The sequence below is a fragment of the Salvelinus namaycush genome, chromosome 4 (assembly GCF_016432855.1).
Source record: "Salvelinus namaycush isolate Seneca chromosome 4, SaNama_1.0, whole genome shotgun sequence".
NCBI classification, from domain to species: domain Eukaryota; kingdom Metazoa; phylum Chordata; class Actinopteri; order Salmoniformes; family Salmonidae; genus Salvelinus; species Salvelinus namaycush.
Window position 1 is genome coordinate 18,628,131 of NC_052310.1, and position 144,179 is coordinate 18,772,309.

The following is a 144,179-nucleotide window of genomic DNA, read 5'->3' on the forward strand; positions in this document are numbered from 1 at the left end:
TCCCCACCTGTTCTACACCTGACATATGTCGGTCTTAAAGTACTATTTTAGAGGCTGACACCTGCCAATTCTCCAGGCAAACTATCCATTAAAAGAGCTACGGAGGTGTGTGTGTGAGTGTGCGCGCCTGTGTAAAATGGACAGTTAGACACTCTTGTTCCCTCGGCATGGATGCTTGCCATGGCTCCATTGGGGTTTTTAAGTGCCACCACTCTCAGCCGTGTAATTGGCTGTAGGGAGAGAGGGCTGCAGGAAATGAAGCTCGTGCAGAGGTGACAGTCAGGGCACTGAGTGAAGCACTGTGGAGGGACCTTCCGAAATGAACACTTGTAGTCCTCACTGTTGCTATTGTCCATTTAATGTGAGCAATTATAATATAGATGTATAGCATGGTGGTTTTAGCATATATATATTTATTTAACCTTTATTTAACTAGGCAAGTTAGTTAAGAACAAATTCTTATTTACAATGATGGCATACCCCGGACAAACCCTCCCCTAACCCGGACGACGCTGGGACAATTGTGCGCCGCCCTATGGGACTCCCGATCACGGCCGGGTGTGATACAGCCCGGGATCGAACCAGGGTCTGTAGTGACGCCTCTAGCAGTGCGATGCAGTGCCTTAGACAGCTGCACCACTCGGGAGTAAGTTGGGATGATGCTTTTATCTTACTTACCTACTTTTAGCTTAGAGACTTCAGTGACTTACTGTTAAAACATATGGGTAGTGCCTTTAGAGAGTATTCACACCCCTCGACTTTTTCCATATTTTGTTTGGTTGCGGCTTGAATTTAAAATGGATTAAAAAATGTGTTCTGTGTTACGGGCCTACACACAATACCCCATAATGTCAAAGTGTATTAATATGTTTACAGTATATATATATTTTTGTATTAATAAAAAATGAAACGCTGAAATGACTTGAGTCAATAAGTATTCAATCCCTTTGTTATGACAAGCCTAAATACGTTCAGGAGTAAAAATGTGCTTAACAAGTCACATAATAAGTTGCATGGACTCACTTTGTGTGCAGTAATAGTGTTTAACATGATTTTTGAATGACTACCTCAGCTTTGTACTCCACACATACAATTATCTGTAAGGTCCCTCAGTCGAGCAGTGAATTTCAAACACAGATTCAACCTCAAAGACCAGGGAGGTTTTCCAATGCCTCTCAAAGAATGGTACCTATTGGTAGATGGGTAAAAAAATCAACAAAAATACAGACATTGACTATCCCTTTATGCATGGTGAAGTTATTAATTACAAAAATACAGGTGTCCTTCCTAACTCAGTTGCCGGACAGGAAGGAAACCGTTCAGGGATATCACCATGATGCCAATGGTGACATAAAAACTGAGGATGGATCAACAACATTGTAGTTACTTCACAACAAAAAATATTACAAAACACGCATTCTGTTTGCAATAAGGCACTAAAGTACAACTGCAAAAACTGTGGCAAAGAAATTAACTTCATGTGCTGAATATAAAGCGTTATGTTTGGGGCAAATCCAACACTTTTCAAGCATGGTGGTGGCTGCATCATGGTATCGGTATGCTTATCATCAGTAAGCACTAGTGAGTTTTTTAGGATAAAAAGAAACAGAATAGAGCTAAGCACAGGCAAAATCCTAGAGGAAAACCTGCTTCAGCCTGCTTTCCAACAGACACTGGGAGACAAATTGAACTTGCAGCAGGAGAATAACCTAAAACACAAGCCAAATATACACTGGAGTTTCTTACCAAGACAACATCGAATGTGGCCTAGTTACAGATTTGACTTAAATCGGCTTGAAAATACTTAGCAAGACTTGAAAATGGCTGTCTAGCAATAATCAACAACCAACTTGACAGAGCTTGAGTAATTATTTTAAGAAATATTGTACATTCCAGGTTTGCAAAGCTCTTAGAAGGAAAGGGGATACCTAGTCAGTTGCACAACTGAATGCATTCAACTGAAATGTCTTCTGCATTTAACCCAACCGCTCAAAATCAGGCTGCCTTAATCAACTTCCACATCACCGGCACCCGGGGAGCAGTTTTTGTGAGGGATAACTACCTTGCTCAAGGGTAGAACGGCAGATTTTTCCACCTTGCCGGCTCAGAGATTCAAACAAGCAAACCTTCGGTTACTGTCCCAATACTCTAACCGCTAGGCTACCTGCCGCCCTCCGCTACCTGCCAACGGAGATTCTAACATGTATTGACTCAGGGGGTTGAATACTTATGTAATCAAGATATATTCGTGTTTTAGTTTTCTTTTCTTTTTTATTTTTTATAAATGTTCGAATTTTTCTTCCACTTTGGACATTACGGAGTATTTTGTGTAGGTCGTTGAGAAAACATTACAATTATATCAATGTTAATCCCACCTTGTAACACAACAAAATGTGGAAAGGTGTGAATACTTTCTGAAGGCACTGTATGTGACACATGCGGGAATTGAACCCGAAACTCTGGTGTTGCAAGCCCATGCTCCAACCCTCTGCAGTCCGATGTGTAGTAGAGGTAAATACGTACATGTATACACATTTCAAGTACACTTACATTTCGTAAGTACAATTTACAAACATTTACATTTAACCCCACTAACTCTCCAGGACCATGGGTTTCCACCTGCTCTCCGCAGAGATGTCCTGGCTGGGTGTACTGACAAGGAGTGAGGGGGTGGTGGGGGTGGATAAGGTCATAATGATTGCATGGGGGACTTCTCCCTACTGCGTAGGCACTGGGATGAAAAGCTCCATAAAAAGACTCAGTGGTCTCTCAATGGTCAAAATGTCACTGTGGCAGACTCAGAAGTTTGAACACACAAACACACACACACACACACACACGCACACACACACACACACACGCGCGCGCAGATGTGCGGCCTCGATCAGAAAGGGGAATGCCCTTCACACTTTTTGACCACACACTCTTTACCACACAAAATAGATATAAAATGTGCTATTGCGTTTTACTATTTATCATACACTGTCTGACAGAAATCTATAATTTGCAATCAATACTAACGAATGTACCAACAGCAGAGTGAAAGATAATGTCTCCCCACATCCAAGAGCTTCTATTGCATTATAATTCTATTGCATTATATTGAATTCTATTGAAATGATAATGCCCAAGAAGCGGGTGTTTGGAGGATATATTGTCACGGGTGATGTTAGACCCGAGAGGAAGTCGAGGGCCGGCAAACCGTGCTAATATATCCTCCAAACACCGTCTTCGAATGCATTATCACTTTTATACAACGGGTTACCAACATATTCAAAAAATGATTGACATATTTACATAATCTTTGTTTTGATGAATTTATTCATACTATATAGTCCCGACACAAATCTAGCGTTGCTAGAGACGTGGCCCAGTCTTTCAGTCTTTTTGTTCTGTATCTATGGATGCGACCCAGTCGTTCGTTCTAAATGTTCCATTGCCATACTGGTTGGCAATGTTCTTATCCCTTGCTTGCTAGCTAGCCAACAACGGCTAACGTACAGTCACGTCAAAATGCAGCCTGAATAACAGCAAAGTAAATTGGATTTGCATTTATTTAAGCTGTTTTCTAGTGACATTTATTTGGATACATCCATAGCAATCAGCTAATGAGGCGCAATTTCGCCTGGCATAGAAAATGTGCTCACTCGTCAGGACACTGTTGTTTAGAGGAGCTAGCCAACGACACAGCTACAGTAACACAATCACTTCAAACTGAAGCTGGAAAGACTGCAAATTAGCTGCCTTTCATTTAACCTTTTTTCAATTGGCATTTGTTTGTATATATCTATAAAAATGATGGCAGCTGATTCATGATTTTGACTGGCTGAGAAACGCTGCCTGCCTGCCCAACTCGGTCATTACTATGGGACAGCAGGAGATCGAATTTGAATATTGAAACAATGTTGCAAATGTCAGAGAGACAAAGAGCAAGGTTTATACAATTCTCAGCTGTTGAAAACGAAAAGTTAGTCAAAAAGAAATGTGAGATAATGTCTAGATGCTTTTTATAGTGGAGATCAAGTTTATAAATTGCCTGGCTGGGCTGATGAGACAGTGGATTGCGCAGACAGATGGAACAGAGTCAATAGGCATTTTAACGTCATAGATTTAGCCGGTGGCAACCTGTGGAATAGACACTGGCTGGAATGAGGTTTTAACCAATCAGCATTCAGGATTAGACCCACCCGTTGCATAATGCATTCCATTGCAGTCTAATAAATTATATTGCAACAGTGATTGACAGGGCCTTCTTATCCCACCCATTGTGTGGGTCCAGATGCTCCTCTTACCCCTCTGGGGGTACAGAGGCCTGGGGTGATACCCCCTATGACGTGAAGACAGATATACCTCAGCATACATTTTAAAAAATCAAAGTGCAAAATGCAAAAGATGATTGCGCTGGTGTCTTCTAAAAGTGTCTCAGCCTGGAGCTAGTTATGGACAAGCTGTGTCTGTCTGCCTCCCTCTGCCTATGTCTCCCAGAGTTCTCCTGGAGCTGTGGACAGTAGGGGGGCTGCCATGTGTGTGTGTGTGTGTGTATGCGTGTATGTATGTATGTATGTGTGTGTGTTGTTTTTTTTATATGTCCCCTGTTGTGAGAGAGATTAAACGACGTGAGGGGAATTAGGACTATTTTTGTACTGTTATTGAAAACCCATGTCAGTGTGTTAGCTTCTCTGTCAGTGAACATTTGGAAGCTCTTATGGCTTCTACTGTGCAATTTGCACTAGACATTGATCTAGGTTCGGGACACAAAAGGGACCTCGGATCAGTATCTGGGGACATCATCTTCTTACTCCAGGTTAATGAACTTGGCTGTAGGCTTCGTTTGCACTGAGTGCCACTCCTCCGGGATCTTCGCATCGTAGAAAGGGCGAGAGCTTCACATGTTGCTGTTATTTGCGTCCCCATTTGCTCAAATGTCTGTCAATCACCCTGTCATTAATGAGTTTGCACTGGCCTGGTAGCATTTCCCATAATGAGGTGCATTTGAAGTCATTAGTCTCCTTAAGTTCATGACACTATGATGTATCTGGAAAATGTATACCCAAACGCGCTTCAGCGCATCTTACAAGAAAAAGAGAATCCGGTGCTGACTGAGGGACTATGATGTATCTGTTCGACTCTTTGACATTTTCGAAAACAAATGCCAAATAACTTAATCCAGCTGCATTTCGAAGTAAAAGAACAAACCAAACCAAACTACCTGAATGACATGCTTACATATGGGACGGCTGGTAGCTTACCGGTTAACACCGCTGGGCCGCTAACCAAAAGGTCACTCGTTCGAATGTTTCAGCCTCAAGGCTTGTCAAGGGTGTTAACCATATAAACCTATTTACACAGTGATCTGTGTGTGTTTGTATGCTCTGTCTTCGAATTACACTTCATTGACACAGTTTGGGATTACAGAATTGCACTTGGTTGGAGTTTGCGTTTTGCAGTGAGGACTTTTCTTTGAATCTTGACTGCTGACCCCACTAGGTATCCTTTTTAGGACTGGTCTATGGTGCTCAAATGTTTCTCTGTTTTCTCTCTCTTTCACAGAGTCTGGGGTCAGCAGACAGGAAAGAGTTCCAACAAAAGAAGTAAGTCCCTTTCTTTCATTTTTTTTTTTTTTCTCCTCGTCCCTCTCCTGCCCTTCCTCTCTGTTTTATTCTTCGGTCGTTTGTGTTCAGAGTCCTTTTCATTTTTACCTGCTTTAAACAGTTAGATACACTGCTAGATCACCACCTACTGTTGCTTTCTAACACAAAGCTTCTCAGAGGAATAGTGCTGATCTAGGATCAGGTCCCCACTGTCCATATAATCGTATTCATTGTGATCTAAAAGGCCAAACTGATCCTAGATCAGCACTCCTACTCTGAGACGCTTTGTGAATAAGGCCCCTGGCCGCCTTGAGGAATCTGACCTGGCTCTGAATCAGGTTCTGGAGAAAGGATGTTAATTCGCTAATTCGGTTTTAACCTGACCAGTAATCCCTCCTAATCTCATACAGATTATAAATAACAGTAAGTGAATTATTATGATAATTCGCCAGTCGCCAGCAGGTTCGGCGCGTCACTGTTTTGATTGACAATAAGCTATTTGAGTTAATTGCCTGTTATTTGCGCCCGCGTGTTCGATGTAATTTCACACTAATTATTTTCTCCCGGATTTCAAAACAAAACCATGGCAGCTTTTATAATGCCTCTCACCTGTTTACATGGAGACCGATGGATTTGATCACTCTAAGCATGATTATTAGATGTCCTTCAATGCTGATGTGAGTGAAGAGCAATTCACCTCATTGTCTCTGCTTCAAGGGAATTAACTTGGTTTCTGTCACAATTTCAAAACCATATTTCCATCCAACCATTTTTGATGCGAGTAAAGTACCTTTTAGATAAAAAAAAACTCATGACAGTATAATTGTCGGTAAACTTTCTAAATGTCAACAGAAAAAAACACACTAGATGGGTGGATAATCTTTCTGTCAGTGAAATAGATCATGCAACAAATGGCAGTGATGAGAAAGGAGGTATTTCAAATGGTTGAGAGATTTCAAAATGGCCACCGTTGTTATCATCAGATCAAGGTCATAAAATAGGATGTTGTCGCATTTAAATTTTAGAGACAACGAGCAGGATCTCGTAGGTTTTGCTTTGTGAAATCAGTTGAACATTTTTAGCTCCTATTTAATGTCAAGTTGTTACTTGGCATTGAAACTCTGCTGAGGACTATGGCATAGTAGAATGTTATCACAAATGTTCACATCAACCTAACTCCCCACTGGCTTACATGTAACGGTTGGTTCTTTTTCTCTCATCTCTCTTTTTCAAAAGATACATTATGGCCATGTGAGTATGAGTGCGTGGGCATCAATGTGTTCCCCTAAGTTCCCCCCCCCCCCCCCCCCCCCCCCCCAGTAAAAGACTGGTGGCATTGCCACAGAGTACCATGCTCATACATTTGAATTGCGCTCGGGCGGTTTCATAGCAACAGGCTTTCTCGCTCGCTGAACATGGAGGTGTGTGTTGTGACCGCTACATTCCTCCATTCCGACTCGGACCAACAATCGTTGGAGAATGTGCCACTTAGATGTCTATTGAACAGTTGTTTTCAGATTCTTTGGGTTATGAATGGGTGGTTTGAGTTTAAATGTCCCCGGCATTTCTAAGGTAATTCCAAACTGTTATATGAAGCCATGTATTCACTTGAATTGAGCAGGTAAGGCTGGGGGTTTGAAATTGTGACCTCGCTAGTGTTAAGTTTTGTGATAAGGGGCATTGTCGTTGCACTTAACTAAATGATCTGTAGGTCTTCTATGATGTTAGTCTGGGATGATTCATACTGTATCTTTTAATGTTTGGATGCCTCCTCCAGAAGACTGGCTTTTACACACACACACACACACACACACACACACACACACACACACACACACACACACACACACACACACACACACACACACACACACACACATTTGTGCACGCACTGTACATGCACACACACACAAGTATGCACGGACACTCACGTACGCTTGCATGCATTTCACATCTCGCACGCCAGTGGAGGCAGCTGAGGGGAGAACGGCTCATAATAATGGCCGGAATGGAATGGCAACACCTGGAAAAACATGTGTTTGATGTATTTGATACCATTCCACTGATTCCGCTCCGGTCATTACCACGAGCCCATTCTCCCCAATTAAGGTGCCACCAACCTCCTGTGTCGCACGTGTGCGCACACATACACACACACACACACACACACTGCATGTGCCATGTGGGTAGTCTTGGTGGGCAGTCACTCCATAATGCGGCTTGCTTCGCCACGGTTGCCTGGAGACAAGCAGCATTCTCCATGGCCAAGCGAAGCTGTCATGTGAAGTCATGTGACACGAGTCTCAGAATAGAGGGGTTTGGTGAGGGGTAATGATGTGTAACCTCCTAAAGTAGGCTGTAAACAAAAAGACTGAAAGAGAGGGTGAGAGAAAGTTCTGAAACAAACACAGCCACACACTCCTTCTCTCTCTCTCTCTCTCTCTCTCTCTCTCTCTCTCTCTCTCTCTCTCTCTCTCTCTCTCTCTCTCTCTCTCTCTCGCTCCCTCTCTCTCTCTCTCCCTCTCTTTCTCGCTCCCTCTCTCTCTCGCTCCCTCTCTCTCTCTCTCTCTCTCTCTCTCTCTCTCTCTCTCTCTCTCTCTCTCTCTCTCGTTACACGACCCATATGGAAATCATTAATAACCTGAAACACTAGAACTATGTGCAGACACCCAGTCTTCTACGGCCATCCATATTACCCATCTTGTATTCTCCCAGAGGTGCATCAAGCAGGGCTTAGTGCAGTGAGTGAGGGTATGTGCGTGTTTTACATAAGTGAGGGGGCAGACAGTGCAGGAAGGAAGAGATGCGGTTGGAGGAGCCGATAGCGCGACGGACGGGTGGTGCAGGGAATTTAAGGAACGGATGTCAGGGAGAAAGACCCTTGATTAGCCTAATTTATTCAGAGGAGAAGGCCCGTGTAATTGTTCTCAGATGGGGGGGGGGGGGGGAGTGGAGAGAGAAGAAAAAGGAGAGGTTAAGTTAGAGGTGAAGGCGAGGGGTCGGAAGAGAGGTGGATGGAGGAGCTGAGAAAGTTTGTCTCACTCTTGTGCACCCAACTCTTATTTGACGGTCATCCCATGACCTCACAGATGTTAACTTTTATTGGCGTCTCACTTACGTCTCAATATTGTTTCATTAGTCAGGTTTCCATTGACCCAGGTTTACTCAACAAAAGCAATGACGCAACAAACAAACAACGTGTGTAATAAAATGGCAGCTATAGGAGAAATGTTCGAAAGATCGACAACATTTTTATCTCTTCGTCGGGGATGGATTCTTCGTTTGTCAAACTTTATTACAAATGATGATGGAAACTGTGTTTTTCAAATAAATTATAATAAATGTTTTGGTTTTTTTAGGTACGCAGGGCATGTCATGTCATAAAGTATCTATAAATCTCCACTCCACACGTAATTCTAAATGCCTAATGAGTGTTGACAATTTTTTTGCCTGAATTGATTCGCCTTGGCTTTTTTGGTTGGCTGAAGTTTCACCATCCAATTATTTCAGATCTACAGTACTACAGTAGTTTCACCACCAAGACATGGACTGTGGTGATGGGTTGGCAAATAAGAATTATTAGACTATGGCAAATATGGGCCTCACGAGTGTCGTAGCGGTCTAAGGCACTGCATCGCAGTGCTAGCTGCGTTACTACAGATCCTGGTTCAATACCGGGCTGTGTCGCAGCCAGCCGCGACCGGGAGACCCATGAGGCGACGCACAATTGGCCCAGCGCTGTCCGGGCTAGGGGAGGGTTTGGCCGGCCGGGATGTCCTTGTCCCATCACACTCTAGCGACTCTTGTGGCGGGCCGGGTGCTTCCGGGTTAATTGGGCATTGTGTCAAGAAGCAGTGTGGCTTGGCGGGGTTGTGTTTCGGGGGACGCACGGCTCTCGACCTTTGCCTCTCCCAAGTCCGTACGAGAGTTACAGCGATGTGATAAGACTGTAACTACCAATTGGGGAGAAAAAAAGGATAAAAATACCAAAAGAATAAAAGAATATGGCAAATATTAGTAAATTTTTGAATTCTATCCATGCTGGCTTTTGTGGGCTACCTGAGATGAAACAGATACTGTAGGTAGTAGGGCATACAGGCTTTCGCCAATGTATTCATGCGCAATTTGCCAAAATGGATAATGGAAACACTTCAACCACTTCGTTTTAATTTTAAAAAAATAACATTTTTGTGACATCATTACGTCCAGCTGTTTTTATCGGCAAATGACAGTTCTATAAAAACGCACTGTAGCGACAGTTGTCGCATCTATTTTCCATGCAAGCGTTCTAAATGTTTTTTTAAAATTATCCCTGGACATAGCTTCAGTCTTCTCACACTCATCTAGCTATTGTCTCTCTCTTTCACAAGGTTTGAAAACATATTTCTCACCTCATTACTCATTCTCGTCTTACGTCCGTCTGCCTTTCCACGGGGTGAGAATAGGAGGGTGACTCAGCCGTTTTACAGCCGTCTGCCCCGAGGACAAGGACTTTCCCCGGCAACAATCAGAGCCAGTGACCCCTTGGCCCTAACGGCAGAGTTCCACCTCTAAATTGACGGTAATCTGGGTTAAACCGGAACTAATGTCTCACGTAATTGGTCAGATGCTCGATGAAGTCCATACATGTTAAGAGAAGAGAGAGAACGAGGCTCGGAACCGCAATGAACAGCTGCACCCTCTCTCTTTGCAAGTTACGGGAAAGTCTATGGGCCAAATGTCCCCTCCCCTTCCTATATTCGAAAGATGCTAACACCTGCAAAATTATGATTTGTCCAAAGCACCTGAACTAATGCTGCTCATAATCTCACGAATACAGTTGTATCATGACAGGTCTACGGTACCGTTTATGTAGACTGTCCACAAGAGATTAATTAAAGGCCCAGTGCAGTCAAAAGTAATGTTTTCCTGTGTTTTATATCACATTGTACAACAGCTGATGAAACTAACAATGTAAAAGTGTTTTTATTTTTTATTTTTTAGTTGCTGGTTGAAAATACAATCCTCACAGGACCTTCTAATCAGCGGGTTTGTATAGCTTTGCATAGTTTTCAGTTTCCCCCTCCCATTTCAGACCACTCCTAGACAGTAGCAAAATTCTTGCTTGAGAAATAGTTTTTTGCTAAAAAGCTACTTTTGCCCATTTTCATCTATTAACTTCTCTGGGATATGTGGGACGGTAGCGTCCCACTTGGCCAAAAGCCAGAAAAAATGTAGCGCGCCATATTCAAATATATTACTATAAAAATCAATCTTTCATGAAATCACACATGAAAGACACCAAATTAAAGCTACACATGTTGCCAACATGTCTGATTTCCAAAAGGATTTACGGAGAAAGCACACCAAACGATTATGTTAGCTCAGTACATAGCCACAGAAAAACACAGCCATTTTCCCAGCAAAAGATAGAGTCACAAAAAGCAGAAATAGAGATAAAATGAATCACTAACCTTTGATGATCTTCATCAGATGACACTCATAGGACATCATGTTACACAATACATTTATGTTTTGTTCGATAATGTGCATATTTATATCCACAAATCTCGGTGTACATTGGCGCCATGTTCAGAAATGCCTCCAAAATATCCGGAGAAATTGCAGAGAGCCACGTCAAATAACAGAAATACTCATCATAAACTTTGATGAAAGATACATGTTTTACATAGAATTAAAGATACACTTGTTCTTAATGCAACCGCTGTGTCAGATTTCAAAAAAACTTTACGTAAAAAGCACACCATATGCAATACTCTGAGACGGCGCTCAAAAATAACAACATTTCTCCGCCATGTTGGAGTCAGAAACAGAAACAGAAATACGAAATTACATCATAAATATTCCCTTACCTTTGATCATCTTCATCAGAATGCACTCCCAGGAATCCTAGTTCCACAATAAATCGTTGTTTTGTTCGATAATGTCTATTACTTATGTCTAAGTAGCTACTTTTGCTAGCATGTTTAGTGCACATGTCCAAACTCGGACGAAAACTTCAAAAAGTTATATAACAGGTCGAATAAACTGGTCAAACTAAGTAAAGAATCAATCTTCAGGATGTTGTTATCATAACTATCCAATAACGTTCCAACCGGAGAATTCCTTTGTGTCTCTAGAAGTTATGGAATGCAAGACGATATCGTTTGGAACGCCCATGACCAGGAACTGGCATTCTGCCAGACCAATGACTGAAACACCTCCCATCCGGCCCCACATCACACTAGAGGCTTCATTCCACGTTCTACAGACTGTTGACATCTAGTGGAAGGCGTAGGAAGTGCAAACAGATCCATATCTTACAGGGAATTGAATAGGCGATGAGTTGAACATTGACCAGTCTCAGAATTCTTACTTCCTGTTTGGATTTTTTCTCAGGTTTTTGCCTGCCATATGAGTTCTGTTATACTCACAGACATCATTCAAACAGCTTTAGCTTCAGCTTTTTTTTCCAATAGTAATAATAATATGCATATATTAGCATCTGGGACAGAGTAGGAGGCAGTTCACTATGGGCACGCAATTCATCCAAAAGTGAAAATGCTGCCCCCTATCATAAAGAAGTTAAAGTAAGGTACTTAATTTTTACCCAGAAATGATTTGATATTGAAATAAAAACGACTGCATTGGACCTTTTAAATCGACTGTGACATCAGTGCTTGGAAACGGTTCCTGGTACTGTATCCTCAGTGCACAGTCCTTATTAACACTACTGAGACTGTAGAGGGAGAGGAGGATAGAGGAGAGAAGGAGAGGGGAGCTCCAGCCCTTGCCCCAGCACTAGCCCCAGAACCCAGTGTTTAGGTGGTCTGCCGCTTCATTCCCCGGCACCCTTTCGTTAGTAGGAATGCGCCTCCAAAACATTCCTTGGAAATAGGGGAAGAAGAGGAGAGAGAGAAAAAGGCAACTTAGACTTGGGGTGACAGCTAATGGAGTCTGAGGGTTCCCCTGTCTGCAGAAATATGAAACATAGTCTTACATTTTCTCAGTTTTTTTCTCTTGGGTTTTGAAAATGCTGTGTAAACATATATTGGAATATTTACAGTAGCGGCGGTGGAGGGAGCAGACGGGCCAAGGAGATTGCTGGCTCCCAGGGTTTCTATCTGTGTGTGTGTGTGTGTGTGTGTGTGTGTGTGTGTGTGTGTGTGTGTGTGTGTGTGTGTGTGTGTGTGTGCGTGCGTGCGTGCGTGCGTGCGTGCGTGCGTGCGTGCGTGCGTGCGTGCGTGCGTGCGTGCGTGCGTGCGTGCGTGCGTGCGTGCGTGCGTGCGTGCGTGCGTGCGTGCGTGCGTGCGTGCGTGCGTGCGTGCGTGCGTGCGTGCGTGCGTGCGTGCGTGCGTGCGTGCGTGCGTGCGTGCGTGCGTGCGTGCGTGCGTGCGTGCGTGCGTGCGTGCGTCGTGGACGTATTTAACTATACTTGTGGAGACCAGAAGTCCCCACAAGAATAGTAAACAAACAAAAATTTGACCAACTGGAGACAATTTTTTGGTCCCCACAAGGTCAAATGCTATTTCTAGGGGGTTTGGGGTTAAGATTAGAATAGGGTTAGAATTCGGATAAGAGTTCGTTTTAGAGCTAGGGTTAGGGTTAGGGTTAAGGTTAGGTTTTTGGGTTAAGGTTAGGGTTAGTGGTTAAGGAAGTAGGGTTTTGAAAGAGACCAAATTGTATGTCCCCACAAGGTTAGCTGCGCAAGACTGTGTGCGTGTGTGTAGTGCATGTATTTGCATAAGTGAGTGCATGTTTATGTGTGTCTGTGCGTGTGTGCATGTGTGTATGTGTGTGTGAGTGGCTTGTTGTAAAGCGCCGTACAGCGGCTGTCTTTGATGTGGGTTTGGCTGCAGTGCAGCTCTGATGGTTCAGAACTTCCCAAGCAGTGATGATGCCAAAGCGTTTCGCAGGCAGAGACGCCGATTGTTTTGGGAAGGCAACCCGGCCATAATTGTGTGTGCGTGTGTGTGTGTGTGTGTGTGTGTGTGTGTGTGTGTGTGTGTGTGTGTGTGTGTGTGTGTGTGTGTGTGTGTGTGTGTGTGTGTGTGTGTGTGTGTGTGTGCGTGTGTGCGCGTGTGTGTGTGCTTAGTTTTGTGTGTTTTTACAGGAGGATTCTGTGAAGCATGGCCTTTTCCATTATGGCCCTCTGAATCATAGACGCATACACATATACAGTACACACACACATATACAGTACACACACACACACACACACACACACACACACACACACACACACACACACACACACACACACACACACGCACACACAGAGCGAGAGCAACCCAGCTTAACGAACCGATTTTCAGGAGACTTTGTTAAGAACATGTTGGACAGCGTATGCTTCCATTACAAGCAAATCGCTGGCGTTTGGAGCACCATACTTCAAAAAATGAACTGGCGGTGTTAAAAACATGGAGGCGAGCTGCCTGTTCCCCTCTAACAGTAAACACCATCGTAGAGCTGCTTCCATAAAGTGATATCTGAGCCTTTATAGATGGAGGGGGGAACAATATGGCTGCCTTTCAAGTGGCTGATGTGTGAATGTGCCTAGAGCCCCAACACTACTGCTTCCTGCTGGGGAGGAGAGAGGAGGAAAAGAAAGAGGGGACGATGAGAAACAGGGAATGGGGGAAATGGGGAGAAGAAAGGGGGGAATGTGGAGGAGGAAAAAGATGGGACAGGGAGATGGAGAGAAGATTGTAGGAGAACTGGGAGAGAACAGGGAGGGAGGTGGGCTAAGGAAACACCCGACTCTTTGAAGGCGTTTCATAGGTTAAGAGAAGGAACCAAAGTGTGTGACTGTTTGATAGGAAAGCTATGGAATGGGAGCAACATCTGTGTGTCTGAATGTGCGTGGCTGCATACGTTTGCATGTGTGTTCGTGCGTTTGTGTCTGTGTGTGTGCAGAAAAATGACCACTCTGCATCAGAGCATTAGGGAGGCGACCGCCATAAGCACTCCTAAGCACCCGGCAGACCCTTTCTCACACGCCTAACAGATTAGATCACACACACGGATGAAATCGGCCTTTCAGATGTCGCTTCGAATAAAACACCTCCGGCTGACCCCCCTTCCCGCTCTGAACACAGCCAGGTCACCCGTGATACAAGTCAGTATTCAACGTCCATCCTAGTCTGAGGACATCGGGAGATGACGTGGAAACTGGCCACTAGGCAGTGAGCTCTGTTACCTACAAGTAGGTTTAATTTTTTTTAGGTGTTGGGGATGGTGGAGGGGCGTAAACATTTGCCTTTGGTGTCAATGGTTGCACATTCGAATCCACCAATAGAAAATTGTTTTTGAGACTTTGGTTTCAGGCCTATCCCAAACCGTAACCCTTACCTTAACCAGAGTTAATATATTTCACAGCCTTTTAGATGGTGAAATGATTTCGATGGTGCAATGACTCCAGATTTCGGAGTTAATCCCTAAATTTAACCATAACCGTCAAAATGTGGAGTTAATGCCTACACTTAATCTTAATCACTTTGAAATTTGACGCTTGAAAAAACGTTGAAATTTGAGTTTGAGAAACATGTATCTAATTCTGACATGAGGCTGTGAGAGCTAGTTGGAACGAACACACACACACACACACACACACACACACACACACACACACACACACACACACACACACACACACACACACACACACACACACACACACACACACACACACACACATACACACACTTCCCTTTGAGTCTCCTGTCTCATTTATCTTTTCATGATGTAATCCATAGTTTCAGCAGGGTGTCAGTTCAGTACCACTGAAGAACAGGCATATGCCAGCCACACAATGGGAGCTCTCTCTCTCACACACACACACACACGCACGCACACACACACACACACACACACACACACACACACGTTATGTGAGTTTGGTTGTATGCATCTGTGTTTGTGATTGACCTCCCTTAGACCCACATATGAGAAGTGAATATCTTTCCTTTTGTGTCAGTGCAACTCCAATATCTCCCTTTTCTTTTCTTGCACACACGCACACGCACACATGCACACACGCACACGTGCACACGCACACGCACACACACACACACTCCTCTCCTGGGTCTCCTCCAGCCTCCCTCTCCTCTCCAGCACAAATAATCCCTGCAGTCTGCAGACTTGACCCTGATTGGAATCTTGACGCCGCTTTCAATTGTGGGCTTGGGAAAAGTGTCCTGTCTGCCTGCCTGCTGCAGTGTGGGAGCCACGCTCAGCCCGTAAACAGCATACCAGAGGGCCTCCGCAAGCCCACCCTCTCCCCCTTATACACATGAAACCAGCGAGTCTGTAAGCAAGGAAGGAGGCAGACAGGGAGCACACACACTCACCTCATCTCCATCATTCCTTCAACCCTTACGCCCCCTCTCCATACCTCCTTCACCCCCTCACACCCTTACTCCCCCGGCCAAGGAGTCCGCAGACAGACAGGCAGACTGGGAAGGCCCCTAGTTTTCTGTCGGGGTTCGCTTCGTTCTCCCTCTGTTCTAAAAGAGGGCAGCTGTTGCCTTGTAAGGAAGGCCCTTCTCGTGTTTGTTACAATTTATAATGTGTCGAATGCTCTGCACAATGAGATGTTGGAGAAATGTTACCATTCGATTGTGAAATGTTGGGCATTTGTGATGGTAAATTGTAGCAGTATAAATCAGGTGTTGTTCGGTCTGCCCCTGGTCTCCGGATCTATTTGTCATTGTAAAATGTTCAGATTGGCATTGATTGTGTAGAGAGGATTTCAAGGATTTCAGGTAGGACCAAGAAAAGACATGCAATGAATTCACACTTTTGTAGAACCCAAATTGTCAAGGCGTTTTCCTCTAAGGAAAGAATAGTCCGGCTTTCAACCCAGCAAACCAAAATTGGTTCTGTGAACGTCCCAGAACATCCACTAGGTTGTCCCAAAAGTTCTAATAACACAGAAACGGTCCAGTTGTTCTGATGAGTATACAATGTTTGTACAAAACATTCGTCTGATGTTGCAAGAATGTTCCCAGAAAACATTTTGTTATTACATTACCTGGAAACCTAATAAGAACCTTGCGGGAATGTTCTGTGGTGGATGTTACAGATGTTGTGCACAACATCTTAGTGAGTGTTAGGGGAACATTGCATGGATTTAAAACATTTTGATATCAAATCTATTATTTGAATGTTATCATCCTAATACGTATTGTAATGAAGGTTAAGTAACAGTTTTCCTTGTTTTGCTGTTATTTAAATCATGCCCACAGCTGACACCACCAAAGTAATCATCAATTCAGAGCGCCGTTGCATTTGACCCGGTCGTAATGCCCAGCACACTGACCATGGTTAATTAGGTTTGACTTTGGATATCCCTAGGGAACTAGTCAGGGACCCTCTGTAAATTGCACAATGTACATGGGACAATACAACAAAAATGTCAAACCAACTATAAATTGTAGAAATTCATACACAAATTTTGAAAGCATTTTATGAGAAAACTAAAAGATGTTCAACTTGAAAATATTGTCCAATTGACATTGTGTACTATATTGGCATTCCCTAACTAGCCCCACAGATAGGCTATCCAGAGTCAAAACCCGGTTGCACAATGGCAAGCTAAAGCTAAATTGGAAAATAAGTTGACTAGCTTGCTGGCTAGCCTACTGTAGGCTACTTCCAGACACAAGACCTGGTTAGACGGTTTCAAGTTATCTAGAAGGGTGTGTGACTGTAACTGTGTACTGTTTTGGCAGAGTGAATGTACAAACGCTTCCCACATGCGAACACACACACAAGAGACACCCACATTAAAGCACGCCTCCAAGACCCAAATCTCGTTCTCAGTTGCATTTACTAATGAGGAAGATTGAAATGGGGACTAAATCAGGCTGTTCAGCACCCCATTAATGGGCATGTTAGCTCATTTCCTGGGAATGTTCCCGGTTGCGGGGAAAAGTTTGAACTCCAAGATTTTCTTTCTATACGACATCTGTAAGGCACAAAAGCATGGCCTCTGCAAGCATAGATGCTATATGGGCGATTCCAGCGTTATGGATGTTACATTTGTATGCAAAATCACAACTTTCACTTTAATGTCTCACAGAATAGACAAAGAAAATATAAGTTGCACTTTTGATGTGTGCAACTATGGTACCCTTGTGGGGAGTTTATACCACAAAAAGCAGGCTTCTAAATATTGGCAAGTTGGATGAATAAAGCAAATAAGAGGCATTTTAGAGGTAAATTAAATGGACAAGCTTTTTGGAGAAACTGAACATATTAGCAAAGGTCTGTGCGCTTGTATGTCTTAGGTCAAAACATGGATAGCCATTTTGAAGGAAAGGCTTGGCTTAACATCATAACGCTGATATAGGATACTCACAATAAATAGATAAACCAATTATAGACCGTATAAAACCTTGATGAAAGTTAGCTTTGTCGAGAAAGTTTCAAGACAATCGATGTAAAGGCATGTTTTTCAAAATCTTTTCCTGAAAAACGTTATATGTGTGTGTGTGTGTGTGTGTGTGTGTGTGTGTGTGTGTGTGTGTGTGTGTGTGTGTGTGTGTGTGTGTGTGTGTGTGTGTGTGTGTGTGTTACCCATCAATGCAGGAAGTGAACTGACTCCTAATGGAAGTGAATCCCCATTAAAAATGAATGCCACTTTCATTGGCAGGTCATCTAATATCCTCAGGTTCCGGTTATCAGTTTTCGCATGAAAGACACATCAAAGTCACTAGAATGAAAGAAAGGTCAATTTATACCAATGATTTATATATACACTAGATGACTGAAAAGGGGGTGCTGTTTTTAAGTCACAGCGCCTCCATCTTGGCATTCCCCCACCGTTGTAAAAAATATTTTGCAAGCTATAGAAATGCATTTATTCATGTAATTTCTTAATGCCACATGTATTCAATTACACACACCTCAAAGGTGTAATATGCAGACATCACTCTGCCATTTCCTGGTTGGTAAAATTCTAATAGTTCACCTAATTTCAGTTGATCAGTTAATGTGACAAAACAAGCAATGTATAGTGTAGAGAATCATTGCACCATCTAAAAAGCTGTGAAATATATTTTCAATAACCAAAAATATGTCATTTTCAGCTGTCTGAAACTGGTGTACAAAACCGAAAGTAAAAGAACGGGCAGTATAGAAATAGTGCACATAGAACAGATCTACCGCTTCTTAGCACCTCGCGGCAACAAGCAGAACAGAGCACTTACTGTAAACACAAATGAGATTTCTTTGATTGTAAGTGATAACTCTAAGGATTTCCACGACAAGGATTACTACACTACATCAGATCTTCATTGACAAATCATGGTTTACTGTATATGTGATAGTTAAGAGAGTTTGCATTCCATTGCTAACCTCAATATGCCACCGCCCAACACTCGTAACAAAAATCTGAGGAGGACATAAAAATCTGAGGAGGACTATGTTTCTGCTGAAAATTTATGAGAGACCCTTGCCCAACAAAGAACTTTCTATGACGAAATGCTAAACAGACAGACGGCCAACTTCCGATCTTTTATACAGATTGTTTTAGATTCTGAGAACAACCGGATTGATACGCTAGTCAGGGAAGTACAACACCTAAAGACCAGTTTGCAATGCTCCCAAAAAGGCATTGATGAGATTTAAAATTAACGGGACAAAAGATCAATGACATTGAAACTCAAGTTCACAGTCTTGCCTCGGACATCCAAGGTGGTCCACGAAATGTTTGATTGCCTTGAGAAACTGGATTCCGTGGAGAATCAAAACAGGCACAGCAACATTGTAATTGAGGGAATCGCGTCTGATCATGGGGCTGAAACATGTGCTGACACCGAGCGCAAAGTGTGCGAGTTGTTGACAAACAATCTGAAGCTGGACTCAAAAAACTATTGAGATCGAACGTGCACAAAATAATGGAAAATTCAGAAGGGATGCTGAAACACCACGGCCGGTGGTGGTCAAACTGCTGAGGTTCGAGGACAAGCGGCTAATCCTCTCCAAGGCCAGAACATTCCTGAAGAACACGTCTGTATACATAAAATGAGGACTTCTCCGACAGACTGCGTAAGAAGAGAGCGAAACTGCTCCCAGCTATGAGGGAGGCCAGTGCCCTGGGTGAATACGCTGTCGTCAGCTATGATCACCTTGTAGTGAGGCCCAGAGATGATGAGAAATCACAGAGAGATCACATGAGTCCGTCGCGACAGTGATCATAAAAGCATGGCTCTGTATGCTGATGTTCCATGTCATTCTCAGTGATTGTGCCAGTCACTTCGTGTCATCGTGACTGTTATCTACAGCATTAGCTCTTTATCATGTCTGACAAATTGCTGCTAATTTCTTCCCAATAATGATATGATTGTTTACGCAATCTAGGTGTATTGAACCATTGTCCATTTAATCATCTCAGTGATTAAGAGCTTCATCTAGGTGGAATATAATATCTAATGCTACAAATTCCATTGGCCAATGTAAGATTGATTTGATAAGAGAAAATTACTCCAATTATTTTCTGCTATCCTTTGCATGGATATTTCTGATAATCTTCCCATATCCCTAATGTCATCGACGTCAGTAAGGAGACAGGTTGATGGCATCAATCAATCATTTTAAGAATCTGATACATAAAGTTTATTGGAATGAGAGTTCGAGGCTGATGATCCTCAGCACACAATTTTTCAATTAAATATCCAGATCTTACTATCTTGCTTTCCCTGGAAAAAAGAAAAATGACTAAGTACAGCCTAAAATAAAATAAAACCTGGCTGGCCAATGGTATTATTAAATCCCTTTCTTTTAAGAACAAATTCTACAAAAAGTTTATCTTTCAAACCCTATTCCATACAACTCTATAAGATTCAAAACGAATAGAGAAAAAAATGATTATTAACAACCCAAAAAGTATAATAGAACAGTGAACTCTCAAAGCATAAGAACAAAATGAGAGCACTATGGGGCACTATCGATGAATCTAAAAAAAAAATTGTGTTTATTGTTGGGTCCAAGAGAAAGTCAAATACAATGCAGATTATATAGGGTTCCATATTGATGATATTCCTGTTGATCATGCCTGTACAACCCGCTTTCTTCTTGTTCTGATTGATGATTAATTGTCATGGAAAGCACACGTAAAGACAATAGCCTATTAGACATCTCCTAAACAGAAGCACCATTCTCGGTCTCTTATTACACAATGATCTTCCCATTCATCATTTCCTGTAACATGATATGGGCCAGCACACACCATACCAGACTGCTACTAACCTGCAGAAATGCTCTGTAATAATATCATCTGCGGTTTTAGAAACCATTCAGCGCCACTTTAAAAAATAAATCGGACTCCTAAATATTTATCAGATGAATTATTTCCGAGTTGCTCAATTTGTTTACGGCCCTTTAAATCACTTTTGCACTCTTTCTTCAAACATTTTTTACAGCCACTTATGAATTCCATAACTACTCAACAAGAAGCAGACAACAGCTACGTCACCCATATTCAGGAACGACCCAATTCTCAATTCCGACTTACCTACAGAGGCCCTATGATCTGGAAGTCATTCCCGCCTGACTTTGCCAAGCTATACCTGTCGTTGTTAAAAAAGAAAGGCACCTACTGTCCATCACAGTGCTACACCCCCCAGTAGCTTGACTTTCTGTTTCGATTTTCAATTCCTTTATCTCTTTTGCATCTAGTTTTATTTTATAATTTGTTTGTCCACGCTGCTGAATCTGTGGGATTTATGACCATTACGGGGGGATTACTCGACAAGCCCTTTTGGGCTTTTTTTTCCTTCTGCACCTACTGTTGTTGTTGTTTTTTACTGTTACAAACTGTCGTTCTATTTGTGCAAATAAACTAAACTATACTTGCTTTCAATGAGAATGACAGATCTATAACTCACATTTCTATGTGAATTTGGTCAAGTCACCCAAAAAGTTACTGATTGCAGCTTTAAAGCATACTTTTAAATTACATTATGTGAGCTAAAGATAAACATTTACAATTTTTAAATATATAAATACATTTTCCTTAAAGTATACTTTTTAGAAAGTTCTAATGTTACTGTCCCCACTACAACAACAAAAAATTGGTCTTGAAATACTAATTGATTTATACCCATACTGTAAGGTGTCATGTAGACATAATGGACATCACGGTCGCCTTAAGCTGTAACAACTTACTCCCCTACCGATGACACGTCACTCCAATACACACTTTCCATGCCAGGGCTCAGTCATTAAATTATTGAATTATTGGAGAAATATTCTACTGCTTGTTATGTCGAAAATATCCACATATTTTATTGGCCTATTCTAGGCCGCGTCGAAGTGAAATTAAAGAGGCATCGTCTGCCATGTTAAGAAACCAATGTACATCTAGAGATTCCAGACGTCGGTTTGGAAGCAGTTAGAGATGTGTGCTTCCCAAATGGCACCATATTCCCTACACAGTGCACTTCTTTTGACCAGAGCCATATGGGCCCTGGTCAAAAGTAGTGCACCACATAGGGAATAGAGTGCCATTTGGGATGTATCCATGGAAAACAAGCCTTTCTTTGAGGAAGGTTTAATTAGATATGTTCATAGCTTGGCCCTGGTCTTTATGATTGGGGCATTGAAAGCCTTTTTGTTTGGCTAATGAAACACTGTAGGGTATGTTCCTGGATCGAACAAGAGAGGGGATTGCCATCATGATAACAATAATAAGTATGTATGTATGTGTGTGTGTGTGTGTGTGTGTGTGTGTGTGTGTGTGTGTGTGTGTGTGTGTGTGTGTGTGTGTGTGTGTGTGTGTGTGTGTGCGCTTTGTGTCAATGCTCAGTTGGCTGAGATCGAGATAAAACAAAGCAACAGCTTCTTAAGCGATAATAGAGCGCCTTCAGATAGTATTCACACCCTTTGCATTTTTACACATTTTGTTACAGCCTGAATTTAAAATGGATTAAAAATGACATTTTTTTGGTCACTAGACTACACAAAGGAAAATGACAGTTGGCTCAGAACAGTGCAGCTCGGCTGGCCCGTAAATGTACAAGGAGAGCTAGCGTTAGTAATATGGATGTCCATCTCTCATGGCTCAAAGGGGAGGAGAGATTGACTTTATCACTACTAGTTTTGTAAGACGTGTTGACAAGCTGAATGCACAGAGCTGTCTGTTTAAACTACTTGCACACAGCTCGTACACACATGTACAGTTGAAGTCGGAAGTTTACATGCACTTAGGTTGGAGTCATTAAGACTCGTTTTTCAACCGGTTAGGGCATCTACTTTGTGCATGACACAAGTCATTTTTCCAACAATTGTTTACAGACAGATTATTTCACTTATAATTCACTGTATCACAATTCCAGTGGGTCAGAAGTTTACATACACTAACTTGTCTGTGCCTTTAAACAGCTTGGAAAATTCCAGAAAACGATCTCATGACTTTAGAAGCTTCTGATAGGCTAATTGACATAATTTGAGTCAATTGGAGGTGTAGCTGTGGATGTATTTCAAGGCCTATCTTCAAACTCAGTGCCTCTTTGCTTGACATCATGGGAAAATCAAAAGAAATCAGCCAAGACCTCAGAAAAATAATTGTAGACCTCCACAAGTCTGGTTCATCCTTGGGAGCAATTTCCAAACGCCTGAAGGTACCACGTTCATCTGTACAAACAATAGTACGCAAGTATAAACACCATGGGACCATGCAGCCGTCATACCGCTCAGGAAGGAGACGCATTCTGTCTCCTAGAGATGAACGTACTTTGGTGCGAAAGTGCAAATCAATCCCAGAACAACAGCAAAGGACCTTGTGAAGATGCTGGAGGAAACAGGTACAAAATTATCTATATCCACAGTAAAACGAGTCCTATATCGACATAACCTGAAAGGCCGCTCAGCAAGGAAGAAGCCACTGCTCCAAAACCGCCGTAAAAAAGCCAGACTATGGTCTGCAACTGCACATGGGGACAAAGATCGTACTTTTTGGAGAAATGTCCTCTGGTCTGATGAAACAAAAATAGAACTGTTTGGCCATAGTGACCATCGTTATGTTTGGAGGAAAAAGGGGGACGCTTGCAAGCCAAAGAACACCATCCCAACCGTGAAGCACGGGGGTGGCAGCATCATGTTGTGAGGGTGCTTTGCTGCAGGAGGGACTGGTGCACTTCACAAAATAGATGGCATCATGAGGTAGGAAAATGATGTGGACATATTGAAGCAACATCTTAAGACATCAGTCAGGAAGTTGAAGCTTGGTTGCAAATTGGTCTTCCAAATGGACAATGACCCCAAGCATACTTCCAAAGTTGTGGCAAAATGACTTAAGGACAACAAAGTCAAGGTATTGGAGTGACCATCACAAAGCCCTGACCTCAATCCCATAGAAATGTGTGGGCAGAACTGAAAAAGCGTGTGCGAACAAGGAGGCCTACAAACCTGACTCAGTTGCACCAGCTCTGTCAGGAGAAATGGGCCAAAATTCACCCTACTTATTGTGGGAAGCTTGTGGAAGGCTACCCGAAATGTTTGACCCAAGTTAAGCAATTGAAAGGCAATGCTACCAAATACTAATTGAGTGTTTGTAAACTTCTGACCCACTGGAAATGTGATGAAAGAAGTAAAAGCTGAAATAAATAATTCTCTATACTATTATTCTGACATTTCACATTCTTAAAATAAAGTGGTGATCCTAACTGACCTAAGACAGAGAATTTTTACTCTGATTAAATGTCAGGAATTGTGAAAAAATGAGTTTCAATGTATTTGGCTATGTAAACTTCCGACTTCAACTGTATATCAATCAAATGTATTTATAAGCCCTTTTTACATCAGCAGATGTCACAAAGTGCTATACAGAAACCCAGCCTAAAACCCCAAACAGCAAGCAATGTAGATGTAGAAGCAAAGTGACTAGGAAAAACTCCATAGAAAGGCAGGAAACATGGAAAAACCTAGAGAGGAACCAGGCTCTGAGGGGTGGCCAGTCCTCTTTTGGCTGTGCCGGGTGGAGATTATAAGAGTACATGGCCATTTAAGGCCAAATTGTTCTTCAAGATGTTCAAATGTTCATAGATAGCCAGCAGGGTCAAATTATAAGCAGTGGTTGTAGAGGGTGCAACAGGTCAGTACCTCAGGAGTAAATGTCAGTTGGTTTTTCATAGCCGAACATTCAGAGAGTTGAAAACAGCAGGTCTGGGACAGGTAGCACGTCTGGTGAACAGGTCAGGGTTCCTTAGCCGCATGCAGAATAGTTGAAACTGGAGCAGCAGCACGACCAGGTGGACTGGGGACAGCCAGGAGTCATCAGGCCAGGTAGTCCTGAGGCATGATCCTAGGGCTCAGGTCCTCCAGGAGGTTAGGGAGAGAGGGAGAGAGAATTAGAGGGAGAATACTTAAATTCACACAGGACACCATATAAGACAGGAGAATTACACCAGATATAACAGACTGACCCTAGCCCCCCCCCCCCCCCCCCCCCCCCAGCACATAGACTATTGCAGCATAGATACTGGAGACTGAGATACAGTACATGCCACCAGAGGTTTCTTCACAATCCCTAAGTCCAGAACAGGCGCACCGTACATAAAGCTATGACTACATGGAACTCTGTTCCACATCAGGTAACTGATGAAAGCAGTAGAATCAGATAAAAAAAACAGATACAAATGCACCTTATGGAACAGCGGTAACTGTGAAGAGGCACACACACAGGTACAGACACATGTATACGCACAGACACGCTAGTACACACACTCTACACACACGTACGTTGTAATATTGTTGTATGGTGGTGTATTACTTTTTGTATTGTAGATATGTAGTGGTGTAATAATGTTATATGATATATGTACTGTTTTATCTTTAGTTTTATGTGTAATGTAAGTGCCGTAATGTGTTTGGACCCCAGGAAGAGTATCTGCCTTGGCAGCAGCTAATGGGGATCCCTAATAAATACAAATAAACAATACCCCATAATCTCAAAATGGAATTGTGATTTTAGATTTTTTTCAAATGAATTCAAAATAAAAAGGTGACATGTCAAGGATTCAACCCATTTGTTATGGCCTAAATACGTTTGGGAGTAAAAATGTGCTTAACAAGTCACATAATGTCACATAATAAAATCCTAGAGGAAAACCTGGTTCAGTCTACTTTCCAACAGACACTGGGAGAGAAATTCACCTTGCAGAAGGACAATAAGCTAAACATGAGGCCAAATCTACACTGGAGTTGCTTACCAAGACTACATTGAATGTTCCTGAGTGGCCTAGTTACAGTTTTGACTTAAATTGGCTTGGAAATCTATGGCAAGACTTGAATATGGCCGTCAAGCAATGATCAACAACCAACTTAAACAGTTACAGAGTTTAATGGGTGTGACAGGAGAAAACTGAGGATGGATCAACAATATTGTAGTTACTCCAAAATACTAACCTAATTGACAGAGTGAAAAGAAGGAAGCCTGTACAAAATATAAATCACTGCCAATGGTGATTCTTACATGCATTGACTCAGAGGTGTGAATACTTATGTAAATGAGATATGCCTGTTTCCCAGTCTGCCTTGTAGAGATTGTGCACGCCCGGTATCCAAACATGCAGTGCTTGAGAGATGAGGTCACCGGTCAAGTGTGTGTGGCTAGCTACCTAGTTTAAATATCAAAAGTACTGCCATAGCAACATAACATTTGATTCATACTTGATAACACTTGATTTAGCCTACATCATTATCAATATACAGTCTGGTTGGCTGATACACTCAGCAGAGAGAGGCAGAAAGACTGCGTCAATGAACCTTCCGACCCAACTCAATCCCTTCTTCAGTCGGGTTGCACATGTGTGTCAGGGCAGTAACAACACAGGTATTCTACATTCTACACTGTAAAAAATATATATAATCCTGTTGTTTTTACGGTAACTTACTGGCAGCCAGTTACCTGAAAGTTACTGTAAAAAAAGTGCAGTATGTTACCGTAAATTCCAAAGAAACGTTGATTTAACAGTACATTACGATAACATACTGTACCTGTATCCACACAAGCCTCTAGTCAGCCAGCCATATATTATGAGTAAGAAGACAATAAATATTATATTATGAAGTAATTATTTGATACGAGCATTGAAGATAAATCGGGCTAGCTAACTAGCAGATTTACATTAATCATCAACATCAACGATAAGCTGATAGCTCACCCTCTTTACCCAATGTCAAATCATGTGTTTAGGAGGCGCTGTGACGAGCTTGCTCATTTGTGATGATGAGCGCGTGTGTTGTTCCATAAATAAATAGGCCTATGCTACAGAGGCATTTGTTATGTTATGAATTTTGAGATATTAATTATGAAAGTCAAAAAAGTGTTTTCATTTTGAGCACCTGCCCCCTGAAAGGTCTGTGCACGTTCCTGATGACAACACACCATACACATGTATTTGTAGTATATTGAGGAATACTGCTGGTGTTCAACTGGTGCTGTGTGACCTTCATACCGCTACTACCAAGCTAAACAAAAACACTAGCAACCCACTGGGCACAGCACGTCATTTCAACGTGGGTCATTTTTGGTTGAGACGTAGATCAATGAAATTTCAATCTTTATTCACCCACTCAAAAGTTTGGTTGTGATTTTAGATGGTTTTAAGCAGTGGTGTGAAGTACTTAAGTAAAAATACTTTAAAGTACTACTTAAGTATTTTTGGGGGGTATCTGTACTTCACTTTAGTATTTATATTTTTGACAACTTTTACTTTTACTCCACTACATTCCTAAAGAAAATAATGTTCGTTTTTCTCCATACATTTTACATGACACTTAAAAGTACTCATTACATTTAGAATGCTCAACCAGGACAGAATTAGGGAACCTATCAATATAACACTTTGTCATCCCTACTGCCTCTGATCTGTCAGACCCATGAAACACAAATACTGTGTTTGTAAATTATGTCTGAGTGTTGGAGTGTGCCCCTGTCTGTCCGTAATTAAAAAATAATAAGAAAATCATGCCGTCTGGTTTGCTTAATATAAGGAATTTGATGTAAAGCATTTACTTTTACATTGTACTTTTACTCAAGTATGACGATTGAGTACTTTTCTATCACTGTACTTAAGTACATTTAAATCAGATACTTTTAGACTTTTACTCAAGTAGTATTTTACTGGGTAACTTTCACTTTTACTCGAGTCATTTTCTGTTAATGCATCTTTACTTTACCTCAAGTATGACTTTTCAGTACTTTTTCCACCACTGGTTTTAAGCATATTCAACAAATTCCAATGGAAAAACATCTAAATGGGTTTTCATTGCACTTTCCACCATTTACAGTACCTTCAGAAAGTATTCACTACTTTTTACAGATTTTGTTGCGTTAAAAGGGGGATTAAAATGGATGGAATTGTCATTTTTTGACAATGATCTACACAAAGCACTCTAATGTCAAAGTGAAAGAAAAATTATAACATTTGCAAAACACTAATATATCTTGATTAGATAAGTATTCAACCCCCTGAGTCAATACATGTTAGAATCACGTTTGGCAGTGATTACAGCTGTGAATCTTTCAGGGTAAGTCTCTAAGAGCTTTCCAATTGGTAGTTACAGTTTTGTCCCATCACTGCAACTCCCGTACGAACTCAGGAGAGGCAAAGGTTGAGAGCTGTGCGTCCTCCAAAACAGGACCCAGCCAAGCCACACTGCTTCTTGACAACAATGCCCACTTAACCCAGAAACCAGCCACAACAATGTGTCGGAGGAAACACCCGCCACAAGAGTCGAAGAGCGTGATGGGACAAGGACATCCTGGCCGGCCAAACCCTCCCCTAACCCGGACGACACTGGGCCAATTGTCTCCGCCCCATGGGTCTCCTGGTCGTGGCCAGCTGCGACAGAGCCTGGACTCGAACCAGGATCTCTAGTGGCACAGATAGCACTGCGAAGCAGTGCCTTAGACCACTGCACCACTCTGCAAGCCCCTTTGAGACAGCTTCTACCCCCAAGCCATAAGACCGCTAAATATCCAGACTGCTAAATAGTAAACTAATGCTACCCAAACTATCTGCACTGACTCTATCTTGCACTGACCCTACTCACACTCACTAGACTATACACACCACATACACACTCACTCACACACACTACATTGCCACTCCCACACAAAACCCACACACATTCACATACACTACATAAGCACACACACATAACACAGACACACGCATACCAACACAACACAAACACACATAGACGTTACACACAAACACACATAGTTTTACACTCATAATTTTCTACTGCTACTGCTGTTTTTTATTTTACACTTATTATTATCATCTATGCTGATGCCTAGTCACTTTACCCTGCCTTCATGTACATACAGTATCTACCTCAAATACCTCGTACCTCTGCAAATTGATCTGGTACTAGTACTCCCTGTATATAGCTCCATTCTTAATGCATGTTAAATGTTAAACCCTGTTATTGTACACAGAGTCAGTCCATGCAACGTGTTACACGGTATACAACAATGTAATGTGTTATCAATGTGCTTCATCTTCATCTGACCAAATGACCTGGATTGTAGTTGAGATGACATTAAAAGTACCTAGTGCAAGTGATCAATGCTGTTCGAGATTCTGCACCGATATTTATATTGTGAAGACCTCCACGGACCTGTGACTTTTGCATGCTACAGTATCTTGATTACAAGATGATTACATATACTTTTATATTTACAGTAACCGCAAAATGTGGCCATGGATGAGTTACTAATTGTAAGGTTGAATAAAAACAGTTACATTAGTTTGTAACTTGAAGATATTTGCTGTATTACAAAAGGTATATCGAGTTGTGTTAGGTTGACAAAGCAACCAAATTTCAACATTTTAAAGGAGATGTATCTAATACTAGGATATAATTTGTTATCTTGTCGACAAGTTAATAGGCTATTTACTGCAAAAGTGGTATTGAATTGTGTTTGGTTGTCAACGCAACCAATTATCAACATTTGAAAGAGATGTATATTTTGTTTCATTGACTGAGTCTGACGTTACTTCCAGTTTGTCTACAAATTAACAATTGAAATGTTGGTTTCATGTCTCCATCTCAACCAAAAATCTAAGTTAAAGAATGGGACTAAATCAAATCAAACTTTAAATGCACTTCAAATAAAGTTTGATTTGATTTAGTCCTGTTCCTTAACTTAGATTTTTGGATGAAATGGAGACGTGAATCAAACATATAAACTCAGCAAAAAAAGAAACGTCCTCTCACTGTCAACTGCATTTATTTTCAGCAAACTTAACATGTGTAAATATTTGTATGAACATAACAAGATTCAACAACTGAGACATAAACTGAACAAGTTCCACAGACATGGGACCAACATAAATGGAATAATGTGTCCCTGAACAAAGGGGGGGGTCAAAATCAAGAGTAACGGTCAGTATCTGGTGTGGCCACCAGCTGCATTAAGTATTGCAGTGCATCTCCTCCTCATGGACTGCACCAGATTTGCCAGTTCTTGCTGTGAGATGTTACCCCACTCTTCCACCAAGGCACCTGCAAGTTCCCGGACATTTCTGGGGGGAATGGCCCTAGCCCTTACCCTCCGATCCAACAGGTCCCAGATGTGCTCAATGGGATTGAGATCTGGGCTCTTCGCTGGCCATGGCAGAACACTGACATTCCTGTTTTGCAGGAAATCACGCACAGAACGAGCAGTATGGCTGGTGGCATTGTCATGCTGGAGGGTCATGTCAGGATGAGCCTGCAGGAAGGGTACCACATGAGGGAGGAGGATGTCTTCCCTGTAACAACACAGCGTTGAGATTGCCTGCAATGACAACAAGCTCAGTCCGATGATGCTGTGACACACCGCCCCAGACCATGACGGACCCTCCACCTCCAAATGGATCCCGCTCCAGAGTACAGGCCTCGGTGTAACGCTCATTCCTTCGACGATAAACGCGAATCCGACCATCACCGCTGGTGAGACAAAACCGTGTCTCGTCAGTGAAGAGCACTTTTTGCCAGTCCTGTCTGGTCCAGCGACGGTGGGTTTGTGCCCATAGGCGACATTGTTGCCGGTGATGTCTGGTGAAGACCTGCCTTACAAACGCCCTCAGTCCAGCCTCTCTCAGCCTATTGCGGGCAGTCTGAGCACTGATGGAGAGATTGTGTGTTCCTGGTATAACTCGGGCAGTTGTTGTTGCCATCCTGTACCTGTCCCACAGGTGTGATGTTTGAATGTACCGATCCTGTGCAGGTGTTGTTACACGTGGTCTGCCACTGCGAGGACGATCAGCTGTCCATTCTGTCTCCCTGTAGCGCTGTCTTAGGCGCCTCACAGTACGGACATTGCAATTTATTGCCCTGGCCACATCTGCAGTCCTTATGCCTCCTTGCAGCATGCCTAAGGCACGTTCACACAGATGAGCAGAGACCCTGGGCATCTTTCTTTTGGTATTTTTCAGAGTCAGTAGAAAGGCCTCTTTAGTGTCCTAAGTTTTCATAACTGTGACCTTAATTGCCCACCGTCTGTAAGCTGTTAGTGTCTTAACGACCGTTCCACAGGTGTATGTTCATTAATTGTTTATAGTTCATTGAACAAGCATGGGAAACATTGTTTAAACCCTTTACAATGAAGATCTGTGAAGTTATTTGGATTTTTACGAATTATCTTTGAAAGACAGGGTCCTGAAAAAGGGACGTTTCTTTTTTTGCTGAGTTTACATTATTAACTTGAAGATTACATTTGACATCAACCTAAGCTTGAAACCCTAGGCCTATTTCTATGGTCTATTTTTAGTTGAACCCTGGTTTGAATTGAAACAATAGCTGTTGATGACTTCGCAAATGCTCTATAGGCCTAAACAGTATAATTGATGATATATGACTCATAGAATGTTTACATTTTATTTGCTCTGTTAAACCCACCCTTTGGAATGACTTCGATAGCAACAGTGAATCTATTTAGTTATTAATAGATCGCTCAATAATCATTCTCACGATAGTACGTTGGTAGTAGTTAGTAATAACTCTGGATGGGAGACCAAATGGATAGCTGTAGATTGATCAGCTCTCTAGGAGGTGCTGTCTGATGGTGGATATAATGTTGAAGATCTGACGTTGTTTCAAAGGTACAAATTCGACATATTTTATATAAAGTGTGTCTATGTTGAAAATTGGTTACCATGATGACATAATTCTGTGGTTGTAATTTGACCCTCAAACAATGGTTTTGTGTTTATTTTTTGTATGCCTTTTTGCAAATCCATTGCATTTTCCACATAGATTCTACGTCAAAATACATTGAAAAATGATGTGGAAACAACGTTGATTCATTCAGTTCTTGCCCAATGGGAACTCTGTTAATTCAACGTTTAGTTTTGAATGGAAGCTAGTTGCTTAAACCCTGACTATCCAATTACAATCGGTCTCCAGTAACAGGCTCTTACCTACAGCTCTAAGCGAAGTGAAACTGCACTGATAATGATAGGCTTTGTGAAAGGAGTACAGAAGAGCTGAACAATCAGTGCTTTAGCAGAGCGCCTACAGTCGTGAACACGGGATGCTTCGGGAAGAATCAGAACACTTTATTGCTGCCATGGTAACAGAAGAACAGAGAGGGAAAGTGACATTTGTTTTTCGCAGCAACTGGGAGTGTGCTCTATGACAACCATGTCGGTGTGTTTGACTGAAATGAATTAAGTTTGTGAGAGAGAGGTGAACGGTTTGTCCGTGTCACTACACAAGCCATTGAGTCTATCTCAACAAAGGCACTCTTGTACCACGGGAGAGAAAAGAGCCTTTGTGTGTGTGTGTGTGTGTGTGTGTGTGTGTGTGTGTGTGTGTGTGTGTGTGTGTGTGTGTGTGTGTGTGTGTGTGTGTGTGTGTGTGTGTGTGTGTGTGTGTGTGTGTGTGTGTGTGTGTGTGTGTGTGTGTGTGTGTGTGTGTGTGTGTGTTCTTTGTGAATGTGTGTGTCAGACACACTGATATATTCTACTCTGCCATATCTGGTTGTTATCGACAAAATTTAGGCACTCAAGGGCCTGTCCTGGGAAAACGAACCAATGAGCCTTAGTTTGTGTCAGGGGTCATACAGTACAGAACCAATAACATCACAGGGACAAATTCCCAACGTCAGTTTGATTAAGTGGAGAACAGGTAGATTAAATCGAGGTCATCCCTCTGCAAACACACACACACACACACACACACACACACACACACACACACACACACACACACACACACACACACACACACACACACACACACACACACAGAGTAAGGCTGGGTTCGAAGGTCCCTCCAATGGGATTACATCATCACAGGGTGCCCACGTTCTGGGTGATGTCATGAGGAACAGCTGTAGGAGGGGTAGAAAGTCAAGTTTGCATGGTGGCAGGAGGAGGGACTGCAGGAACCTGAATGTCCCCTCTGGCAACGTGGCCCTCTGTTGATAACCCTACCACCACCACATGCAGGCACACACAAAAACACACACTTATCCTCAACTCCCTACAACAGGAGTTTCCTAAAGGACAACCACTGTGCCGACAAACAATCAAAAGCAAAGGGTGGCCGTCCTATTACCTCTAACCAGATCATTGGCCGTCCTATTACCTCTAACCAGATCATTGGCCGTCCTATTACCTCTAACCAGATCATTGGCCGTCCTATTACCTCTAACCAGATCATTGGCCGTCCTATTACCTCTAACCAGATCATTGGCCGTCCTATTACCTCTAACCAGATCATTGGCTGTCATTATTTATCGATGACAAAAAAAAGTTGGCCCTTTCCCTCTCGTTACACGACCCTGTAGACATCTCTTCAACGGGTCAATGTTGGCCTTTATATTGATAGTTTATTGAGTGGCTACAATTATTATTAAAGTACCATTTTGTTTTATGAATATGGAGCATGTAAATTATGTTTTGGAGTCCCCCATAGTACTTGGCACTTGGCGGAAAAGCAGTGGCACTAATTTAGCAGTGTAATAAGAACAATTTGGTGGGTGCTTATATTTGGTGGGTGCTCTTTCACACATGTACAAGTGTGTATTAATACGCATGAGGGAATTGGAAATGTGTTTTTTTTGTTTCCCAACTCTCCCTGAGACGCCCTCGGTCTGCCTTGTCGACTCGGCGATTCATCTTGCAACCTTTCGGTTACTGGCCCAATGCTCTAACTACTAGGTTACCTGCCACCGAGTTCACAGGGTGAACCCCTGTCCGGCCTAATCTCCCATCAATTAGGCTGCTGTCTGACGATATTCCCACACCCTCTCACATGATTCATACTGGAAAATGTGTTTGTTGTTTGGGATGGAGTTCAGGAAATAGTGAATGGGATGGAAGTGGGAAATGAGCGGGGATATCGTGCCGATGGGGTTAGTGTTCAGTACTAACCCCATCGGCACTTAGCCTAGTTGTTAAGAGTGTTAGGCCAGTAACCGAAAAAGGTCGCTGGTTTAAATCCCCGAGTCGACTAGCTGAAAAATCTGTCTGTGTGCTTGAGCAAGGCACTTAAACCTAATTGCTCCTGTAAATCGCTCTGGATAAGTGTCTGCAAATATATATATACAGTTTAGACACACCTACTCATTCAAGGGTTTTCATTCAAGGGCTTTATTTTTGCTATTTTCTACATTGTAGAATAATAGTGAAGACATCAAAACTATGAAATAACACCTGGAATCATGTAGTAACCAAAAAAGTAGCCACCCTTTCCCTTGATGACAGCTTTGCACACTCTTGGCATCCAAACTTCTTCCATTTAAGAATGATGGAGACCACTGTCTTCTTGGGGACCTTCAATGCTGCAAACATTTTTTGGTACCCTTCCCCAGATCTGTTTCTCGACACAATCCTGTCTCGGAGCTCTACGGACAATTCCTTCGACCTCATGGCTTGGTTTTTGAATAAAGCTGTAACATAACAAAATGTGTAAAAAGGGAAGGGGTCTGAATACTTTCCAAATGCACTGTAATTGCAGAATCTTCCAATTCTTAAGCTCCCACAGTGCAGGTCAAAAAGAGAAGTGAATGAAATAATAATATATACATTTTTACAACAGTAACAATGATCAATGTAAATTGGGGGGGTGGGGGCAGGGTAAATTACTGAGGAACCTTACAGATAATTGTATGTATGGGGTACAGAGATGAGGTAGTCATTCAAAAATCATGTTAAACACTGTTACTCCACACACAGTGAGTCCATGCAACTTATTATGTGACTTGTTAAGCAAATGTTTACTCCTGAACTTATTTAGGCTTGCCATAACAAAGGGGATGAATACTTATTGCTTTTCATTTTTTATTCACTTGTAAACATTTCGAAAAACATATTTCCACTTTGACATTATGGGGTATTGTGTATAGGCCAGTGACAAGACATTTTCATCCATTTTAAAATCAGGATGTAACATAAAACAAAATGTGGAAAAAGGGGTGTGAATACTTTCTGAAGGCCCTGTAGCTGCCTGGTGATGGCTATTCAGCAACTGATGGTCTTGGGGTAGAAGCTATTGGCTTGTCTTACAGTTTTTGCAATGATGCTCCTACTGTATACTGCCCGCGTCTGAATGATGGAAGCAAGAACAACAGGCTGTGGCTCGGGTGGCTGAGTTTCTTGATGATCTTCTTGGCCTTCCTGTGACACCTGGTGTTGTAGGTGTCCTGGAGAGCAGGCAGTGTACACCCAATGGTCTTTTTGGCTGAGTATACCACCCTCTAGAGCCTTGCGGTCAGTGGCGGTGGAGTTGCCGTACCAGGCTTTGATGCAGCCTGACAGTTTTCTTTCGATGGTGCTCTGTATACTGTGAGGGTCCTTGGGGATAGGCCGAATTTCTTCAGCCTCCTGAGGTTGAATTGTTATTGCCGTGCCTTCTTCACCACAGTGTCCATGTGGTTTGAACATTTCAGCTCCTCTGAGACGTGTTTGCAGAGGAACTTTACGTTTTTGACCGTCTCCACGGCAGCCCCGTTGATGAGGATGGGGGCGTGCCCTGCCTGGTTCCTCCTGAAATCCTCAATCAGCTCCTTTGATTTGCTGACGTTGAGGGAGAGGTTGTTTTACCTGGCACCACGCCGTCAGAGTGCATACCTCCTCCCTGTAGGCCATCTCGTCATTGTTGGTAATCAGGCCTACTACTGTCGTGTCGTCAGCGAACTTGATGATGGAGTTGGGACTGTGCGAGGCCATGCAGTTGTGTGTATACAGGGAGTACAGGAGGGGACTGAGGATGCACTTATGTGGGCTCCCCGTGTTGAGGATCCGCGTGGTCACCGGTGCAATGCTCTAACCGCTAGGCTACCATCTGATAATATTACTAAGAGTAGGGACTCTTACTCATGTCAACTAAAAGTAACAAAAAATGGCACCAATTACTCTGTCCAAAGTCAAGACAGAACTTAATTTATTGATAAGACAGAGATCAGAATTTGCCATCCATCGAGTTAGACTCAATCATTACTTCCATGGTAATCGTCCCAATCGTTTACTGGCCAACAAGCTACACGGTAATGATCAATTAGCCGATATAGCGACTATTGAATCTGAAACGGCGGAATTATTATCCGAACCCAAATAAATCAATAAAAGATTCTCCCACTTCTATAAAGAACTGTACACATCTGATTGTAAATCCACACCAAGCCAGTCTAAGAAGTCCTTTCTAAAATAATGAAGATCTCATCTTCTCTCAACAGAGGAAGCCGCCTCACTGGGTGCCCAAATCTCTCTCAATGAACTCAAAAGGGCATTGGATAGCATGAATAAAGGCACATCACCTGGATGGGATTCCTCCTAAAGTCTATTTGAAAAATGTTGAACCAATTAGGTCCACTATTGCTCGAAATGATTGACACAGCTGTTCACAAAGTTTCATTTGGGAGAGATGTGAATACAGCACAAATGTTGCTTTTATTCAAAAAGGTAAGGATGCCATCCAGTCTTCTCACTATCTCCCCCTATCATTTACAAAACACAGATATTGCGTATTAAATTGTTTTCCAAAATGTTGTCATCCCGTCTCGAGACATACCCAAATTGGTCCACACGGACCCAAGCGGGTTTGTTAAAAAACATTTCTCCTCGTATAACCTCCGTCGACTATTAAATATCTTAAATGCTTCATCCGAAACAACAGCTCATTGGGTTGTATTATCTCTCGATGCAGAAAAAGCTTTTAACAGACTAGAATGGTCATATCTCTGCCAGAAGCTTTTGCAGAACGCTCAAATCATTTCAATCCGACCTCAGTAGATGGAATAACATCCCAGTTGCTTTAAAGGTGCAATATGCACTATACCCTACGAGGTCCGGAACCTGCTGGTTTCCTGTTCTACCTGATAATTAATTGTACCCACCAGGTCTAAATCAGTCCCTGATTAGAGATCAACAATGAAAAAAATGCAGTGGAACTGGCTTCGAGGTCCAGAGTTGAGTTTGACGGTTGTTCAGAGTCATTGTACCATCTAAACCGCTGTGAAATATATTTTCCATAACCAAAAATATTATATTTTCAACTGTTTAAAGCTGATGTACAAAACCGAAAGTAAAAGACGCACAAAGAAAACTTAAGAATGGGAAGCATAGAAATAGCGTACATAGAACGTATCTGCTGCTTCTTAGACTTGCTTTCAATGAGAATGACAGATCTATAACTAACATTTCTCTGTGAATTTGGTCGGGTCGCCCAAAAAGTTACATATTGCAGCTTTAACTGGCAGAATATCTATTGTCAAAATGAATATGTTGCCACGGTTGAATTTCTGTAGTTCAATGCTTCCCATGGCTCCCCCTTCTGGCTATTGGGGGTTGGATGGAGACATGTTGGCTGGGTGATGTTGGGGGAATGGGATGCGAGGTTGGGGTCGAAATGTTTGTATACTGTAGTTGATCAATACTGTACTTATGTACCTTTTGTAACGTTTTCTTTCTTTTTTCTTCTGCTTCCTCTTATGAGGGGCAGCCCACAGGTACAATGTGTGAAATAATGAATTGAAAATATATTAACAGAATATTACTTTATTTTAGTTTAACTATAGTACCTGTGAGGCCCCAACATTTTATACAAACATTCTATAATTACCACCACGACTGGACAGTGTTTGTGTTTTAGGAACATACGGTATCTTTTTTGATGTCCTCACATTGTTCTCATCCACAACCTAATGAAACATTCTGGGAACATTTAAAGGACAGATTAAATGTGTTCTAGGAAACGTCTTGCAACATCAGGAGAATGTTTTATACAAACTTTCTATAATTATCACCACGACTGGACAGTGTTTGTATTATGAAAAGATTCGCCTCGACCTAACGAATGCTCTGGGAAGCTTCACAGAACCAATTTTGGTTTGCTAGGTGGATCCAAAGGTTGTGCATTCAATCCCAGTGGTAGACACTTGTTTTAATAGTCATGGGATTAGATCCATCCACCACCCCCTTCCACAACACCCCAGCCTACTTGATGGTAGTGCTCACTGTTGCCCCTAGTGTCCAGTTTGAAGGCATTTTGCAACATCTTCAGGATATTTTATCTTTATTTAACTAGGCAAGTCAGTTAAGAACAAATTCTTATTTTCAATGACAGCCTAGGAACAGTGGGTTAACTGCCTTATTCAGGGGTAGAACAACAGATTTTTACCTTGTCAGCTCAGGGATTTGATGTTCCAACCTTCCAGTTACTAGTCCAACGCTCTAACCACTAAGCTACCTGCCACCCCTAGGTTGGGGTCGAAACATGGACAGATGTCCAATTTGTAAATCAATCTTGAGCGATCTGGCTGGTTTCCACTTAAAAGATCTGATCAAAATCAGCTCACATTGCGTCTTTTAATCGTCTACACCTGTCTACAAAATGTTGGCACAATCAGAATGTGGACAAGATCATGACAAAGGAAGAATGTTAGAACCAAGTATAAACGGGGCTCTTGTGAGTGCAACTCTTTGATGCCAAATTGCTTTTAAAGCACTGATTGGTCCCCATGCTGTTGCCACAGCAATATTACCAGAGCTGAATCTCATCTAATCAGCCTGTGATGAATAAGAAGAAATATGAAAATGTTCCGTTTTTAATTTAGACAGATAGGAGGAGCTGGGACATTGCCAACCTAATACAGAGAGATGAAGACCTCACTGTTTCTTTTTCCCAACAGTGAGTGATCACTGCTTTCTCAGAAAGCGATAGTCCTTCAAGGGAATAGTTATAATATTAGAGATTTATGCTTCATCTGTTGATTACTTTTTTGACTAAATACTGACTCTGTGTGTATTTGTGTTCCCTCATCCAGGCCAGAGTCGAGCATATCCAAATTCACTCACCGGCTGTCCCTAAAAGAGCGGCAGACCAAACCTGAGAAGACTACACTGGATAGACCTCCGTCCTACAGGAGGCGCTCTCTCAGTCTGGACTGGTAACGGTCATAGTATTACTATACACCGAATGAGGCTTGTGTTGGATTAATTTGTTACTGTTACTGTACCAAAAATGTGGAATTTCAGTTTACTTCCTGAATTGACTTAATTTAAATGGAACTGACCTAACCTTGCTGCACACCAAACATGGCTTGTGTTGGAACACTTATTTTCACCTTGTCCTTGCCTCCATGACTCCATGACCATTAATACAGTAGGGTCGTTCCGCAAAAAGAGTACCTTTTGCCTCTCTTTGATATTTTAAGTGGATTTTGTGCACAAATATTGCATTTTAAAGCCTTGCCTCCATGACTCCATTACCTTTAATAGGGTCGTTCCACGAAAAGAGTACCTTTTGCATCCCTTTGATATTTTACGTAGAACTTGTGCACCAATATTGCGTTTTAAAAGCCTGTTATATTAAATAAAGTGCCATTTAATATAGACCACGTAAAATTAAATAAATCTGATGTGAAGACTTGCTAGGACGTGCATCCTCTGTTACTTCTTGGAAGATTTTAACCCACTTAACCCCAACATTTCTCCAGGTTTTCACCATCATTGTAAGTCCCTAGCTATGCCCTAGTTATTTTGTTGCTTTGACAAACTAATTTCTGAAGATTATTACTTTCATGTGATAAGTGATTCCTTTACGTCTGTCCCTCATTTCAAAGTCAACTCTGTTACGTGAACTGAACGTTCATTTTAATATGGCAAAAAACAATACCTTTTTTTATTCAAAGGAAACATTGAACATCTGCTCGTCAAATCATAGTGTAAAGGCAGGTGAGCTAATTCTACTCTTTTTCAATTTCTCAGTGAAGCTTGCATTCAATTGCCCCTCCCTGTTGCACACAACAAGATTTCATTCCCCCTGTCACAAGGGGATTTATGGCTGATTTAAGATGAAATCCTCAACCCTGTTACATTCAACCCTGGTACTTTATTTGGCACTTAAAGGGAAAGTCCTCTGAAAAACTCCACTGAAAAACTATCTTTGGTATTTTTTAAATTAGTCTACTGTTGATCCAGTCCCAAAATGTTTTGCATGTCAGCAGTAAGGTTTTCAAGATATTTGACTACAAGAAGCAAAGTGTCACTTGCCACATCATCATGAGGACCCCACAAATGTATTAAGTTGAACATGTGCTCTTTATGACAGAACGTTAAAATGTTGTTATTATTATTATTATTTTTATACTAATTTGCACTAGCCTAAAGGTACTTAATTGGTGGAACGACCCAAAGGTAAAGAAACTGTAGGTGTCTACTATGGTGTTCTCAAAAATCTAGTTCCTCAGATCAGTGGGCATGAAAGAAAGGAAATTATGGAAGGGACTTATTGGAGTATAGATCTAAACTGCCTTAGTTCCATCAATACTATTGCGAAGAGTCACATGCTCAGACTGTGAGAGGAAGGTGATAAAACAACAGAGAATTTGAATGGTGAAATGCAAACTGGTGGCAGCTTTGGGATCCATTGCGGGATTCCTCAGATCTCAGTGGGAATGATTGGAGTCCTTTGGGTGATATAGAGGGATATAGAGCTGTGTTGGGAGTAGTTTGGGCGGGTTTGGCTGGGGAGGGTAGTTGTAGGGGTGGGGTCCTTTTCTGTCTCTGCGCCTGGGATTCGTTGAGGAGCGCCAGGCCAGTCTGCTCCAGTGGCGCCGCTTCATCTTGCTTTTGTAAAGCTCCGGTCTTCAAGCAGACGATGAAAAGAGTTTGAAACCCTTCCTTCACGAGGCTGCTTTCTCGTCCTGTCCCACCCATTGGAATCCTTCCCACTCTCCTCGGCTTCTACCTCCTGTCATCTTGTTCATCTGCCCATCTATACTTCTGTCTGTCCATTCATCTATCCTCTCCTCAGACCTTCTGCTATGCACTCTTGGCCCCACTACGTCCCCCTATTTCACCATTGGATCGACTACAACAGGATCTAGCATGACCGAGCACTTCCTTTAACACTCCAACTCATCTGGTCCAAAAAAACTCCAATATCCTGTTTCCCAAATGTTGTATTGTTGTGCTCGACGTATCAGAGTTGGACTGTATGCACTGGACGAGTGTCTGGTTGATGAGTGACAGGGGTGAGGTTCTGTGAGGTCTACGGTGCGGTCTGCTGTGAGGTCTCATGAGGTCTCACGTGTGGTCTATGACTAGAGGTCTGGATGTGTGGTCTGCGACTACAGGGCTGGTGTTAAGTTTGTGAGCACTGGTGTGCTGTGAGGTCCTTTAACTGTGCTGTGTTCCCTGAAGTAGCGCGTGGTGCGCAGGGACCTGGATTGATGTGGTCTGTTCTTAATGAAACACAGTGGGTAGATTGGACACACTCATTTACGAGGAGGGGGTTGACTAGCCTACAGCTGGATTAGAACTTTCTCCGGGAGAGCGACTGTTATAAACCCAGAACGACTGGCCTTTGTGACATCATAAACGCGAGACCCCGAGAGGAGACGTTCAAGGTTACAGATGAGCCATGCTACTGTAGGTGAAACGGGGTCAGTCCGGCTCCGTAGGAATAAAACGTAGCCACTCTGGAATGCACAGTCTTCCTCGGCGGAAACATGTGTGCTGTAGTAGCATCTATTGAAAACTTCCTTTAAGCACTTGCATTTTTGCAATTGTTAAAGGCCCAGTGTAGTCAAAAACTACATTTTTCTGTGTTTTATATATATTTTCACACTATGGGTTTGGAGTAATACTGTAAAATTGTGAAAATGATGATAATGCCCCTTTAGTGTAAAAGCTGTTTGAAAAGACTGCCTGAAATTTCAGTCTGTTTTGTTGGGATGGAGTTTTGGCATGCTTGGTGACATCACCAAGCGGTAAATTAGTTAATAGACCAATAAGAAACAGTTCTAAACCTCTCTGCCAATAACATAATTGTTCCCTTTCCCACTCAGACCACACCCAGACAGTCCTTGCTAAGAATCTATTTTTGTTTCTTGTTGACCATTTCAAATGAAAACTATCACAGTTAGGTACTTCATTGTTACCCAGAAATGATTTGATATTGAGATAAAAATGGCTGTATTGGGCCTTTAACATGTCTGGTACTTTCTGGATTGTAAAATGTATAATTTTTTTTCAAATAATCTCTAATCACAGGATAAAGTACTACTCATCATGTTTTGACCACTGCCATTGTAGTAGAATGAACATGAAATGGAATTAATGACTAGGCTACATAAGGTTTAGTTCTCTAGAGGCTGAAGTATTCTTTTTGATCACAGAACAAACCTTCTCAAGTTTGGCCCTCACACTGTAACGTAAGACGACACTTACATCTAACAGCAGGCTTGGTATCTATAAGCAAGCTTTTCCAGTGCCCCGCCATAAAACTGTTTCAGGCAATTTCAACGCTTAATCATCTATTTACAGGACTGTTGCCATTTATTTGTACTTACGTCTCGGACGGAAACAGAAACGCCACATTTACTACGTCCTGAGCCAAGAAAACAAGCAAACGGTTGAAATAGGAGCTGTTTTGTAACTTTATCAAAGTGTCGGCGTGCTGACTGGGTCCTGGGAGAACGCCATAATAAAAGATAATGGTTGTGTTATTGTTATTGGTAATCACAGTAAATGAGCTCTAGGGGGACTCGTAGACGAGGGAGGGAGAAGGGAGAAGGGGGAGGCGGAGGGAGAAAAGGGTTATGGTTATGGCTGGCGATATGAAACAACATATTGAAGTGTTTTATCAGGAAACCATCATCATTAATCATGCATGAGGGCGGCCCTGACATCCCTGCGGCAGATTCAAAATGAAACCCGTTGCCAGAGGATGGGAGGGGAAGGGATTTCGAGTTGGGGGTGTTGGGGTTTGGGGGTTCAACAGTTATCTAAGGGCGTTTTCAATCTCCTTCCTCAGTATCAGGCCTCCACAGGTCCATCTTGACCCAGAATACTGAAGATTTGTTCCAGGTAGAACCCTTTTTGATTCGAGGTAGAGCTGTTTTGGGTTCCATGTAGAGCCTTATGTGGAAAGGGTTCTACATGGATCCAAAAAGGGTTCTATCTGGGACCAAAAAGGGTTCTTCAAATAGTTATTCTATGGGGACAGCCGAAGAACACTTTTAGGTTCCAAATAGGGAGAGTTTTTTTCTTCTAAGAATATAGGTAAGGGAACATTGCATTGGACTTCAATTATGGTCCAGTATACCGTCTCTTTTTAAAAGAATTATCAGATGTGCATCTTAACCCAGAATACAAAATATTCATCATATTGTAAGTGAACAATGGACAATGAACGTCCACTTTGTTCATTGTATACCGTCTATATTTCAAGGCACTATCAGACATGCATCTTTGTCCCATTTCCGTTGGATGAAACGGACACATCAGAGATCAGACAGCCTCATGAGTCATACCGTATGTCTGGTACTTTATACTTGAGGCTATAAAGGGACACTGGTCTTGCTCCAGTATAGCCTGGTTAATAAGGGGTTATTTCCATATCCTCTCAGGGGGAGAGAGACTGTTCCAGTGCAGTGCCAAATCCCTGAATACAATAGGAGCTGGAGCCCAGAATCCGATCCAGTATCGCTATTTCCCAGAACATTTCTCTGCAATATGCCCAGAGAGGAAAGTCTATACAGAAGTACTTAAACATTAGAATTTTGAAATGTCCATGACATTCTTACGTTAAGCCAAATCTCATTGCACGTTAAATCTGAACGAGTGCAGTGGACTGAAAAGTGTTTCACATACTCAGACTTTAAGAGGCAGAGGTGATAAAACAACAGAATTGTAATGGTGACATGTAAATATTGGGATCTGGTGGAATCCGTTGTGGGATCTTTTGATCTCAGTGGGTGAATATCACTGCACTCTCCCGGGCCCTGTTGATCGAATGGTCCTTAGTTGCTGCATAAAACCGAGTCATTGATTCAAAGTAATAATAATAATACATTTCATTTGTATAGTGCTTTGAATACAATTTTATTTAATTTAAAAACAATAATAATAATATAAACAATCCAAAACACAGAACATTCTAAGCGGACAATCAAACCTATATACAGATGTCGTCAGATCCGGTGGACAGGAGAACCGAATTAACAGCTTTTCTGAAAAGTTCCGTTTTTAGCTGTGCTTTAAACGAGGCCAGAGACTCTGCAGCCCTGACAGTGACTGGAAGTGCGTTCCACAGCCGAGGAGCCACACAACTGAAAGCCCTGTCACCCATACTTTTTAGTCTACTGCAGGGCTCCTGAAGGGAGACGGACCTGGAGGAGCGAAGGGTGCGTGTGGGGCAGCAGGGTAGAATGAGGTCAGACCGGTACTTGGGTCCAGAGTTGTGGATAGCTTGGTAGGTGTGAACCAGGATTTTAAAGTCAATGCGTGAGCATATGGGGAGCCAGTGGAGGTTGGACAGCTCTGGAGTGATGTGCTTACAGGGGGAAGGGTGGTGTATGTAATGATAAAACAGCACCCAATAAATCATGTTTTTTTTTATAGCTTTGTTCTGAAACAATTAAAGAGTGTGTATAAGAGTGTGGCACCAACTCAAACTGTGTATTAGGACATGGGGTGGGATGTGTGCCATGCGTTAGGGTCTGACTGATTTCAAAGGCTTTCTTCTCCAGGCCTCTTCTCCGCTCGGTGCCGCTCTGTCTTCTGGGATACCTCCCTGTTGACAGCTCACTCACATGACGTCTTTACTTGGATGTCAGAAGTGAAACAGACCCTCTTTTATCCAACCAATATATTTACATACACTCACTCATTCACACACACACACATACACACACACGCAAGCTGTGTTCGAATACTCATATTAACCGCACTATTTGTGATGTCAATTGAGTATGTAGTATGCTTATTGGTCATAGTATGGATATAGTTAGTATGCCAAAAGTTCCCGGATGTTGTACTACATTCGCCAAAATATGAAGGATACAAGCAGTGGACACTATTTACGTGCTTTTAGGGCCCATACTGTAATTCTTCAGAAAATGGGCGTAGTTTCACAACATGTGCAAATTTGAAGAAAATGGCGGAAAATATGCAGCCTAAATTTGACGAGAGGAATACAAATTCATTCCTTTAACTTATTATGACAAATGTTAAGAAAATGTTAAGCAATGTAATAAAGTAATTACTTTTCATACATTACACGTTATGTTGGCTGACAATTTGTTAGCTACGCTATCCTTACGAACCGCATAGCATTACAGTATGTACCAGTATGTTAGCTAGTTAATGTCCTAATGTTAGTTGGCTACTAATACATCGAACTTGCCAGGCAGTATATTAATGAAATGCTATCTAACTAACTACCCAACGTTTATTGATTTGATTATTCACGTCATTCTTAGCTAGGTAGTGTAGTCGTTGTGAGTTCTCAATGGACATTGCTAATTCTGTCTATTTACTCCGATTTCAGAATGTACCAGAGCGCCGAATAACTGAAGGATTTACGAAGGCTCGACACCCGTTGAATATGGCCAGTGTCAGTAAACATCAGCAAAAAAAAGCGTAATTAAATTGCTGCCAGCAGCACAGTTACAGTTACTCGCTCGGTTCAACCCTACTCCTTGACCAGAGCGTCCAGTGTACGCTCCTCTGAATTTCCATGCAATCTGACAACGCTCTGGATTTGCGCACTCTGACACTCCAGATTTGAATTTACGAACACACCCGGAATTGTAAAGTGTCTCCCTAGTCATTTGTTATGCTAACAAGCTAGCAAGAGGTTGCATAGCAACAGCATTAGCTTCCGGTAGACAGGCTACGCGCTAGTACGCTCAACTGGAAGATAGTTTGTTTACAGTATACTAAAGTGAACTTATAGTATGTAGTATATACTCATTAAGTATACAGTATGTTAGTATGGGTATTCGAACACAGGTACAGTTTCTTTCCCCCTGCGTACTCTTTCTCCCTCCCTCTCTCTTTAGACACATGCACACACACATGTACACACAGACTCGCACACAAACGCCATTTCTCCCTCTATCTCCATATTACGTAAGTGGACACACACGCACACACACACACACACATTGTGATGGTTAGAATTTTGTTAGGGGGAGGCTAATGCCAAGCGCTAATTCCTCTGAATTGTGTACAAAAGGGAATAGAAGAGAAGGGAGCTCAAGTCAAAGTCTCGGTGGAAAAAATCAGGGCGATGCCCGAGGGGCCCAAGTGTAAAGTGGTTTTGGATGGAGCACTGGCCCACTCATTTGGTTCGAATTTGTTTTAATATTCCTTTCTTTTTCTTTCTTCTACTCCTCAAAGCTGTCAGTTCAAACGTGAGGGACAAATTAGGGAGTTAGAGAACACAGTAATGACTCGCTTAGATCTCCTTCCACGGGTTCTAGATGCACATATGGCCTTGTGATAATGTTGTTGGATTCTTATAGAATTGTGTTTTATTGTTGTGTAATAAAATTGGTCTTGCATGAAAGAAAAAAAACAATTTGGTTTGAGCGCACTATTCAGATACATAACACTTAACTTGAATTCATATTATTTGGCATATTTTGTTTTTTTCAATCTTCATTGTAAATGTTTAGAATAAATATAGTTGCTAGCAGCATTAAATTGTGTATCTCTGGGATGAGCTTTGCGTAGATATCTCATGCTATACATCAATAGATGGGCCAGTGTAAAGGGGAGAACACATTTCCGCTTCTCTGCGAGTGGGCGACTCTTTCTTACACACACATGCACGCACGCAGAGCAGAGTGTGGATGCTGTGGCTGCAGCCAGGATATTTATGAGGCTGGCTCCCTCTTGTCCTGCGTCCCAGACTCACTCAGGTTTCCACCCAAAACCTAAATTCAGCAGAGAGAGAGAGATGGGGGGGGGGGGGGGGGGGGGGGGGGGGTAGATAGGAGAAGAGGAGGGACAGAGAGGGAGAGGAGAAGAGGAGGGACAGAGAGGGGGGGGGGGGGGGGGTAAAGAGCAAGTGAGGGGGAGGACAGCAAGTGAGGGGGGTGGGTGTACAGAACGGGTCCAAGGAAGGGAGAAGGGGAGAGTGAGAAAGTAAACTTATGGTTTGGGAAACAAGATACACGGGACGAGAGACTCAGGTAGCAATCAACCCCCTCTTCTTCTCTTCCCTCCCATTCCAACCGAATACAATTTAAAGTGATCCTGATCATGAGACACTGGGCAACTATACCTGCAGTACTGGCCATACCATGTTCAAGCATGAACATTGAACATTCTATTACTGAACTAATTAGTCCACCCCTCATTCCCCCTCGCTTTCTCGCCATCATCTCCCCTTCTCCTATTCCTGTGTCTCCCTCTACTGTCCTCAACTCCCTCCTTACCTCTCTCGCTCTCTTTTTCTCTCTCCCTCTCTCTATCTCTCTCCTAACCCAATCACCCCTTCCCCCTGATCTCTTCTTTCTCGCCCTCCTCCTATTCCTCACTCTCCCATTTTTTCTCCTGCTTCCCTCGACTTGCCCTCTCTCTCTCTCTCTCGCCCTCCTTCCTTCATTCCAACCCAATCTCCCTTTTCCTTCCACCCTCCCTTCGCCGCCCTCTCACACTCTCACACCTACTGTATTTTCTCACCGTGTGTATGTGAGTGTTTGCCTGCCTGCCTTCCTTGTGTGTGTGTGAGTGTGTGGATGCGAGCGGGCTTGCCTGTCTGCATGTTTTGTCTGTCTGTCTGTCTGCCTGCCTGCCTGCGTGTGTGTGTGTGTGTGTGTGTGTGTGTGTGTGTGTGTGTGTGTGTGTGTGTGTGTGTGTGTGTGTGTGTGTGTGTGTGTGTGTGTGTGTGTGTGTGTGTGTGTGTGTGTGTGTGTGTGTGTGTGTGTGTGTGTGTGTGTGTGTGTGTGTGTGTGTGTGTGTGTGCTACCACCCCAGGGATGGTGTCCATTCCAGTTAGTCTTTCATTTCCCCTAGCAGCTCGGTACAATAACACTCTGACACCTCCTTATTTATCTGACTGTGGATGGCGGGGCCTCAGACTTTACTTTGGACTCTTGGGGGGCCCAATGGAGACAGGAGCCACAAGACATTAGGGGTGGTAGACGGTAGTCTACGCTGGAGTCATGGGACCCATGTGGGACTCCCTCTCAGTCCCTCCTCTCAGAATTACACCCGTGGCACTTAGAGCACCCCGGCACCACTGGCACCAGCATCGGCGCCCGGGGTCCGTGAGAGAATCCGCCAACTGGTGGCGGTCGTCAGCCGAGTCAATGGCCGGGGTCGCCCCCCCCTGAGCGGCTGGCATATGGCGGATTGGGGGAGACTGAGGAGAGACTGGGGGAGACGGAGGGAGATCCAGGCGAGACCCCTTTGGTGTGGCACACACACACACACAGGAGCCCTGGAGCCACTCAGGCTAGGCCCCATTCGCCGCGGGAGACGCTGTGTTGAAAAGCCGAGAGAGATAGAAAGCGAGAGAGTGGGAGAGATAGAGAGAGAAATAGAGGGTGAGATAGGGGAGCGAGGGAGAGAGAGAGAGACAACTCAAATCCCCTCCTGAGAATGCCCAATCGCACATCCCCATGGCGACTCACTGCTGTCTCTGCTCATCAAAATTTGGGAGATTTATCCCCACCCCTCTCCCCCCAACACACACACACACACACACACACATACTGAACAGGTGGCAGGCCTTGCTCTGCTCAGCAGGGCCCTTCAAAGGTTAAACATACAGAGGAGCGCGGGGCTCTTTCTTTGGCCTTCTCCCTAGAGGGAGAGAGAGAGAGAGAGAGTGGGATGGAGAGAGAGAGAGGGAGGGAGGGAGGGAAGGAGAAAGAGAGAGAGAGAGATTCTCAGCTAATGTTAAAAGGGCCTGGGCTAACTCTGCTCTATGTCTTGGCCATGTCTTTCTTGTCACCATGCTGTCACCATCACCATGCTGTACTGATGGCTTCTCTCTCTCTCTCTCTCTCTCTCTCTCTCTCTCTCTCTCTCTCTCTCTCTCTCTCTCTCTCTCTCTCTCTCTCTCTCTCTCTCTCTCTCTCTCTCTCTCTCTCTCTCTCTCTCTCTCTCTCTCTCTCTCTCTCTCTCTCTCTCTCTCTCTCTCTCTCTCTCTCTCTCTCTCTCTCTCTCTCTCTCTCTCTCTCTCTCTCTCTCTCTCTCTCTCTCTCTCTCTCTCTCTCTCTCTCTCTCTCTCTCTCTCTCTCTCTCTCTCTCTCTCTCTCTCTCTCTCTCTCTCTCTCTCTCTCTCTCTCTCTCTCTCTCTCTCTCTCTCTCTCTCTCTCTCTCTCTCTCTGCGCTTGGCTCTTGGCTCTTGTACTAATGCTGCCAAGCTAGGGGTGGACAACTGTTCGATCAGATCTGGGATCAGTTTGGCTTAGGGCATAGAATACATGATAAAATCTTACAATGCCACATGATCACACAAAACACAGGGTCCTATAATGACTCTATGCGTTGGCAGTCGTGGAAATGCATCCCTTTACTACCCATTGCATGCTGTCAAGGTCTACAACAAATCTTACGAATTGCATCTTCCCAAACCTAAGATCTTATCTAAGCTCATAGTTATTTTTCTCTTCAGGTTTTAGATTTCAAATCTGGCAATGGGCTGCCCCACGCTCTCTGCATACTGTATCCACCAGAATATAATCTATGATGACGATGCTGATGGTGTGTGTGTGTGTGTTTGTGTCGAATAAAATAAAATGGAAGTTTATTGGTCGCGTACACAGTTTAGCAGATGTTATAGCGGGCGCAGCGAAATGCTTATGTTACTAGCTCCTAACAGTGCAGTAAAATGTCAAACAAGTACGCACATTTTTGTATTTTTGTACAACCTTGTTATTTTTTGGTGCTACGTTGTATTGATTACCGCATTGTTGGGTTTGATGCTTGCAAGAAAGGCCTTTCACTGTACTTTTGCACGTGACATTAAAAACTTGAAATTTAAAATAGCACTGTAACAGTAATCCAAATACAATCTAGACAAGCTATACTAAGAATGATCTATACAGAAGTATATATATTACAGTGAGCTGTCAAGAATCCAGTATATAAATACATATGCGGTGTGTGTAAACAGTGTAACGAAAACGCAGTGTACAGTAGTAGAACTCATAGAATGAGCTATGTTGAAAATACACATATTTAATAACACAGTACAGAACCCCATGGCAAAATGGATAGAATTGCGGTAATTTAGCTTCGGAATATAAATACACTATATATAGAAAATGATTATATACAAATTAGTGGATTTGGCTATTTCAGCCACACCCGTTGCTGACAGGTTTATAAAATCGAGCACAGAGGCATGCAATCTCCATAGACAAACATTGGCAGTAGAATGGCCCGTACTGAAGAGCTCAGTGACTTTCAACATTGCACCGTCATAGGATGCCACCTTTCCAACAAGTCAGTACCTAAAATGTCTGCCCTGCTAGAGCCCTGGCCTCAACCCCATCGAACACCTTTGGGATGAATCAGAACACCGACTGCCATCCAGGCCTAATCGCCCAACATCAGTGCCCGACCTCACTAATACTCTTGTGGCTGAATGGAAGCAAGTCCCTACAGCAATGTTCCAACATCTAGTGGAAAGCCTTCCCAGAAGAGTGGAGACTGTTATAGCAGCACAGGGGGACCAACTCCATATTAATGCCCATGATTTTGGAATGAGATGTTCGACACGCAGGTGTCCACATACTTTGTATATATGTATGTGAATGGTGTGTATAGACACTATGGACAATATGGGAATAGCAAAGGTGTGTAAACCAGTAGTTATAGGATGAGCTATGACTAGAATACAGTATATACATATAAAGTGTGTGTGTGTGTGTGTGTGTGTGTGTGTGTGTGTGTGTGTGTGTGTGTGTGTGTGGGTGTGTGTGCACGTGTGTGCGTGTGTGTGTGTGTGTGTGTGTGTGTGTGTGTGTGTGTGTGTGTGTGTGTGTGTGTGTGTGTGTGTGTGTGTGTGCGCGTGCGTCCTTGTGTCTGCACGTAAACATGTGTATGTGGTGTCTGTGTGTTTTGTCTGCAGTTTGTTGTGTTGCCACGCCAACCCCTGTGTGTCTGTGGCTGTGGGTCAGAGGGTTAGTGTGGCTCTGCGTTGCCTATAAGCAGATAAGAGCCAGCGGGGGAAACTATGTGAATCCTAGTAACACTGCCCTCTCCCTCCCTATCTCCCTCCCTCCCTATCCAGCCTGCCTGCCTCCAGTCTGTCTGGTGCCAAGAGTCAGATTTCAGAATTTCCTTCTACAAGCCACATTTAGAGTCAGCCAGGAGAGTCCACACATCCCCTTGCCCCTCTCACTCATTTTCACTCTTTCTCTCTCTCTGGCTCTCTTTCTCTCTCTGTCTCTCTCGCTCTATCTCTCTCTGGCTTTCATTTTTGCTCTCTCGCTCTCCTGCCCTTTCTGGCTGTTTCTACCTTGCTCTCTCTCTCGCTCTACCTTTGTTTCCCCCTTTCTCTGTCAGTAGTTGAGCTACACTTGTTTCTTGGAAACCATACACAAAATGTATCATTTTACCAAATATTTAGGAAGAGATCATCCTTTCATGGAGACTGTGAAGGAAGAAACCACATGGAAAAAGTGTTAAGCAAGTTAGGTCCAAAAAACACTGACTTTCACCAAGTCAAATATATTTATTGTGTTAGAGGTTTCATGATGCTTGTATCTAAACAAAAGTAGATCATTTAACCTCCCTGGTACCAGTGGGACAATAGCATCCCACCACGACAACAGCAATTGCAGGGCGCCAAATTCAAAACAACAGAAATCCCATAATTAAAATTCCTCAAACATACAAGTATTATACACCATTTTAAATATAAACTTCTTGTAAATCCAACCACAGTGTCCGATTTCAAAAAGGCTTTTTTGTGTTTTGTTCGATAAAGTTAATCTTTATGTCCAAAAACCTCAGTTGAAATTGGCACGTTATGTACAGTAATCATTATCTCAAACAAACATGCGGTGAAATTTCAGAGAGCCACATCAAATTACAGAAATAATCATCATAAAAATTGATGAAAAATACAAGTTTTATACATAGGATTAAAGATAACCGTCTTGTTAATCCAGCCGCTGTCAGATTTCAAAAAGGCTTGACGGCGAAAGCACACCATGCGATTATGTTAGGTCAGCGCCTAGCCGCAGAAAACCATACAGCCATTTTCCAACCAAGGAGAGGTGTCACAAAAGTCAGAAATAGCGTTAAAATGTATCACTTACCTTTGATGATCTTCATCTGGTGGCACTCCCAGGTCTCCATGTTAGACAATAAATGTCCCTCTTTATGTCCAAAAACCTCAGTTTTGCTGGTGCGTTTAGTTCAGTAATCCAAAGGCACAAAGTGCGCTCTCAACATCCAGACGAAAAGTCGAAAAAGTACAATAAAATTTCGTAGAAACATGTCAAACGATGTTTAAAATCAATCCTCAGGTTGTTTTTGTCATAAATAATAAATAATATTTCAACTGGACAAAAGCTTCGTCAATAGAAAAGTTGAAACAAGAAATGCTCACTCCCGATCACGCGCTGGACTAATTTCTGGAAATGTCCACTGTCCACTCATTGAAAGTGCTGTATCTCCCTCATTTTTCAGAGTAAAAGCCTGAAACAATACCTGTAGAAGAAGCCATAGCGATCGTGAACGGAGTCCTAAGTCTTTGTATGGTGGATAGGCTTTCAATGGAAAAACAGCCTTTCAAAATAATAGTACTTCCTGAATGGATTTTCCTCAGGTTTTCGCCTGACATATCAGTTCTGTTATACTCACATACATTATTTTTAACAGTTTTGGAAACTTTAGAGTGTTTTCTATCCAAATCTACCAATTATATGCATATCCTAGCTTCTGGGCCTGAGTAGCAGGCAGTTTAATTTGGGCACGCTTTTCATCCAAAATTCCGAAATTCCTACCCTAGTGAAGTTAAGAGTGTTTTATACATCAGTTGGGCTCTCTGTAAGCTTCAATATGAGGTCATAAACCTAGCATGAAAGTGCACCCTTATAGCTGCGTGGGCTAATATAGTCAAAATGTATGCCTTGGGGTAAGTTGAGCCAATGGCCATGGGGTAAGGTGAACCAAAGCATGAGCCAATGGCAAGTTGAACAAAATGAAGTGTTTTCTTCCCATGTGTAATTCAAGGCATTATCGCAGGTTTATGAGGTAACAACAGGGCCTGGCCTATGTTACAAAGTGTTTGTTCGGTGTTAAGCTTGTGTTAAAATATGATTCAAATGATTAAAAGACAAAAAGTGATTGTGATTCTGTTGAATTGTATTTGGGAAATTATGACAGACATGGTTTTAAGAAGTTAGTGGTAATATTTCATTCGGTACAGAAATTTGTCGGCGGCTTAACTTACCCTGTCCCGTGGCTCAAGTTGTGCCAAGAGACCACTTTTTTTGGACAAGCTATGTTTTCAAAACTGTAATGTGTACATGAATACTGATTACAGGATACATTCTGAAATATATGTAGATACAGTTGAAATCTGAAGTTTACATACACTTAGGTTGTAGTCATTAAAACTCATTTTTCAACCACTCCACAAGTTTCTTGTTAATAACCTCTTATGTAAGGTGGCAGTATTTTCATGTCCAGATGAAAAGCGTGCCCATAGTAAACTGCCCGTTACTCAGGCCCAGAAGCTAGAATATGCATAATTAGTAGATTTGGATAGAAAATACTCTAAAGTTTCTCAAGCAAAAACCTGAGAAAAATCCAACCAGGAAGTGGGGAATCAGTTTGTAGTTTTTCAAGTGATTGCCTATCCAATATACAGTGTCTATGGGGTCAGATTGCCCTTCCTACGGCTTCCACTAGAGGTCAACAGTCTTTAGAACGTTGTTTCAGGCTTCTACTATGAAAGGAGAGCGAATAAGAGCTGTTTGAATCAGGGGTCTGGCAGAAAGCCTTTAGTTTAGTCACGCGTGCGGCCGTGAGCACAAGCTCCGTTCCCTTTCATTTCTAATGACAAAGAAATTGTCCGGTTGGAATATTATTGAAGATTTATGATAAAAACATCCTAAAGATTGATTCTGTACATCGTTTGACATGTTTCTACAAACTGTAATGGAACTTTTTTGACTTTTCGTCTGGACTTAGTGCCCGCGCCTTGTGCATTTGGATTACTGGACTAAACGCGCAAACTTTATCGAGCAAAACAAACATTTATTGTGGAACTGGGATTCCTGGGAGTCCTATCCGATGAAGATCATCAAAGGTAAGTGAATATTTATAATGATATTTCTGACTTTTGTTGACTCCACAACATGGCGGGTATCTGTATGGCTGAGCGCTGTACTCAGATTATCGCAAGGTGTGCTTTTGCCGTAAAGTTTTTTGAAATCTGACACAGCGGTTGCATTAAGGAGAAGTATATCTTTAATTCTATGCATAACACTTGTATCTTTCATCAACGTTTATGATGAGTATTCCTGTAAATTGATGTGGCTCTCTGCAAAATCACCGGATGTTTTGGAGGCAAAACATTACTGAACATAACGCGCCAATTTAAACTGAGGTTTTTGGATATAAATATGAACTTTATCGAACAAAACATACATGTATTGTGTAACATGAAGTCCTATGAGTGTCATCTGATGAAGATCATCTAAGGTTAGTGATTAATTTTATCTCTATTTCTGCTTTTTGTGACTCCTCTCTTTGGCTGGAAAATGGCTGTGTTTTTTGTGACTAGGCGCTGACCTAACATAATCGCATGGTATGCTTTCGTCGTAAAGTCTTTTTGAAATCGGACACTGTGGTGGGATTAACAACAAGTTTATCTTTAAAATGGTGTATAATACTTGTATGTTTGAGGAATTCTAATTATGAGATTTCTGTTGTTTGAATTTGGTGCCCTGCACTTTCACTGGCTGTTGTCAAATCGATCCTGTTAACGGGATTTCAGCCGTAAGAAGTTTTAACGAACTATAGTTTTGGCAAGTCGGTTAGGACATCTACTTTGTGGATGACACAAGTAATTTTTCCAACAATTGTTTACAGACAGATTATTTCACTTATAATTCACTGTATCACAATTCCAGTGGGTCAGAAGTTTACATACACTAAGTTGACTGTGCCTTTAAACAGCTTGGAAAATTCCAGAATATTATGTCATGGCTTTAGAAGCTTCTGATAGGCTAATTGACATATTTGAGTCAATTGGAGGTGTACCTGTGGATGTATTTCAAGGCCTACCTTCAAACTCAGTGCCTCTTTGCTTGACATCATGGGAAAATCAAAAGAAATCAGCCAAGACCTCAGAAGTTTTTTGTAGAACTCCACAAGGTTACTCTTTTGGAGCATGCCTGAAGGTACCACGTTCATCTGTAATAATAATAGTACACAAGTATAAACACCATGGGACCACGCAGCCTTCATACCGCTCAGGAAGGAGACACGTTCTGTCTCATAGAGATGAATGTACTTTGGTGCAAAAAGTGCAAATCAATCCCAGAACAACAGCAAAGGACCTTGTGAAGATGCTGGAGGAAACAGGTACAAAGTATCTATATCCACAGTAAAACTAGTTCTATATCAACATAACCTGAAAGGCCGCTCAGCAAGGAAGAAGCCACTGCTCCAAAACCGCCATACAAAAGCCAGACTATGGTTTGCAACTGCACATGGGGACAAAGATTGTACTTTTTGGAGAAATATCCTCTGGTCTGATGAAACAAAAATAGAACTGTTTGGCCATAATGACCATCGTTATGTTTGGAGCAAAAGGGGGAGGCTTGCAAGCCGAAGAGCACCATCCCAACTGTGAAGCACGGGGGTAGCAGCATCATGTTGTTTGGGTGCTTTGCTGCAGGAGGGACTGGTGCACTTCACAAAATAGATGGCATCATGAGCAGGAAAATTATGTGGATATATTGAAGCAACATCTCAAGACATCAGTCAGGAAGTTAAAGCTTGGTCGCAAATGGGTCTTTCAAATGGACAATGACCCCAAGCATACTTCCAAAGTTGTGGCAAAATGGCCTAAGGACAACAAAGTCAAGGTATTGGAGTGGCCATCACAAAACCCTGATCTCAATCCTATAGAAAATTTGTGGGCAGAACTGAAAAAGCGTGTGCGAGCAAGGAAGCCTACAAACCTGACTCAGTTACACCAGCTCTGTCACGAGGAATGGGCCAAATTTCACCCAACTTATTGTGGGAAGCTTGTGGAAGGCTACCCGAAATGTTTGACCCAAGTTAAACAATTTAAAGGCAATGCTACCAAATACTAATTAGGTGTATGTAAACTTCTGACCCACTGGGAATGTGATGAAAGAAATAAAAGCTGAAATAAATCCTTCTCTCTACTATTATTCTGACATTTCACATTCTTAAAATAAAGTGGTGATCCTAACTGACCTAAGACAGGGAATTTTTTGGGATTAAATGTCAGGAATTGTGAAAAACTGAGTTTAAATGTATTTGGCTAAGGTGTATGTAAACTTCCGACTTCAACTGTATCTTTGATCGAAAAAATACTATGTTTCCCAGAGTGATGCTGAATGTAAAAAATGGTTCAACTTAACCTACTCTCCCTTACCGTCCTGCCTAAATGTGTATCTCTCTCTGTCTCTCTCTCACTCACACACACTGAAACACACACACACACAGACACACTGAAACACAAACACACTGAAACACACACACACACACACACACACACACACACACACACACACACACACACACACACACACACACACACACACACACACACACACTGAAACACAAATCTGTTCATACTCTTTTCCCTTGCCTTGTCCTTCTCGGCAATACCATATCATCCTTCACCTTCTGTCAAATGAATACTATGATAATTGTAGAAGTGACCCCTAACCACTGATACAGGCTCTTATGGTTTTTAATTTCCCCAGGGGTTAAGGTTGGGATAGGGTAGGGTAATCTGATCCTAGATCTGTGGATAAGGGCTATGGATATCCATATGTTGTGTATGTTGTTCATGTGACAGAAGGATACACATAGACATGCAGAAATTTGGAGATACACATTACAGTGCACACACACACTGACCCCAGCCTCCCCTTCCCGCCGTACGGCCCAGTAGAGATTTATGGAGGCCTGTGGCGGCAGACTGGCCTGGTGTGGAGGGGCCAGCTTGTCAGCACATAGCTGACCTGGGAGCACGACAGACACACACACAGAAACGCACGGGTGCACACGCATGCGCACGAACACATGCACACTCACACACACACACATGCACAGGTGTACACACACTCACAGGCATACACACATAAATACACACACATATAAACACAAATACAAAGGAACCTGCAGTGAGAAATGTGGAGAAAGTCCGTAAGAGAGATAGAAGGGAGGGGGAAGGATGAACAACTCCTCAGTTGACCAATGTCCTGATATAATCACCCTGTTTATCAGTAGTTGATGTGTAATCGTCACCCTGTTTCTCAGTAGTTGATGTGTTATCGTCACCCTGTTTCTCAGTGGTTGATGTGTTATCGTCCCCCTGTTTCTCAGTAGTTGATGTGCTATCGTCACCCTGTTTCTCTGTAGTCGATGTGTTATCGTCACCCGGTTTCTCAGTAGTTGATGTGCTTGCACGCACGCACGCACGCACGCACGCACGCACGCACGCACGCACGCACGCACGCACGCACGCACGCACGCACGCACGCACGCACGCACGCACGCACGCACGCACGCACGCACGCACGCACGCACGCACGCACACACACACACACACACACACACACACACACACACACACACACACACACACACACACACACACACACACACACACACACACACACACACACAGCTCCCCTGTTATGCAGTAGGCATCCATGTGTTATCGGACTAAGGCAGGGCCTTGTAATTCCACTCCCCAGGTCGGAGCTCCAATGGGAACTGACAGGGAGAGAGGGAGGGATGAAAGGAAAAGTTGATAGGGGAGAGGAGGTTGGATGGAGGGGGGAGGAGGGGGATGAAGGGAGAGAGTTAATAGAGGAGAGGGAGAGAAAGGAGGGGAGTAGAGAAGAGGTGGTAAAGGAGAGGAGGAGGGATGGAGGGAGAGAGGAGAGGAGAGAGAGGGGTGTGGTGTTGGGGGCTACAGCAGAGAGGTGTGTGTGCGTGTGTGTGTGGTGGATTTTTAGCTGTGCTATTTGATGTGGGCTTGGTGAGGGGCCAAGCATAAACCCAGGATTCTGTGCGGCTTTTGTTCCCAGCGGGACTGTTTCCTGCTCGCTGCGTGTTAAAAGGCAGGAATGGGGCGTGTAATGTACCTTACGTGGCTATTACAGCATATGTTCTACCCTCTTGTAACATTCCCAAGATGAAGGGTTCTCTAACCTTTGCCGGGGTGTCACTGATACATGTTTTAGACACATTGGATTCCAGTCCTGATGGAATATACTGTATGTATTTGATTACATAAAATGACATATAGAGGCATTAAAATGAATAAAGGCCATTTTTGTTAGATCGTATTTGATCATCTTTGTCCTAGACCTGTCATTGGCACGTATAGATCCTGAGTTTAGTTGCTGGCTTTAGGATGTATGATCATCTTTGTCATATTGAATTCCAGTCCTGATTAACTGTATATCGGTATACAGTCAGGATCAAAGGTATTGGCACCCTTGATAACAATGAGCAAAAAGGACTGTATAAGATACATTATACAAATACTGACTTATAAAGCTGTAACGATCGTCGTCATATTCCTCCTCCTCGGATGAGGAGGAGCATGGATCAGACCAACACGCAGCGAGGTATGTTGACATAATGATTTATTAGACAAAAACGACGAAACACGAAATAACACTTTAGAAATACAAAATAACAAAACGAACTAAACAGACCTAAACTTACGAACTTACATGAAACGAAGAACACACGAACAGGAACAGACAAACCGAAACAGTCCCGTGTGGTAACATGTACTGACACGGAAGACAACCACCCACAACAATCAATGTGAACACACCTACCTTAATATGGCTCTCAATTAGAGGAAATGAAAACCACCTGCCTCTAATTGAGAGCCATACCAGGCAACCCATTAACCCAACATAGAAAACACATAACATAGACTACCCACCCAAACTCACGCCCTGACCAATAAACACATACCAAACAACAGAAAACAGGTCAGGAACGTGACAGAACCCCCCCCCCTCAAGGTGCGAACTCCGGGCGCACCCCTAAAACTCAAGGGGAGGGTCTGGGTGGGCATCTGTCCGCGGTGGCGGCTCCGGCGGTGGACGAGGACACCACTCCACCACTGTCTTTGTCCCCCTCCTTAGCGTCCTTTGAGTGGCGACCCTCGCCCCCGACCATGGTCCAGGAACCTTCACTAAGGCCCCTCCTACATAAAGGAGACAACTCAGGAACGAGAGGTAGCTCAGGCCAGAGAGGTAGCTCAGGACAGAGAGGTAGCTCAGGACAGAGAGGTAGCTCAGGACAGAGAGGTAGCTCAGGACAGAGGGACAACTCTGTACTAATGGCAGCTCCGGACTGGGTGGCAGCTCCGGACTGGGTGGCAGCTCCGGACTGGGTGGCAGCTCCGGACTGTAGGGCAGCTCATGACTGTAGGGCAGCTCATGACTGTAGGGCAGCTCATGACTGTAGGGCAGCTCATGACTGTAAGGCAGCTCATGACTGTAAGGCAGCTCATGACTGTAAGGCAGCTCATGACTGGAGGGCAGCTCATGACTGGAGGGCAGCTCATGCCTGGAGGGCAGCTCATGACTGTAGGGCAGCTCATGACTGTATGGCAGCTCATGACTGTAGGGCAGCTCATGACTGTAGGACAGCTCTGGCAGCTCCTGACTGGCTGGCGGTTCTGGCAGCTCCTGACTGGCTGGCGGCTCTGGCAGCTCCTGACTGGCTGGCGGCTCTGGCAGCTCCTGACTGGCTGGCGGCTCTGGCAGCTCCTGACTGGCTGGCGGCTCTGGCAGCTCCTGACTGGCTGGCGGCTCTGGCAGCTCCTGACTGGCTGGCGGCTCTGGCAGCTCCTGACTGGCTGGCGGCTCTGGCGGCTCCTGACTGGCTGGCGGCTCTGGCGGCTCCTGACTGACGGACGGCTCTAGCGGCTCCTGACTGACGGACGGCTCTAATGGCTCGGGACAGACGGGCGGCTCTAATGGCTCGTGGCAGACGGACGGCTCAGAAGGCGCTGGGCAGACGGATGGCTCAGAAGGCGCTGGGCAGACGGATGGCTCAGAAGGCGCTGGGCAGACGGATGGCTCAGAAGGCGCTGGGCAGACGGATGGCTCAGAAGGCGCTGGGCAGACGGATGGCTCAGACGGCGCTGGGCAGACGGATGGTTCAGACGGCGCTGGGCAGACAGATGGCTCAGACGGCGCTGGGCAGACAGATGGCTCAGACGGCGCTGGGCAGACGGATTGCTCAGACGGCGCTGGGCAGACGGATGGCTCAGACGGCGCTGGGCAGACGCGCAGTACAGGCGGCATTGGGCAGACGGCCGACTCTGACCCGCTGAGGCGCACAGTAGGCCTGGTGCGTGGTGCCGGAACTGGTGGTACCGGACTGGAGAGACGCACCTCAAGGCTAGTGCGGGGAGCAGGAACAGGGCACACTGGACTCTCGATGCGCACTATAGGCCTGGTGCGTGGTACCGGCACTGGTGGTACCGGGCTGAGGTCACGCACCTCATGGCGAGTGCGGGGAGAAGGAACAGTGCGTACAGGGCTCTGAGGACGCACATGAGGCTTGGTGCGTGGTGCCGGAACTGGAGGCACTGGGCTGGAGACACGCACCACAGGGAGAGTGCGTGGAGGAGGAACAGTGCGTACAGGGCTCTGAGGACGCACATGAGGCTTGGTGCGTGGTGCAGGCACTGGTGGTACTGAGCTGGGGCGGGAAGGTGGCGCCGGATATACCGGACCGTGTAGGCGTACTGGCTCCCTTGAGCACTGAACCTGCCCAACCTTACCTGGTTGTATGCTCCCCGTCGCCTGACCAGTGCGGGGAGGTGGAATAACCCGCACCGGGCTATGTAGGCGAACCGGGGACACCATGCGTAAGGCTGGTGCCATGTAAGCCGGCCCAAGGAGACGTACTGGTGGCCAGATATGTAGAGCCGGCTTCATGGCACTTGGCTCAATGCTCAATCTAGCCCTACCAGTGCGGGGAGGTGGAATAACCCGCACCGGGCTATGCACACGTACAGGAGACACCGTGCGCTCTACTGCGTAACACGGTGTCTGCCCGTACTCCCGCTCTCCACGGTTAGCCTGGGAAGTGGGCGCAGGTCTCCTACCTGCCCTAGACCCACTACCTCTTAGCCCCCCCCCAATACATTTTTGGGTTGTACTTGCGGGCTTTTCGGGCTTCCGTGCTAGACGCGTCCCCTCATAACGCCGGTTCCTCTCTCCGGTTTCCTCCGCTCTCCGAGCTGCCTCCAGCTGTTCCCATGGGCGGCGATTCACTCCAACTTTAGCCCATGGTCCTTTTCCTTCCATGATTTCCTCCCAAGACCAGAAATCCTGCTTCGTGCGCTGTCCGTTAACCCGCTGCTTGATCCGGGTTTGGTGGGTGGTTCTGTAACGATCGTCGTCATATTCCTCCTCCTCGGATGAGGAGGAGCATGGATCAGACCAACACGCAGCGAGGTATGTTGACATAATGATTTATTAGACAAAAACGACGAAACACGAAATAACACTTTAGAAATACAAAATAACAAAACGAACTAAACAGACCTAAACTTACGAACTTACATGAAACGAAGAACACACGAACAGGAACAGACAAACCGAAACAGTCCCGTGTGGTAACATGTACTGACACGGAAGACAACCACCCACAACAATCAATGTGAACACACCTACCTTAATATGGCTCTCAATTAGAGGAAATGAAAACCACCTGCCTCTAATTGAGAGCCATACCAGGCAACCCATTAACCCAACATAGAAAACACATAACATAGACTACCCACCCAAACTCACGCCCTGACCAATAAACACATACCAAACAACAGAAAACAGGTCAGGAACGTGACAAAAGCATGTTCAGTTTTATTTTATTTGTTTATTATATTATTTTATACTAATACAATTGCTCTGATTTTGTTTATTAACAGGTAATAAAAAAAATCTGAAATAGATAGAGGTCAATGTTATTACTACTCCTGTTTTCAGTACTCCAGCACACTCCCCTTGCGAGGATAACAACATTGAGCCTTTTTCGAAAATGTTTGAGATTGTTGAACACATTGGGAGGTATCTCAGGCAACTCCTCCGTACAGAATCTTTCCAGATTCTTGATATCCTTCGTCTGCGCTTATAGACTGCCCTCTTCAATTCAAACCACAGGTTTTCAACGGGGTTCAAGTCCGAAGACTGGGATGGCCATTGTAAAATGTAGATTTTGTGGTCAATTAAATTTCTTTGTGGTTTTGATGTTTGCTTGGGGTTATTGTCTTGCTGGAAGATTTACTTGCGGCCAAGTGTCAGCCTCCTGGATGAGCCAACCAGGTTTTTGGCTAAAATGTCCTGGTACTTGGTCAAATTCACAAGGGTCCCAGGATCATTTTGTTAAACAAAATCTATTTCTCTGAGTAATTGTATTAGTATAAAATCAAATAATTTTCAAAATGTTGGACCATAGCTCTGTATTGTATTATTAATTTTAAAAAGTATTTTTTTGCTCATCTTTATCAAGGCTGCCAATATTTTTGAGCCTGACTGTATACAACATGTATTTGATCATCTTTGTTCTACATCTGTCATTGTCCTGTTGTACATGGGGGTTTTCCATGTCCCTGCTGGGTGCTGGTCTTTACCAGAAGTGGACTGACGAGGTCAGGGTTCTTCTTTGTTCTCTAAAGTGGACTGGTATGGGCTAATTCTATTCCCCCCCCCCCCCCCCCCCCCCCATTCCCAACTTTGACAAATTGGGTGTTGAGAGGGGCCGTGTTAGCATGCTGTGGCTTTCAATGCTGCATGGCTATCGTTTGCTCTTTCGTTCTTTCGCTCTCTCTCTCTGTCCTTCTCCATCTCTCTCTCTCTCTCTGTCTCGCCCTCATTGCTCAAAACCCCCACCCACCCCCAATTTCCTCTCTGTTTCTCCATCTATCTCTCCCTCTTTCCTCTTCCCCCTTTCTCTCTCTGGTGTTGGGGACATTAGGGAGTCTCTGGGGAAGTAGTAACTGTCATTGAGGAGTGACTTTCGGACAAGTCCACGTGACAGGCGGGCGGTATCCGTTGATCTTTGAAAGCCGCCCCCCGCCCCCGCCTTAATGTCGTCAAAGAGTGATGGGCTGTTCTGGCGGTTGACAGAAAATGTCTGTTCCATCTCAAACAATAAACAACAATAAGCCTGCTGGAAATTCCTCTACTACCTCCTCTTTGAAATGGATACTCGGAGCATTACAAATATATCTCTGTTTTATCTCTGCATCCCGGCCCTGCCTCATGGAAAAATGATTCCAAATACCTGCTGCGTTTATCTGCCCCTGGAATAGGTTAGCCCAGGGAACATGAGGAAGCCTAAAATAAGGGCCTCTATTATGGGACAGAACATAGACGGAGGAGAGAGGGAGAGGTGAGAGTGGGGATGGGATGGGTGTATTTTGGTGTGTCGCCCTGCCTGTGAAAGGGGTTGACGCGGGGCTGATTGCCGGCTCCGCCGACCGTAGCCTTTATGTTGGAGATGTGTGGGCACCGCCGCCACTGTCAGCTGTTGTTCCGTGTGTGTGTGTGTGTGTGTGTGTGTGTGTGTGTGTGTGTGTGTGTGTGTGTGTGTGTGTGTGTGTGTGTGTGTGTGTGTGTGTGTGTGTGTGTGTGTGTGTGTGTGTGTGTGTGTGTGTGTGTGTGTGTGTGTGTTCATCTTGAGTACAGAAACACTGTAACTCACTTCAGTCCTCTATTAATTATCTATTAACACGACTAATTGTCTATCTAGAACTTGAAGAGCATTGAAAATTGACTTCATACTTATTTTACCACAGGCTCAATGTGTGTCGTGCATTCGGTCCATGACACACATTGATTTAATAGGTGATTCACTATTGACTAAGCAGAGAGGGAGGCTCTGACATTTTTCACAATTTCTCTTTCTTCCTTCCTTTCTCTCTTTCTCTCTTTCTTACGTGGGATCGGGCGACGGAATACGTCATCGTCGCCTCTGCGTCCCGTTGACATTTCCGTCAACGGCTAAGTGTGTGTTAGCACGACAGCCCAGGTTCCCCCAGAAACACACAGTCATTCACATAGTTCCCGTGGCAGTGGAGAGGGCAGGATAGCTGGCATGCCACAGATGCCAAGATAGGAAGGAATGAGAAGGAATGACCTCACCTCAGCCTCTCATTAGAAAGAGGTGCCACGTTGAGAGGGCAGGACTGGGAGACTGGCAGTGGGACAGCGATGGGCAGTTGGAAGTGCCAATGATGACTCATATGTTACCTATCATAATGACCGTGAAATGATGCCAATGCAATACCCACCTTGTTGGCTGGCACATTGGCATGGAATTCAATAACCGTGTCCTGACCACCTGACCAGGAAAAACTCCTGGTCCAAGTTAAAGGGCCCAGCGGTCCAAGTTATTAGGGCCCAGCGATTTTCCTGGTCTACCTCATGAAACCCCCAAAAAGATGCAAGAGACAGGTCTTGGTTCTATACAAATATGCATAGATAATAAACAGCAGTGTAAAAACAGGAGAGGGGGGTTGTAAATAGTTCAGCAGTCTTATGGCTTGGGGGTAGAAGCTGTTAAGGAGCCTTTTGGTCCTAGACTTGGCGCTCCGGTACCCCTTCCCGTGCGGTTGCAGAGAGAACAGTCTATGATTTGGGTGATTGGAGGCTTTGACAATTTTCAAATCAAATTGTATTGGTCACACTCATGGTTAGCAGATGTTATTGCGAGTGTAGTGAAATGCTTGTGCTTCTAGTTTAGACAGTGCAGCAGTATCTAACAAGTGAACTAACAATTCCACAACTACTACCTAATACACACAAATCTATGTAACGGAATGGAATAAGAATATATACATAGAAATAAACTCAGAAAAAAAAGAAAGATCCCTTTTTCAGGACCGTCTTTCAAAGATAATTCGTAAAAAATCCAAATAACTTCAAAGATCTTCATTGTAAAGGGTTTAAACACTGTTTCCCATGCTTGTTCAATGAACCATAAACAATTAATGAACATGCACCTGTGGAACTGTCGTTAAGACGCTAACAGCTTACAGGCGGTAAGCAATTAAGGTCACAGTTATGAAAACTTAGGACACTAAAGAGGCCTTTCTACTGACTCTGAATAACACCAAAAGAAAGATGCCCAGGGTCCCTGCTCATCTGTGTGAACGTGCCTTAGGCATGCTGCAAGGAGGCATGAGGACTGCAGATGTGGTCAGGGCAATAAATTGCAATGTCCGTACTGTGAGACGCCTAAGACAGCGCTACAGGGAGACAGGACGGACAGCTGATCGTCCTCGCAGTGGCAGACCACGTGTAACAACACCTGCACAGGATCGGTACATCCGAACATCACACCTGTGGGACAAGTACAGGATGGCAACAACAACTGCCCGAGTTACACCGGGAATGCACAATCCCTCCATCAGCGCTCAGACTGTCCGCAATAGGCTGAGAGAGGCTGGACTAAGGGCTTGTAGGCCTCGTGTAAGGCAGGTCCTCACCAGACATCACCGGCAACAACGGTGGGCACAAACCCGGTGGGCACAAACCCACCGTCGCTGGACCAGACAGGACTGGCAAAAAGTGCTCTTCACTGACGGGTCACGGTTTTGTCTCACCAGGGGTGATGGTCGGATTTGCGTTTATCGTCGAAGGAATGAGCGTTACACCGAGGCCTGTACTCTGGGGTGGGATTGATTTGGAGGTGGAGGGTCCGTCATGGTCTGGGGCGGTGTGTCACAGCATCATCGGACTGAGCTTGTTGTCATTGCAGGCAATCTCAACGCTGAGCGTTACAGGGAAGACATCCCCTCCCTCATGTGGTACCCTTCCTGCAGGCTCATCCTGACATGACCCTCCAGCATGACAATGCCACCAGCCATACAGCTCATTGTGTGTGTGATTTCCTGCAAGACAGGAATGTCAGTGTTCTGCCATGGCCAGTGAAGAGCCCGGATCTCAATCCCATTGAGCACATCTGGGACCTGTTGGATTGGAGGGTGAGGGCTAGGGCCATTCCCCCCAGAAATGTCTGGGAACTTGCAGGTGCCTTGGTGGAAGAGTGGGGTAACATCTCACAGCAAGAACTGGCAAATCTGGTGCAGTCCATCAGGAGGAGATGCACTGCAGTACTTAATGCAGCTGGTGGCCACACCAGATACTGACTGTTAGTTTTGATTTTGATCCCCCCTTTGTTCAGGGACACATTATTCCATTTATGTTAGTCACATGTCTGTGGAACTTGTTCAGTTTATGGCTCAGTTGACAGTGATAGAGCGTTTCTTTTTTTGTTGAGTTTATATGGATGATCAATGACCGAGCGGCATAGACAAGATGCAATAGATGGTATAAAATACAGTAGATACATACAGTATGAGATGAGTAATGCAAGATATGTAAACATTATTAAAGTGGCATTATTAAAGTGACTAGTGATCCATTTATTAAAGTGGCCAATGATTTTAAGTCTGTATGTAGGCAGCAGCCTCTCTGTGTTAGTGATGGCTATTTAACAGTCTGATGGCCTTGAGATAGAAGGTATTTTTCAGTTTCTCGGTCCCAGCTTTGATGTACCTGTACTGAACTCGCCTTCTGGATGGTAGAGGGGTGAACAGGCAGTGGTTTGGGGGGTTGTTGTCCTTAATGATCTTTTTGGCCTTCCTGTGACATCGGGTGCTGTAGGTGTCCTGGAGGGCAGGTAGTTTGCTCCCCGGTGATGCGTTGTGCAGACCGCACCACCCTCTGGAGAGCCCTGCGGTTGTGGGCGGTGCAGTTGCCATCCCAGGTGATACAGCCGGACAGGATGCTCTCAATTGGGCATCTGTAAAGGTTTGTGAGGGTTTTAGGTGATAAGCAAAATTTCTTAAGCCTCCTGAGGTTGAAGAGGCGCTGTTGCGCCTTCTTCCCCACACTGTCTGTGTGGGTGGACCATTTCAGTTTGTCCGTGATGTGTACGCCGAGGAACTTAAAACTTTCCATCTTCTCCACTGCTGTACCGTCGATGTGGATAGGGGGGTGCTCCCTCTGCTGTTTCCTGAAGTCTACAATCATCTCCTTTGTTTTGTTGACGTTGAGTGAGAGGTTGTTTTCCTGACACCACACTCTGAGTGCTCTCACCTACTCCCTATAGGCTGTCTCTTTGTTGTTGGTAACCAAGCCTACTACTGTGTTGTGTTGTCTGCAAACTTGCTGATTGAGTTGGAGGCGTGCATGAATACGCAGTCATGGGTGAACAGGGAGTACAGGAGGGGGCTGAGCACGCACCCTTGTGGGGGCCCCAGTGTTGCGGATCAGTGAAGTGGAGATGTTGTTTCCTGCGGCCCGTCAGGAAGTCCTGGACCCAATTGTGTGCAGTGTGATGGCGATTGCATCTTCTGTGGACCTATTGGGGTGGGACGCAAATGGAAGTGGGTCTAGGGTGACAGGTAAGGTGGAGGTGATATGATTCTTGGGCCTTCCTCTGACACTGTCTAGTATATATGTCCTGGAAGCTTGGCCCCAGTGATGTACTGGGCTGTACGCACTACCCTCTATAGCGCCTTACGGTCAGATGCCAAGCAGTTGCCATACCAGGTGATGATGCAACTGGTCAGGATGCTCTTGATGATGCAGCTGTAGAACTTTTTGAGGATCTGGTAACCCATGCCAAATCTTTTCAGTCTCCTGAGGGGGAAAGGTGTTGTCGTGCCCTCTTCACAACTGTCTTGGTGTGTTTGGACCATGATAGTTCATTGGTGATGTGGACACCAAAGTACTTGAAACCATCGACCCCGCTCCACTACAGCCCCGTCAATGTCAATGGGTGGGGTGTTCGGCCCTCCTTTTCCTGTAGTCCACGATCTGCTCCTTTGTCTTGCTCACATTGAGGGAGAGGTTGTTGTCCTGGCACCACACTGCCAGATCTCTGGCCTCCTCCCTATAGGCTGTCTCATCGTTGTCGGTGATCAAGCCTACCACTGTTGTGTCGTTAGCAAACGTAATTACTTTATAAGTAAATGAATTAAGGTAAGTGGTATTCTGTTCAGCTAAAATAGTGTACAAACCTTTAGTCAATGGCAATGTGATTGCATTTGGTCCCGTTTAGCTCAGTTGGTAGCGCATGGCACTTGCAACACTTGGGTTGTGGGTTCAATTCCCACGGGGGACCAGTACGAAAATGTCTGCACTCTCTGGATAATAGCGTCTGCTAAATGACGTAAATTTGACATGATCACTTAGTACAGACTTTTCAAAATGACTGCACCTGGGATATGAACTCGCAATGTCCCCTACACCTTCCTTACCTACTGTATAATACATCTCTGCACTTAACAGAAGAGTGCCATCTGCACTGCTATTTTAGTTACCCGTTAATCTGACTATGCTCTCGCTGATTTTATTTACTTATCTCATCTATTTGAGTTTGAGTTTTCAGTGTAGCTGTCTGTTGTTGATATTATTCTGTTTTAATGTTACTTCTGAATCACGTGGGTAAATTAAATTGTTTTTCTTCGGTGCATTCTTCACAGAGCTGAGATTTACTATGAAGTGCAAAGTGTAGGAATAGGCCGACAGGTGAAGTCATTCATTGATGCAGACGTGGTGGCGTAGCAGGAAGACCGGTATGCCGAGGACAAGTTGAACAATAATTACCGGATGAATAAACATAAACAATATAATCATGTACGTCAAAGTGTGTCAAATATGTCAGTTAAAATCACTGTTTGTTAAAAGCACTGTTTGTGTGGGTGTCCTTAGCATTGCCAAAAGACAAAGAGCTGTGGCTGGATCAGTGGTTCACCAGTTAGGGCCTTGATGGGCTTGGCTTGTAATGAAACTATGGTGTGCGGGCCCTGGGTAAAAAGTTTTTGTTGGGGGGAGAACGTTTCTTTGCGACCATCAGGTGACATCCCCGGGACAAACCAGGAACTGGACAAAAACCTCGAGGGGACCATGACACAACATCCCAAGGACGTTCAGAGGACATTCAGGGGACCATGACACAACATTCCAAGAAAGTCCTATAAACGTCCTCGGAGACGTCCTCTGGACAAACCGGGGACTAAACAAAACCTCCAGGGGACCATGACACAACGTCCGGAAGACTTTAGGCAACCATTTTGTGATGTTCCGTGGACTTCCTAACGACTCATTGTTGTTTGCAGGGTAATGTGTTTCGGCTGTATTTTCTTAGTCTTTAACATAGTCTCCATGTTAAGGACATTCTAAACAAGACATTATAAAGATATTAACAAGCAATGTACTGTTTATTATCACAGTATCTAAGGTAACATAGGTAATGTTTGGTACATTCTTCAAAAGTGTTAGCAACCACAGTCCTAGTCAGTGGTGTAAAGTACTTAAGGAAAAAGTATTTTTGGGGGGTATCTGTACTTTACTATTTATATTTTTGACAACTTATACTTTTACTTCACTACATTCCTAAAGAAAATGATGTACTTTTTACTCCATACATTTTTCCTGACACCCAAAAGTACTCGTTACATTTTGAATGCTTAGCAGGACAGAAACATTTTCCAATTCACACACTTATCAAGTGAACATCCCTGGTCATCCCTACTGCCTCTGATCTGATCTTCATTTGTAAATGATGTGTTTACAAAGTGTTGGAGTGTTGGAGTGTGCTATCTGTAAAAAAATATATAAAAAAATGTGGCTGCTTAACTTAATATAAGGAACTTACTTTTTTTTTTTTTTTTTAAGATTTATACTTGTACTTTTACTTTTGATGCTTAAGTATATTTTAGCAATTACATTTACTTTGATGCTTAAGTATATTTAAGACCAAATACTTTTAGACTTTTACTCAAGTAGTATTTTACTTGTGACTTTCATTTTTGACTTTCATTTTTACTTGAGTCATTTTCTATTAAGGTATCTTTACTTTTACTCAAGTATGACAATTGGGTACATTTCCCACCACTGGTGTAAGTGATTCAAAAATACCAGAAGTACAACAAACACTCACCCCATGCACACTGTGGTTCCAGTGGCTCAGTGGGTAAGTCCTAGCAACACCAGGCTTTTTGGGTTTGATTCCCTCATGGTCCACAAATACTGAATACACTATAGTTACCACTATAAACTCTGAGTCACTTTGGATAAAAGCATCTGCTAAAATAGCATACTAAGACCGATACAATTGATACTAATACTCACCAAAACCTTTCGCCCTCCTCTGCCCCTATCCAACCCCTCCCCCGTCTCCCCACAGGGCCGACTCAGCCAAGATGAACCAGCGAGAGATGCGAGAGCCTCATCCTCCTCCCATCCGGAACAAGTCCACCAGTCTGTCATCCCCCAGTGCCGCCCGACGCCTTTACAGGAACCTGTCAGGGAAGTTCCGTGTGGGCAACCTGCCTGGCCTGGAGGACAGTGTGGTATCGGGACGAGGCGATAAGGAGCGCCTCCGCAAGTCCACTATGGTGAGGGACACAGGGTCAATACAGGTTCAACACTGGCTCAACTCAGGGTCAATACAGGTTAAACACAGGGTCAATACAGGTTAAACACTGGCTCAACTCAGGGTCAATACAGGGTCAATACAGGTTAAACACAGGCTCAACACAGGGTCAATACAGGTTAAACACAGGCTCAACTCAGGGTCAATACAGGTTAAACACAGGCTCAACACAGGGTCAATACAGGTTAAACACAGGCTCAACACAGAATCAACATAACCTCAATACAGAATCAGCACAGGCTCAATACAGAATCAACACAGATTCAATGCTGAATCAACACAGGCTCAATACAGAATCAACACAGACTCAATACAGAATAAACACTGGCTCAATACAGAATCAACACAGGCTCAATACAGAATCAACACAGATTCAATGCTGAATCAACACAGGCTCAATACAGAATCAACACAGACTCAATACAGAATAAACACTGGCTCAATACAGAATCAACACAGACTCAATACAGAATAAACACAGGCTCAATACAGAATCAACAGAGGATCAATAGAGAATCAACACAGACTCAATACAGAATAAAAATCGGCTCAATACAGAATCCACACAGGCTCAGTACAGAATCCACATAGGCTCAATACAGAATCAAAACAGGCTCAATACAGAATCAACACATGCTCAATACAGAATCAACGCAGACTCAATACAGAATCAACGCAGACTCAATACAGATGCAACACAGGCTCAATACTGAATCAACGCAGACACAACACAGACTCAATACAGACACAACACAAGCCCCTAACACCTCATTAAACATGTGTTGATGTGTGTTAGTTCCAGAGTAACGAGGCGCTGTTCGAGGCGGTGGAGCACCAAGAGATGGACCTGGTGCAGTTACTCCTGTCCCAGTACAGTATGGAGGAGCTGGACCTCAACACCCCTAACAGTGAGGGCCTGCTGCCCCTGGACATCGCAGTCATGACCAACAACGTACCCATGGCCAGGCTGCTGCTCCGCGCCGGAGCCAAGGAAAGCCCCCACTGTGGGTACCTGTTCTGGCTGGCTGGTTGGCTGGCTTACTGGCTGACTGGCAGACTAGCTGTTTTCGTTCTGTCTGACTTTCTGTCTGTTCATCTGCTTGCCTGTCTGCCCACTTGCGCGCCTGCTCCTTAGCTTATAGCGTCATAACAGTTGTTTATTGAAGAAAATATGGAGCATGCTCCTTCCTCATGTACCACAGTATGAGTACAATAGGTCCTTTTGGTACATACCTAGGATCAGCTTACCCTCCCCAAATCCTAACTCTTAGAATGCAAAACTGACTTTAGATCAGCGTCTAAAAGTAACTTAATCCTCACTCCGGCAAGCGCGGCCGTCGTCATGGAAACCGCACCCGCTGCCACGGCAACCAGAGCAGCTGTCACAGTAAGCAGAACAACCAACCTCTCACGACGCACCAAACAACAGCGCGCTCCTACACTAGAGAGCATGTCAAAGTTGACTGTTGTTGTCTCTCAGTCTGGCAGCGAGAGAAGAAAGAGTGATAGCCGAAAAACATAACGGTGCTAAAGGGGGCGTCGCTATGGCATTATGATGCAATATTAGTCATCTTCACAAGGTTCTGCCGCCTGTGATCTAGCAGCCTCCACCGTCTCACCCTCTGCTAATGATTAGGCCTCGCCGAGCGTTCCCAGACTATTTGTGTTTGCGCTCCCTTTCCAGAACCTATCCAGACGTTTTATAAAGGTATCACCAAATTGAAAACACTTGAATGGAAAGTGGTGTTTACTGAAGTTTGCTCTTTGATTGCTCTCCGGAGCCCAAACAACACGTGAAGAAAAAAAGAGGGGGAACGAGAAAGAGGGAGGGAGGAGGAGAGAAATAAAGGGCTCTCCCGTCAAACCCCAACCAGGATACCGCGTCGGCGTTTTTATAAGAGCGTTCTAATCAAAGTCCATCTGAGGAGAATTGAGATCAAAGACAATGCAGTGCTTTCGTTAGGCTTTGAACGAAAGCTCCGAAAAGCCATTGATTCTGCTGCGGGAGACTTCAGAGAGTCTGTCTGCGGCTCCCTGAGACAGAGACGTACTGAGACATACTGTAGACGTACTGTCTCAGACACAGACGTAGAGAGACAGACATAGGCATTCATAGACACCATATAGACTCATAGTGGTCGTCCCCTGTGGCTCAGATGGTACAAGAAACGAAACGAAACACAGTGAGACATACTGAGACATGCATGAACACAGTTAAGTGAGACACGGTGACACGTTGAAGTTCACTCAAGACCCACTTTGAGTCAGGGAGACTGGGCTAGGTAGTAAGAGAGGCGGATCTATAATAACGTAGTTATACCTCTGTCTTACAGCACCCGACAAACAGTTTTCTCATCATTTTGGGTGTCCCCTTGAAATCCTTGCACCACAGAGGAACCAAACCCCGCCTGTCCACACTTAGTTTCATGACCCCATTTTCTCTGTCATTTTAACTCTAAATGATGTCACCCTTAAAGAGTGACTGCGCAGTTAAATGGGATTTAATGAGGAATTTGCGTTAGTGCCTCTGACAAACAGAGACATTAAAAAGGCTTGAGGGTTTTACCAGTGGATTATGGGAAAAGAGGGGGAGGTTTTCTTAGAATGAAAGGATACCTGCACGATGCTTTATTCGCCCAAAAGTGATGCTATTATTTCCAAGAGCACGGCTGGTAATGTGTCGATCGTTGCCTTAGTGTGTAATCCAAATTACAACTGTGTGTGTTTGTGCCCTGCAGTTGTGAGCCTGGAGGGCCGTGCGGTGCACCTGGCCACGTTGGTCCGTGAGGCCGAGCAGCGTGTGGGGGACTTGCAGGCCCAGGTGCGGAGTGAGTTCCCCGGGGAGCGGGAGGCGTCGGACCATGAGAGGCAACTCAAGGCCTGGGAGTGGAGGCACCGGCTCTTCAGACGCATGCAGACGGGCTTTGAGCATGCCAGTTAGTAGACACACACACACACGGACACACACGCCATAACACACATAATACACACACAGGGGGCACTGCTTTGTGCCACTTAATTGTAAAATATGCTGTGTGTGTGTGTGTGTGTGTGTGTGTGTGTGTGTGTGTGTGTGTGTGTGTGTGTGTGTGTGTGTGTGTGTGTGTGTGTGTGTGTGTGTGTGTGTGTGTGTGTGTGTGTGTGTGTGTGTGTGTGCGTGCGTGCGTGCGTGCGTGCGTGCGTGCGTGCGTGCGTGCGTGCGTGCGTGCGTGCGTGCGTGCGTGCGTGCGTGCGTGCGTGCGTGCGTGCGTGCGTGCGTGCGTGCGTGCGTGCGTGCGTGCGTGCGTGCGTGCGTGCGTGCGTGCGTGCGTGCGTGCGTGCGTGCGTGCGTGCGTGCGTGCGTTAGATATTTTGGAGCCAGAGATCATGTGCTAGGCTCCACTTGAAGTACAGTTGGGGCCCAGATCTTTCCAGCGTCGCCTTGATTTCCATTTTTTTTTTGTCTTTTTTTTTGGTGGCATTCTGTCTGGGCTGAGCTGTTAATAGGTTCCACGTTGTGATGGCTGGGACAGAGCGGGGTGTGTGTGTGTGTGTGTGTATACACCCAAGCGTGTGTGTTCATGCTTATATGTGTGAGCACATGCATGTGTGAGTAGGCCTATGTGTGCGTGTGTGTGTTCGTGTGTGTGCGCTCGCGTCTGGGGTGTGTGTGTAGTGCGTCTATGTTCCCTCTTTAACTTTTTATAGGCATTTCTTGACACGCGTGGTGGTAGGTAGACAGACAGCCCCTTTACACCCTACTCAATCTGGACTTTGATGCATAGAGGAGTTCTTCATTACTTTACATACTCCATGCTTTTATGACCAGACACATTTTGTAGGCTTTTCTCAGGCACTCAAACACAGTAGTGAAATTCTTCAGATAGTGGAAGGTGCGTGTTATGATTATGAATAAAGAAAAAAAGACGTCTTTGGCTGATTGAACATTGTATGTAACTGTGTTACTGCAAGTCGACTGAGGAATGATTGTAAAGTGCGATATCAATTTAGTTGATCTCGATTTAACCACAACCGTCCACACAGCAACACTTTACCCTGTTTTCCGGGGAGTGCTGTGTATGTGACATATTCTATTTCTGACTTTTTGTCAGCCCTGATTGACTGTCACTGACTCACTGAATAACATTGTTGAAGCCCTAAAAAGCCAACAATACCGGATAATATGAAGATGTTTGTCCGTCCACAGGCCCTCCGGATGTTCCCAGCTCTGTCCGTCTGTCTGTCCTTAGCAGCTCCAGTCTGAGGGTGGACTTCCAGGAGCCTCTCAGTGTCAACTCTGCAGTAGTCACCAAGTACAAAGGTCAGCACCCGTTACATGCTACTTGCAATGCTTACTAATAAGACATGAAGTCATGTTTATTATTCTATAGAGACTGGGAGGAAAGTAGGTACGAAATGCACTAATGTAACTGTGTGTGTGCGCTCCACAGTGAGTTGGAGCGGTTCCCCTTCCCTCAGTCCTCTGTTGGGTGAGGCGCTAGTAGAGGACACCAGTCTACTGCAGTGCAACATTACCGACCTCACACGCGTGAGTATATATTCATGTTCAGTAGGGCACACCATACCAAAACGCTTTGCAACAAAAAAGAGCATTCTACACTCTAATTGGACAAGTTTAGTTAGCACCTTTTTTTTAACCAGGTAAGTTGACAGAGAACACATTCTCATTTACAGCAGCAACCTGGGGAACAGTTACAGGGGAGATGAATGAGCCAATTGTAAGCTGGGGATGGTTAGGTAACCGTGATGGTATAAGGGCCAGATGGGGAATACAGCCAGGGTTAACACCCCTACTCTTGTGCCATGCAATCTTTAGTGACCACAGAGAGTCAGGACATCCGTTTAACGTCCCATCCGAAAGACAGCACCCTACACAGGGCAATGTCCCCAATCACTGTCCTGGGATATTTTTTTTTTTGGGGGGGGGGGGGGACCAGAGGAATAAATGCCTCCTACTGGCCCTCCAACACCACTTCCAGTAGCATCTGGTCTCCCATCCAGGGACCAGCCAGGACCAACCCCACTTAGCTTCAGAAGCAAGCCAGCAGTGGGATGCAGGGTGGTATGCTGTTGGCATACCTGGTTCACTCAGTTTTTTCCCTACTGAATACAACACAGGGCTATTCCAAAGCACTGATGGTTTTCTCCCCCAGCTATCAATGAATAATTTCATTTCCATCAAATCTTACATCCAAGTTAAATACCTCAGCTAGAGAGGCAAACACACACACACACACACACACACACACACACACACACACACACACACACACACACACACACACACACACACACACACACACACACACACACAGGCCCATCACATCAGAGTGATGCTCAATCAGAATGTCAAAATGTCACCATGTCTCAGTCAGATCGACACTTTCCCATGTGTCTGAAAAGCACATTTCCACTGCTTCCACCTCAGGCCTTATAAAGGCTGCCAGTGATGGCATACAGCTACACTTTCCCCATTTACGGGTGAGAAAGCAACACACAAAAACACAACAGTTAGCTTTCCAACAGCTGGTAGCTTTGACCGATAAAAACATTTGGAAGGCCACTATTCCACATGAAGGGCCATGATAGGAATCACATATGTGTCTGAGCCACTCGGTTAGATGTCACATTGTTAAGGCCTTTTATCATGTGATACTTCTGTACTCCAAAAATTCAGTTTCCTTTCTAGTCCCTAGTCATCTGAGCACACACTCTATAAACACACACTCACACGCACGTAACACACACACATTTAAATTAGGGCAGAAAGAGTTCTGTAAAAAATAAACTGCTCAAACACATTTCATTGTTTAAAATCTCAGCTCCCGTCATTGCATAAGGGAGCACAGCCAGACACACACACACACACGCACGCACGCAATACATAACCTGATTTATGGTTTTCATTTTAGACGGGCACATAGACAGACAGACGCTCCGGGGACATTATTGTGCAGGAGAAATCCCCCGGTGCATATAGGTCCTCTAGGCTCTGTCGCCATGCCGCCCACACACACACAGACAGTATGAGGACATGCAGGGACAAACATTACCGCCCAATGTAAATGCTATGAAAGAGAATACATAATTTGTCAACTGCATCACTATTAGAGACACATTATCGCAAATAATTCAAAAGACCCTTTAATAGTAATAATATTTCATTTCTTTTGTTTCATTTATTTCATTTTATTATTTCATAGCGCATTGTGCTAATGCCATCTCTTTGTGTTGTTCTGTGGCAGGGAGATTATTACTATTTCCAGGTGTCTGCCTTCAACATGAAGGGATGGGGTCCTGCCCAGAACTCCACCCCATCCTGCGCCTCCCCTTCCAGTAAGTCCACCTCTCTATCCCCTCATCTGTGCGTCCGTTTGTGCGTGCGTTGGGCTGTTCTCATTGAACCCGCATCAAGCGTGTCGTCTGAGCCGAATTTCCAACGCCAACGTCATTTACATTTACATTTACATTTAAGTCATTTAAGTCATTTCAGCGTTGCTTAACTCCCTCTTACCAACTTCCATGGTATTGGGTGGTTAGGTGGTTGGTGGTTGGCAGCTAGACCCCCCTGGTCAGAAGCAGGGTGCCGGACCCCCGTCTAATGCCGGACGTCAGTGTGTGTAACCTTAGCTGTGTGTTTGGACTAATGAGATCAGCCAATGGGTGGTGTGAAGTCATCCAAGTCAACAGCTGGTCAGAACACCTCTGCCTCTCTCCTTCTCTCTATTTCTCTCCTTCCCTCTCAGTCTTTCAAAGTCTGTCTCTCTTCCTCTTCCTGTCTCTCCCCTGTCTCTTTCTCACTCTCTCGATCTCTTGATCTTTCGATCTCTCTCTTCCTCCCCTCTCTCTCTCCCAGTAAGGACACGAGGAGAGGACGCCAAATTAGATTATTGAGATGTACCCCGACCCGCAGTCGTTTCCACATTCCGAGTGGGATTCCCGACATCGTGGTGTGGGATGAGTTTTAGAGCTCGTGCGTTAAAAACCTCAAAGTGCGTCAACTGCTGTTGACTTTTCCTTTCAACACCTGACCAAACTGAATGTCCCTGGTGGGAGAGAGAGCGAAAGGAAACTGCAGTGTATGACAGCAGAATAGACAGCGTGTACTCCTGCGTTTAGAACACGTTCAATATGTATGTGCTGTTGTGTACGTCACATACGTGTTTTATTTTTGTCTGCACTTGTTTGTGTGTGTTCATTGTAAGCATGTTTGTGTGTTTCTGTACTTGTGTAAAAAGGTGTAAACACATACAAACGTACCAATGTGTGTATGAATTTGCCGGTGCAAGTCTGTATAGTGTGTAGAGCATGTCTGTATCTCTGCCTGTATATATGAGGGAGAAAGAGAGAGAGAGAGAGAGAGAAAGTGAGAGAGAGAGAGAGTCAGCCTGGGCTTTCCCTCTCTCTCCCCCCAACCACCCCCTTCCCACCTCTCCCCCCTCCCTTCGAGCTAATTTCGATGGTTGCGTGTTTGTGTTTTCCATTTGGGCTACCACTGGAAATATTTGCATGTCTGTGAGAGCTGGGGCCGTAAAGGCCCAACAGTGGGGCCCTTATACGAGGACCTCTCTCTCCGACAGGGCCATTAAAGAGGCTAGTTGTCCAGTCAGGACAGGAACCTTTCCGGGAATAGAGCTCACGGTGTTTCACCCAGCCTCCAGGGGCCCACGGGGGATAACCAAGACGCCGCTGTTGCTGCCGTCTTATCACCAGCACATCATCCTCCCTCCCTCCTTCCTTTTCTACTCCTCCGCGGGCCACTGCTGCCACACTCTCTCTATCTAGAGGGAGAGTCTATACTAAACTGTTTACCCCTTGTGTATACAGTGGGACTGAGGGAGGGATGTGTAGTGTGTCTGTCTGTGCAGGGGGGTGTACAGTGTGTTTGTGTACTGTAGGTGTGTGTGTGTGTGTGTGTGTGTGTGTGTGTGTGTGTGTGTGTGTGTGTGTGTGTGTGTGTGTGTGTGTGTGTGTGTGTGTGTGTGTGTGTGTGTGTGTGTGTGTATGCAGTATGTGGGCGGGGTGAGGCGTGTGGCGTGTTGCACTCCTGCATCTCTCAGTCGCCGTGTGTGCGCGTATGTATAGGGGGGAGAGGGAGGGACAGGTCTGCACACACTGAGTGCTCTCAGTCGGCTCGCTCCAAGTGGCAGCAGCAGCACACACTGGAGCTGTCTCTCCCTCTTAGCCAACCACAGCTTTCTCACACTGAGGTGGCACTGACACACACCATGTTTTTTTTTGCCCCAGTATTTCCATGTAATGCAGGTTTATGATATTGATAGTTCACTGGCACAGTTTGCGGTGTATGTGCCTTGCTCAAGGGCACAATGGCTGTAGGTGGCACCACATGTGTGTTTATTGTTCATTGTTTCTGTATGTATCTGCAGGTTGGAGGGAGATTGACGGCCGCTCACCTCGCCAGCGGGGACAGAAGGAGGCGCTAGACCAGCTACTGGGACAGATTAAAGAGACGCACCGCCACTGTGTGTGCCACGGTATAAAGAGTCTCCCCGTCTTCTCTTCTCGGCTACCTCAACATGTAGTATAAGTCATCTCTGCTACTTATACAGGATCAGACCTTTCTGAATCCTCCGTAAATGTTAAGGTTAGACTGGGGCTGTAGTAATCTGATCCTAGGTCTGTGGTTAAGGGAAACTTGAGTCCTGAACACTTTGTGCCACACTGAAATGAACCCCCATCTTTTCATAAGTAAGCAGTTTTCCCTAACTGAATAATGTTCCTTGGTCTCTCACTTGGAGTGGGAGCATATGCAATGGCAAATATATCTTGGAGATCTCACTCAATGCTTCACTGTGCTTTGGGTATGCTTCTTGTTCAATGGCTCCTTTTGCTTTTGTTTCCAAAATACCTCTTACAGTAAATTGGCTCGATAATTGAATGTTAAGGCCTGAAAACATAGAAGATTTTCTCTGGTGGTTGTGAATCCAGTTTCACAACAAAACAGTCAGTCAGTCAGTCAGCTCAGCCCTATATTGAAATTGTAGGATATGTAGTATATGCATATACTGTATAGTAAACTATTACTATGTATAAACGTATATACCTACTGTATATAGCATAATAGCATAATGACGTAACATGTCACATATAGTAATCAGGGGAGTAGCAGTGTATACTGTGCCTACTATACACACATATAGCATAATGATATAATGTATGTAGCATGTCATGTATAATCATCAGTAATAATCTATATAATAGTCAGCATTCAGTCCCCTGGCCAGGCTTTTCCAGTTCACGCACGGTAGCCGAGGTCGTCTGTCCCAGGTCATGTTTGTTGTTCTTGTAGAGACGGAGCCTTGACTCTAGTTTGAGGGCTATAAATTAACACTGACTGGCTGCAGCCTGGTCCCCCTACAGGCCTCCAGGACCCCTGTCTGCCCCCCTCCCCCCTCCCAAAACTGCCCACCCGCACCCCCCTTCTCCAAACACTATTAATTAAACTGTGAAAGGGGCCTTGACTAACACAGGCACCCCAGCGGACGGCTATACCTGTCTGTCTTACTCAGTGTCAGGGCGGTAAGAGGGCTGTTGGAAAGGGGGGGCTCTAGTAAGGGGGGGGCGAGGTGAACTGCAGCTCGTTTTCTTGTTATTCCACCATGACTCGTCTCATGAAAATAAAATGTGTTCATTTCTCCTGAATAGGGGATTTATTGACTTAAGTGGGCTGAGCCGGAGTGAGATTGCCTCAGGGCTTCTGTGTAGGGGGGACCCCGCAGGTTCTAATGAATTGTAAAGCACATTATCTCACTTGCCCCACCCCCCCAGGCCCACTAAAAATAAACATGTCCCCTCAGAGAGAACTGACCTCCCTGTCAGTGAAAGACGAAGGGTTACCCCCTCCACCTCCTCCTCCTGTAACCCCCTGCCCCACCCTCCGTCCCCCCAGTACGTCTTTTTAGGTCTCTATATCTATATACGGCAGGCTCTGACACCTCCTGTCTGTCCAGGTAAACACACACACACACACACACACACACACACACACACACACACACACACACACACACACACACACACACACACACACACACACACACACACACACACACACACACACACACACACCCAGCCCCCCTTTGTGACTGCACTTAGAATGGCTGGTTTTCTCTGGCCCTATAGTCTGCTTCAGAGTGTGTGTGAATGTGTCAACTGACCTAACCTGAATAGGACACATGAAATTACCGACACATTCCACTACACTACTGTGCATACACCTAAGCTGTGGGACACAGGATGCAGTATCCATTCCTAACAGTGATGCACCGAAGAAAATTCTTACTGTAAATTCTTACTGAGACTTTGGCTTGGTACAGTAGTTCTATTAATCACTGTCTTGACCCTCTCATCCTTTCAGAGCAGTGCAAAGCCCCTCCACACGTGAGGAAACATTCCGTATCCAAAAGCCTGCGCCACCTCTTCCAGCCTACCAGCAAATTTGTCAAAAGCTTGAAACGGTATTTAAGCATTTTACACCTTCTTATATCTCCTGCCTTCCATCTTCACTTTCATGAGAGTATTTATTTTCACACCTACAGTACCAGTCAAAAGTTTGGATACACCTACTCATTTAAAGGTTTTTCTTTATTTGTACTATTTTCTACATATGTATAATAATAGTGAAGATATCAAAACTATGAAATAACACATATGGAATCATGTAGTAACCAAAACAGTATTTAACAAATCAAATTTTTGAGATTTTTCAAAGTAGCCACCCTTTGCCTTGATGATAGCTTTGAACACTCTTGGCATTCTCTCAACCAGCTTCATGAGGTAGTCACCTGGAATGCATTTCAATTAACAGGTGTGCCTTGTTAAAAGTTCATTTGTGGATTTTTTTTCCTTCTTAATGCGTATGAGCCAATCAGTTGTGTTGTGACAAGGTAGGGTTGGTATACAGAAGATAGCCCTATTTGGTAAAAGACCAAGTCCATATTATGGCAAGAACATCTCAAATAAGCAAAGAGAAATGGCAGTCCATCATTACTTTATTATTATTATTTTTATTTTTTTCACTTTTATTTAACCAGGTAGGCCAGTTGAGAACAAGTTCTCATTTACAATTGCGACCTGGCCAAGATAAAGAAAAGCAGTGCGACACAAACAACAACACAGAGTTACACATGGGATAAACAAACGTACAGTCAATAACACAATAGAAAAATCTATATACAGTGTGTGCAAATGTAGAAAGGCAATAAATTGGCCATAGTGGCAAAATATTTACAATTTAGCATTAACACTGGAGTGATAGATGTGCAGATGATGATGTGCAAGTAGAGATACTGGGGTGCAAAAGAGCAACAAAAAAACAAAAAACAATATGGGGATGAGGTAGTTGGGTGGGCTATTTACAGATGGGCTGTGTACAGGTGCAGTGGTCGGTAAGCTGCTCTGACAGCTGATGCTCATAGTTAGTGAGGGAGATATAAGTCTCCAGCTTCATTGACTTTTACAATTTGTTCCAGTCATTGGCAGCAGAGAACTGGAAGGAAAGGCGGCCAAAGAGGTGTTGGCTTTGGGGATGACCAGTGAAATATACCTGCTGGAGCGCATGCTACGGGTGGGTGGTGCTATGGTGACCAGTGAGCTGAGATAAGGCGGGGCTTTACCTAGCAAAGACTTATAGATGACCTGGAGCCAGTGGGTTTGGCGACGAATATGAAGCGAGGGCCAGCCAACGAGAGCATACAGGTCGCAGTGGTGCGTAGTATATGGGGCTTTGGTGACTAAACGGATGGCACTGTGATAGACTACATCCAATTTGCTGAGTAGAGTGTTGGAGGCTATTTTCTAAATGACACCGCCGAAGTCAAGGATCGGTAGGATAGTCAGTTTTACAAAGGTATGTTTCGCAACGTGAGTGAAGGAGGCTTTGTTGCGAAATATGAAGCCGATTCTAGATTAAATTTTGGATTGGAGGTGCTTAACGTGAGTCTGGAAGGAGAGTTTACAGTCAAACCAGACACCTAGGTATTTGTAGTTGTCCACATATTCTAAGTCAGAACCGTCCAGAGTAGTGATGCTGGTCGGGCGGGCAGCGATCGGTTGAAGAGCATGCATTTAGTTTTTCTAGCATTTAAGGGCAGTTGGAGGCCACGGAAGGAGTGTTTTATGGCATTGGAGCTCGTTTGGAGGTTTGTTAACACAGTGTCCAAAGAAGGGCCAGATGTATACAGAATGGTGTCGTCTGCGTAGAGGTGGATCAGAGAATGACCAGCAGCAAGAGCGACATCATTGATATATACAGAGAAAAGAGTCGGCCCGAGAATTGAAACCCTGTGGCACCCCCATAGAGACTGCCACAGGCCCTCCGATTTGAAACACTGAACTCTATCTGAGAAGTAGTTGGTGAACCAGGCGAGGAAGTCATTTGAGATACCAAGGCTATTGAGTCTGCCGATAAGAATATGGTGATTGACAGAGTTGAAAACCTTGGTCAAGTCGATGAAGACGGCTGCACGGTACTGTCTTTTATCAATGGCGGTTATGATATTGTTTAGGACCTTGAGCGTGGCTGAGGTGCACCCATAACCAGCTCGGAAGCCGGATTGCATAGTGGAGAAGGTAGGGTGGGATTCTAAATGGTCGGTGATCTGTTTGTTAACTTGGCTTTAGGTCTGTAACAGTTTGGGTCTAGAGTGTCTCCCCTTTGAAGAGGGGGATGACCGCGGCAGCTTTCTAATCTTTAGGGATCTCAGACGATACAAAAGAGAGGTTGAACAGGCTAGTAATAGGGGTTGCAATAATTGCGGCGGATAATTTTTAGAAAGAGAGGGTCCAGATTGTCTAGCCCGGCTGATTTGTAGGGGTCCAGATTTTGCAGCTCTTTCAGAACATCATCTATCTGGATTTGGGTGAAGGAGAAGCGGGGGGGGGGGGGGGGGGGGGGGGGGGGGGGCTTGGGCAAGTTGCTGCGGGGGATGCAGAGCTGTTGGTAGGAGTAGCCAGGTGGAAAGCATTATCGTAGATTTATCGGTGGTGACAGTGTTTCCTAGCCTCAGTGCAGTGGGCAGCTGGGAGGAGGTGCTCTTATTCTCCATTGACTTTACAGTGTCTCAAAACTTTTGGGAATTAGTGCTACAGGATGCAAATTTTTATTTGAAAAAGCTAGCCTTTGTTTTCCTGACTGACTGTGTATATTGGTTCCTGACTTCCCTGAAAAGCTGCATGTCGCGGGGGCTATTCGATGCTAATGCAGTACGCCACAGGATGTTTTTGTGCTGGTCAAGGGCAGTCAAGTCTGGAGTGAACCAGGGGCTATATCTGTTCTTAGTTCAAATGTTTTGAATGGGGCATGCTTATTTAAGATGGTGAGGAAAGCACTTTTAAAGAACAACCAGGCATCCTCTACTGACAGGATGAGGTCAATATCCTTCCAGGATACCCGGGCCAGGTCGATTAGAAAGGCCTGCTCGCTGAAGTATTTTAGGGAGCGTTTGGCAGTGATGAGGGGTGGTTGTTTGACCGTGGACCCATTACGGACGCAGGCAATGAGGCAGTGATTGCTGAGATCCTGGTTGAAGACCGCAGAGGTGTATTTGGAGGGCAAGTTGGTCAGGATGATATCTATGAGGGTGCCCATGTTTACAGATTTAGGGTTGTACCTCGTAGGTTCCTTGATCATTTGTGTGAGATTGAGGGCATCTAGCTTAGATTGTAGGATGGCCGGGGTGTTAAGCATATCCTAGTTTAGGTCACCTAACTGTACGAACTCTGAAGATAGAGTTTAAGACAGTGGTTCCCAAACTTTTTATAGTCCCGTACCCGTTCAAATGTTCAACCTCCAGCTGCGTACCTCCTCTAGCACCGGGGTCAGCGCACTCTCAAATGTTGTTTTTTGACATCATTGTAAGCCTGTCACTCACACACTATACAATGCATTTATTAAACATAAGAATGAGTGTCACTTTTTGTCACAACCCGGCTCGTGGAAAGTGACAAAGAGCTCTTATAGGACCAGGGCACAAATAATAAGATAATAATAATCAATAATTTTGCTCCTTATTTAACCATCTTACATATAAAATCTTATTTGTTCATCGAAAATTGCGAATAACTCACCATAGGTTAATGAGAAGGGTGTGCTTGAAAGGATGCACATAACTCTGCAATGTTGGGTTGTATTGGAGAGAGTCTGTCTTAAATCATTTTCCACACACAGTCTGTGCCTGTATTTAGTTTTCATGCTAGTGAGGGCCGAGAATCCACTCTCACATCGGTATGTGGTTGCAAAGGTCATCAGTGTCTTAACAGCGCGATTTGCCAAGGCAGGATACTCTGAGCACAGCACAATCCAGAAATCTGGCAGTGGCTTCTGATTAAATTCAATTTTCACACAACCACTTGTTGAAATTTCGATGAGCCTCTCTTGTTCAGATATTGGTAAGTGGACTGGAGGCAGGGCATGAAAGGGATAACCTGCTTAATTGCGCACCCAACTCACTCAGGTGCTTTGCTATATCACATTTGACATTGTCTGTAAACTTGAGTTCATTTGCACACAAAAAATCATACAATGAAAGACCTGTGTGTTATCCTTGTTAATGCGGACAGAGAAGAGCTCCAACTTCTTAATCATAGCCTCAATTTTGTCCCACACATTGAATATAGTTGCGGAGAGTCCCTGTAATCCTAGATTCAGATCATTCAGGTGAGAAAAGAAATCACCCAGATAGGCCAGTCGTGTGAGAAACTCGTCATCATGCAAGCGGTCAGACAAGTGAAAATGATGGTCAGTAAAGAAAACTTTAAGCTCGTCTCTCAATAATAAAAAAACTTTTCAATACTTTGCCCCTTGATAACCAGCGCACTTCTGTATGTTGTAAAAGCGTTACATGGTCGCTGCCCATATCAATTCAAACTTTATTTGTCACTTGCGCCGAATACAACAAGTGTAGACTTTACCGTGAAATGCTTACTTACAAGCCCTTAACCAACAGTGCAGTCCAAGAAGAAGAAAATATTTACCATGTAGACTAAAATAAAAAAGTACAAATAAAAAGTAACACAATAAGAATAACAATAACGAGGCTATATACAGGGGGCACCGGTACCGAGTCAGTGTGCTAGTTAAGGTAATCTGTATATGTAGGTGGGGGCGAAGTGACTATGCATAGGTAACAAACAAACAGCGAGTAGCAGCAGTGTACAAAAGGGGGGGGTCAATGTAAATTGTCCGGTGGCGATTTTATCAATTTTTCAGCAGTCTTATGGCTTGGGGGTAGAAGCTGTTGAGGAGCCTTTTGGTCCTAGACTTGGCGCTCCGGTACCGCTTGCTGTGCGGTAGCAGAGAAAATAGTCTATAACTTGGGTGACTGGAGTCTCTGACAATTTTATGGGCTTTCCTCTGACACCGCCTATTAAATAGGTCCTGGATGGCAGGAAGCTTGGCCCCAGTGATGTACTGGGCCGTTCGCACTACCCTCTGTAGCGCCTTACGGTCAGATGCCGAGCAGTTGCCATACCAGGCGGTGATGCAACCGGTCAGGATGCTCTCGATGGTGCAGCTGTAGAACCTTTTGAGGCTCTGGGGACCCATGCCAAATCTTTTCAGTCTCCTGAGGGGGAAAAGGTTTTGTCGTGCCCTCTTCACGACTGTTTTGGTGTGTTTGGTATGTTTGGACCATGATAGTTTGTTGGTCATGTGGAAATTCTCGAACCGCTCCACTACAGCCCTGTCGATGTTAATGGGGGCCTGTTCATAACATTGCATAGTGCAGAAAATACACGAGAGTTCAGGGGCCTTCCTTTAACAAAGTTAACCATTTTCACTGTAGTGTCCAAAACGTCTTTCAAGCTGTCAGGCATTCACTTGGCAGCAAGAGCCTCTCGGTGGATGCTGCAGTGTACCCAAGTGGCGTCGGGAGCAACTGCTTGCACGCTCATTACCACTCCACTATGTCTCCCTGTCATGGCTTTTGCGCCGTCAGTACGGATACCAACACATCTTGACCATCAAAGTCCATTTGATGTCACAAAGCTGTCCAGTTCTTTAAAAATGTCCTCTCCTGTTGTCCAGGCTTCCAGTGGTTTGCAGAAGAGGATGTATTTCTTAATTGACCCCCCATAAATGTAACGGGCATATACCAGGAGCTATGCCAGGCCCGCCACGTCTGTTGATTCATCCAGCTGTAATGCATAGAATTCACTGGCTTGTATGCGCAGCAGTAATTGTTTCAACATATCTCCTGCCATGTCACTGACGAAGGCATTGTCTGTATTGTTTTTTGGGGCCTTTTCCCCCAGCATTGTCCCAAAACTCACCCAAATGTATAGCCCCGTTGGAAAATATAAATGGACTTTTTGAAAATGTGAATTGCATTTTTATTTGGCGTACCCCTGACAGCATTGTGCGTACACCTGGGGGGAATACCAGCTTTAAGACATTAAGGTCAGTCAATGCAGAACATTTCAAGAACGTTGAAAGTTTCTTCAAGTGCAGTCGCAAAAACCATCAAGCGCTATGATGAAACTGGCTCTCATGAGGACCGCCACAGGAAAGGAAGACCCAGAGTTACCTCTGCTGCAGAGGATACGTTCGTTAGAGTTACCAGCCTCAGAAATTGCAGCCCAAATAAGTGCTGAACAGAGTTCAGACACAAGTAACAGACACATCTCAACATCAGCTGTTCAGAGGAGACTGCGTGAATCAGGCCTTCATGGTCAAATTTCTTCAAATAAACCACTACTAAAGGACACCAATAAAAAGAAGAGACTTGCTTGGGCCAAGAAACCGGAGCAATGGACATTAGACCGGTGGAAATTTGTCCTTTGGTCTGATGAGTCCAAATTTGATATTTTAGGTTTCAACCGCCGTGTCTTTGTAAGATGCAGAGTAGGAGAACAGAAACAGGAAGCATGGAGGAGGAGGTGTGATTGTGTGGGGGTGCTTTGCTGGTGACACTGTCTGTGATTTATTTAGAATTCAAGGCGCACTTAATCAGCATGGCTACCACATCATTCTGCATCGATACACCATCCCATCCCATCCCATCCAACAGGACAGTGACCTAAAACACACCTCCAGGATGTGTAAGGGCTATTTGAACAAGAAGGAGAGTGATGGAGTGCTGCGTCACATGACCTGGCCTCCACAATCACCCGACCTCAACCCAATTGAGATGGTGTAACGGCTGTTTTCCTGCTCTTCGTCTGAAGAGGAGGAGTAGGGATCGGACCAAAACGCAGCGGTTGATGAATACATGAAGATTTATTAAAGCAAGACTAAACACGAAGATCACTTGATAACTACAAAACAATAAACGATGTGAACAAACCTGAACTAGAGAACATATAACATGAACGCACGAACAGGAAGGCACACACGAAAATGAAAGAAAGAACGAAACAAAACGAAACAGTACCGTGTGGTGCGACATACACAGACACAGCAACAATCACCCACAAACAAACAGTGTGAACAGCCTACCTAAATATGGTTCTCAATCAGAGGAAACGTAAAACACCTGCCCCTGATTGAGAACCATATCAGGCTAATTAACCATGAACCCAACATAGAAACACATAACATAGAATGCCCACCCCAACTCACGCCCTGACCATACTAAACAAAGACAAAATAAAGGAAATCAGGTCAGGGACGTGACAGAACCCCCCCCCCCCCTCAAGGTGCGAACTCCGGGCGCACCACCTAAAACTTTAGGGGAGGGTCTGGGTGGGCATCTGTCCACGGTGGCGGCTCTGGCTCTGGACGTTGTCCCCACCCCACCATAGTCAATCCCCGCTTTCGTAGCCTCCTCCAAATGGCCACCCTCCAAATTAACCCCACTAGATTAACGGGCAGCACCGGACTAAGGGGCAACACCGGACTGAGGGGCAACACCGGACTGAGGGGCAGCTCCGGAATGAGGGGCAGCTCCGGACTGAGGGGCAGCTCCGGACTGAGGGGCTGCTCATGGCTGGCTGACGGCTCTGGCTGCTCATGGCTGGCTGGCGGCTCTGGCTGCTCCTGTCTGACGGAAGGCTCTGGCTGCTCCTGTCTGGCGGAAGGCTCTGACTGCTCCTGTCTGGCGGAAGGCTCTAGCGGCTCCTGTCTGGCGGAAGGCTCTAGCGGCTCCTGTCTGGCGGACGGCTCTAGCGGCTCCTGTCTGGCGGACGGCTCTAGCGGCTCCTGTCTGGCGGACGGCTCTGAAGGCTCAGGACAGACGGGCGGCTTTGAAGACTCAGTACAGACGGGCGGCTTTGCAGGCTCAGTACAGACGGGCGGCTTTGAAGGCTCAGTACAGACGGGCGGCTTTGAAGGCTCAGGACAGACGGGCAGTTCAGGCGGCGCTTGGCAGACGGACAGCTCAGACGGCGTTGGGCAGACGGGCAGTTTTGGCGCCGCTGGGCAGGCGGCAGACTCTGGCCGGCTGAGGCGCAATGTAGGCCTGGTGCGTGGTGCCGGAACTAGAGGTACCGGGCTAAGGACACGCACCTTCAGGCTAGTGCGGGGAGCAGCAACAGGGCGCACAGGACTCTGGAGAAGCACAGGAGGCTTGGTGCGTGGTGCCGGAACTGGAGGTACCGGGCTAAGGACAAGCACCTTCAGGCTAGTGCGGGGAGCAGCAACAGGGCTACAGGACTCTGGAGGCGCACAGGAGGCTTGGTGCGTGGTGCCGGAACTGGTGGTACCGGGCTGGAGACACGCACCATAGGGCTAGTGCGTGGAGGAGGAACAGGGCTCTGGAGACGCACAGGAGGCTTGGTGCGTGGTGCCGGAACTGGTGGTACCGGGCTGGAGACACGCACCATAGGGCTAGTGCGTGGAGGAGGAACAGGGCTCTGGAGACGCACAGGAAGCCTTGTGCATGGTGTTGGCACTGGTGGTACTGGGCTGGGGCGGGGAGGTGGCGCCGGATATACCGGACCGTGCAGGCGTACTGGCTCCCTTGAGCACCAAGCCTGCCCAACCTTACCTGGTTGTATGCTCCCCGTAGCCCGACCAGTGCGGGGAGGTGGAATAACCCGCACTGGGCTGTGTTGGCGAACCGGGGACACCATGCGTAAGGCTGGTGCCATGTATGCCGGCCCGAGGAGACGCACTGGAGACCAGACGCGTTGAGCCAGCTTCATGGCACCTGGCTCAATGCCCAATCTAGCCCTGCCAGTGCGGGGAGGTGGAATAACCCGCACCGGGCTAAGCACACGTACAGGAGGCACCGTGCGCTTTACCGCATAACACGGTGTCTGCCCGTACTCTCGCTCTCCACGGTAAGCACGGGGAGTTGGCGCAGGTCTCCTACCTGACTTTGCCACACTCCGTTGTAGCCCCCCCCCCCAAGAAATTTTTGGGCTTGACTCACAGGCTTCCAGCCTCGCTTCCGTGCTGCCTCCTCATACCACCGCCTCTCGGCTTTAGCTGCCTCCAGCTCTTCACGAGGGCGGCGATATTCTCCAGGTTGTGCCCAGGGTCCCTTACCGTCCAGAATTTCCTCCCATGTCCAGAAATCCTGCGATCGCTGCTGCTGCTTTTTCCCACGCTGCTTGGTCCTTGGTCGGTGGGTGATTCTGTAACGGTTGCTTTCCTCCTCTTCGTCTGAAGAGGAGGAGTAGGGATCGGACCAAAACGCAGCGGTTGATGAATACATGAAGATTTATTAAAGCAAGACTAAACACGAAGATCACTTGATAACTACAAAACAATAAACGATGTGAACAAACCTGAACTAGAGAACATATAACATGAACGCACGAACAGGAAGGCACACACGAAAATGAAAGAAAGAACGAAACAAAACGAAACAGTACCGTGTGGTGCGACATACACAGACACAGCAACAATCACCCACAAACAAACAGTGTGAACAGCCTACCTAAATATGGTTCTCAATCAGAGGAAACGTAAAACACCTGCCCCTGATTGAGAACCATATCAGGCTAATTAACCATGAACCCAACATAGAAACACATAACATAGAATGCCCACCCCAACTCACGCCCTGACCATACTAAACAAAGACAAAATAAAGGAAATCAGGTCAGGAACGTGACAGATGGTTTGGGATGAGTTGGACCGCAGAGTGAAGGAAAAGCAGTCAACAAGTGCTCAGCATATGTGGGAACTCCTTCAAGACTGTTGGAAAAGCAAAGAGTGGCTACTTTGAACAATCTAAAATCTAAAATATATTTTGGTTTGTTTAACACTTTTTTGGTTACTACAGGATTCCATGTGTGTTATTTCATAGTTTTGATGTCTTCAGTATTATTCTACAATGTATAAAATAGTAAAAATAATGAAAAACCCTTGAATGAGTAGGTGTGTCCAAACTTTTGACTGGTACTGTATAAATGCTACGAATGCCACAAAATATAATCTCAAATGCCATTCTACCTATAGGCTATTGTGAGAATTAATAGTTCAAGGAGACCTTCATTGTGCTGTTGAGAATGAGTGACTTTGGAGAATTGATCAAAACTAGCTGACTCTGATTTGTCTCTATGGTCCTCCAGAGGTCTCTACTTGACGTCTATATTCTACCGAGATGACAATGTACTCGTGACGCCTGAGGACCAGATCCCCATCGTAGAGATAGATGACTCCTACTCCAGCTCACTGATGCAGGACTTCCTATGGTTCACTAAGGTAACATACGGACTAGCTCCATACCTAACCATTCGCATTTTACAGTTTCCACTGGTATTTACCTGGTAGAAACTTAGGTGGTAACAGTTGGTACATTCTGGGACTTACAGTACTTCAAAGAATTCTACAAAATTGCTAACATGCTAACAACGTGGTACTCAAAGTTGCTTGCTTTAATGAGTCCTAAAGAAATAAACATGAATTGATTATTACTGTGTTATTACCATTTTATCCTAATTGCTTGTGTGTTTCTCCGTCCCCAGGTGTCCTACCTATGGGAGGAGATTCCGTGGCTGCAGCAGTGTCTCAGCCCCTCCCAGTCTTCCTGCTCCTGCACCCTCCAGACACGCCTCAAGATGCTACAGGCCGTATCCCAACTACAGGCACGTCCTTACCCATCAATACTGTTACAAACATGACATAACACCTTAATACATAACACCTTAAATGGTGCGGGAGATATCCTAGCGGTTAAGAGCGTTAAGCCAGTAACCGAAAGGTCACCGGTTCGAATCGCCGAGCCGACAAGGTAAAAAATTTGCCGATGTTCCATTGAGCAAGGCACTTAACCCTAATTGCTCCTGTAAGTCGCTCTGGATAAAAGCGTCTGCTAAATGACTAAAACTGTAAATGTTAGTAACACCCTTATAACCACTCATGGTCATGTATCACTTGTTACCACTGATAACATGGTCAAAACCATACAATCTTGATTAAAAAAACAACTCCTCTCCAAAACCATGACATATTGATCAAATATTGGTCAGAACCATCACATGTTAGTTGAAACCATCAGATTCTGGTCAAAACCATGTGTCTTTGAAAAGTTTTTTGGGGGGATGTTTTTGCAGGGAATGCTGGGAACTCAGGACCTGGGTCAGGTTTACTTTGAGCCAATCAAAGACAAGCATGGCAACGCTCTGCTGGTGTTGCTGAAGGACATGAACGTGTGTCCCAGTCTGGACGGGGTGAAGTGGACACATCTGTGTAAGCTTCAGCTTCAACGCAAGTCCATCTCGTCCCCCGAGGAGCCCACGGCCCTGGACACGCTGCTCATCACCCTCCACGTATGTCCCAGCCCACTACAACCTCTGGCGTTTAGAGCTTAGCAATGTAACGTTAGTGACAACGAGACCCTTTTCCTTAAACATTACAGAATCCCCAGAGAATAAGGTGAGGTAATTTGAAATAGCTAATTGGATTGAGTTTGAATCTGAGGAAAATTACGCAAGCTTTAGGTATTCATTTGAACAGCGTACAAATTAGCATGTTCAAAAGAGGCTAAGGCTGCATTCATACCAAACCAAAACCACAATGTAGATTAAACAGTTCCCTATACTTACCCTTCACCACATTGTATGTGTTTATTTTAATTGTACACACGGCAATCCGCTGCCTGTCATGCCAATGTGCATGTCACTTGTATCTAAGTAGTCTATCAAGCTAGTCCAGTTGACTCACAGTCACGGCAGACATTTAGTCACAGCAGAACAGCAAAACAGCTCCTGTAATCTCCTGTACGCTCAAATTCCCTGAAACACCATTAATTTAAATAAGAGTCTTTCAGACATACAACGCAATTTTAAAATATTCAGACCCCTTGACTTTCTCCACATTTTGTTACGTTACAGCCTTATTCTAAAATGGATTAAATAAAACATTTTCCTCATCAATCTACACACAATACTCCCTAATGACAAAGTGAAACAGGTTTTTAAATATTTTTGTAAATTTATTACAAATAAAAAACAGAAAGGCCTTATTTATATAAGTATTCAGACCCTTTACTATGAGACTCGAAATTGAGCTTACTGTAGGTACATCCTGTTTCCATTGATCATCCTTGAGACGTTTCTACAACTTGATTGAAGTCCACCTGTGGTAAATTCAATTCGATTGGACATGATTTGGAAAGGCACACACCTGTCTAAATAGGGTCCAACAGTCGACAGTGCATGTCAGAGCAAAAACCAAGCCATGAGGTTGAAGGAATTGTCCGTAGAGCTCCGAGCCAGGATTGTTACGAGGCACAGATCTGGGGAAGGGTACCAAAAAATGTATGCAGCCTTGAAGGTCCCCAAGAACACAGTGGCCTCCATCATTATCATATGGAAGAAATTTGGAACCACCAAGACACTTCCTGGAGCTGCCCGCCCGGCCAAATTGATCATTAGGGGGAGAAGGGCCTTGGTCAGGGTGGTGACCAAGAACCCATTGGTCACTCTGATAGAGCTCCAGAGTTCCTCTGTGGAGATGGGAGAACCTTCCAGAAGGACAACCATCTCTGTAGCAATCCACCAATCAGGCCTTTATGGTAGAGTGGCCAAACAGAAGCCACTCCTCAGTTTGCCAAAAGGCAACTAAAGGACTCTCAGACCATGTGAAACAAGATTCTCTGGTCTAATAAAACCAAGATTGAACTCTTTGGTCTGAATGCCAAGCATCACATATGGAGGAAACCTGGCACCATCCCTACAGTGAAGCATGGTGGTGTCAGCATCATGCTGTGGGGATGTTTTTCAGTGGCAGGGACTGGGAGACTAGTCAGGATCGAGGGAAAGATGAACGGACCACAGAGAGTGTACAGAGAGATCCTTGATGAAAACCTGCTTTAGAGCACTCAGGACCTCAGTCTGGGACGAAGGTTTACCTTCCAATAGGACAATGAGACTAAGCACACAGCCAGGACAACACAGAAGTGGCTTTGGGACAAGTCTGGCCCACCCAGAGCCCAGACTTGAACCCGATCGAATATATCTGGAGAGACCTGAAAATAGCTAAATAGCTCTGCAGCGACGCTCCCCATCCAACCTGACAGAGCTTGAGAGGATCTTCAAAGAAGAATGGGAGAAACTCCCCAAATAAAGGTGTGCCAAACGTGTAGTGTCATACCCAAGAAGACTCAAAGCTGTAATTGCTGCCAAAGGTGATTCAACAAAGTACTGAGTAAAGGGTCTGGAATACTTATGTAAATGTTGTTTTTTAGTTTTTTCTATTTAATACATTTGCAAACATTTAAAAAAGTGCTTTGTCATTATGGGGTATAGTGTGTAGATTGATGAGGGAAAAATACAATTTAATCAATGTTAGTATAAGGCTGTAACGTAACATAATGTGGAAAAAAGTCAAGGGGTCTGAATACTTTCCGAATGCACTGTACAGTACAAACATACGTTCTCATTAAGTAGTTCTCAGAATCTGTTGTAGACGTACCAATTTCAAATCAATAGGTTTACCAAACAATTATCAATTAAGAGCAGTTGGCTTTAGCAATAGTAAAATGTATTTTAACAAATGTGAAGACAATCATATAAAAGGGATGTGACCATTGCATTGTGAAAAGCAATTACTTTATATGAACATGTATTGCAATCTGAAACGTGAATTTCTAGATGAAACTCTGATTAATACGTTTCGTGAAAAAGTGACTGTGTGATTTTGTGTGTTGTCCTTAGTCAACTGAAATTGTGCTTAGAGTTTTGAAGCAACTGCCGTTTTAAGGATCTGTTTTGAATTTTGTACTAAGCATTGTGAAAATGTACCACATGCTTGTGAAAATGCACCAAAGCGATAGAAAGAAACTGTAAATATAGTTTATGATGCCAAATATGAACAGATTATATGATTGAAAACATATGAAATGCATTATTATTTCACATTAACCAACAAAAAAATACAAAAGACCACAGACTGGAGCAAGCTGATCCTCAAAGCCCTCAAAGCAACAACATCATCTAAATAAATGACATCAAAATAAACCATTTCAAAGGCCATCCCAGACGTCAACAACGGCTGTCTCATGCCTTTCCCGTCTGGTTCCCATCGTCTCTTTCAGGAGAAGCTGGCGTACCACAGACGGAGCAGGAAGCTCCTCTCCCCAGGCCTGTACCTGGGCTACCTGAAGCTGTGTAGCTCTGTGGACCAGATCAGAGCCCTGGTGCCTCAGAAGCTACCCAACGTCCTCTGTCATGCTAAGATACGAGACAACTGTAATGTGTCTAGGTGAAGTACCTGGATACCAGCCACCGGGGTTTATCAGTGAATTCATTGATTTCATGTTATGGTGTTGTTATTGAAATACTAGCCATTGTCGGTAATATATTTGTAACTGTGTGTGTTTGCGTGTGTGTGTGTGTATCAGGGAGGAGTGGCAGTGGCTGCAGGCCCTCAGTTCTCTGGAGGAGTCTCTGGAGATGGACCAGGATGTGCAGAGCGCTCCACACCGCCTCCTACAGGACCTACGCAGCGCTGCCAAGGACCTCATGGCCCACATGAACATCCCTGTCAGCCAGGTCAGCACTCATCCATCCACCCATCCATCCATCCACCCACCCACCCAGCCATCCATCCATCTATCAACTCATCCATCCATCTATCAACTCACCCATTCCATCCGTCCGTCACTGCAGACGTACTGTAGGTTGGGTGGAATGCAGTTATGCCAGCGCTTCCAAAGGTTTCTTATGGGAATGGGTGGCTTGTAGATCCCGAGCCTTCCAAAACAGAAGCAACGACAGCAACAACCCAAAGATGACCAGAGCAACAGCCTATAGTTGTACTGTAGCTGTAATACATTTCAAGCATCCTTCCATCCATTACTATCCATCGCATGGCATCGATGTCCTCGTTGTGACGCAGTATGCTGTCCCGTTGTCCCAGGTGCAGGACTTCCGTATCTACGCCCAGGAGGTGTTGGAATTTGGGGACAAGGTGTCCTTCCTGCTACTGCTGCCCCCCTCAGACGACGTGTGTACGGCCCCCGGCCAGAGCAACCCCTACTCCCCCCGGTCAGGCTTCCTCACCCTGCCTCTGCAGATCTTTGAGCTGGGTCAGTACTGCTCTGTCTAGTGGGACGTCCTTATGTCTTCCAATTACTGTTATTTATTCGACTACAGTCATTCAGTTGACATCCGATTGATTGGCCTATTGTGACTTTAAATTGTTTGTGCGGTTGACTCAAATGAATTCATGCTTGAGACTGTTGGGAGAGTGTGCACTAAACCCTAAGCAATTACAAGTATTAAAAAGTGAAACATATCTGAAGTGCATAAAGTCAACTGCATAAAGTACATTTGGGAAAACGGTGTTTTTCTATCAGCTATTTAGTATTTTTTTAAATCTAGATAATAAGTCTGTCCTGTGCCCTTTTCTATCCTGGCCCCCCCTCTACAGTTCACTTTGATGCCTACTGCCCCAGCTTCATAGGGCAGTACTGCCGTGTGTCTGCCCTGCTGGAGCTGGAGTCGCTCATGTCCCAGCAGACCCTGAGGGAGGCCTTCTCTGAGACGGAGCTCCACGCCGCCAAGCAGAAACACCAGCAGGTCCAGGAGCACATGCAGGTAGGCGGGAGTCATAGCTTAGCTAACCGTAACCTAGATATCCTGATCTGGATGTTGTTTCCAATTGCTCCATAATAGTGGAAACTACAGTCATATCAGAGCTAAGCAAGCATCACACAAGGAGCTAAAAGACCACCTGGAGCTCATTTGTAGCACATGGTGTTTCAAAGAGCACAAAAAGTAAACAATATTGCATTTGAAAGAGCACAAAAAGTTAACAATGTATTTTTCCTGCATGTTTCCCCCTATTACAGCAAATGGAGGAAGTGTGGCGGGAGGCGCGGTGGATCATGGACGCCCTGCAGTATGCCCGCTACAAGCAGCCCACCGGGGCCATTTCCCTGGCCTGGATCATCCACTTCTCCATGGACGCAGTGCCCGACACGCCCCGCTCCACCTCCTCCCAGCCAGACTACCTTCCCTCACCCATGCCCTCCCCCGAACCCAGCCGCAAGCACTCTTGTAAGACCCCGAGAACCTATCTTATAGGGGGCAGAGATAGGGCAAGGGGTTTTTACTCCTGATCACACAGTCTTGTGGTGTACGGTCCATTTTACTAGAAAATAAATGATTATTTGTGTATGTGTGGCTTATATAAAGGGGAATGGTTGTGTGTGTTTTACCCACAGGGGAATGATTGTGTGTGGTTGACCTAAAGATGAATAATTGTGTTTTTTGTTTCTCCCTCACAGTAGACTTCCACGGTCTCTCAGATGAAGAGGGTTCCTCTGAGGTCTTCCTCACCACTGACAGCGACTACGACTCTAGCCGTGCCCAGAGCCCCCGCGAGTTGGACCTTCTGCCCCCCTCGCCCCTCTCCTCCTCCGGCGGCGGTGTGGGAGGAGGGGGTGGAGGGGGTTCAGGGACAGGAGCGCTGAGAGACTCCACCCCAGACGTGCTCCAGGCTTCGGAGCCCCAGACAGGCCCTACCGGCGAACAGCGGCTGAGCGGAGGGGGGCCCGGTGGGGAGAGGCGGAGGGGCAGGGGGGGTCCCATGGAGCTCTTCGACAGCGACTTCATCCTACCCAGCAGGCAGATCGAACTACTGAGGATCACGGAGAAGAGGCAGGCCTTCTGTGTGAGAACCAGTAGTCTTGAATTCCCCTCTTCCTCTGGTGGTCATACTGCACACTCACCCTCACCATCCTCCTCCCCCCACCGCCGCTGGCACCGACCCTCCTCTGTGGACCGCTGCTGCCCTGCTGAGCGATGCCTGCCGCACCCCCAGCCCCCCGCTCGCACCCTGTCAGAGGACAGCGGCACCCAGAGGCTCTCAGGTTCCCCCTCGCCCGGTGCCCACAGGAAAGGCTGGCACGCCACGCTCCGGGTGTACCCGCAGTACCGAACCGGGCTACCCAAGGAAACCAGTGTCAAGGTATGTGGAACTTGGCTTGAGGATGTCCGGGTTCAATGAATTGTTGTTCATGTTTGGGTAACTCTTTAATTTGGGTATCCAATTATAAAACTGTCATAACTCTGCCCCAGTTGTAACATTGAAACCCCTTTTAACCATTCACATTCTGCTTAATCTGATTGCCTCTGTTCCTCTTTCTCTTCCACTCTCTATCCCTCCCCTCATCTCTCTGTCTCTCTCTCTCCCTCCCTCCCAGCTGCGGGTGACCCCAGGCACGTCGGCCAGGGAGATGGTCCAGCTGGTGGTGCAGGAGATGAACGCGGTGTCGCGCCGGCTCCTCAGTGGTAGCAGTAGCAGTAGTAATGGAGGGGGAGCGGAGGGGGAGAAGTGTCTGTACAGCCCTGAGCAGCTGGAGCACTTTGGACTGGTGCTGGTGGTGGACGGCAGGGAGAAGTGGCTCCAGGATGACTTCTGTCCCCTGGAGCTGCAGAACCCCTGGCTCCGGGGCAAGCTGTGTGTCCGCATCAAGGAGTACTCGCCCCTGGCACTGCAGTACAGCAGGGCGACTACTGTCTGAAACTAAGAGGTGGGGAAGGATTCGGGGGCGGGGGACTTTAGGTCTGGACTACTAGATGGAAGTTCCTCCTTCAGGAATGTTGGAACATGAACTTTTAACGTTTTACATGGGCCAAAGCAAGGCAGCCTACCTGGGATGAACTTCCACTGGAATTTTCTCAAATTTTCTCCCTCTCTTTCTCTCTTTCAAACTTTTTCCCTCTTCGGTTGTTTTTACCGTCCAGCTACTGTAGCTACAGAGCATAGTCGGTGGTTTTATGTTTGTTTGTTTGTTGTTAACTGAAATGCTGCTGTGAGACTCTGTTTCCATGAAGTCTCTTCCCACCCCATGTAAACTACACCTTCTTCCTCAATGCTCAGCTGGACATCAAATGTACAAAAGGAAATGGAAAACTGTTGTTATTATATTATTTGCATCACCAAACGTCAAAGCCCAAAAAAGGGATGTGACGTGAGGAAGATTAATGAATGAATGCTACCGCGCTTTGGCATGGGGCGTGATTGACAGCAACACATTTGCCAGAACGCGGCCAGAACGCCACGGTATCGTCATCTGCAGCCACATGCGGGTGCACAAGCCTTTTCCTATGAACTTTTCCTATGAACGCTCTCTCTCTCTCTCTCTCTTGCTCTCTCTCTCTCTCGCTCTCATTCCAAGAGGCTGTTGGCTGCAACCCTGCAGCCGGCCTTCCCGACGTTCCCAGGATGTGGGCCCTGGACTCTTCCCAGAGGGCCCAGCGCGAGGGAAGGGGGCTGGCGTCTCCCAGCTCGGGACAGAATCTGGAATCTGCCCTGCGGTTTGACCTCTAAGTTTGTCACTCTGTCAGACTCGCCTCCCCTGGCCACTGTTGTAACTTTGGGAAGGAGAGAGCCAGGAGTACAGAGGATTACACACAAGAGGGAAGGAGGGAGGGAGGGAGGCTGCAATGTCTTTGGGATTCTGGCACTTACTTTCTGGTGTTTCTTTTTCGTCCTGAGTGCAGGAGAAAATACTTTGTACATGATGACTCCCGCCAATCTGTGGTGAAGTCATAAAACAAACCATCATCTCATCCAACTTAGCCATCGAAAAGGCATAGAAAGCAGATTTGGATTTTTGAAAGACAAAACCCAAACAGGAACAAAGAAAGAGAAGCAATACTTTACTTCCACGTGTTTTTTTCTCGTTTGTTTCTTTGTGATTCGAGACGATTGTACACCTTCCAGAATTCGTCAAAAGTCTGGGCCATGCTAGCCATGTGCTAACCGATAGCCAGTGCAGTGTTATCCAGGCCGCTGGTACTCCAGTCCGACCATTAAGAGGTGTTTGTCTCCTCATTGGGGGTCTATTCGTCTGTACAGTGCTGTAAGTACTCCAATGGAAATAGGATTGGCCAAGTTGCTCTTCAACATGACGCTATAGGCTCCTTCCGCTCACAGTAACTGCAGGCTTTGGTTTTAGTCTAGCACTCGTCTTCGTGTTCATTAGGTAGAAAGGCAGAACCTTCAATGCACTCCTTCTTTGGACTTAAATAGCATTTGAAAAGGTTCAAACAGAAGGCATTTCAACCACGTATGAAAGACCCTGGTTGAATATGATGTCTGAAATGAAAGCCTGCACTTACTGTAACTTTGTGGGTCCAGAAAAGTTTAAACCTGTTCTTGAACCTTCTACCCTGTTCTAGTCTTTCCTTAGACGTGGTTGTGTTCTCCGAGCCTGATATAAGTGTTTACAGAGTTTAGTTTCCTTTATCCTCCCCAAAAATGTGTGTTTACATATAACTACAACAACAAAAAAAGTCTTAAAAGAGCAACTGATGTGAAGTTGTAATTGAAAAGTATTGGTTCTACTGATGGTTTGAACTCTTCTGTTTGCGCTTAGATGTATCTTTAATTCACATCGTTAAAGACATTTTTTTTTTTTACAAGGGCAAACTGCGAAAAACAACAACAACAATATAGAGAAAAACTGGACTGAATGTATCTACTGTTAGACGTCGGGCTGCTGGGTCTGTCAAGAGTATAGAAGTCAGAGGTCAATTCTGAAGGGTGGAGGGGCAGAGGGTAAAGGGGGTTTGTGTCTCCCTTACCAGCCAAAGGAGAAGGAAAGCTCCATCTTGGACCCTTGGCAGATCCACTGAGCATAGTCATGAAGTCATTTTTTTAAAATCTATTTTTATTGAACAATAAATTAATATTATCAAATAAAACTGTTGTTTTGAGGGTTTCTTGTTTTTAACCGATCGCCACGGAGGATTGCAGGAAGTAGACATGGTTGCACGTTTGACCCGCTCAAAGTTCGGAGAGGCTTTTAAAAAAATGTGATGTCTGTCCTTTTTAACACATCCTGTCTTCGAGATGAACCCTTTGGAGGTGTTCGAGATATCGTGGAGTTTCGGTGGTGTTCTCCAAGAAATCTCACCATGTTTCAGACTAGGCATGTTGGAGGTTTGAAGGGCATCCTGTATTAATTAAGGCATCCACTCGCAAACCAGCTCCAACTAGAAGGAGAATCCGTGAGGAAATCTAATTTCAGATACAAAACGTGTGCCCTGCCAAACGTCAACGGAGCATATGAAATTAAACTGGAGCAGTCTTGTGGCATGATATGAAGAAGACTGAGTGACAAATATAACTCACTTGGTCCTACATATGCTATATAGCAATGACCTCATCGATATGAGCTGGCTAACCGATGAAAAAGGAATGGTAGGCAGCTGCACTGGCATTTCTATCTTGAAACTGTCTAAAGTCTGTAGCGTTTGACTTAAAGCTGACAGGTATGATGCATTACGATGCAGCTAAAATGTCATTGTACGAAATGTCAGACGGTATCATCATGATATCATAATGAGTTATCATCGGTCCTTTTGAGTCTGTGGAACAAGAGTCCACATATTATGATGATATGAGTTGGTCTATTATCTTCGTGATCAAATATCAAGCATTTACATGCAGTAGAGGAATTCATACGTAACGCCTAGATTTCATGGTAACTCGACTGTATGATTTCTGTATAGCTGCATGTTTTTGGACACATCCCCCTCATGTACACACACACACACACACACACACTGACACACAAAAGTGATAATATATAGATGTGCAAATGAAAATGCGCATGCATACAAACACACAGATTCACACCTTCATGCCTTTACGCACACCCACACACACACACAGCATGACACACTTAAAACACACACACACACACAAGCACTCTGCACTTTTAGGAGAAGTCCTTTACTGTTTATTGACAGTAACTTAAGAATTGTCCTGGAATTCTGACACCTTCTAATTTTAAACCTGAGGAGTCCGGGAAGACCCATGCTAATTTTAGGCCCTGGCATATCTGGACATACTTTAAAGAAAACATTCCGAAAAGTCCATGAATAGTGTCGATTCACACTCATAAAAGAAATTGAAGGGGATTCACTTGATCGTTTTCTTTCGTCAGGACTTCCTGGAGCTGAAAATGATGATTCGGAGGCAGACGCCCGTGAAGTCCTGATGCTGGGCCATTCTAGCCTGTGTGTGTGGGTGTCTGCATGAGTGCGTTCGTGTCCCGATCAAGGTCTCTGTCCTTAGTGAAGGGGTGGTACCCCCTGCCTTAGTCCCCTCCCCTTCAGTCTTGGACTTGACCCCCTCTAAGGTGAGGATAGCAGCCCCAGGGTGTAGTGATCAGGTGACCTTACAAATGACCTTACACACTCTTCACGCATACACACTATTTTGGAATATAAAACAAATCCATCCTTCTGTAACTCAAGTGTTTTCTATTAAAGGAAACTCAGAATACACGAAATGTATGAGAATACAGGACGTACATGCTGTCATATATTATATAATATGTAACAAGTCAAATTTGTTTTGACAGGAGGTCTGTTGTGCCGGTGACAGACCAGAATCCCTCTTTCCTCTCATGCCATTCCATTCCTTCATTCTGTGATCACCTGTTCCCCCCCCCCCCCCCCCCCCCCCAGTTCCAGCCCATACATCCACACACACACACAACACAGCTAGTATTAGCAGCAGCAGCAGTGCGGTGGGTGGAAAAACAGGGCTGCAGTGCTTAGATTACTGCAACACTCAGCTCTCTTTCCCCAGGGCCAATAAACCTTTAAAGCACCTATAAAACACTTGGCAAAGGGCTTTTTGAAGTTTTTATGAAGATCTGCTTTATTGTTCCCCAGAGATGAGCCCCGCACCACTGGCGCCTCGGAGCTTTCTGGAAGTGCCAGTGAATTCAGAGGAAGGGAGGGATCGAGGGAGAGAGGGAGGAAGGCAGGGAGACCCATAGAGGAGAGGGTGTGTGTGTATGTGTGTGTGTGTGTGGACCAAAGCATCAAACTTGGCCTTCATTAGCCAATGCAGAGTGCCGGGAGAGTCTCCCGGCGCCAATTTAATTGGCTTTAATCGGCTTAATCTACTAAACAATCATATCCCACCGCACCTTCCCCCTAACCCTCCCCCGTACGCTAGAACACCACAGGCACAGAGCCACATCTCACAGTCGTATGAATTGGAAAAATGTAAGGATGACAAATATATTACTCGGTAGGTCACTCTCATAGAATTCTATGGTCACTCCCACTATGGCCAACTTTGAGTGGTTGCTATCCCAGGCCTATATGCACTGTGCACAATAGCCTGGGAACGAGGTTAGATTCATAGCAAAAGTTGCTACTATTGACATGATATTGTATAGGAGTAGTGACCCTAGTAGTGGTCATAATAGTAAGGTTAGGTGCTTTTTTGTGGAGAAATGGTATTACCCTAGGAGCAGAATATCATTGTTATATAGTAAATAACACCATGGTCAAAATATTGTGTGTGTGTGTGTGTGTGTGTGTGTGTGTGTGTGTGTGTGTGTGTGTGTGTGTGTGTGTGTGTGTGTGTGTGTGTGTGTGTGTGTGTGTGTGTGTGTGTGTAGACTCGTTGACTGAGGCCAGTAGTGGCAGAGAGTCAGTGCTTGTTTTTGAAGTAGGGGCTCTGTTGTTCACATGGAGCTCAATGAATGGAGCCGGACCCCCCTCAATCTGTCTGATCCATCGGCACCGGCCTTCCCTCCCAAATCCCGGCTCCGCCGCCACCGCCACTCCTCAAAGTAACAGTTGGCAAACGGACGCACATTAAACAGCCTCTCCAACCGGCCAGCGGCCTTCTCACATCCAGCACTTGTTGTTGGGAAAGAGGAGAGGCTGAGAAAGAGCAAAAGCGAGAGAGAGAGAGAGAGAGAGAGAGAGAGGGGAGGGAAGGAATGAACACAGCCCAATTCCAATTGCAAAAACTTTTTACAACACACACACACACACACACTCTTTCTTTCTCACACACACGGCTAATAAACGGAGCAGGAACAGTCACGATTCACTGGCCGTGACATTAGACATTGCTGGTGACTTTGACCGTGTCTTTGACCTGAACAGGACCCGTCTGATTTTGATGGTTTTACCAAAAGTGCGGGATAGCCCTCATTGAGACAGTTTCCATTTTCTATTTATTAATTCTACCTTTATTCTACCAGGTAGTCCCATTGAGGTCAAAATACATTTAAGGGATTTCTTAATTCTATTGAGTATAAAACTGAAATGTTTTGCCCAAAAGAATAAAGATGAGTGCACGCATTTGTTTGTGGCGTTAGTTTTGGAAGGAATACATTTTGTATAAGCTCGTTCATCTGTGGCTATTTGTTAGATACAATATATTTTTTGGGGGACATTGAGCGAATGATCAGTGTCACCGATTTGTCATCAGTGGCTGTGTTTCAAACAGTTCGGAACTGTTGTTCATCACATCAGTGGCAGCTTTCACGTTTTAAATCCTCCTGTCTTGAGACGAGAAAGGAAACAGCAGTTTTGCTCCAAACTGATCTTTGTGTGCATGCCAAGATGCCTGCCCGATTGGTTGGATAGGAACCGTCGTCAGCGACAACAACAACAGCAACAATTTAGGAAAGGGCTGTGTTTTTCTCGTTCTACTTGTTTTGCTTCGGTTGTCGTAGCGTCGTCTCAAAAGCGACCTCAAAAGCAATTCCAATTTTGTCTTCCTCTCAGACACTGAGGATCAGATCATGTTAGCCTCTAACATCAAAGGCTCCAGAAAATGTACTCGATTCAAAGGGGGTTTGAAAAACACAGCAGATTAGGGGTTTGTGCGTAGGGGGGGGGGGGGGGGGGGGGGTTGGCAGTGTTTGTGTGCGTTGGAAGTTCTAAGATGTTGTGCCCCCCTCCTTGACATAGAAGGAAGGTTATGGCTGGAGAGAAAGAAATAGACAGCTGGAGAGAGATGGAGCAAGATTTTTGAAAAAGAGACATTGACACACAGACAGTAGGAGTGTGTAGTGAGGTTTATAGACGGATGCATAGAGGAAAAGGGAGGAAATTATACTAGGAGGGGTATGAGGGGTATATACTCTATGTGAGTACTTTGGGAAAATGAGGAAATTCAGAAAAATAGAACAGGTAGCTGAGAGAACAGACAGAAGAGGGAAAGCTGAGAGAGACAGAAAGAGGGAGAATGTAATTAACAGATAAGACCAAAAGTGAGAGGAGATGGGAGAAGTTGGCGTTAGGAGGCCAGAGGACGAGCCAGAGCAGCTGAAAAGGGCTGGTGTGTTGCAGTCAGGCAGCAGTGTTGCTGTGTGACTGATTTGGGGGTTTACTGGTGCCCCCCTCCCTGCCTATCTCCTTAAGCCCCCCCCCCCCCCCCCCCCCCAACCCCCTTTGTTAAGGGGATGATGTCATGGCTTCTGAAAAACATGGGGGTCGAGGACGGGGCCGAGAGGGGATTCCTCTGGTTCCTTTTTAAGTTTAGCAGGGGAGAGTTGTTTCCCTGACCAGTGGAGACAAGCAGAGGGACAGAGGGCTCAGTGCAGGACCCCTACAGGAGCAGTCACATTAGGCCAAGCCATCAAAGCCTGCCGCGCGCCATAGACACACACATAAGCACAGAGACGTGCACACACACGCACATTCACTCAAACAACAATGTTCAACACTTAACTAAAATATACTCATACAGAGATAGAGATATAGCGCAAAATAGCATGAGATCACATACAGGTAACTGCCAAAATAAAGGAAACACCAACATAAAGTGTTTTAATAGGGCGTTGGGCACCACGAGCCGCCAGAACAGCTTCAATGCGCCTTGGCATAGATTCTGCAAGTGTCTGAAACTCTATTGGAGGGATGCGACACCATTCTTCCATGGAAAATTTCATAATTTGGTGTTTTGTCGATAGTGGTGGAAAAAGGTGTCTCAGGCGCCGCTCCAGAATCTCCCATAAGTGTTCAATTGGGTTGATCTGGTGACTGAGACGGCCATGGCATATGGTTTACATCGTTTTCATGCTCATCAAACCATTCACTGACCACTTGTATCCTGTTGATGGGGCATTGTCATCCTATGGAGGCATATCCATGGTAGCCAAAATAATGGCTAAAATAACGGCCTGCCCAGCATTTTTATACATGATCCTAAGCATTATGGGATGTTAATTGCTTAATTAACTCTGGAGCCACACCTGTGTGGGGAAGCATCTGCTTTCAATATACTTTGTATCCCTCATTTACGCAAGTGTTTCCATTATTTTGGCAGTGACTTGAATATAGACATACACACATTCACTTACTCACTCGTGGAAAAAAACACACACACACACACACACACACACACACACACACACACACACACACACACACACTTCAATCGTGCCCCCCTGGCCCTTTGATTGTATAAAGCATGTGATCGCTATGACAGATACACAAAATGACCACTCTTACCCTGAGATACACTGTCATTCATACACACACACACACACACACACACACACACACACACACACACACACACACACATACCGGCAGATTCACTCATCCCACCCATTCACTCTCACACACACACACATACACACACACTCACTTCAATCGTGCCCCCCTGGCCCTGTTATTGTTTTCAAAATATGATTGCTTTGACGCGTAGAGTAATGATCTGAGAGGAGCTGGCGCGAGTGGCAGGCCCCTCTATTGTTCTAAGTCAGTGTGGTGCTGTGTCCATATCTATAGAAACCAAGCCAGACCGGGAAGGCATGCTTTCATCTCAGCAATCGGCTCACACTGGGTCACACACACACATACACACACACACATGCAGAGTCGCGGGCACACACACAGTCACTCTCTCATTTGAACAGATGAGAGTATGTCTACCTGCACAAACACAGCATTACACGTACTTATTTGGCCTCGTACATTCCATGCAACATCTTTCAAGATTTGTCTTTTAAAGAGCTAATTTCAATTAAGACCAATGGCTGCCATTTATTCAATTGAATGATACTGTCAACCAAAGGGAAACCCACAATAATTGAGACCTCACAGAAATCTGTGTTATCGCTTTGTAATTTAATCTGTAAAATGTTTCTTTGCTTGTTTCTTGAAAAACACTTGGCTAAATAGGCTGTTGTGTGTGTGTGTGTGTGTGTGTGTGTGTGTGTGTGTGTGTGTGTGTGTGTGTGTGTGTGTGTGTGTGTGTGTGTGTGTGTGTGTGTGTGTGTGTGTCTACAGAAAGAATCACAGACAGTCACAGAAGCAGTATTTTGTCACTCACCCGTCAGCTCAACTGAAAGAATTACCATGTGTGTATGTGTTGAGCAGCCTTCCGAAAGGCTGCCCTTGTTTGGCCACTCAAAATATTTGCCCAGGATTAAGTGGGGGACCTCACGTCTTGGTCACAGGCAGACTAACTAGAGGCCAAACTGGTCCCAGAGGACAACACAGGATCACAATGTTAAGCGTAAATATTCACAGTGTCTCCAGACATTCCTATCTGGATATCACACACACACACACACACACACACACACACACACACACACACACACACACACACACACACACACACACACACACACACACACACACACACACACACACACACACACACACACACACACACACACACACACACACACACACACACACCTGGTCCATGTATCAGACCAGACTTTATCTCCATTTTCAACAGATACTGTAGATCCGTCCATGCTGTGTACCTCTGGCCCTCAGGATTAGTGTCAGACCCCACTGCTTAGAATGCTGTATGTGTGTGTGTGTGTGTGTGTGTTGCAGGGAGGAGGGTTATAGGGGCCACAGGGGGCTGGCCCCAGCGTGGAGACAGAGTGGATAGCAGAGACAGACAGACAGGCGAGGTAAACAGGCTCTGGAGCCAGGAGAAGATGAGAGGATCATGGATAAATGCACTCCCATCACACACACACACACAAATACACACAAATACACACAGAGGAACAGTAATGTGACTCAATGACTTACTCCAGTAAGTGACAGTTTATGCTCACCAGAAGGTACAGTATGCTCATCAACAGAGGTCACTATTATTCAAGTCACAAGCAAGTCTCAAGTCACAAGGTCCGAGTCTCAAGTCGAGTCCCAAGTAGAACGGGTCTAGTCTCGAGTCAAATCCAAGTCGTGCATTCTAAGAGCAAGTCGAGTCACAAGTCTTTCAAGTCAAGTTTCAAATTGAGTAAAAAAAATCTATACTTGTTCAAATACAAATTGAGACCTTGGAACTATAGGGTTCCAGCTGACATTTTTGTCAAAAATTACTTAGTCACATATAATAGATCTTTAGACGGTACTTCATATGTCCGTGAAGTTATATTTTTGAAAAAGTAAATACGTTTTTTTTTTTTTATATATATATGAAAACGTACAAAATTCTAAATGCATAAATCCATTTGAACATGGCACTATAAGGTTCTGTGTGCTATCCAATCACAAGCATGAACAAATACAGACGGACCAATCAGAACATGTCTTTGCCATCTCCCTCTAAGTATGGTCTAGGCTAGTCTAGCAAGCAATAAAGGCACGCAAGCAGAACAACAACAGTCAGAAATCTCAAAGTAAATATCACATTGTTGTTCAGTGATGACAGTCATTCGTCTGATGATCATAATACATTTCTTAATGTATTTGATGGTGTTCGGACTCTATTTTGGGAAAATAGTGTTATTCTGTCATTTATGTATTCAAATTGCTAGTTTTCTTTAAAAACGGAACATGCCTAGTTCAGAAGTTTCAGTTAGAACATAGCTGAACCCAGATTGACATCTCAGAGTCATAAGGTTCTACGTGCTATTGCACCCCCCTAAAAAAACAAATGTACAAATGTCAAGATTTTGATACTCTATACTCTGTACTAGGTACCTTTAAGATGAGGACCTTAATAGGTTATGAAAAATGAATTCACTACAAAACAGTTCTGAGACCTGGGAGGTGAAAACCGACGCTTAATATCTCAGAAGTATGCTTCCGGCAGATAGAACCTTATAGTCCCAAAGTCATGAAAATCTTTGTCTATATATCGAGGCTACCAGACAGCCCTGTTCATCATTTTGTCTACAACACATTTTGATTATGTAATAATACATTTTAAGAAACAAATTCAAAATGCAACCTTCTTAACTCAATCATCAATTTCACATTTTTTTGGGGGGGAGCTGCATATTTACTTATGTCAATCCTCTCTCCCTACAATATCGACGTGCACCCGATTCTATAGATGTACAGCAAATCAGCAATCTGTTCGCTAGCTCAGTTGTACACGTGCGCACAGGTGATGCATTTTCTAAACGCAAGATAGAGAAGTAAACTGCGTTTTACACCTGCATTTTGAACTGAAAGTTCATGTTAGCAGTCAATATCAACTAGGGATATCATGTCACATGTTCACTTCTCTGGAGACCAGAGCAAGCGGGATCATAAGGCCTACCTGTAGGCAGCGGGGGTTGCAGGGTCGGATAGCCTTTAGGCATATAGACAGTACCACTGAGGTATATAATTATAACTCACCCAAACTATAGGCCTATCTGAAATATGAAAATGATCAATGAAATCACCAGGTAGCCTATTGTTCTGGCAAAGATGTGTCCGTAGCAAATTGCTAAACTGAATTTTATATTGATAACATTAACGTAGGTAGGATACTCTGTTTATGCCAGGGAAAAGAGGAGAAACTTCAACAAGTGCTTTCTGGGCTGCGTTTCAAACTCAAAGTAGACAGCCCTCGGTCCTAAACCCTCAGCCCTTGAATGACGTTTTACATCGCCACATCCAAGTGTATCTTAAATGTCCCTTGCCCAAGCGAGGGAGAGTAATGATCGGAGAGGCAACGTCCTTGGTGGAAATCTGGAAGTTGAGCTTAAAAACAACCAACCTAAAGCTATTCATGTACGTAGTAAGCTAGCGTATCTAGCTATCGCATTCAGTCAGGTGGCTAGCTATATTCGTTTTAGCAAGCTAGCTTCCCACTTTTTTCTGGCATGCCCGAAAATGCAGCCTTGTTGATTAAATTTGACTCTTCGCGGCCACCAGAGTTTGACGTGTGACTACAGTTTGTACTGAATTGTGGGTCATATCAACCCCGCAAGTGACCAAAGTTGTTCACTCGCTCCCTCGAGCTAAATCGAGGTTCGAGGGGGCAATGTAAGTGAATTGGACCTCCGCTTAAGATGGCAATCAAACTGCATCCGTTTTCGACGGGATTCCCCCGAGGGAAAGTGGCTAGCTTCAGGGCTGAGGGGGTAAAAATAACGTGTTTGGACAGCAGCCCTGGTCACTAATCTGGATACTGTATGTGCGCCAGCCTTTGCACGCCAACGTTGATGACTGGTCATTGGTCAACAGTCAAGGCGGGAAATGTTTTGGTTCTGAAGCACAGATTACAAGCATTTGGTGCAATGCCGTAGGCCTATGTTAGCGACCAGATCGAATAAGCAAAGGTATAAATATAAAATAGAAATGGTAGGCTACTAAAATATTTTTCCCATTGAGTTTCACACTAGCGACTGGCTACTGTAGCTCACGGCCTGTACTTGATTGACAGTTTGCTGGTCCAATCAGAGGCCGAGTGTGTGTTTCACTAGCTTGAGGCTCTAAGTTATGAACCAAATATGGTTCATCAAATTTGTGAATCCAGTCAGACTCGCGACCAAGTCATGTGACTCGAGTCCACACCTCTGGTTATATACATAGGCTTATAATGGCTATGCAAAGACTTTGACTGAAACATGGATATACTGGCTTGCATATCACTCACTGATGCAGAAACACAGCAAAACATATTTGGTTCTGTTGTTCACTATTGGACACACGCACACAGCGAGAGAGAGAGAAAGAGCAGAGCCAGCTGTCCTGTTAGCACCTGTGTGTGAGCGGGCCGGGCCAGGCATGGTGTCTCGGGGAGAGAGACGGGGAGACAGAGGAGCGAGAGGAGAGGGAAGGTCACCGCATGCCAGAGACAGAGTGACGATACTTAAACTGGGCTCCTCGCCTGTGACCTGGGTGTAATTACAGCACACACACACTGGAACCAGACAGCCTGGGAAAGGGTGTCCAGCTCCTGCTCTCTGTCCCTGTCTCTCTGTCCTCTCTTTTGAAGGGTTCTCTGTTCTCTCTCTGTCACTTGTCATGGTTTGGCACTGTACACGGCTCCAAGCATTTTGGAATATATGCTGTGTGGTTATTTCACTGGTCACTTCTGGTGTTGCTGCGTTACACACACAAACACAGACAGTGAAAGACAGGATATGACAGCAATGTATCTCCCTCTCTCTGATATTCCCACTGTTCTGTCATAAACTAATAAATGCTTATGGTATCTGGACTGACCCCCCCCCCCCCAAAAAATAGGGGATTTTCCTTAAAGATATATATTTCTCACTATGAGGTTGAAATAATACTCTGAAATTGTGAAATGATGATAATGCCCTTTTAGTGTAAGAGCTTTTTGAAATGCCTAGAATTTCATCCTGTTCAGATGTGATGGAGTTTTTGTCCCAGAGCATAGTATCACAATCGGATTATTCTGACCTTTTTTTTGTGGTCTTTTCAAAGAAATACAGATTCAAATTTTGACACACTCAACAATTTACACCAAGCCCGATGCGATATCCCCTCTTTTACGAAAAATGTGCATAACGTCACCAACGCTGCTGTGGTCATTCATATGTTATTCGACTGGACACAGTAGGCTAATAATGAGAAACAAATCGTTTATACTACGGGAAAAATCATATGCTACTGAAAATATTAGTATATGAAAGGAGCTTGGCTACTTTCATTCAGTTGCACCCCATTTAATAAGAGAGGAAAAGCAAATTCCTACACATGTAACAAACAGTATTGCTTACGTCCCTCTCCTTGCGCCGACCTGGGCTTGAACCAGGGACCTTCTTCACATATCGACAACAGTCGCCCTCAGAGTATCGTTACCTGTCACTCCACAATAGCAGTGGCCCTTGCACAGCAAGGGAAACAACTACTTCAAGGTCTCAGAGCGAGTGACGTCACCGATTGAAACGCTACCAGCGTGCACCGCTAACTAGCTAGCCATTTCACACAGGTTACAAATGCCTAAAAGGGCTGCCATCTTGCTAGTTCCGGTTTTACTTGGACTACTCCGCCTGCGCACTAGTGCTGCAGCAGCCGAGCATGAGCGCAGGAAGCTTTTGGGCGTTCTGCCAGTGTCGCTGGGGACAGGGATCTGCGTGGCTGTGACAAGTTGGGGGAGGGGAAATCTGCATTTGCACCACCACCAGTGGGAGGGGGGAAATCTGCAGGCATCACGGTGACCACAACCACTCTAAACATGCAAGGTGATTATGTGTATGCAGTTGTATGCAAGTAACTCATTGAGGACTAAATCCTACCTGCTCTAGCTAGCTGTACATGTGCACCTCAGGACCTAGCAGTTGTATATTTTCTATTCAACACAACACAATCACAACAAGACATACCACTTGTTACGAAATGAAAAGTTGGCGAAAAAAGTTTCTGCATAAGTTATGCAGTTATGATTTTCCTTGTTGGAAATTCTAACGGTGTCCCAATTTAATCAGTCCATGAATCAGCAAAGTTGCCTTGTATTTAGAGATGATAGAAAGCGTTTGATAAAAGCTTCATAGTGTAACATTCCAACTCGTGGATCCTATAAGACGCTCACGACATTATGTATTTACAGAGCCACTGACATTGTGAGGTATGTCGAACCAATATTAGGAGTGATATACTGTTTGCTGTGACATTATGGGGTCCATCCTTTCTAACCCCTGCCAAGATATCTTTACCTGTCTTAGTTCTGTCCTGCTATTAAAAAACAATCAGCAAGTGCTGCATCAGAGCAAGAATGACAAGATAAAGAACCCCTTACAGAAGAGTAAGGTTGTGCATCCTGAGTAAATGATATTCTAATATAAGTACGCTAATGTAAATAGTTCAATAAAGCTTTCTACTTGTACTGGTTGCCTACTTGTTTTCTTTCTTGTTCTACACAAATACCATCAAGACCTCCAGTGGTGTCAGGTAGCATACCGACTGCGGCTGGTCCACTGTCTATCAGTTCACCTCAGCTTGTAAGAGAATGGAGTTTGACTTTCAACATTGGAAGAGGTACTCCACTATACACGACTGCAGGATACTGATTAGCGATTGGTCGGAGAGTTACAACGCAATCTACCATAATAGAGACAAACATTCCACAGCTAATCTTTTCATATGTAATAACTGATAACTATATTATGAGCAGATATTAAACAATGAAACTGTTTGAACCTCAGAATATCCCCCCACTAAACTGTGCCAGCTTCTAATAAATACACACAAAATGTTCAAATACAATAGCTAAACGCTTTGCGCATTAAAGCGTTAATCGTTTAAGTTGGGTAGCAAATGGGTCAAATCAAGCACCGATAGAGCAACTTCTGTTGTCCCCTCCAGAGATTGGACAGTTTGACGAGCTGAGCTGGTGATCCCTCTTCTCTGCATCTGGGGGCATAGTGTCCATCAACAGGGCATGGATATCATCAGCCTGAGGAAGAAGGTGGTGTTCAGAGGGAGAGTTACTGGGTGATGAGGGGTTTCACCAGGCATGCGTGTAAAAAAATATATTGGATGGCAATTATAGTGAGCAGACTACGTCATTGTAAGTCAGACACTTAGTTGTTTAAGTCAGACACTTAGATATGTCTAGCATTATGAGCAAAAACATATGAGAGCACTCTTGCTTATGTCGAGAATCATCAGAGAATACTGAAGACTTCATTTGAATTCGATCAAGAGGGCCGCAATGTCCACGTGCTGTAGAGGAGAGAAGTGACCGAGGAGAGGGCAGGAGAGACAGAGGAGAGGAGTGATTTAACCTCATCATGACTTGCCCAAAGACTGATGACATCCAAGCTGTTCCATATCTAGGCTTTCCACAAGGTCACTTTCATCACAGCGTGGGTGTTTTGACAGAAACCGCTAGTCCAAATCAGAGTTATATTTGACATTTTAGTCAGTTAGCAGACGTTCATATCCAGACCAACTGACAGTTAGTGCATTCATCTTAAGATATCACAGGCATAGAAAGCAAGGAGGATTATTTAAGATACTGTTTGAAGAGGTAGGGTTTCAGATGTTTTCAGAAGATGGGCAGGGACTCTGCTGTCCTAGCTTCGAGAGGAAGCTGGTTCCACCATTGGGCGTTCCAAGATAGGGAAGGGCTTGGACTGGGCTGAGCGGAAGCCATGAGACCTGAGGTGGCAGAATGGAGTGCTCGGGTTGGGGTGTAGGGTTTGAGCATAGCCTGAAGGTAGGGAGGGGCAGTTCCTCTTGCTGTTCCATGGGTAAGCACCATGGTCTTGTAGTGGATGTGAGCTTCGATTGTAAGCCAGTGGAGTGTGAAGAGGAACGGGGTGACATGAGAGAACTTGGGAAGGTTGAAAACCAGGCGGGCTGCTGCGTTCTGGATGAGTTGCAGGGGTTTGGTGGCACAAGTGGGGAGCCCAGCCAACAGTGAGTTGCAGTAGTCCAGACGGGAGAGGACAAGTGCCTGGATTAGGACCTGCGCCGCTTCCTATTTGAGGTAGGGTCATACTCTACGGATGTCGTAGAGCATGAACCCGCAGGAGCATGTCAGTGCTTTGATGTTTGCAGAGAACAACAGGGTGTTGTCCAGGGTTGAGGCAAGGTTCTTTGCACTCTGAGAGAGCGACACTGGAGTTGTCAACCGTGATGGAGAGGTCTTTGAGTGGGCAGGCCTTCCCCGGGAGGAATAGCAGCTCCGTCTTGTTGAGCTTGAGGTGGTAGGCCGACATCCAAGTTGAGATATCTGCCAGGCATGCAGAGATGTGTGTCGCCACCTGGGTGTCAGAAGGGGGGGAAGGAGAAAAGTAGCAGCAATAATAGGAGAGACCATGTGAGGATGTGACGGAGCCGAGTGACTTGGTGTATAGAGAGAAGAGGAGAGGGCCTAGAATCGAGCCCTGGGGGACACCAGTAGTGAGAGTATGTGGTGCAGATACAGATCCTCTCCAAATCACCTGGTAGGAGCGGTAGGATGAAATCCAAAAGTCTGTATAGCCTGTGACGCCTAGACCTGAGATGGAGGAGAGGAGGATCTAAGGGTTCACATTGTCGAAGGCAGCAGATAGATCTAGGAGGATGAGAACAGAGGAGAGAGAGTCAGCTTTGGCAGAGTGGAGAGCCTCCGTGACACAAGATCGCTCTGATAGAGATAACGAGAAAGTTGATCACCGCACGCTCCAGTGTTTTGAAAATAAAATAAAGAAGTTTAGATTTATAGTTTTTGACGTCAGATGAGTCGAATGTTGGTTTCTTGAGGAGGCGAGCAACTCGAGCCATTTTGAAGTCAGAGGGGATGCAGCCAGTGGTCAGGGAGGAGTTGATGAGGGAAGTGAAGAATGGGAGAAGGTCTCCAGAGAATAGGCTGAGTGAATGAGTAGTGGATGTCGTCAACCTTTTTTTCAAAGTGGTTGACAAAGTCGTCCGCAGAGAGGGAGGAGGGAGGAGGACGGAGTGGTGGATTAAGGAGGGAGGAGAATGTGGAAAAGAGTTTCCTAGGATTAGAGGCAGAAGCTTGAAATGTAGACTGGTAGAAAGTGGCCTTAGCAGCGGATACAGAGGAGGAGAAGGTAGAGAGGACGGAGTGAAAAGATGATAGGTCCTCCGGAAGTTTAGTTTTCCTTCATTTTCGCTCAGCTGCCCGCAGCCTTGTTCTGTAAGCTCGCAATGAGTCACTCAGCCACTGAGCAGGAGGGGAGGGCCGAGCCGGTCGGGAGGAAAAGGGACAGTGCGAGTCATAAGATGTGGAAAGGGAGGAGAGGAGGGTCAAAGAGGCGGAATCAGGAGACAGAATTTAGCAGAAGGGTAATGATAGGATAGAAGAGGAGAGAGAGAGTGAAGATTGCGACGGCGCATGACCATCTGGGTAGGGGCTGAGTGATTATGGTTGGAGGAAAGAGAGACAGAAAAGGAAACGAAGTAGTGATCAGAGACCTGGAGGGAGGTTTCAGTGAGATTAGTGGGTGAGCAGCCTCTAGTAAAGACGAGGTCAAACATTTTGCTTGCCTTGTGAGTTGGAGGAGATTGGGAAAGAATGAGGTCAAAAGAGACAAGGAGGGGAAAAAGAGAGTTGGAAAGAAATTAAGCGAAGGCAGATGTCGGGAGGTTGAAGTCGCCAAGTACGAAGAGCGGTGAGCTATAATCAGGAAATGAGCTTATCAAGGTGTCAAATCTCATTGAGGAACTCTCCAAGGGCACCTGGTGGGCAATAGATGACAATAATGTTAAGCTTGAGTGGACAAGTGACAGTGACAGCATGGAATTCAAATGAGAGGATGGACAGGTGACAGAGAGGAAAAGGTGAGAAAGGAGAAAATCTCCACTTAGGAGAAATGAGTAGACCTGTGCAACCACCGCGACGACCAGATGCTCTCAGACTATGAGAGAAAACGTAATCAGATGAAGAAAGAGCAGCTGGTGTAGCAGTGTTCTCTGGGGTGATCCATGTCTCCGTCAGGGCCAAAAAGTCAAGGGACTGAAGGGCAGCAAATGCTGAGATGAAGTCAATGTTCGTGACCGCCAATCGGCTGTTCCAAATGCTACCAGTGACCCAGAATTCCACATGAGATGTGCGCACAGAGGACACTAAATTAGAAGGTTTCAGTCAAGGGGTTGGGGGCATCTGTGAAGCCTACAGGGAGAGGTGCGAACAGATATAGAAAACACACACACATAGTTGGCAAAGCTACAAAAGAGCAAAATGAGATAATCTGTAAATAACATTTACATTTACATTTAAGTCATTTAGCAGACGCTCTTATCCAGAGCGACTTACAAATTGGTGCATTCACCTTATGATATCCAGTGGAACAACCACTTTACAATAGTGCATCTAAATCTTTTAAGGGGGGGGGGGGTTAGAAGGATTACTTTATCCTATCCTAGGTATTCCTTAAAGAGGTGGGGTTTCAGGTGTCTCCGGAAGGTGGTGATTGACTCCGCTGACCTGGCGTCGTGAGGGAGTTTGTTCCACCATTGGGGTGCCAGAGCAGCGAACAGTTTTGACTGGGCTGAGCGGGAACTGTACTTCCTCAGAGGTAGGGAGGCGAGCAGGCAGAGGTGGATGAACGCAGTGCCCTTGTTTGGGTGTAGGGCCTGATCAGAGCCTGAAGGTACGGAGGTGCCGTTCCCCTCACAGCTCCGTAGGCAAGCACCATGGTCTTGTAGCGGATGCGAGCTTCAACTGGAAGCCAGTGGAGAGAGCGGAGGAGCGGGGTGACGTGAGAGAACTTGGGAAGGTTGAACACCAGACGGGCTGCGGCGTTCTGGATGAGTTGTAGGGGTTTAATGGCACAGGCAGGGAGCCCAGCCAACAGCGAGTTGCAGTAATCCAGACGGGAGATGACAAGTGCCTGGATTAGGACCTGCGCCGCTTCCTGTGTAGGCAGGGTCGTACTCTGCGAATGTTGTAGAGCATGAACCTACAGGAACGGGTCGCCGCCTTGATGTTAGTTGAGAACGACAGGGTGTTGTCCAGGATCACGCCAAGGTTCTTAGCACTCTGGGAGGAGGACACAATGGAGTTGTCAACCGTGATGGCGAGATCATGGAACGGGCAGTCCTTCCCCGGGAGGAAGAGCAGCTCCGTCTTGCCGAGGTTCAGCTTGAGGTGGTGATCCGTCATCCACACTGATATGTCTGCCAGACATGCAGAGATGCGATTCGCCACCTGGTTATCAGAAGGGGGAAAGGAGAAGATTAATTGTGTGTCGTCTGCATAGCAATGATAGGAGAGACCATGTGAGGATATGACAGAGCCAAGTGACTTGGTGTATAGCGAGAATAGGAGAGGGCCTAGAACAGAGCCCTGGGGGACACCAGTGGTGAGAGCACGTGGTGCGGAGACAGATTCTCGCCACGCCACCTGGTAGGAGCGACCTGTCAGGTAGGACGCAATCCAAGCGTGGGCCGCGCCGGAGATGCCCAACTCGGAGAGGGTGGAGAGGAGGATCTGATGGTTCACAGTATCAAAGGCAGCCGATAGGTCTAGAAGGATGAGAGCAGAGGAGAGAGAGTTAGCTTTAGCAGTGCGGAGCGCCTCCGTGACACAGAGAAGAGCAGTCTCAGTTGAATGACTAGTCTTGAAACCTGACTGATTTGGATCAAGAAGGTCATTCTGAGAGAGATAGCAGGAGAGCTGGCCAAGGACGGCACGTTCAAGAGTTTTGGAGAGAAAAGAAAGAAGGGATACTGGTCTGTAGTTGTTGACATCGGAGGGATCGAGTGTAGGTTTTTTCAGAAGGGGTGCAACTCTCGCTCTCTTGAAGACGGAAGGGACGTAGCCAGCGGTCAAGGATGAGTTGATGAGCGAGGTGAGGTAAGGGAGGAGGTCTCCGGAAATGGTCTGGAGAAGAGAGGAGGGGATAGGGTCAAGCGGGCAGGTTGTTGGGCGGCCGGCCGTCACAAGACGCGAGATTTCATCTGGAGAGAGAGGGGAGAAAGAGGTCAAAGCACAGGGTAGGGCAGTGTGAGCAGAACCAGCGGTGTCGTTTGACTTAGCAAACGAGGATCGGATGTCGTCGACCTTCTTTTCAAAATGGTTGACGAAGTCATCCGCAGAGAGGGAGGAGGGGGGGGGGAGGGGGAGGAGGATTCAGGAGGGAGGAGAAGGTGGCAAAGAGCTTCCTAGGGTTAGAGGCAGATGCTTGGAATTTAGAGTGGTAGAAAGTGGCTTTAGCAGCAGAGACAGAAGAGGAAAATGTAGAGAGGAGGGAGTGAAAGGATGCCAGGTCCGCAGAGAGGCGAGTTTTCCTCCAATTCCGCTCGGCTGCCCGGGGCCCTGTTCTGTGAGCTCGCAATGAGTCGTCGAGCCACGGAGCAGGAGGGGAGGACCGAGCCGGCCTGGAGGATAGGGGACATAGAGAGTCAAAGGATGCAGAAAGGGAGGAGAGGAGGGTTGAGGAGGCAGAATCAGGAGATAGGTTGGAGAAGGTTTGAGCAGAGGGAAGACTAGGTATATACAGAGGGAATAACTAGGTAAGATACTCAAGTGAGAGAGTAGTGTGAAGCCCTCCTCTCTTTACTTCCTCAAATAACTCAAGAGGAACAACTCGGCAGAACCGTCTTTGTTTCGGTGTCGGACTTAGTTTTGCGACAAAACCACCACTGGCACGACCGGCGCTTACAACATGTACAAAAATGTCCATGAATTGTAATCCGGATAATAATTCACATTTCCTGTTGCTAGCTAGAACGTGGATTCACGTGGGCTTTATAACATTAGATAGCTAGATAGCTAACTTAGTCCCGCCAGAGTCATGCCATCTGCTAGGTTGCCTTACTGACAGTATTTGAATGAATGCCACTTAATAAATATTATCCTCACAACTATGTTATCAAAAATGGTGTGTTTATAGCAATAATAACAATTAGCAAACATGAATGACAAGCAAACAACCATGAGCCCTGTCAAGATGCCTTGTCAAGATGCTCAAGCTAGCTGATGCTAGCTAGCTGCACGTTAGCTTCCAATACAACGCAAATTGTCCATCAATTTAAATGCATTATGAAAAAAGAAATAATAACTAAATCATAATAACAAAAAATCAATCACCAACTTACGTGTAGAGTTTAGACCGCTTTGCATGTTTGGTGAAGTTGAAAGCTGAACACGATGGCATCTTCAGGTTCTTGCTGCGTCTTTTTCTTCTTGATTCTGTTATTCTAGTGCAAAGAATTCCCTCGGCTCCTTGACCTACATTACGCACAAGCAGGTCCCGGTCACGCGTGTGTGAGTTTTCCCTTCAGAATGTGCATGTGACATACTGTAAGCTCGCTCAAGTCACAGCATTCATTTAAAATGTCAATAACTTTGGCTATGAGTGATGGAGAAAAAAATCGGCCTCTAAGACAATTACTTGAAAAATGCATTGGATGTTTGGTTTACAATGTTGATGACTGAAGTGTCTTATTTACATTTTTAAAACGTGATTTCTCTATGGGGTCGTCAATGGGTATTGTCTTTCTAGGCCGTACTTCAGTTCAACTGCAGTACCGAAAATGCCCTCTGAGCACAGTGGAAAGTGTCAATTCATATTGAAGTGTAATGACTCGAACATGTTAGAATCACCTTTGGCAGCGATTACAGCAGGGAATGTTTGTGGGTAAGTCTCTAAGAGCTTTCCACACCTGGATTGTGCAACATTTGCCCATATTTCTTTTCCAAATTCTTCAAGCTCTGTCAAATTGGTTGTTGATCATTGCTAAACAACCTTTTTCAGGTCGTGCCATAGATTTTCTGCAATATTACTTTAGTGCCTTGTTGCAAACAGGATGCATGTTTTGGAATATTTGTATTCTGTACAGGCTGCCTTCTGTTCCACTCTGTCAATTAGGTTAATATTGTGGAGTAACTACAATGTTGTTGATCCATCCTCAATTTTCTCCTATCACAGCCATTAAACTCTGTAACTGTTTTAAAGTCACCATATCTTTGTAGTGACTGGGTGTTTTGATCAGGGGTTGGAACCGGTTCAGGGAACAGAACCAAAAGCTGGAAAATAACTACATTTTCCAACGAACAGAAACGGAACCTGGAACGAAAGTGATCCACACTGTTGCTGAACAGAACAGTCCTTTTAAAAGCATGGGAAGCAGTCAATAACGTTATTTTACGTTCCAGTCATTTTGTTTGTCCAACAACAAAACGCAACAAAGCGACTATGTAAAGACCTCACTCTGTCACTCAGAAACGTATTTCCGTGTCAGCCCGCTAGCTGAAAATCTTTACCTGTGCGTGTTCAGGCTACCTGCCACTCTAAAGTATAGGCTACTGTACTGACATTACAAGCTTGATTCAGAAGATAGAGAGATTTCTTGATAGCTAGAGAAGAATGGGATTAACTTTTTCAGTGCTAGTTAAGGATACTATAGGCCTAGTTATCACGTTTCACGTTGGATTTATTAACTACAAAAAGGTAAGACTTGTTTTTAAATCTGGAACTGTTTCACGTTGGATTTATTAACTACAAAAAAGCTAATACATGTTCATACATGCCCAGAGAGCTCCTACTTTTAAGGGGTAAGCGGGTTGTCTCTCTCCCTCTCTCTCTCTCTCTCTCCCTCTCTCTCTCTCTCTCTCTCTCTCTCCCTCTCTCTCCCTCTCTCTCTCTCTCTCTCTCTCTCTCTCTCTCTCTCTCTCTGTCTCTCTCATGCTATTTTTTTCTAATTACACATATACCATATCCTTCTTCATATTCCGTTGTCCTCTTGCTCTGTACACTTCCCTCTCTCCATTTTTCTTTCTCTCGCCATCACTCTCTCTCATTCCCCAGTCTGACAGAGCGAGGCAGACGCTCGTATTTACTCATGGCTCCAGGGGCTTGTGGCTCTCGATTAGCAAACCAGTGCGAGTCAACAGTTGGTACATCCCCAGGACAAACTATCATACCCCTCACCCCTCTCCGATACATACACACATACATACACACCGCTGCTGGTCTGCCGCCCCCCAGTCCCGTTCTCTACCAGACAGGCAGCCGAGGGTGGGGGGGGGGGGGGGGGGGGGGGTGTTGTGTGCACTCGCACCCTAGCGATACATTTCCCAAAGCCTTCTCCGGGGGCCGTCACCCTATTACCCTCCAGCGTGTTCTCCAAACATACCAGGGGGCAAAGGGCACGTTGTCTGTTTGACAACATGCACGGCGCGGGGTTGTTCAGGTAGTTTGAGTTTTGCCTTTCGGACTCAAAGACACCCCAGTGCACTTCAGCCACATTGAGTGTCCATTGAACTCTCCAGTTAGACATGGAAACTCAAAGGGACACATACGCTACGGGGGAGCGAGAACAGAGGGCACGTCATCCATCAGTGGGTGGTTGTTGGTGAGTGGTTTGGTGGCGGGCTGTGGTTCTATTCCGGTACTGGACTCGAGCCACTCTGGGATAAGACATACCGTCCCTTGCCATGGTTTCTTATGACACCCGTAATGTCATGTCTATGACAGCCCTATGGCAGCCTTTTGAAGGTCTTATGACACCTCACACACCGAGTAGAGTGAGTGGCAGCAACACTGAGCATGGTTAGATTGTAAGGATGTGCGCGCAGGGCTGCAGGTCTCAATACTGCAGGACAGTTTTTTTTCTCTTTCTCGGCTGCAGTGCCACCGTGGAGAAAGTAACAGCGACCCTATTGTGAGCAGTGGGAATTGGCAGGCCCCAAATGACATCACTGCGCCGTAGGGAAGAACAGAGAGAATGTTTTTTCCTGTTGTTTTCCGGAAGGCAGTGATCAATTTAATTCCACCCTCATCACTCCTTCTCTAAGGGGTGAAAAAAAGAGAGGGAGAGAATAGAAAGACGATGGGGCACTTCTCTCGCTCGTTCCCGAAACGGGCCGGGTCACGCACCAAATAAAAAAACACTGAAAAGGGAAAGGGCCGAGGCTGTTGAGACTGTTGGGGATTCTTTCTCTTTTATTTAAATTTTCAGAGACATGAATAAGGGTAATTATGCTGGAATGTAATGAGGTCACTCTACCTCCCCAATTAAAAGTTGCCAGGGATGTTTACGGAAGAATGGTGGCAATTTCAGCAACCACCCCCCAGTCTGCTGATTCACAGCATAGAGTACAGGGAGTCCTTTGGATCCCCTCCCGTCATTGCTCCGCCCCTCCTTTCCAAGAACATTGTCCATGTGTCAGTCAGGGCGAGGACTCAGTGTGCCCACCGGGCAGATAGACAGACAGACAGACAGTCCATAGAGAGTGTGTAGACCCACCGCTAAGACCTTGCTTTTCCAGGCAGCCATTGTCTAAGGATGCCCAGAGTCATCATGACCACAGAGGATGACCTCTCACATCCCTCCCCTTTCTCCATTCTCCATGTGTGTGACTCAGACAATACGTGCCTAAATATGAGTGTGTATGAATACAATATACAAACACAAGCATGTGGGTGTTAGCAAGGATGTTTCCACTTTCAGTCGCATTAGTGCAGAGTCCCCAAGAATCCCTAAGAGGCCTAGTTCAAAGTCAAATCCGGCAGTCACATCACAAACGCATCGAGCTGTTCACAATACGATCACAATGAATCATAGCCTGTGATAAAGCACTGTGTTTCTTCGTCCCAAATGGAATGTCATATAGAAGCCGGGAACTTGTCTGACGTTCAGATTGACTTCAGATTGCCTCGAGCAGACCTGCATTCAAATACTTTGAGCATTTGATCTAGCCTGTCTGGAGTGCCTGGTGGGTGGGGGTTTGGAGTTTTGGAACAATTCTATTGATCCATTAAGTCAGGCAGGCTCAATTAAGCAGATCAAGTATTTTAAATTCTTTTCTTTTTCTTTGGCGTAGAGTGGGCCTTCCCAATAACGAGGTGGACCAATTTCATAAAGAGCTCAGGCAACAATTTATGATTTCTTTTTTGTTGTCGTCAGGGGAAGAAAAGTCACTTTGATGCTGTTTACTGGCTAGTTTTGCACCAAAAAAATCCCGAAGAATAAAAAGACAAAGCTTCAAAAGTATCCTGTTAACGGGACACAGATTTTTGTCATGCTTCCCGACCCATCTGCTTCAACTTAGGGCTATGAAGCTGGAGGAGTGAGGGGTGGGATGTGAGGGCTGGTGTTGGGGGCTGTAGAGGGATGTAATATTTAGAGAGGACAGTGGAGGAATGTTTTGGAATGAGAAGGAGGATGAGGAGGGGTGTGTGTGTGTGGGGTTGGGGCCTACTATGTTAGGTGTTGAAGAGTATTTCCAAACAGCAACAGGCAAGCCACATTACTCAAATCTCTGTATAATCTAAAATAGCCCCTCTCTTTAGTCCCGTGGGGAATCAGAACAGATTGGGAAGTCTGACATTTTTGGGGGGGGTCAACACAGTTACCCCTGGTGATGCTCTTTGTCTTAGTGAAGTATTGATGCCCCCCTTTTCCGTGTCCTTTTCTCTCTTCTCCTTTATTTCCCCCTCTGTCTCCTACCCCCTCTGTCTTCTGCACCATTCTAACAGTCCCCTAAGGACCCTAGGACCCTAGTCAGCCAGTCTGGCTGGGGCTGCCCCTGGTGGTGCCTGTGCTGGTTAAGCTCCCAGTGGGCCTTCCTTGGGAAGCAGTCTGTTTGTAAAAAGCGGGGGGCCCTGCGCTCGTAGCCACAGGGAAGGGGGCTCGCTATCTGTGCTCGGGCCGACCCCCTAATGCACCCTTGCCGTGCGCCCTATTGAGGCCTAAGGAAGCGTGAAAAATCGCTTCAAAAACCAAAGTGCTAAGTCTCCTTGTTATACAAGGACAATTTTCGGCACCGACCCCACCCTTCCAGCCCTCACTCTGTGTGCCCCCCCCCACCCCACCCCTCTCTCACACACTTCGTCAGGCTCGGCGGACTTCGTTAAAGTGAGCCAGGGCCCTTTATCGCATTATTTAATTGGCCATTCCACAGCAAACTGCTACTGCCGTGTTCCCCTGTTGCTCGCTGCCCCCCCCCTTCCTCCCTCATCCTGCCTCCCCCCAACTCCACCCCTCCTCCTTTCCCTCTCCTGACTGTCCTCCCCCACCCGCCCTCTTCCTCCCTCATCCTGCCTCCCCCCAACCCCACCCCTCCTCCTTTCCCTCTCCTGACTGTCCTCCCCCACCCGCCCTCTTCCTCCCTCATCCTGCCTCCCCCCAACCCCACCCCTCCTCCTTTCCCTCTCCTGACTGTCCTCCCCCGCCCCCCCCCCTCTTCCTCCCTCATCCTGCCTCCCCCCAACCCAACCCCACCCCTCCTCCTTTCCCTCCCTCCCTCCCTCTCCTGACTGACCCCCCCCCCCCCCATGCATCCCCCCCCCCCCGCGCCCCCCACCCAGTCCCCTCCAGTCCTCTCTCTAGGTAATTAGCCGGGGGGGGGCTTGGTGCTGGGCTGGGCTGGCCGGCATAAAGGGGATGGGACGATGGGAAGCGGCGTTCGCTGGGCTCCCCTGTCCTCCCCTGTGCTGTCCTCCCTCCCCTCTACTCCCCCGGACTCCCCTGGACTCCCTGCGGGGCCGCTGCTGGACAATAGCAGCTGTGTAAACCCCCCCCCCCAAACTCCCCATTACACTCTTATTAGCATAATTTAATGCAGGGGCCCCCCAGGGGTGTATCCTCCCTGTTCACCCACGACTCCGTGGCTTTGCATGACAGCAACTCCATCATCAAGTTTGCTGACGACACAGCGATTGTAGGCCTGATAACCAGCAACGACAAGTCAGCCTATAGGGAGGAGGCAAGTGAAATGGCATTGTGGTGCCAGGACAACAACCTCTCTCTCAACGTCAGCAAAACAGACGAGTTGATTGTTGACTTCAGGAAGCAGAGGAGGGGACACGCCCCGATCCACGTCAATGGGACTGCAGTAGAGCGAGTCAGCAGTTTTACGTTTTTCGGGCTTCCACATCACCTATGACTTAACATGGACAACAACACCACAACTCTTGTCAAGAGGGCACAACAGCTTCTCTACTTCCTAAGGCAGCTGAATAAATTCGGCATGCCACCCATGTCCTACCGCTGCACCATCGAAAGCGTCCTGACCAGTTGCATCACGGCCTGGTATTGGAATTGCTCAGTCCACGACAGCAAGGCCCTCCAGCGAGTGGTGAAGTCGATGGCCCAGTTCATCACTGGGGCTGTGTTCCCACCCATCCAGGACATCTACTTGAAACGGTGCCTGAGGAAGGTCCCGCAGCATCATAAAGGACCCCACACACGCCAGCCACGAGCTGTTCACTCCCTTATCGTTGGGCAGACGGTATAGGTCTGATACCAACAGGCTCAGAGACAGTTTCTATCTACAAGCCATCAGACTACTGAACAATTGAACTGGACTGACCACCTGCACTGACTCTCCGCACTGTAGTGTAGGAGAGTTGAAATGGTTATTCCAGCAAACATCAAATGACTAGAATAGTACACATAGCAGAACATGACATTCAGGTTAAGGGTCAGTGGACCAAGCCCGCGAACAGAAATATTCCAAGTTCAGACAGAACGGGGAATCAGATCGCTATGATCGTCAGGAACGTTACGTTTGGTTTATATTTTCATTTCTACTGCCTTGTACTGCCTGTTGATGTTTCGGAGGCAACTACAGTAGCTGGACGATATTATCATCTTTGGTTTTTATTTATTTCATTGAATACATTTTATTTCATCTGGGTGCTTACGTCGCCTGCTAGCATCCTGGTACTACCAATGATCGCTGATGCTATGTTTTGGCACTCCTCAGAAAAGCAGAATTCTACAGTATTTCATTTAACTGTTTCAAGGACAAAATTTTTTTTATTTAAGTATTTATTTTGTTGTAGTGGGGGACAGTAACATTAGTACTTTCTAAAAATTATATATTTTGAATTGTTATTTTTAGCGCACATATTATAATGTAAACGTATGCAATAAGGTGTCTATAATAGAATAAACGTGGCAAAAACAAATGTAGACATTAGTAAATGCATTTCTATAGCTTCCAAAATATGTTTTACAATTGTGGGGGAGTGCCAAGATGGAGGCAGGGTTGCTTCAAAACAGCGCCCCCTGACAGTCATCTAGTGTATATATAAATTGTTGGGTACTACCCGTAGCTCCCGTTCTCCTTAGGTAGTGAAGGTTATTTATAATAAAGGTTACATGGAGAAAATGGATGGCCCTCCCTTCAGCAAACTATATTTTACCTAAACTCTCCCTGAATGCTTGAAAAAATACAAGTGACCCTCCCCTATACCCAAAATAATAATTAAAACATAAAGTGGATAGCAGAGAACATCCTTACCATTTACCCTCACTTCTTGGACAGACCAGGGCCCTCATTTATCAATGTTGCGTACAAACAGAAATGTTCGTAAACCATACGTGCGATCATTTCTAAGCAAAGTGTGGGATTTATCCATTTGTACTTATACTTGAGAATGTGCGTAAACTAAAGTACACCTCTGACCATGCGTACGCACAGCACCTTGTGGTAGAAAAGTCAAACTGCTAATGAAATACCATCCACCAAATGGAGAAAGAATTGACCAAATCATAAACTATGCAGAAAAAATATAATACATGAATAGTTTATTCATGTATTTATTTTATAAACACTTAGGCTACTAATAGTTTTCTCAGGGTGCTATCGAATTCATAAACATGAAATCATTTAAGCCTAATTGAATAATAAAGTCAATTAGAAAGACAGTGGAATGTAAGGTTGGAGGCAATTTAGTTAAACCAGTTAAATAATATAAAAGGTAATACTGAGGCATTGTGACTTGTCCAAAAAGGGCAAATCTTGCATTGCTGGAGGATCTGTCACAAGCTGCATTACGCAGGGAGCGTGTTTTCAATGAGCGTGCAGATTGTTTTGCTTCCACTTTGGTGATCAAAAGTTATATTTCTGCGTCCGGAAAGTTTTTTCTTTGTCTTCTTGGATTTCTCCATGTTGGCAGACAGAAATTAGAGAAATTTCTTGCAGCTTTAAAGGGAAGGTTTGTGACCATAAATGGTCATTTCGGGCTGTTCTTTATGTAAATGAGAGTTCACGTGCACTAGCAGTGTTTTATAACGTGTCTGATTTATCTAGGGAAAATACTAACAGGTGTGTGTGAATCAAGCGTACGAGCAACTGATAAATACCAACTTTCAAAATGTTCTTCGTACGAGTTAATTTAGAAGCTTTTCTACGCGACATTGATAAATGAGGGCCCAGAGCCTTAGATATGCAGCTTTAGAAACTACTCTTCATCCTGTAAGCATTAAATGGCAACGCATGAATTTTTATAGAAGACAGGGCTGCGGGCCAGAAGGTTGTGGGTTTACAGACCACCTTGGACAAGAGATCTCCTTTACAGTAAAAACATTGCATGAATATATAATCGTGTTTGCATGTCAGAAAACAATTGCCTTTTATAAACATGTCATGCAATTGTATGTCATTTTACATATTAGGATAATATTTTTTAATAACAAACAAATTAACGAAATTACAGGCTAACACGGAACCCAAACCGGCTGCACGCGTGCGCCATCGTGTGCCATCATGCATACATTTATTTTGTCCCCCCACACCAAACGCGATCACGACACGTAGGTTAAAATATCAAAACAAACTCTGAACCAATTACATTCATTTGGGGTCAGGTCGAAAAGCATTATACATTTATGGCAATTTAGCTAGCTAGCTTGCACTTGAAACCAAATTGTTTCTAGTTCTCTCCTCCTTCTAGGCTTTTTCTTCTCTTGACCATATATTGCGATTGGCAACTTTCATAAATTAGGTGCATTACCGCCACTGACCTTGTTCGTGTTTCAGTCACCCACGAGTACCTGCTTCTATAAACCAATGAGGAGATGGGAGAGGCAGGACTTGCAGTGCAATCTGCGTCACAAATGGAACTGACTTCTATTTTAGCCCTTGGCAAAGTAAGACGCTCGTTGGCGAGCGCGAGCAGTGTGGGTGCAATGTTTGAATAATATAGATTTCTACATTTATTTTGCAACGCGAGCGCACGAGACCCGAGCGGTGTAGTCAGGGTATAAGAATGGACAGAGAGATTTAGGCCTATGCGTTCATTTCATCATATTTCTCCAACACCAAATCAATGTGTCTTGTTTGCAATGAAACTGTCCCTGTTTGCAAATAATTAAATCTGAGACATCATTAGGAATCTGAGCATGCAAGATAGTGCTTTTTTTTGGACTAGGCCTAATCAAAAAACATTTTCTGAAGAATTCTTTGACTCTCCTCTTGAACTGCCGCTGTCGGCCTACACAGCACAGCATTGGTTAGGCAGTGCAAAAAAAGGTTTTGATCAGCAAGAGCAGAGCAGGCTGAGGGTTGTAATATCCTTCGCAGTGTGTAATGCAGCCTTGTTTTGTTCACGCCATCCCACCAGCTATCTTAGAAATATAGCTTTGCTCTATGCTTCTCCTAGCATGCACTTTGTAGCCTATAGCTCATTTGATTGAGATCACACTAAATGTGACCAGTTTCATAAAATTTGGCGTATGATGCATGTCGCATGTCACTACTTCACAGGAGAGGCATTTCTGCCTTTTTTTGGCAGAAATGCCATCTTGAACATGTGAACTTTCATATACATTAATAACAAACTTGTATGTCATCTGTAATTATGAATAAAATTCTTAATTTACAAGCCTAGTTGGTTTAGCCACGGAAAAAGAGAGGGACCTTCCCGCTAGCCATGATTGGCTGAGATAATGGATGGGCTGGACATGCCGAGAGGTGAGAGCTGTCTATTACATGAGCTGCTCAGTGTGTGTAGATAATCCTTACTATCGCAGCTTTTTTGAAAGATATATCCATGGAGAACTGCAAAAGACATACTGCTCTCAACAACATTGCTGCCCTGAATTTAGCAAGTGCTATTGACAAAGAATAGTGGGGAAAAGTTGTGATGGACTACTTTCTGGAGGATGATCGTGCCATACTGACGCTCTCTGACTCTGAAAATGGATCATATGATGAAGAAATCCCTGATTTAGGTAAAAACATTTTCATTGAAGCAGACATTATAGTCTTCTGAAGACAGTGATTGGGAAGAAACTGAGATTATCAGTGTTGTTGTCACGGAAGAAATTGACCGAGTTTTGAAATCAGTGGAATGCCTTGTGGAAGGGGAGTATGAGAACGAAATGAAGAGATTAAGAAAATTTGGACGTTTGCGGAGGGAGTCGAAAAGAAAACACAGAACACCTGTCATGAAACACCTGTCTCCGGATTACATCTTCAAACTAAGGGCAACCATGGCATCCGTGACAGAGAGGGAGAAAGATCTGACGATTCTTTTGGCATTGAACAAGGTCAGTGTGAACCGGAGTGACTTGACACAACAGTCTAAGCAAGCTGTACAAACAAAACACAAACAACAAAGGGCTTCTTCCTTAGTGAAAGGGGTTCCAGTCTGCCGTGAAGCATTCATCCATGTATACAGGTAAGAGTCTCACTAGCTGGCTCGCTAGCTACGTGTATGATCTGTGTAGTAATATTATTAATATCTCAGAAAGCCATTTGCATTGCTAGTTATAGGTTTCTACTAGCTAGCTAACATTGAACCTAGTTGGTTAGCTTCAGCTACCTGCAGATTTATACTACATCATTGCATGCATGGCGGCTAGCTATGACAATCCGTTTGTATTGCTACTCTATGGGATTACGGTTCATTGTTGAGCAAGCTAGCTAGCTAGCAACATGTCTAAACAAACGACTCCGCTTCGCCAGATGATTACATGACCCATCAAGTTAGCCAGGTGTGTCTGGAGCAGATTACGGCCATCTATTGTATTTCATGAAAATGTGAACAGGTCTAGACAATACTACTTCCAACACTTTAAGATGCTCTGATGAAGGTCAACTGACCGAAAGCTCAGCCACAATCACATGGCCTCACATTTGAATCCTTAAAGAGATGGGCAGGGCTAAGGCTTGAGAGGGTGTGAACGCTGCTGAATGGGTGTGAACAAATAAGGGCACTCAAGTAGGTGTACCAAAAAATGTAAGTACCATTTTCTTAAAAGTGAAATAAAAAGTAGAATTACTTTCCCATTGTTCCTCAACTGCAGTGCATTGTATACTATGTTGAAGCTCTGAGTCAGTACATTTATCCAATGTAGAAAACACTGTTTCAAATTTTGGAACATAAGATCGAAAGAGCAGTGATGTAAAGTACAACTTAAGTAGTTTTGGGGGGTATCTGTACTTTACTATTTATATTTTTATCAACTTTTACTTTTACTTCACTACATTCCCAAAGAAAATTATGTACTTTATACTCCATATATTTTCCCTGACACATAAAAGTACTAGTTACATTTTGACTGCTTAGCAGGACACTGGCATCTCTACTGCCTCTGATCTGACGGACTCACTAAACACAAATGCTTTTTTTGTAAATGATGTCTGAGTGTTGGAGTGTACCCCTGGCGACCTGCAAAAAAATTAAAAACAAGACAATGTCTGGTTTGCTTTATATAAGGAATTTTAAAGGATTTATACTTTTACTTTTGATACTTAAGTATATTTTAGCAATTCCATTTACTTTTGATACTTAAGTATATTTAAAACCAAATACTTTTCGACTTTTACTCAAGTAGTATTTTACTGGATGACTTTCACTTTTACTTGAGTCATTTTCTATTAAGGTATCTTTACTTTTACTCATGTATGACAATTAGGTACTTTTTCCACCACTGCGAAAGAGGTGTTCGGTCACAAATAGCCTATAGGCGCACTTGATATTGTGTGCCCAGCAGAGAATTAGAGATCAGGGGTGGCATCCGGCACACATCTATATATAGCCTAATAAGAATCTAATTCTAAAACACTGAGAAATATTGAAATTGTATCAATGACATGGACTAGATGTTAAAAACACCAAACGCTCCCATTGACTGAAATTGAAAAAGCATGACCCTCCCCCATTCTGTACCTTTAGATCCATCCCATTGTCCGTGAAAACACAGAGAAAGGTATGTGTTGAAAATCACTCCTGTGTAGAAGTCCATAACCTTAATAAATAAGCATCCCAAGGTTAACGATATAGGCATTGCTATAAGAGAGTGTGAGACAATTGAAATATGTAACTTTCAGGGTTTTATCATTGTTATTGATAGAGTTTTACAGAGTACTAAAAACTATTGCTGTTGCTAGCTAGCATGTCTTTCTGTGCTGCAGATGGCTAGCATTATGGGACATTATGGGAGATGTAGTTTAAGTTCTCTAAGGTCTGAATGGGATAAATGTGATTTCACATTGTAGCTTGTTTGTAATAATACAGTGTTTTTGTACATGAGTTGTTGTACTTGAGTACTGTCAACACTGAAAGCACCTAGCAATGCATTCGAGATGTGAGACAGGATATGTTTAACTTTTCTTCATAATCTTCTATAGAACAACTTGTCAGATGGTGAATTGAAGACTGATGTGTTCCTGTCCCGTCTTTTCATAATATCATTGCAGGTATAGTGTGGCAGGTAGCCGAGCGGTTAAAAGCGCTGGGCCAGTAACTGAAAGGGCGCTGGTTCGAATCCCTGCGCTGGCAAGGTGGAAAAGCCTGCCGTTCTGCCCTCGAGCAAGGCAGTTAAACAACAACTGCTCCCCAGACCCGGATGACGTCGATTAAGGCAGCCCCCCCGCACCTCTCTGATTCAGAGGGGTTGGGTTTAATGCCAAAGACACATTTCAGTTGAATACATTCAGTTGAGCAACTGACTAGGTATTCCCTTTCCCCTCTATTGTCTTAAGAATGACTATTAAACAGTCTTTTGTATGGAAGATGGTTTATTATTTTCTTCTATACATAATGGCTGTATGAACAAATGTGATAGTGTCCATGAAAGATGGTGCGTTGAAAACGGGTGTGCTTCTGTCTTTCCATAATATAATTGGAGATATACATAAAAGCTCTGAGAGACAGCCGTGGTGTCACTCTTCATTTCTTGGTGGTTCCGTGGTGCATATGAAGAGTGCCACCGATATAGCAAACATACGCTCACTCCCGCACACACCCACACAGACATACACACATCCACGCACACACTCTCTCTCTCTCTCTCTGTCACACACACGGTAGCATTGATAAGATAATTAGGGTTAATTGGCAAAAAACATGAATCACAGTATCCTATCAATCAAATTCTCTAACCAATTGTCTTTAAATGGAGAAGGTGATACGGAGACGGTAAGTTAGTAAACAAAGACTTGTTATCACGTTGTAATGGAATGAACATGGACGCACACTCTCTCCCCATTGATAAGAATGGTGAGGCAAACTGTCCTGGGATTCCTGCACGCTGGATCAACGCCCCCTAGTGACCACTATAAGAGCAAGTACCCTATCACAACCACACACATCAGTCCGTCTCTTCCACTGTACTGTGTACAGAGCACAGTGTACAGAGCACAGTTACAACAGTCAAATTATGGAAATTATAATAGATTCTACAACTGATAAATTGATCAAATAGCCTCAACCAAAAGTATGTGTTATGACTATATGCGTCAAAGAGGTCAAGTGCTGAACACTACTCCAAAATATGGAACATTTGATTGACCAAGCATAAAATGTGTCTAGAAACTTCTAATTAGCTGTTAATGACAAGAGACTGTGTTGATAGTAAGTTACTGTCAGTTGCATCAACATTCGTTTATAGAAGCCTGATTATGCATAATTAGGCCTACCCATTAAATAATTTTCTCCATATCAGTTGCGTTATTGACAGCTCCATATATTCAACTGAAAACAACCTTTGGGGCTCAAACATGATCCTCTCATCAGTGCGGTTAGTCAGCATGGGAAAGGTAACGTTTAGTAAGGCTATCCATGACCATTTATAGCTTTAATTGCGCGCTTATTTTGTGACCCCAAAGTTCAAACAGCGAATTCCTGTGTGCGGACAGAGGTCCTCGTGAACAAAGGTGGAATGTGATGCTCGTTTTCCGTTACAACCCCTCGGACACGCTACTAAACGTTTCCCACCATTCTCATGGGAATGTTATAAACTGGGAAACTAGCTACCTCAATTAAATATTGACAGCGTATTGTTACCTCGAGTGCGTTGCAGTAAGATAGTAATTGCGCACAAGTTACGAAATATGAGGAGAGACAGGCAGATTGCAATGTAATGAGAGCATTGCTACTGTAGCTGTAGTGCTATATTATGACTATTTTATTTTGGGGAGAAAGCAAAAGATCTGGCTACATCACAGTTTAGGATATAATGTATCTGTCAGTGATACATCGGTTTCTTTAGGACCCTGTGGATAGTGTGATTGTGGCCGATATTTTCCACATTCTGTGAGGGGAGGGGGCCGAGGGGTGCTGTCAATCATAGTGAAAGTGGCAGTGGTGGGCAGGACCCGCTGACACTTTGTACCGTCGGAGGGGGATATTTAACTTGGGTTTGAGCACCGCTCGCAACAGTCACACTCATACACAGTGTGTCTAAGCAAAGAGACGCTCAGCGCCAAGTCTCAGACCTCCTAAAGAAGGAGCAAGTAAGTAGGCGCTACTGTAGCAGCTATCAAAGGAGTAAAGATTCTCCCCCAGGAATTACTGCAAACACTGACCGGGCAAAAGACTGCAGAACTTGGGCTGATTCGACCATGCAACCGCGCTGGGACTTGTAGCTCTTTTTGATATCAATAGCGAAATCATCAATGTCATTGAGGTGAAAAGGGAAATCAAACTGAACTGAACTTAAACTGGCATGTTAGCTTTTGCGTTTGATATGCATTTTATTCGTGTCAGTTTATATTAAGTTGTGAAGTTGTTTTCGTTTTAAATTTTGGTGCGCAAAACCACTGTGCGTCCTGGAGGGGTATTTGTAGGGGTAAAGCTACATTTTGGTTTGGATAGACCTTTTCATCCGGACCGGGAAATGGTGTGGGAGGTGTGGGAGAGAGACTACAGTGGTGCGTTTTGCCAAAGAGAGGACATCTGACTACACGTGGACAATTTCAGTGAGGTCCCAACAGAACGTTGGAATATCGTACTGGGACTGAATAAAGTCACACGACACCTCTCATCCCATGGATTCTAAACTCGCGTTTGGACTTTCTTAAAAAAGGGGGTGCTAGGACAAGTTGAAAGAAGCCACGTTCATAAAAGTCGTCTGTAAAAATAACATTGACCAAGACAGCCCTAGTTGCCGGGCCCATGACATTTAAAACTTGGTGAAGTACTCTTTTGTGCGCCCTTCTCTCTCTGGGCGTTCTGGATCTATTTTGTCTCTGAGGAGAACGCGGATCTTTAGAAACACTTTATTCCACGCAACTCTCGCCTCAGCCACTGTCATCCAGTCTAGACAATTTGTCGTGGCTTTGAGTGTCCCTGGCGTAACCATGACAACAACAAGAACCCCAAAGTGAATTTGAGAAAAAGAGTGAAACGGGAGAGTGGGTGAATAGAGTTTTTCCATTTTGTTTTGTGCCCTTTTGGTTAAGCCTAAACTTTGTTCTTTTTTTGTTGTTGAGAAGAGGCACTCCGCGTTCTACAAGATTGCATCAGCAGGCAAACATAAGAGGCAGATTGCTAAGGTTCCCTAAAAAGAAACTCCACTCCATGTCATTCAAACCCGACGTGGTCTATTAAAAAGGATCGTCTTGCTCCTGCCTCTACTTCGACTATTTATGAAGCCCCCGGGCTACTCATTTCAAAGTGCACAGTAGCGGTGAAAATAACTCAATATTTAATACACCCTGGGAGCCATCACGCAAAGTTAAATATGGGCTTCTCACAGACGCTACTCGTTTATGTACTTGTGTCCATTCACCTTGGAGTTTCTCAACATTATCTACGCCTGCGCCCCTCGCCCAGCGAGCACCTTCCGGTGCCAGACCTCAAGGAGGACCCAGACCCGGAATACGACCCCCGGGAACAGGACTTGGCCGAGAGGACTCTGCGGAAAAAGCTCGGCAGCAACTTTGATCCCAATTTCATGTCAATCAGCTCGCCCATGCTGGTGAACCTCTCCGTGCAAGAAACCCAGATGAAACTTCAAGGACCCATGCCCAACGAGGTTAAAAAGCTGGATCTCTCAGAGACCCCCTACGGGAAGCGGGTAAAAGTGGGCAAGAAAGCCCGCAGGAAATTTCTGCAGTGGCTGTGGACGTATACGTACTGTCCGGTGGTGTATACCTGGAAGGATTTGGGCTTGAGGTTCTGGCCACGCTACATCAAGGAGGGAAACTGCTTCAATGAGCGCTCTTGTTCCTTCCCCGAGGGGATGTTTTGCAAACCTGTCAAGTCAATCACCAAGACTTTCCTCCGGTGGTATTGTCAAGGGTTTTTAAGACAGAAATATTGTACGTGGATACCGGTGCAATACCCAATAATCTCGGAGTGCAAGTGCTCTTGCTGAGTTTCAATGGAAGTAGTAGGGTCGGGGAAGTGGACTGGAAATATACGGTTTCTATTGCACTGTAAACTCTGGACAGAGGTGGGCACCATAGCGAATCTATTTTTTTATATAGCATTTTAATTGAAATGCCAACATTGTACATATTTAAGAAAAATGCAGCTATTTTTTTTTAATGAACAGGACCATATTTTATTTCATCCCTGAAACGTGTTTTTGGGGGAACACAAGCACTTCAGAAAGAAGAGCTTTTATTTTTTATGAAAAATTTAAGATGGAATGCATATACAACTTCTCCAAGAAGTTCACTTTTTTCAACTGAACATTGATGCTGACTGTTAATTCACTGCAATGCTGCCTAGAGTTTTTGTATGATATTAATATCAATAATAATTCAATTGAAAGTTGAGGATAAAGATATATATAAGGCGTGAACTCAGCTTTTGGAATACATAGTATTGTAGAAATAAACAAATCTGTATGTTTTATTTATTATTTTAACGATTGTGAGTATAGAACATAAGGAAAGAAAATAGCAGAGTATACCAGAAATTATGGGAGATGTCTACTTGAATATTTCTAAAAAATAAAATAAAAAGTAAACATATCAGTGTAAATGTTATGGTTACACGTTTTAGCAATAAAGTCTATCTTTTCAACATGTATTAGTGTCAAACAAGTTGCTTATAAAGTGTGCCCCTGTCCAAGGGGGGCGTGTATGGTCGTGGAGTGGAATGGAGTTGCTAAATGCACAGTAAGTCCGAGCTGAAATGAATCGGGATGGGGGACGTTTCTGACGCTCCACGCTGTCACTGTGATTTTAGAAACGGGTGATTTACTATGTTGTGTAATGCGCAACACATACTTAAAACTTCTCGACGGAATTGGCATTCATTGTTTGAGCCAGCGGAGAAGAGAGGCCATGCGTATCCATCCCATCTCTTACGCAAACGCTCATTTCTCGCATCCAAGGTCTTAACACAACAGTAACATATGATTAAGACATTTCAAACAGTGTCCGATGATGACATGGCGGGTTATACGCAAGCCAGTGTCGTCTGGGTCTGTGCTATTCACTGGAAGCACTGCTGCACAAATACTTACTGAGGTAGAGCAGGCAGGCGCCTTTTCAAGCCTTATGACAGCATGCGAAAAAAACAAAGACCATAAAACAATGGTCAACTGTTTTTGACGTTACCAGACTATTAATTGGAGAACGTCTGAGCTGCCTGCAAATTAAAGAGATATGGTCAATTACTCCATGAAATCAAAGCAACGACTCATTTAGCCTACTCCAAGTAGGGGTTTTATGGTGTTTATATTATTATTTAAATACAATCAACAACTTAAATAGTCGCCATTAACCAATGTTTAGAACATTATAAAATGTTCTTAAACTGGAGCTCTATTATTTCCCACAACACACCATCTTGTGCGCGTTAAAGTGATTTGTGTCTGCGGGCTGAGTTGGATTTGACACTTGCCGCACGGTTATTGTGACAGATATACTGAAGGGATTTTGTAAGGAGAGGAGAGCGGCAATATGCCAGCGGAGGAGGGGGGCTGCTTTCCTTACTGTCAGCTTCTTTCTTGATGTCTCAGGGTTTTAGAAACTGCGTCTCTGACTCGGCGGCGCCACTCAGCCGCCCCCTCTCGACTGCGCAGAATGAAGCACTTTGGGAAACAGTAACCCTTTCAGGCTCTGCCCAGAGTGTATTTTAGAAGCGTGTGAAAGGCTATACGCCACCATGGCTCCCACGAGCTAGGTGCACACCTTTTAGAACAGCCCTGTCAGGCAATCTGGCGTTGTTGGTTTGGATTTCTCTGTGCCATATAGTTTCCTTGCTATTTCATATAATTGATCTCTAGAATGTATATTCCTCCACAATTGTAAGGTGTGAATCTTATAGAAAAGTAAGCCCCCGAAGACAAATTATATATAATAAACTTGGAGGTGATATGAAAAACACAAATTACGCACGTATGTTATAGTTCATTTTAAAAACACATATTACGCACGGATTTTGTGTTAACCATTTGATGTCTGAAATCTTGCTATTCAGTCATTATAATTCCAACAGTCATGAACAGTTGGATCTGAGTGTCATATTAAAGCTTTAACCAAGGGATACAGCACATTGTCTCTCCATGTTTCCCTAGAAGGCACGTTTCGTGTTTGTGGAACAAACGTGGTAGCCAACCACGAACAACAAAGGGGTTATATATGGGCACCTTACATTGGGTCTAGCCTAAACTACATCACCAAAACAGGTAATGCACTTAGCATATGAGTTCACAATGCATCTTGCTGTATATAGAGCGGTTGTATCGGCCTAGTCTAGGTTCAACAACCACATACTGTATCTAAATGAACTGAAGGCTACCCATGAAGTATGTTATTGAACATAACACTCTATAAATAGACCTAAATATCTTAGCTAAAGTTCCGTTGAAATCCTAATGGCTGACAGGAGGAACCAGACGTCCAAGACGTGATTGACACATTAGAGTGATGATGCATGAAAGTGAAAGGGGTCCCGAACAACATTACAAGTATGCCTTATCATGTGCACTGTGACATGTCAATGGAGTAGGGCCGTGGGCTATTGATGGGCTGAAGGGGTCGTTTGAGTCATTCCCTATTTTTGCATCTGCAAACTGCTTATTAATGAACATGTTACACCTGTCTTAGAAGCATACTGTAGCTAGGCCAGTGTTTTGATACCATTTAGGCATACAGTGGCTTCAGAAAGTATTCACACCCCTTTACTTTTTCCACATTGTTGTCTTACAACCCGAATTCCAAATGGATTACCCCTTAATGTCAAAGTGGAAATATGTTTTTCGAAATTGATACAAATTAATACAAAATAAAAAGCTGAAATGTCTTGAGTCAATAAGTATTCAACCACTTTGATATGGCCAGCCTAAATAAGTTCAGGAGTAAAAATGTGCTTAAACATATGATTTTTGAATGACTACCTCATGTGAATTTCAAACACAGATTCAACCACAAAGACCAGGGAGGTTTTCCAATGCCTTGCAAAGAAGGGCACCTATTGGTAGATGGGTAAAAAAAAGAAGCAGATATTAAATATCCCTTTAAGCGTGGTGAAGTTATTAATTACACTTTGGATGGTGTTTCAATACACCCAGTCACTACAAAGATGCAAGCGTCCTTCCTAACTTAGTTTCTGGAGAGGAAGGAAACTGCTCAAAGATTTCACCATGAGGCCATTGGTGACTATAAAACAGTTACGGAGTTTAATGGCTGTGATGGGAGAAAACTGAGGATGGATCAACAACATTGTAGTTACTCCGCAGTATTAACCTAATTGACAGAGTGAAAAGAAGAAAGCCTGTACAGAATAATAATATTCCAAAACCTGCATCCTGTTTACAACAAGGCACTAAAGTAATACTGAACAAAAAAATTGTCCTGAATACAAAGTGTTATGTTTGGGGCAAATCCAATACAACACATTACAGACTACCACTTTTCATATTTTCAAGCATAGTGGAGGCTGCATCATGTTATGGGTATGCTTGTAATCGTTAAGGACTGGGGAGTTTTCAGGATAAAAATAAATGTAATAGAGTTAAGCACAGGCAAAATCGTAGAGGAAAACCTGGTTCAGTCTGCTTTCCACTAGACACTGGGATATTAATTCACCTTTCAGCAGGACAATAACCTAAAACACAAGGCCAAATCTACACTGGAGTTGCCTACCAAGAAGACAGTGAATGAGTGGCAGAGTTGCAGTTTTGACTTAAATCTCCTTGAAAATCTATGTAAAGACCTGAAAATGGTTGTCAAGCAATGATCAACAACCAAACTGACAGAGCTTGAAGAATTTTGAAAAATATTATGGGCAAATGTTGCACAATCCATGTGTGGAAAGCGCTTAGACTTACTCAGAAAGAATCACCCCTGTAATCGCTGCCAAAGGTGATTTCAACATTGTATTGAGGGGGTTTGAATACTTATCTAATCAAGATAAACTGAGTGTACAAAACATTAAGAACACATTCCTAACATTGATTTGCACCCCCCCCCCCCCCCCCCCCCACACACACACACACACACACACACACACACACACACAAGGTGTGCTGGCCCATGTTGACTCCAATGCTTTCCACAGTTGTGTCAAGTTGGCTGGATGTCCTTTGGGTAGTGGGCCATTCTTGATTCACACAGGAAACTGTTGAGCGTGAAAAACCCAGCAGCATTGCTGCTCTTGACACAAACCGGTGTGCCTGGCACCTACTACCATACCATGTTCAAAGGCACTTAAATCTTTTGTCTTGCCCATTCACCCTCTGAATGGCATACATGCACAATCCATGTCTCAATTGTCTCAAGGCTTAAAAATCATTCTTTAACATGTCTCCGCCCCTTCATCTACACTAATTGAAGTGGATTTAACAAGTGACATCAATTATGGATCATAGCCTTCACCTGGATTCACCTGGTCAGTCTATGTCACGGAAAGAGCAGGTGTTTAAAATGTTATGCACACTCTGTGTATATGAGTGTTTAATTCTTCCCCCCCAAAATCTCAAAATGTTAGAATTTTTCTTCCATTTTGACATTAAAGAGTATTTCGTCTAAATCGTTGACAAAAAATTACAATAAAATACATCATAATCCCACTTTTTATCACAAATGTGGAATAAGTCAAAGGGTGTGATTACACTGTAGGTAGTTAGAGGTTAGCTATAGTGCTCGTCTGGCTGATTGAGTCACCACAGAAGTTCATGAATGAAACACGTTCCTTGGTAAGTATTAACCTTTTACCACTATTGATCAGTAGGGGCAATGGTACAGTTGTCCATTATATTGGATTCTGCCTGAGATGTTGGTGTCTAGTTCCCATGGACTATAAAACACTATCAATGAAGTATCGCCATTGAGCATGCTTTTTAGTCCAACAGTAGGAAACCGGCTAGGTTTTTAGTCCAGGAAACATTCAGTGCCCGTACTCATAAAGCGTCTCAGAGTAAGAGTGCCGATCTAGGATCAGGTCACTCCTATCCATACAACTATATTCATTATGATCGAAATGGCAAAACTGATCGTGCATCAGCGCTACTCTGAGACACTTTGTGAAACGGGCCCAGAATCTTATGACTGAAAATAATGTGACTGAAAAACATTTCCCAGTCTCTCACTCTCTCTTAGAATTCATATACAGGCAATTTAATCATTTTGGTCCAGGGATCGTTAAGTGGACAACTATGATAACGATAAGAACAGCTAAATGATGAGGCTCATCATCGGATGAGCTCAATTAACATGATGAGTTATAGCTGCAGTCCGCAGTGATGGGGACACACTCTCCCTGGTCTCTAGTGTGGCTGTGGCTGGAGACAGGGAGCAAGACAGAGACAGGGTCTGTAACCCCCAAACCCATGGGTGTAGATGCTTGTGAGTCAGCAGTCCTGAGGTTGTTGATGATGACAGGGTATTAGATGGAGAGAAGAGGGAAGGAAATATGGAGGGGAAATAATGGGAAGGGGGGAGGAGATGCTGTCACAAGAGCTGATACCAAACACACCGCCGCCGCCGTCCGCGGGTTCGAGTGGAATTCCTCCCTGACTGCGACTCACAGGCTGTGGTGTTTTGTCTGGCAGGGGTATGTGTGTAATATGTGTGTTTTAGTTAGTGTAATGTATGTGTGTGTTTAAGTTTACGATGTGTGCGTGTGGAATGTGTGTGTGCATGGGGTGAGATCCGGGTATAGGTACAGTGTATGTGTGTGCTTTAATTGTGTGTGTTGGGAAGTGTGTGTGGTATCACAGTGTGTGTGGGTGTGTGTGTGTGTGTGTCTGTGTTTGTGTGTATTCCTGGTTGTACAGGTTTTACAGATATTTTACTGACTTCCGGGTAGTCTATGGATGATTCTCAAAATGGGGTCACTAACCACGTTTCCATCCACAGTTAAAGTCATACCATATAAAAAAAAAAGTCACAACAGCTGTGATGTAAACAAGAGGTTTTGGTACAATTTTATAAATGCAGACAGATAATTTGGTCATTCGTTCATGGTGGGATCTTTTTGTGTTGGTAAAATGTATTATGCGAGAAATGGTGGTGGAAACGACTTTATGCGCAAATATTGATATAATAACCATCATATCGAAGGAAACTTGGAGTCATGCGAAGATATGGTGTGTGGTCCTCCCACTATGACTCTGGAAACCATGCAGTTTATTAGGCTACAGATGAAATAACTTATGATGAAGCTTCACAGGGTGGTGAAAGTAAATACCAATAAATATCGAGGGTCTGATTCTGGTGACATGATGATCGATGCTTGACTTCCGTTTGATAAATAAAAAATTATTGGTTTCATAACCTCGTCATGTAGACGAGCCTACATAAGACCTGGTTTGCAAACTACCTCTCTGATAGCCTGGTTTGCTAACTACCTCTCTCAAAGAGTGCAGTGTGTAAAGTCAGAACATCCGCTGTCTCAGCCACTGCCTGTCACCAAGGGAGTACCCCAAGGCTTAATCCTAGGCACCCCACTCTTCTCAATTTATATCAACAACATAGCTCAGTCAGTAGGACGCTCTTTCATCTATTTATATGGATATGATACAAATCAAATTTGATATGCTTGGGGGTAGAAGCTGTTAAGGAGCCTTTTAGACCAAACAATCCGGTACCGCTTGCCGTGTAGTAGCATGAGAGAGCAGTATATGACTTGGGTGACTGGAGTCTTTTACAATTTTTTGGGCCTTCCTCTGACACCGCCTAGTATATAGGTTCTGGATGGCAGGAAGCTTGACCCTAGTGATGTACCGGGCCGTACACACTACCCTCTATAGCGCCTTACGGTCAGATGCCGAGCAGTTGCCATACCAGGTGATGATGCAACCGGTCAGGATGCAGCTGTAGAACTTTTTGAGGATCTGGGGACCCATGCCAAATCTTTTCAATCTCCTGATGGGGAAAAGGTGTTGTCGTGCTCTCTTCAGAACTGTCTTGGTGTGTTTAGACCATGATAGTTTGTTGGTGATGTGGACACCAAGGAACTTGAAACCATCGACACGCTCCACTACAGCCCCGTCGATGTCAATGGGGGCGTGTTCGGCCCTCCTTTTCCTGTAGTCCACGATCTGCTCCTTTGTCTTGCTCACGTTGAGGGAGAGGTTGTTGTCCTGGCACCACACTGCCAGGCCTCTGACCTCCTCCCTATAAGCTGTCTCAATGTTGTTGGTGATCAGGCCTACAACTGTTGTGTCGTCAGAAAACGTAATGATGGTGTAGGAGTTGTGCTTGGCCACGCAGTTGTGGGTGAACAGGGAGTACAGGAGGGGACTAACCAAGCAACCCTGAGGGGCCCCAGTGTTGAGGATCAGCGTGGCAGATGTGTTGTTGCCTACCCTTACCACCTGGGGGCGGCCCGTCAGAAAGTCCAGGATCCAGTTGCAGAGGGAGGTGTTTAGTCCCAGGGTCCTTAGCTTAGTGATGAGCTTTGTGGGCATTATGGCGTTGAACGCTGAGCTGTAGTCAATGAACAGCATTCTCACATAGGTGTTCCTTTTGTCCAGGTGGGAAAGGGCAGTGTGTAGTGCGATTGAGATTTTGTCATCTGTGGATCTGTTGGGGTGGTATGCGAATTGGAGTGGGTCTAGGGTTTCTGGCATGATGGTGTTGATGTGAGCCGTGATCAGCCTTTCAAAGCACTTCATGGCTACGGACGTGAGTGCTACGGGGCTGTAATCCTTTGGGCAGGTTACCTTCGCTATCTTGGGCACAGGGACTATGGTGGTCTGTTTGAAACATGTAGGTATTACAGACTCGGCAAGGGAAAGGTTGAAAATGTCAGTGAAGACACTTGCCAGTTGGTCAGCGCATGCTTTGAGTACACGTCCTGGTAATCCGTCTGGCCCCGCGACTTTGTGAATGTTGACCTGTTTACATTGGCTATGGAGAGCGGGATCACACAGTCGTCCAGGAACAGCTGGTGCTCTCATGCATGCTTCAGTGTTGCTTGCCTCAAAGCAAGCATAAAAGGCATTTGGCTCGTCTGGTAGGCTCAGAACAGGGCAGCACGGCTGGCCCTTGGATGTACACAGAGAACTAACATTAATAATATGCATGTCAATCTCTCCTGGCTCAAAGTGGAGGAGCGATTGACTTCATCACTACTTGTATTTGTGAGAGGTACTGACATGTTGAACGCACCGAGCGGTCTGTTTGAACTACTGGCACACAGCTCGGACATCCATGCATACACCACAAGACATTCCACCAGAGGTTTCTTCACAGTCCCCAAATCCAGAACAGACTATGGGAGGCGCACAACACTATAAAGAGCCATGACTACATGGAACTATATTCCACATCAAGTAACTCCAGCAAGCAGTAAAATTTGATTTAAAAAACAGATAAAAATACACCTTATGGAACAGTGGAGACTGTGAAGCAACACAAACATAGGCACAGTCACATGCATACAAACACACGATTACATACGCACTGTACACACACGTACACATGGATTTTGTGTTGTAGATATGTGGTAGTAGAGTAGGGGCCTGAGGGCACATGCTTAATATGTTTTTAAATCTGTTG

At 44.7% G+C, this 144,179-nt stretch overlaps 3 protein-coding genes across 3 annotated transcripts; all 3 read left to right on the plus strand.

The window, feature by feature from the left end:
* Window positions 1-5,557: 5,557 nt before the first annotated feature.
* Window positions 5,558-97,427, plus strand: LOC120045760 (ankyrin repeat and fibronectin type-III domain-containing protein 1; the record flags this gene model as incomplete). The annotated part of the gene is made up of 19 exons (XM_038990692.1): window positions 5,558-5,591; window positions 38,842-38,964; window positions 70,247-70,457; window positions 71,292-71,499; window positions 73,234-73,431; window positions 74,682-74,795; window positions 74,926-75,023; window positions 76,741-76,831; window positions 78,883-78,990; window positions 80,874-80,973; window positions 90,974-91,106; window positions 91,370-91,489; window positions 91,958-92,173; window positions 94,942-95,108; window positions 95,248-95,398; window positions 95,766-95,934; window positions 96,279-96,445; window positions 96,700-96,907; window positions 97,138-97,427. Coding segments are annotated over exons 3-19 (2,733 nt in total), but the record flags the coding sequence as incomplete, so codon positions are not given.
* An 8-nt stretch (window positions 97,428-97,435) lies between these two features.
* On the plus strand, window positions 97,436-100,553 carry LOC120045502. Its single transcript, XM_038990399.1, has 2 exons — window positions 97,436-97,820; window positions 98,056-100,553. The coding sequence occupies exons 1-2, from the start codon at window positions 97,440-97,442 to the stop codon at window positions 98,374-98,376; spliced, it is 702 nt and encodes a 233-aa protein (XP_038846327.1). The 5' UTR covers window positions 97,436-97,439; the 3' UTR covers window positions 98,377-100,553.
* A 34,366-nt stretch (window positions 100,554-134,919) lies between these two features.
* Window positions 134,920-135,592, plus strand: nog2 (noggin 2). The gene has a single exon (XM_038990400.1). The coding sequence runs from the start codon at window positions 134,957-134,959 to the stop codon at window positions 135,590-135,592; it is 636 nt and encodes a 211-aa protein (XP_038846328.1). The 5' UTR covers window positions 134,920-134,956.
* The last annotated feature ends 8,587 nt before the right edge of the window (window positions 135,593-144,179 follow it).

Bases quoted from the DNA above. Each gene is read 5' to 3' on its own strand.
- LOC120045502 (XM_038990399.1), top strand. From the start codon at position 97,440: ATGGAGCTCTTCGACAGCGACTTCATCCTACCCAGCAGGCAGATCGAA. The intron at 97,821-98,055 runs GTATGTGGAACT...CCTCCCTCCCAG, and splicing joins CCAAGGAAACCAGTGTCAAG to CTGCGGGTGACCCCAGGCAC.
- nog2 (XM_038990400.1), top strand. From the start codon at position 134,957: ATGGGCTTCTCACAGACGCTACTCGTTTATGTACTTGTGTCCATTCAC.